General features: G+C 39.5%; 2 protein-coding genes across 4 annotated transcripts; one reads left to right on the top strand and one right to left on the bottom strand.

Moving 5' to 3' along the window:
- Positions 1–10,786: 10,786 nt before the first annotated feature.
- LOC122652058 (sorting nexin 2A-like) lies at positions 10,787–36,932 on the bottom strand. Its single transcript, XM_043845711.1, has 5 exons — positions 35,804–36,932; positions 35,477–35,686; positions 34,835–35,095; positions 22,704–22,790; positions 10,787–11,099 (listed from the first exon to the last, which is right to left on the bottom strand). Exons 1-5 carry the CDS (start codon positions 36,857–36,859, stop codon positions 11,019–11,021), a joined length of 1,695 nt encoding a protein of 564 aa, XP_043701646.1. The 5' UTR covers positions 36,860–36,932; the 3' UTR covers positions 10,787–11,018.
- Positions 36,933–53,885: 16,953 nt separating this feature from the next.
- On the top strand, positions 53,886–119,993 carry LOC122651981 (N-terminal acetyltransferase B complex auxiliary subunit NAA25). Of its 3 annotated transcripts, none has more exons than XM_043845591.1 (19): positions 53,886–54,225; positions 56,201–56,357; positions 56,452–56,570; positions 56,693–56,767; positions 60,466–60,559; positions 60,661–60,779; positions 69,105–69,175; positions 71,312–71,453; positions 71,592–71,767; positions 84,953–85,152; positions 90,306–90,436; positions 103,170–103,246; positions 104,178–104,252; positions 104,361–104,553; positions 109,122–109,241; positions 109,332–109,470; positions 109,828–109,868; positions 117,754–118,014; positions 118,940–119,993. In XM_043845591.1, exons 1-19 carry the CDS (start codon positions 54,079–54,081, stop codon positions 119,630–119,632), a joined length of 3,030 nt encoding a protein of 1,009 aa, XP_043701526.1. In that variant the 5' UTR covers positions 53,886–54,078; the 3' UTR covers positions 119,633–119,993. The 3 variants fall into 3 exon arrangements, with proteins under 3 accessions (XP_043701526.1, XP_043701525.1, XP_043701524.1); XM_043845590.1 differs by having other exon boundaries at positions 53,887–54,225; positions 117,751–118,014; XM_043845589.1 differs by having other exon boundaries at positions 53,887–54,225; positions 117,748–118,014.
- Positions 119,994–140,707: the final 20,714 nt, after the last annotated feature.

Genomic DNA, 140,707 nt, shown 5'->3' with positions numbered 1-140,707 from the left:
AAAATTCTTGGTATATGTTTGAAGTTTTGTAAGTATATGTAGTCTTACAAGGAAAAGAAAAGCGAAAAAATATGAGGAAAAAATCAATATTTTTAGTGATGGTAATCAATTGCCCCTAAAAGATAAGAGAGAAAGCTTTAGAAGGTGGGAGTAAAACGCCCCTAAAAGATGAGAGAAGAAGTTTTAGAGATGGTAGTAAACCACCTCTATTTTAACGTAAACTTCCTCTAGTATTAACCTAAGCACTTCATTTTCTCTCTTATCTTTTAGGGGCGGTTTCCATATGCCATTGTACATGGAGTAGTGAGAAGTACAACTTGGATGCTTTTCTCTATCTTAGCCATACTAGTGATATTTCTATTTTTAATAAGGATAATTTTATTAAATCTGAAATATTTGATAATATTTATCAAACATGTGTTTGTTTTGGTCAACCTTATGATATGTTGGTCAATTTTAATCAAAATGAATAAATTTAGAAATATTTAGGTGCAACTTGGATATATTGATCAAACTTGTGGAAATTAAGTTAAATGAGATAAATTTTAATGAAATTAAGAATATTTTGTCAAATTTGTCAACCTTGCTTATATTGTTAAAAAAAAATGGGATACTATGGTTATTTAGGGTAATCTCGGTCAAACATGTGTTTTTTTTTTCCATCCTTGCGATATATTGATCCATTTTGGTCGAACTGAATAAAATTTAGGCATATATAGGGGTAGTTTGGACATCTTGGTCAAATTTGTGTAAATTAGGGTTTAGGGTCTTTATGGTTAAACTTTTGATAATTTGGTCAAATTTATCAAACCGACTTCATCCTAGTGATATGTTATCAAAAACAAGATTATTTCGACAAATCTTTGTCAAACCTATGCTTTTGTTGAACACATAAGTTAAGAGGGCTAAGGTGGTATTGAAGTGTGCGATTACTTGCTTGAAGATTACAACCAGAACTGATGTGTTAGTTGGCCCTATTTGAATCACCAGGTGTTACACCCATACCTGAAATACACCCTAATACCCCGGGTCGAATTGAATTTTTAGTGACGGGTGATGCCACGATGTCAATGGTCAACACCTGTGACCTTGAACTGTAACAGTCAAGAGGAGGAAAGCTCGAACTCGAGGTTTGCATTCACACCTTGATGGGCAGTTGGATCCCACCATGGGTAAAATCCTGAACCCTAACAATTTGGGTATGCGTATCCCCTCGAAGTCTTGGAAGTGTGGGTCAAAGCCCCGCAACTTTCCTTATGATTTGGGCCCTTACAGCAGCAACGGACTCACGAGACTGGTTCCGTTCGTAGATCCGTCCGTGCTGTTTCTTGCCCTTTTGTTGAATTTTCATGTGGGACCCAAGTCCTCGTGTTCCAAATACAAAAACTAGATCCTCGGACAAGATGGACTCCCACCCTTACCTTCTCTTAGTTTGTTGGGCCATGAAAGTGGGTCCATAGGACTTAACTTAAATGAATAATGAGTTCTTTTATTTAGCTTGAGCCAAACAAACCCTAAAACTAAAATGCCTTTATAGGACCTTAGGCTAAGCCAAATGTGCCATAACCAATTAGACCTAATAGGGTTTGTAACCTTAGCCAAACAGGACTTAAGACCCACTTGAACTTAAAGGATTCTTAGCCTTGGGGGCACCTAGGCAAACAAGTCCTAAGGCCCATTTTATCTTTTATAAGGGAGGCTCAGCTCTAAACTCTCCCATTTCTCCCCCTCCAAGCCAAACCGTGGAGGAGAAGAAAAAAAAAGAAAGAGGAATGGGGGGGGGGGGGGAAAGAAGAAAAAGGAAGGGAAAGCAAGAGGGGTCTTGCTGCCCTACCTCCTCTCCTCTTGCTGTCCGGACAAGGATTCAAGAAAAGAAGAAAAAGGAAACAAGGAGAGAGGAGAAGGTGGATCTTCAAGGCTAGCTGGAGATGGGGTTTGAGCTCCACTCACCTAGGTATGTCTCCATCTTATGGTATCTTCCTTTTCCCCATTTATTTTGGGTTTGGGTAGGTTTATTAAGGTAGAGCTGACCTAGGGTTCCATTTGGGACTCAAGGTGGAGTTCAGCCCTTAATGGGACTCCATTAATGAAGACCAATACCTAATGTTAGCCCTACTTAGCCTTGGTACAGCCATTTCTGCTGTTCCATGGTTTTTCCAAATCCTAAACCTCATATTTGGATCTAGGAGTTAAATCCGTATATGATCTTGGACCCATGAGGTAGGACTAGGTTCTAGTGACCCTAAAAAGGCCTATGGCTCCCCTCCTTGACCCTGAGGGCCATGTGGACTCCAGGTTCCAAGATGGAGAAGAAATCCTTAAGAAAACTCATAAAGAACCTTGACGGATGCACGAACGAATCTAGCATCGTGGTTCCGTCCGTAAATCCGTCCAGTGTATGTTAGCGATTGGTTTGAGTGGAGCCAGGAACGGATTCACCTTGTTGCCTCCGCTTGTGGTTCCGTTCCCTCTCGGGATTGTCTCAGGAACCGAACGGATACACTAACGGATTCATAGAGAGGTTCCACCTGTTGTTCCGTTCCCTCTTGGGAATGTCTCAGGGTTTGAACAGAAGCAGGAACGGATTCATGTAAAGGTTCCTTCCGTGGATCCGTCCCTCGTATTTTGACTTGTTGGCTTGAACGGAGTCAGGGACGGACTCATCCTGTTGCTTCCGTCCGTGAGTCCATCCGTGCTGTTTTGTTTGAAACTCAACTTTAACTTTGGAGGCATAACATAGGACCCCTCTATACATCTTTTAACACTTGCTCTCGCGTCTTTAGGCTACCCAACTCGCTGGAAAGAATGTGTATCGGTGAGATTCATGTCAACCATGTCGGGTGATACCCAAATTAGGTGAGTTGGTTATGGGTGATTGTTTGGGCTTGAATATCTATTAAATATTCAATATCATGCTATTATATGACTTACAAGAATCTTGCACATTTGCATTATTTATCTTGATTATGAACTAACACGAATGTGGATGTGTTAATTGTTTCATTATTGTATCGGGTCACGGTGCCAGGTGTACCAGTTTGGAACCCCAGAAATATTTATAAAATGTGTTGATTGTCATCCTGCCATGTATGGGCTGTGCCGTACTGGTACCCGGGTACTAGATGGAATGGGACGTTGATGCACCCGGAATACCTCTCGGGACGATAGGACTTGCATATAGTATATCTATGGTTAGGATTCTTTTTTTCTTATGCTACAACCCTTACCAATAGGGGTTTATGTGTTGGATAGTCTGCGCACCTGTTGCCTGTGGGGGAGAGAGGCCAGGTCAAGGGTAGTGATGGCTATCAGGGTCTGCCACTGGGTAGTCTGATGGCTTCGACCGGCGTAGGGTCCCTTATGATAACTGAGGCTTCAATGTGACGATAAGTTAAGTGACCCACAATGTCTCCCGAGTTATCATAGTAGCATACACTTGACTTAGAATTGTGTGCTAGGTGGAAAATGAATCTAACATGTGCATGCATCATGGATTGATTTCAAATTGTGTGTTTGTGTGTATGTGCATTCCTCTTTGCTCTCTCACTAGCTTATGGAACTAACCCCATTGCGCAACCTCTTTTAGTTAATATACAAGTAATCTCTTGATGTGCTCCTTTTGATGCAAATCTAGTGGCGCCAGTGACTTGAACTTGGATGTCGATGTACACCCAAGAATGATGCCCTTGTGGCGTGATTTAAACTTTTACTTCTGTAATCATCTTTAGTCATGTACGGACTCCATGTATAAATTTATGGAATTTACTGAATGGATACGGGATATAGTAACGGTAATATATGTTATCATTAGTGGACAGACATCTTGTATTATTCGATTTAAAAATGATTTACGCTTCCGCTGAATTCGATCTCTTTATTCTTGGAATGATTTGCTCTATTGGTTTACGCACCCTGACACTATTATGCCTTGATATTGGGTAGGCTGTGGATCGAGACACTGTATCTGTAATCCTAGTAGTATTAGGATGACACTTGTCGTCCCAGTCACCCCTTTTTCTTGTAATATATCCTTTATTGGGATGGGGGGCATGACACCACGTCTCTACCTTATCCATTTACAAACCTAGGGTTTTGTATTGCTATTGCAAGGTTTGGATGAAAGTGACTCTCTATTTTACCTAATTTTCACAAATTTTTCTAGTATGTCCAAACTTTACCAAAATATATCTAAATTTTATTCAATTTGATCAAAATTGACCAACATTGCAGTGCAAGGTTGATTAAAAAAAAAAAAAACACACACACACACACACAAGTTTGACGAAGATAACTAAATATTTTGGATTTAATCAAATTATCCATATTCAAAATAGAACTCATCAGTTTGCCCTAAATGACTCTAGCATCCCACGGGTGACCAAAGTTAACCAAGTTTAACAACTCTGAAAAATATTTTCCCTTTTTCATCAAAATCTGTATCAGTTGACCTAATTGTCACAAGCTCGACCAAGATGCCAAACTTTACTTAAATATGCCTAAGTAATAACTGAAAGTGGATAGTACTTAATTCTCCATGGATCTACACCCAAAATAGCAGAGCAATTAATAACTAAAACGAACTCTTCCAACTTTTTTTTTCTCCCAGTGAAACCAAGCTTCCATGAGCTCCTACTATCACAGAGAATAAAATCCACAATAACACGATAAAGTCTAGTTGAGCTGGAATGGATTTTTTTTATTTCCTATCTTAGTAAGACCAAAACTAAATTTAGCTGAATGTAAGACAAAACTAATTCAAGCTTAGCATGAAGGATTAAGAACATGGATTGATAAGCATAATCCTGATCTGTTTTCTCCACAAGCACTGATAAAACTAAAATAAATAAATAAAACAGCAATTCCAAGGCCATCACCCACAATTTTTTTTATTTTTAAAAGTAACTCTGAAAGGAAAACAACAATTCCAAGGCCAAAATTTGAAAGAAATTTCACTAAATTAGTCAACATGAGAATCTTGATGGAGTCGAACCATCATCTCTTGGTAAAAAACCAGTTGCTCTTCCTTTTTGAGCTAAAGACTCACCAACATCAATTAAAACAATGTTAATTTAATCCAATATATAAAAAAAAGTTATTAAATACATTTCTGTGTTGCTGCATTAGCACATAATTGCTCACAAGATCATAATGCAGAGATTTGGGTTGTTGGTAACAATGATGACTCTTTTAAAAAGTATATCCCTTCATTGCTGAGTTGTTTGGTTCTCTTTCTCCCTCTTCTTATGAGTAAATGCTATGTTGATTAATAGGAGAGTAATTGACAAAGGCAAAGGTTTTTGGGCCTTAGTTTTAGTTTTTTCTTTTGAAAATCCTTGCCTTTCACTAATCCAATATTATAGAATCTGGCAAGTATAGAATGGACTCTGGGGTGTCTATCTCTCAACCTTCTTAGTTGGGAAGGGAACCCAAAAAGCTAAGATCCATTTAATAGTAGAGAGGAAAAGGAAAGGTAACGGAAATTCTTCTCAAACTTCAATTTGACTATTACAGTACTAATCAGCTCTCGCAGTGAATCAAATCAAGGACATTTCCTTTTAAAATTATGTGATCCAGTATGAGGCATTAGTACTGAACCTTTTCCTTTAGCTTATGAATCGAGGAATAACCACTAATATGAAATTATAAACAGTAGCAGATATCAGGTTTAACAAATCAGAACCAGAAAAAAGAGTTTGAAGAAGCGGACTTAAACTATGATTCTTGAATTCGATCAAAACTCTTGAGTTTTGAAAATAGTAATCCAATCTGGAGTTCAATTCAATGTCCTGATGTTAAAACTGAAATCAGAATAGCACTCAGATTTAGACATCCAAGGCAGAATCGTAACAGCAACATTGAAATGAGATGAGATAGAGAATCTTACAGAAATAGCAACACACGGTTGATGGTCACAGCAGCAGCAGGACGGTTGCCTTTTCCTAGTTAGAATGGCCCTATCATGCACAAGTGCTGATCCTGATCGTGATTCATCCTCCACTGAGCAAAATATGCTCTTAAAAAACTCATTTTAACCCTGGTCTGGAAAAATTGGTCAAGAACTCTGCCCTTTTCGCTTGCCTCAATTGATTTACTTCCCTTGATTTCTTTAAGGGGTCTCATAAGAGTTCAAAGTCAGCATAGAACTGCAAGTACTTAAGGTGTTAGGTATCTCAAAAACTCTGCAAACAATTTGAACTTGGTGTATCTATAGATGAGTTTTTCATGGTATATATCTATTAGGTCTTGCTATATTGTATTACTCTTAAAAATAGTCCTTTTGTATGTAGTTCTTCTCTAATTACTATAACTAAAACAGTGTTTTTTTCGATTTTATTCATGTTGTAACTCACAAGCTTTATTTCTGTGGCATCAGTGAAACTGAGTTATCTTCTTACTCAGCCTAGAGAAACACTAGGAACACTGAACCCCAGTACTGAATGGAGTTATTGTTCTGCAAGTTTCTTTACTTCATTTTCTTGAGTGGATGAGAATGGAGAATAAATAGTTGTCTACTACACCAACAAACCACTGCTGACCCATGTGAAGGGCAATAGTCAAATCTACATTGTTCCATGGCAACTGACATCTCAAAATCTTCCAAACTACATTCAAGTGACCTTCAGATTGATCAAGCATTAATAGGCTAGCCCTCATGTGTTATTCAAGCAGTTTTTCCATGATTTTGGACAAAGCAATCAAATACTCAGACTTAATTCATCTGAACAGGAACTAATGTATAATACTGACAAACATGAACATAGGCAACCAAATCTAACTAATTAAATTAAAAACTGTAACCAAATTGGCGAGTACCAATGTGTAAAATCCATATTAGAATCAGTGTGTTTCTATATCCATTGATGTACTACTAACTCACGGACTTAACAAAATCGGAGGGATCAACAAACAGATCATTAGAGGTCGCAGCAGGGTTCAACAGATCGGCGGAGACCTTACCTTCCCAAATCGGGGGGGCGGGATGAGCCTCACCTGAGCAGCAGGGAGTCAGAGCCTTAGAGGTCACAGCAGGGTCCTCTTCCACGACGAGGTGAAGCTCGGTCGGGTTCTTCGCAGGGCTCTTCCACGGCTGGGTGAGGCAGAGTTCAGGGTTTGTACTCAATTACGATCTTACCCTTGTTAAAAATTCTAGTTAAAGTTCTTGCTTTGTTTCTGATTTTTTTTTTGGGTTTTTGTCAAATGCCCCCCTGAAAATGCCCATTTGTCTAAATGCCCCCTTACAATTTTTCTAATTGCAAACCCCCCTCTACTTTCAAAACTTTGTAACACATTGGTCCCTGTAGTTAATTTGGAACGTTAGATGTAAGTTTCAGTGTATCTAATGACCAAAATGCCCTCATCTTCTCCAAATGATTTAGGGTTTGAAATTGAAAATCAAACCCTAAACCATTGGGGAAGATGAACCCTAAAATCAAACCTCCAAAATTGAAATTACTGCATCAATTAACCATCTGAGAGCCTCCAACAGAAGTCCAGTTAACCAGAATCATCTAATCAGGTTACGTATTTGCTTATATCTCCCTCTGAGTTCCAGTTAAATGCTCGGCTGCACTCTACTGTTCATGTATTGCGTACAATGGTTTCAGCCAATTACTTGGATTCCTCTTCAGGAAAAAAAATCCATTAGACAATTGTACATTAGAGGGTTTGACATACCTTTGACATTAACAAAATACGCTTGGCATGAGGTCCAAGAACCTGTCGGACATTGACAATATCTGAGCCTTTGCGAACAAAGGACAAAGCGATCGTATCTATACTGTCCAAATTGAGGTCCTTAAAGCTGATTGTCAATGACTCAAAGTGATGCAGCTCTGCGTATTTGTTTTGAAATCTACCGATAACCTCTCAATCCCAATCCTCTCATAGCAAAAAGGAATTTGTTTAGCATGATCACAAGACGTTGGAGGCTCTCAGATGGTTAATTGATGCAGTAACTTCAATTTTGGAGGTTTGATTTTCAGTTTTGAAGGTTTGATTTTAGGGTTCATCTTACCCAAATGGTTTAGGGTTTGATTTTCAATTTCAAACCCTAAATCATTTGGAGAAGATGAGGGCATTTTGGTCATTAGATACCCTGAAACTAATATCTAACGTTCCAAATTAAAGGTCTTAGGCTGGTCACGTGTTCAAGTACCCTTACGGGTCACTATTATGGTGGGCCCACCTTAGCACTAAAAAGAAAATTACAAGATTACCCAATAATGGGTTTGAGTTGATCAAATTATCCACCCAATCCTTTGTTTAACTTAAGGAAAAATGTTAGGCACACTACTGATTTACCATAAGCTAGCGTCTTCTGTGTCCATCTCTCTCTTCCCTCCTTCCCTTTGAAATGACCCCCTTGCCCCTCCTGTATGATGTTCCGTCTGTCTACTAACTTATTGCATACAAACTAGGGGTGCAAGTTTGGCCCTGCCGGCCCGAACCCGCCCTGGCCCGTCTTGAGCCCGAACAGGGTCTGGGTTGAGATATTTGGCCCTGAGGGCGGGTCAGGGCTAGAAACTTCTGGCCCTGAGTTAGGGTCGGGTCGGGTTAGGGTTGAGGCCTCGAGCTAAGCTTGGCCTGGCTCGGCCCGACCCTGATTTAAGTTATACTATAAAATATATATTGATATAATTTATACATTATGAACTTTAAATTTCACCCATATTTTTTTATATAATATACTATATATGAAGACAATAAGCGTTATAATATAATTTATTATATTGTTATTTTATGTAAAATTAATAAGTTCTTCCCAGTCCATTCCAACCCATGCATTTCTTTTCCCCTCCTCATGATCAGGGCCAATTAGGGTCGGTCCGGCCCAACCCTGAGGGCGGGTCAGGGTTGGATTTTTCTGGCCCTAAGTCAGGGTCGGGTCGGGCTTGGGCCCAGTTAAGGGGACTTAGGGTTGGACTTTACCTTGACATTTCCACCCCAACAAAACCCCACCAACATGTGGATCCCATCTTCCCAACAATCCCACCCTCCTTTCTAAATAAACAGGGCTTAAAAGTGCAATGCGGTGCAGTTCAAGATGAAAATGTCGACACCTGGCAGGTGTAATGTAACATTCAACTGCGCTGAGCTCGAGAAGAAAGAAAAAAAAATACTGGGGTGGTGCAGCTCAAACCGTTAGATGTCACGCCTACTAGGTGTCGACCTATCCACCCCGAATTGCACTTCACTGCACCATGGGGTAATTGGGGAGAATTTAAATTCCTTCTTCCTTCTCCCTCGCCACTTATTTTTTTTAGGACCTAACTAAAAAATTTTGAGATGGGAAGGAAACTTATTGGGATATTTGGTTGTCGACTAATCAGTCCAAACAAAAAAGAGAAAAATTGGCTTATTAGGACTTTACTCTTTTGGGTTTTAGTATATGCACTGGGTAGAAATAAAAAGAGGCGCAAGGGATTAAACGACAAGCTGGTGTTTCCTCAACTTCTTGCCTTCTATATTTCAATTGATGACTAACGCTTCAAAGAAAAAGAGCATCAAAGATTCCTCCAAACAGAACAAACCAAAACCTTCAAAGAAGAAGAGCATCAAAGAATCCTCCTACCAGAAGAAGAAACCAAAACCATAATACCAACAGAAAATACAGTGTCTTTTCCCCTCTCCAGGTGAGCCCACCATCTTCCCGCTGAATTGAACACATTATTGACCCATTTTCTCCACTACAAAACAGAAAATCATTGAACCACTTCCATGGTCCAATGTCAGACAATGGACCAGACCAACTGGGTTACTGACACCTATCACCAAGCTGGAGGAAGAAGGACGTAAGAAGGAAGTTAGTGGCAAAAATGTCAAAAAAAAAATAGTTGGAAGAGTGGGGGACTGTTCTGGGTAATTTTGTAATATCTATGTTTGTTTTCGGTAATTTAATTAAAACAAAAGAGTAATTTGAAAAACCGAAAATATTGAGTAATCTTGTAATTTTCCTAAGAAAATACCATTTGCGACCAGAGGGTCACCGGCACTGAAAAGATTCTATCTTCACCCAACTGATCCCCCACCTATCCATGTTGATGTGAAAGGTTGTGATGTATTCCCACCGTTACTAACATGTCATTACATCCACCACAATTTCTTTTGCTGTGTGAAAGCACAAAAATCATTATGATTGATTTCTCTCCTTGGATTCAAATTTTTTTGAATTTTTTCTTTCTTAACATCCAAACATACCTAATAATATTTTTTCTACACATTGGTAGCACGATGACTGGAAATTGTTATTGAAGAGCATTAAGGCTGTGTTTGGTATGCATTTTAAGTGGATTTCACGCTCTCTAATGATAAAAATAACTGTTTTTATCATCCATGGGATGTAAAATCTACCTAGAATTCATTCCAAGAATACATACCAAACACAGCCTGAGATGGCATAATAAGCAGCACAAGCAGCAAGGACCATTCAAGCTCTGGTCCATCTCCATCTTTATTAACACCCCCCCCCCCCCCAAAAAAAAAAAAATTTGATAAAAATAACTACTCTTGTCAAATCAAATCAAGCAATAAAAGCAGATAAATAACAACGGTTATATCAATCTATTAACATATAAATTGTTCACACACTGATAACCACCAATAACAACCAAGCGAATAAAATCAATATGGCATGTCATACCGTCATTACTACAATGTTTTCCCTCCGCATAAGTGATCACATGCTTCCTAAGTTCCCATCAACCTCAATCCATTTATTTTTGGAAATCATGGTTAGAAATTAAGAATGTAAAACAAGCACCCCTTCACAAGGAGATAAATGAAGTGTAACTAACCCTGTTCTTTTCAAACAGAAAAAAAAACCAAAACTATCAATGGATTTCAAAACATTCTACCAAGTGCTCTCATTGTTATTATGAACGTGCTGCTATTTCCTACTAGTGTACATAAATTGCAATACCCCCATGGATTGTGGGGGAGGGGGAGGAGCAATTAAATAAAAAAAAGGAAGAAAGAAAAAAGATGGAAAAGAAGCCCAAAACTAAATTTACAGTCACACTTCAACTTCTCTCTTTGGCATACGTACTTGTTTCTTCAGCAACCTTTGCCCACACATTTGCCATCTTCTCTGCATAACCGACCTGTAGAACAAACACATTATTGACATCCTCATATCACAAGGAAGAGGAAACTCTAATAAAATTCCAGAGAGAAATGAAGGCTGTTCCTGTTTTTTATTTATCTGGATAGGTCAGAGAAATGAAAGTTAAACAGGGCCTCTGTGATGCAAATGAAGACCATGTGCACAAAGAAAGTGATAGCATTGTAAAGCAAATTTCATCTGCTGTTTAAATACAGAATATGGATGGAAATCGCAAGGAGTGAGACTGAACGCCTAAATAGCATTGTGCAGCTACCCAGTGTGATAGAATGGTCCCAACACAAGTAAGGGGATCTGTAACAACAGTTATTTTGTCCAGACAAGGTCAATATTTTGGATGGCAGACTAAAATATCTCAACAAGGATATGCAAGGATTTCTCTCAACAGAAGGCCCAACATATAACTTGAAACGAAAATTTGACTCAGAAAGACAAGCTGTGAGTAATATCCTAACAAGGATACAGAAAAAGGATTCTCTTAATAGAAGGCCCAAAATCAGAAACAAAAAAAATGACTCCGAAAGACAAGAACAGAGCAATGGTTCAACTAATATCTTATATTACACATAAAATTAAATTCTTCAAAATGTGTGACAAACAGAAATAATATTAAGACCACATAAAATCAAATTAACAACCACCAGCTGTTACAGTAAATTTGTTACTCAGACTCCATGCTCATCAGCAGTCCACAATCCACATCAATTATCAGTTTATGGGTATAACCAAATAACCAATACTGTACCAATCTCAAAAATTGAGGCACACCACCAATGTTCTGTCTCCAGCTTCTTTGCAGCAAGAATATGACTCATAACAGCCACTTGAGTAGCATCCAAACACTCACTTTCAAAGAGAGATCTCACATGATGAGCCATGCTCAACACTGCCAATTTTTAGAGGCAAACTCTTGTTCCATTGTGCCGTTGGCCATGTCAAGCAACAAAATTCATGGCCCTTCAGGAACACATGCAGCTCTAGAACTCACCCTAGCTGGCAGTAACCAGGCTACTTGGCAGAGAGCCGGTGGAGGAGAGAAGAAAGTCTGAGAAGAAGAGGGGAGGGGGGAGAAGAAGATCGCACAATCACTTTGGCCACACAGGCACTCACAAACACTTTACTATTCCATTCTTCAATTCTGAAATTTCATCCTAATAAAAGCTATTTAAAAGAAGAAAATCCAACTAACAATAGGAACCTATCAAACTTGGAAACAAACTTTAACAAGGAAACAACATCCTAAGATTCCTAACCAACTCTAACACTTGCAAACGTACCCCACTTTCTAAAATAAAGTGAATAAAATATTATCTACCTAAATAAATTAAATTCCTAATATCCTACTGGACCCGGTTCATCTCCATCTGGATACCCAACTGGTTTGGGTCGATCCAAGGTAGTGCACCTGCATCAATTCCCCCGGTGTTGAGAAGAACGGAAGAATTAAAAGCTCACAAGCGGAGGCTATCAGCTCCATGTCTGCAACTGGAAGAAAATCCAAAATATGAAGCCTTGGGGATGCATCCATGGCTGGAAAATCATGGGGAAGCACAAATTCATGATGTGGAATAACTTTCACTGCACTGGAGTCCGTCGTTACCTGATCCACAATCTTCTTGTCTTCCGTTGCCACTATTTGCTGTTCTGAGTGGGGTTGGATCATTGGTGCTGCCTCTTTTGACTTGGAACAAACATCATCAATTAACCCATGAAGAATGAATGTCTGGGGCATGTGAAAAGGATGTAGGGTGCACAGGTTTCTGTCATGATCAATGATGCCTTTTCGTTCTTCTAGCCATTCCCAACCCAATTTAATAACACGCCGAGGAGAATCAAACACTTCACAATGAGTACCATTACAATAATAAGAAACAGAGAATTCGACGAATACATAATCCTCAGAGTGAATAATGATCTGGTCGTTCTTTGATAACATCTCAACCACAGATTGTGAGACAAAATAGCTGCTTTGCAGGTCCATTAAAGACTAGGGATCTCTACTTGGAACAAAATAAAATTAAAGGGGATGAGGTGATAAGAGAGAAAAACAGGGGTATTATGGGGAACTAAAAAAACAAAATAGGTAACATACAGGAATCGTGAGAGGGAGGGGTATACTTGGAAGAACAATATAATAGAAGTTTTAAAGGAATAAAGGAGGGCAGGTGTATTATGGGAATTAACAGAAAATCAAACAAAAAACAAGAAAAAGAGGTAGTGGAGTCAAGCACACAAGGGGAGGGGTATTGGAGTCGATCGAAGAAAGAAAACAAAAGGGGAAGGGATATACAAGTTACCGACAGTGGTGGTCTTCCTATAGGAGTCTGCAACCCCAGGGAAAAGCTTGCGGAGAAATTGGCGAAGGTCTCGGAACAGGAGTTCGGTCTCTGTTCTCTTCTCGCTTCTCTCTCTTTTTTTTTGGGTTTCTGGTTTCAAGCAGAACACGGGGGTGGTTGAAAGGGTTCGTCTCTGGGAATGGTCATGTTCAATGAATGTCGAACAGAGGGGTGGGATTTGGTCGCAGTAGGAAGTGGGTTAAGTTTCTTTCTAGAGAATGGATGGGTAGTTTTACAGCTTGAATCAAAGGGAGAGTTGGGTCTGGTTATCGTTCGACTCCTCTATTTCAACAGAGTCTAGACTTTTTTTTTTTTTGGTAGAAATAATGGGAGGGTGGGGATTGCTGCTGGTGTTGTCCGATCACAACCACAACAAAAAGAAAAGGAAGAAGGGTTTAGGAAAGAAAAAAGTAAAGAAAAGGGACAAAAGAAGGATCATGAGGTGGGTGATAAGTTAGGAAATAAAATAAATGGGGAAACTTATCGATATGCGAGAGGGGAAGAATAAGTCGCTTCATCTTCAACCTTCGACCGAAAGCAGAACCAGGGGAGAAGACTGCAAATTCAATGAAGAGGCGTCGATTCGATGAAGCCAACTAGTCCGGTGGATGGGGATTCTACTTCGTCTGCTCTGAGTGTTCTACTGTGAATCTGATTCAGTTGAACCAAAGAGGAAGAGACTTAGGAGGCCAGCTAATGTAGTCCTAGATAGATAGGAGATCTACTAGGAGCCAACACAACCAGGACCTGTAAGCTGCTGGTTCGATGAGGGCAGATTTGAAGTGTTAGGTCAATTTTTTAGGGTTAGGGTTAGGGTAATGGATAGGTATCTTATATGATAAAGCTAGCCAGGCTCAGGGGAGTCTAAGGAGCTAGGATAAGTGATGTTTGAATAAGAATTTCAAAAACAGAAAATTAGGGTTTCGGGTTTTGGGTTTTCTAGAAGATGGAAGTGGGGAATTCTAGGGTTTAGAGTAGGAATTACGGAAGGGGGCTTGGATCGAGCTCTAAGAACAGTGAGAGGGTGGTTCGAGTGGAATATGGGAGATTTCTAATGGCTGGAATGGTTCAAGTAGGGTTCTAGGGTTTTGAAGGAGGGAAGGGGATGAGAGTTGGGTCGAGTGTAGGGGTTGATGAGAGGGAGCAGTGATCAAAATATGGAGGGCTTTTGATGGTGGATTAGTGCTGGACAGTATGTAGATGGCTTAGGGTTTAATGGATCGATTGGGTTTTATGGTGGAATGACAGTGGGGATTGATGGGGCTAGGTTTAGAGGATTAGGAGAAGAAGGGGATGGCTAATAACAGTAACAACTTACTTGGTATTGCAGGTCTTCAATGGAAGCAGCTTGAAGATAAGAAGCAGGTCCTGCCGATGTACAAGATGCAAGGAGTCAACTGGAGATCCACCAGTCCCTTCACCTTGATAAGATCCACAAGGCAACACTGAATAGAGCAAGGCAGCAGCAGCAAAGGCAGCAAGCAAAAAGATTGATTTTTTGAATTCTAAATTGTGGGGGAGCCTCCCACGATTTATTTTATTTATAATTTGGCCAAAGGCCTAATCCTATTCAGCCTAGGAATTTGAATCACTAGGCTGATTCCTATTACAAAATAAATCACTCCCTCATTAGAAATCGTGGAGGGGTGGAACTAAAATAACTTAAATAAAAAGATTCCCTAAACAACCAATAGAATTAAATCACTTAAATTGGACCATTGTCTGAACCGGTTCAATTTATGTTTACAATTAGACTGAAAAATAAACTAAGTATGGAAACTACAAATGCAAAAATAAACTAAAGCTCCAAACAGGCCCTAGTCCAGGGCTTCTTCTTCTTATTCTTGCAGATGTAGGCCCTTGGATCTGCATCACCAGCAAGTCAGCAACAACTTCGATTAGGAGTGCGAGAATGACGGTGGAACTGTGGAAGTTTTCGAGTTCGACTGCAATGAGGAAACCGCGGTGAAAACTTCTGAACCAGGTATGTAATATTTCTTTCTTTTGATTTTTCTGTCCCTCGCTCTTTCTTCTCTGCTCTCTCTCTCTCTCTTTATTTCAATGACGAACCCTAGAAGGGGTTGATTGAAGTTTCAGGGGGAAAAAGGGTGGTGGGGGTTGTCTCTGGAAATCGACAGTGGGGTTGTTGCAGGTTGGGGTTTCAGTGATACGCAGGTTTTTGTTTTTTTTTGCTGTTACAGCGAGGAAGAAGGGAAAGGGAAGGTGAAGAAGAATGGGTTGAGAGATTAACAAGGAAGGATATGGGAACTTCGGCTCTGATACCAAGTTGGTGGAGGGCCGGTGGAGAGGAGAAGAAAGCCAGAGAAGAAGAAGAAGAAGGGGGGGGAAGAAGATCGCACAATCACTTTGGCCACGCAGGCACTCACAAACACTTCACTATTCCATTCTTCAAATCTGAAATTTCATCTTAATACAAGCTAAATAAAAGAAGAAAATCCAACTAACAAAGGAAACTTATCAAGCTTGGAAACAAAACTTTAACAAGGAAACAACATCCTAAGATTCCTAGCCAATTCTAACCATAGTTGTCAAGGTGCCGCCTAGGCGTCGAGGCGAATTTCTAGGTGCCTAAGCGGCTGCCGCCTTATATTAGGACGCCTTGCATTGGTTTAATTGGTATCGAAGCCTAGGCGTCCAGGCAGATTTCTAGGTGCCTAAATTAAATGTTTTTATATTTGCAATTTCACCAAAAACCCTATTTTGACCTAGCCAATTCACTTGTTCATGTCAGATCCTGGTTTACTAGCTCCTAGTTGGTCTCCTACCAATCTAGGACTACATAACATTCTCTTCCCCTAAGATAAATTAAACTTGGGAGTTAAAGATTAAAGTGTACATATAAAGAGCTACAACACTTGTTTCTCAATGCAGCTTCATTGAAGTTATTTTATGCAGATTAACACAATTCCTTCAGCTTATCGTTTTACTATTCTCTCTCTACTATTCTCAAATAACATCTCTGTATTACAATTCTATCAGGATCAACTTGGCACATGTTATAATCCAAGAAAGGGTGCAAACAAGAAATTGGCCTAGAGTGAGTTTTTCCACTGATTCAGTTTCAAGGAATGCAAGCTTATCCAAAGAACTGTTATAAATTCGATTGTTTTTTCATCTAGATCCTGTTTCTTTGTGCATTCTTCTCTTTTGAGTACCAACCACCACCATCCCCCCCCCCCCCGGTGGGGAAAGAAAGAAGGGAAAATTTCACGGACACCCCCTAAAAGTATCCAATATCTCAGAAACTTACCATTCTTGGTCAAAATGTCAGAGACACCCCAAACGTTAAGCACAGTTAGTACCCAAAGGTGAAATATCCATTTTACCCCTTAGTTATTTAAATAAAAGGACAAAACTGTCATTTCATCTTCTTCCCTAAATATCCATTTTACCCCTTAGTTATTTAAATAAAAGGACAAAACTGTCATTTCATCATCTTCCCTCTATGGCTGCGGCTCCAGCGACTATCACCTGCTCCGGCCGATGTCATCTCAAAACCTAAGTCAATTCTGGTTGCAGCAATCCTTATGCTGCCTATCTGCTACATTGGTCCTAGTTATTGATACTACGAAAATGAACTGGGATCCCCTTATTGCTATACTATTGTTTCTTATGAAGATTACAAGTTCTTGAAGTCAGACATTAAACATTCCTGAAGATTGTGCTTGCAGTTTCAGATTTCATCATACAGGGTTACAGATCAGAGAGAAAAAAGAAATTAAATGCTGGTTTTTCCTCCTTTTTCTCTTCATCTTTCTTCTCCTCCTTCGTTTCCTCTTCTTTCTCTACCGGTGGTGCGGCTTCAGCTTCCGCTGGAGCTTCTGATTTCTGCTCCGGTGGTGCGGCAGTGTCGAGAGCTGGGAGATCTTCGTCGACATAATAGACCTTCAAGCCCATCTCTCCTTTGATCTGCGAAAAGACGCTTCTTTTCTCCAGAGGATAACGGAATCACAACAATCAGATCAGCTAGATCAGCCAAAAACTTCATTCAAAACCATTTCCACAACATGAAGCTATTATTCTCAACCCCATCCGTCCCAGATGGTCACCAACCAAAACCCTTGCACTTCAATCTCCAATCACTCAAGCCTCTAATTCCACAAGCCGGTGAAGCCACACATTCTGAGCTCAAACCGGAGCTCCTAGGGTTTCCCCCACAACAAAACAAGCAGAACACACAAATCAAGCTGCAGAAAATGACGAAACCACTAGATCTCAGCCACTTCAAGCAAGAAACCCCCCACTTTTTCCAAAATAAAAACTAGCGTTTCAGATCCCAATTTCACAAAACCACCACTGGAGTTCTTGACTTTACCGAGGAAATTCCTTCGCCTCACTGTCTTTGTAAAATCCGCAATAAATTTAAACTTTTTGGAACTTGTATGATCTCAGGTTCTAGCTCTGTGTCCATGATTGCTTCGATGCTATGGGCTGCATCGGTCCAGGACACAGATGAAATACTCGACACACCTATGGAGGATTCCAAGGATCCTTCCCAACTTGCCCTTCTGGAGTCAGAGGACCCCGATGGAATCCCGCACCAGAGTTACCTGTGTCGGATTTGCTGCCTGGAGGCTATGCAGAAGCTTTCCCTCAATTAGAATTATTGTAAGTATGATTTAAATAAATTTATATAATGTTTTGTACGACCAAATAGGGTTAGAAGGGTATTTTAGTAAAATTGCCTCTGTGGGACCCACATCCCCAGTGGGGAATCCTGTTCCAGACAATTACCCGTGTACGGATTACCCCCTTGATGTCGTCTGACGTCATTCTATTGTTAAACTAGTGTAATAGGAACGAAGTTTCCGTTAAAATCAAATTAGAAATCAGATTTAAATCTAATTTCGTCCAAATGACCATTTTGCCCTTTAGTGCTTAAGTTATATATATATCAAACCCATTCTAAAATAAACACTATTCACAACTCTAAGCCTTAGAAATCATAAACGAATTTCTCTCTTGGAGAACAAGAAAGAAGAAAAAGAAGAAGGGAGAAGAGAGGGCTGTTCTTGAAGGCTTGGATCCCATACCTGGAATTAAGCTTTGGAACCACCATTAGAGGCTGAGCTGCATAGTGAAGGCTGTTTCCATCTTGTTTTCACTTTTGAATTCAGGTAAGCCATGAACCCATGCTGTCCTCTTCCTCATCTTCTCTTATCTCTGTCCCTAATTGACCTCTCTAAAGAAATCTGCCATTAAACCTTAGCATAGGTGGATTAAATTACCAGAACCCATCTCTGACCTCTCAATTTGAACTTATCTATGGTTCAGACCTGAGATTTAGTTGTGAATTTCATGTTGCTCTTCAAATCACAGCTGAATCTCTTATTCTATTGAGCCCTAAAATACTAATTTAGGTTAATTAGCTAAAACCCCCCAATTTAATTATGGTTTTAAAAATTAAACTATGAAATCAAGTTGACCCACTTTAAATATACTTCAAAACCTGCAATTAGGGCCATGCATGCAAAGATCTGGCCAATTGAAGCAAAACCCCCAAATTCAGACACTGAGTCGGATGCTGTTGTAGGCTCAGGGGCGGTTGACCGGCTCCCCCTTTTTGATGCCCTTATGACCTAAACCCTATGAGACTTGCCCTTGGACTGTCTCAGGACCTAATGAGTGATATTTGTATGCTGTTATAGGTCTGTTTCTACTATTCTTGTCTGGTTTGCTGGGTCGTTTTGCTGGGTCTTGGAGAGTTAATTGCAATAGGCTAAGCTACATTTCAGGTAAGGGGATTTTGACTTTAATTTCGGCGTGTTTGTGATATTTAATTTTGTTTTGTTATGGTTGCCATGTCATGCATCATACTAATAACATTGATCATGTATTTTTTGTTAGCTTTAACTTCTTTGCATTAGATGTGCATGATATTAGGTTGCATTTCCATATTGCATTTTGCATTTATTACTTGATTCTTGGAATTTATTATGATGTTGATGTTGTTGGACAGAATTGTTGTATTATCTATTATGATTCGTATGTCATCATGATAGAATGCATTGGGTTAGGATTGGTATGAACCCAGTGCTACGACCCTTACCAACAGAGGTTGAGGTGTTGGATAACCCATGGTAGGTCCGAGGGGTTAATTTCGGAATGCCATTCACTGTCCCATGTTAGCGTGTGTACTCCGCTGTGGGAACAAACAGTAGGGTTAATCATTGGGGGTCTACTAGGGTCCGATGAGTTCATGCCAAAACTGGCGGGTTTCCACCGTAGTAGAGTGGTATTCTTGGAAAGACCGATGAGTTCATTCCGTGACTGGGAATATCATACCTACTACAGTAGCACTTATACCTCATGAGACTTAGTATTGCTGTTAGGTGCATTCTTAGATCTAGGTCATGCATCATGGACTATTTGCACTTGCTTGTGTGTTTCCCTTACTGGGCTCGGTGGAGCTCACCCCCGTGGATCCTTATTTTTTTTCAGATGATCTTGTTGCAACTTCTGTGGGAGACTCCTTTACGCAGGACTCTCCTTCAGCCCTTGGAGTTGATGCTCCACTGTCGGTGGTGCACGATGCTTCGTGCTCGTGCGATGACTACGCGTTCTCCTGAGATACTGCTAGATTCAGGCTTCTTCCCCTCTTTTACTTATACACTTTTGTATAGTTTATGTACATAAGACCTTTTGTTTTAATTCTTTTGTTTATGGAAGAATCACTGTAACTCTGGTCTTTTGAATATGTATATATATCACTGTTCAGTTTAGTCTCCCTTTATTGCTGCCTTATTTATGCATTTAATTGTTTCCGCTGCTTTTAATTCTGTATTTGTGGATATGATTGCGAATAGAGTACAGCACTTGCGATCCTGGTGGGTTGGTTGGATGTGAGACACATCCAGTCATACTTAACCCTTAGAAACCAGGCCGGGGTGTGACAGTCTTCTTATCGTTGTAGATGTTAAGCTCAAGGATTTCAGAGGCCATGGTGTCCAGATCATTAACTAGAAATTCAAGCTTCTCGTCCCACTGTGGATTCAGATCTCTGAACTTCGTCTTCGTCCGTCGCCTCTGACCATCGAAATCGACGATCACATAAGCACTGGCGGTTCCTTGCCCGTCCTTGGGCATTAGATTTCTCGCGTTGCAGACCTCAACAATGAGCTTCCGACTGCAATTATCTGCCATTCTTACAAGGCAAAGAACCAAACTTTCTGCTATTAGAATGAATTTCAGACATCCAATGGATGAGGTGGTGGCGGGGTTGCAGAGGAGCAAGAGAAGGAGGGCTGGAGGGGGTGGCGGTGGTGGTGGGGGCGGCGGTGGCGGAAGAAACAGCAGGAGAAGGAGAAGAAGGGGAGAAAAAAGGAATAAAAAAAAGGTATTGAATAAAAACAAGGGCAAAATTGTCTTTTTCTAAAAACTAACTTCTAACATCATTAATTCATCATTAAGGGTATTATAGGGATTTCACTGTGGTAAGGGTAATTTTGCCATTTAAAAAGAGTTAACCAGACACTTAACTGCAGAGAAGAACGGAGTGGACTAAATTGAAATAAATTCATAAAAATAGGGGGTGTCTATGACATTTTGACCAAGTATGGTAAGTTTCTGAGATATTGGATACTTTTAGGGGGTGTCCGTGAAATTTTCCCAAAAAAGAATAAGGATTCAACTAAAATGAAGATCAACACGACCATAGTTGTCAAGGCGTCACTTTGTTATTTAAAGATATTATTCATAAATAAGCAAATACCCCCTACTTGAATCCAATAAAAATAGTTAAAAAAATCAAATTCCAAAAGGATATAAAGTTAACACCCCCCCCCCCAGTTTGAGAACAATATCTGGATTTTTGGCGGTAGGTGAAATTTTTAACTTTCTAATGTTGGGGTTTTTCTCAAATCTAAAAATTTCATAAATCTTAATATGGTAAAACATTGATAAAAACCGAAAGAGCAGTAAAATATTCATTTGTTTTGATATCTAAAAAAATATTTTCATTCAGAGCGATTTTGACAGCATTCACGCACACCAAATAAGGTTTGACCGGAACATAACTCCTTCAATATAAATCATATTTAAGCAATCTTGGATTTGTTGGAAAGCTGATTTTGTGCTCTACCTAATACAAAAAGTCTTTATATAAAAATAAAATGTGAGACTATGTATACCAGGACAATGACCAATTCCAAGAACTGGTTCAAACTTCTAATAGCTTGCTTCTTTAGTTCTACTGTCTTCTAGTTCTATGTTGATTTTTTATGACTTGATGTGGCTTAATATTGATTTTTGACGACTTGATGTGGCTTAATGTTGATTTTTTATAACTTGATGTGGATTAATATTGATTTTTTATGATATAAGGTATATATTGTAGCATACTAAATAATGTTAGAAAAGAGGGGAAATAAAAAATAACACTTGGGCAACTTGGTCTCCTAGGCGGGACCCTGGTCGCCTAAGCTTAGGCTTAGGCACCCCTCCACCGCCTTGGGCTGTCTTGCTGCCTTGACAACTATGCAACACCCGGACCTAAAACCCATGCCCAAGAGCTCTACCTACAATCCCAGGATGGCATTTTCATGGGGTCAAGATATAAAAGCATAAGAGAGAAAACTTGGAAACACGGATATTGTAGGTTTTCCTTCTTTTCTACAGAATGTATGTGTGTGTGTGTGCACGCGCGCGTGAGCATGTGAGGTGTGAAATTGCATCTGGTATAGTCTTTCCAAATAAATTCAGCATCATGTAAGATCCAACTATCCTTATAATATCAGTAACGCTGACAGAATATAAGCATCTCATTTCTCTCTGCGTCTAGCACAGGTTTTTCTTCTTTTCCCCACTACCCAGAGCCCTTGACACCAGGCCAAATGTAGGCACATCCATGGTAGGAACATAAGATTATCCTGATCCCCCCCCCTCCCCACACGCAACCAATATCATAGATCAATAGACAAGACTACATATTTGATAACTAGGCTAAGATCTCGATTTAGAGATGGTAACCATTACATTTTGAAGACAAAGTGACAAACTAACATCTTGTTGATTGGTTTAGCTTGATCACGTCTTAACCAAAAAAAAAAAGTGATTAAAAAACCAGTAAAATATACTCCAATAATTAGCTTAAACTTCTTTAGTAAGGGTTCATCAAGCCCTGCTATTGTTGCCCCAAACAAGAGTACATGATTTATTATAAGATTTATTTATTCCCCAAACAGATTAACCATCAGCAACCTTGGCCAGCAAAAGACGAAAATAAATACCTGATTAACTACAAACCCTTTCAACATGGCCAAGAAGTCATTGTGTCTTTCTCGGTCCAACCTTTCAAGCTCACTCCTGTTGTTTTCCTGCATTCATAGCCAAGCATTTAAGTATCAGTATTAGTATGAGGTATCGAATCATATCGTATTGTAACGGAGAGACGCAAGATACGTTAGAGATACCCATGGAAATGGTGAAGAAATGCATGGCTGTGTTTATGATACATATAAAATACAGTTTTGAAGTATAAAATACCTTACTATGAAATAAGTAAATATATATCAACTTGATGCAAGGATTTGAGTCATTTTTACCTAACCTAGTTATGCATAACGCCATAACCAAAACAAAAGAGTAGAAAAAAAGAGATCAGCAACTTTACCCCTTTTTTGCCTAAATCTATTTCGATCTGTGATTTGAGCACTGTATATCCCCATGACTTGTTGAAATGGTGTAGATTAGTGTCATTCTTTATATTAGATGATTTTCTCCAACTTCAATCTATGACTTGAGCACTATATGTCTGTATATCCCCATAACTTATTGAAATGGTGAAGATTAGTGTAGTTCTTTTTATTAGATGATTTCTCCAATTCATATCAAAGTGCAAAACAATTCAAGGCCTTCGGTTGCTCTCAGTTTCATATCTCACTCACGATTTCTGTTTTGCAGGTTTAAAGGAGGTGTATCAAGTGTAATTTGCCTGTATCGGTCGGTGGCATTTTTTATTTTTTATTTTGGAAAAATAAGTATCGCCTCTGTAACTATTGTATCAACACCCTGTGTCTGATACATATCATCCAATATGATACCATACTTACCGATACTTCAAACCTTGTTCATAGTGATAACATTATTGAAGTCATACTTCCGAGTTCTTGTCATAAATAATTAAACCAAGGTTGGGTTGATTTTTTATCCACAGAATTTTAAGTATTCCACAAACGAAACATATAGTGTTAGGATATATGTACCTATATAAAATGTATAAAGATGGGGAGGGGAATCACTTTCAAGAGGTAAGAGGTGTAACAGCTTTATGAAGGAGGCTCAACTAAATAACACCCCATTAGTGGATGCGACTGGAAAATTTAACACAACCATAATCCAATCCCCACAAGCAACTCTTAACAAAGCTAAGAAAGGGGTACCCTCAAGGAAAAGGCCAGAGAAACTCCAACAAAAGAATCTCATGTCAAACACAGATACCAAATGTTGTTGTAATCTAGTCTTGTAGTTGACTGCCACCTCTTTTTGGAGACCTAGGGTTGAAAATGAAATGGTGTATGAGTTGGCAACAGGTAATGATGGAGGGTTGAAAGAACCACCTTCCGGACAAGATTCCAAGACAACCTAACTCAGAAAGTTAACCCAAAAATTGATTAGAAACTCAAAACTCCTCAGAATAATATCAAACTCTAGGAAACGGTAGTTAATAGGGAGGATAAGAACTCCTCAAAAGATGGGTTGACACTCTATTTCAACAATTTAATCCAAACCCCCAATGTATCATAGAAATCAGATGGTGGGACCAAAACTAATTTGAAAAACTCAGGCCTGAAATATATCATAGGACAGAAATCAGGAGAATTCAAAAAACAGATCAGCAATTAACATAGGTCGAAGGACTGTCTTAGGGAGGCCTTGAGCACCGTAAAAGATGGAGGGAATCTGATGGACAGATTCCTCACTACAGGGAATCTCGTTTTCAGTAAAAAAGGCTCAAAAACAGGGTATCTGCCAGGTCTATTTGAGAGGATAATTGCAGTGATTTAAACAACAGTATGAACAGCATGTAAGCAGTATTCAAAGAGATGGAAATCCCTCACAATCTCATGTTAAATTGAATTTTCCAGCAAGCAGACAAAGAACAGATGGTTACAGTGCTTACTTGAGAAGGACAAAACAGAGCAAGAGAAGAAAGATAAGGATAACTATAGGCCTATGGCTTCCCACCAACAAGGTACAGAATCTCACTTCCCTCCAAGGATATCTCACCCCCTACTGAATCGCACAGCATTCCACTGAAGAAAACTTCAAACTTCCATTAATCTAAATTGCATATAAGCCTTGGCTTTTCCAAGCTATATATATAAAAATGAAATAAGAATCCTAATCTGACTAGGAAAATCAAACCCATTGCTAATTACAAAACATAATTGAAAAAAAGAATCATCATACTAATAGGAAAACTTAAATAGCTACTAAGGCTAATCCCGTATGCCTACCTTCTACCCATACTTTAGTCCATTAAGTGGCCCATTAAAAAGAAAACTCATGGGATCAAAGGCCCAACATGCCCAACCCAAGGATTATTTCCAATATAATTGTAATAAAATAAGAAGAAAGAAGGAGAAGAGAGGAAGAAGAAGAGAGAAGGAAGAGGAGAAAATTACTGTAACTTGATGGGAGTCACAGCTGTACCTGTGACAGCCCCTATTCATTCAAATAAATAATACGATTGACAATAGGCAATAGGGCATACACCAAAAGACCAAAAGACCCCTGAGGGAAGGAATCGTGAAATAGCTCTAGCGCTAATTCACGACTTCCCTCCCCCTTATTACGACAACTTCTAACACTCCCCCTCAAGCTGGAGCATATATGTTAATCATGCCCAGCTTGTTACAAATATAACCTACTCTCACACTCCCCAAAGACTTTGTAAATAAATCAGCAAGTTGCTCCCCAGTTCGAACATGACGAGGAGAGAGAATCCCTTGTTGCAGTTTTTCACGAACAAAATGACAGTCAACTTCAATGTGTTTCGTTCTCTCATGAAACACAGGATTAGTAGAGATATGAATGGCAGCCCAATTATCACACCATAGTAACATAGGAGAATCACCATCAAACCCAAGTTCTGTCATCAACTGTTTAATCCACATCAACTGTTTATTGCCTATTGTCAATCGTATTATTTATTTGAATGAATAGGGGCTGTCACAGGTACGGCTGTGACTCCCATCAAGTTACAGTAATTCTCTCCTCTTCCTTCTCTCTTCTTCATCCTCTCTTCTCCTTCTTTCTTCTTATTTTATTACATGGTATCAGAGCTGGATCGATAGGGACTGGTTTACACTTACAAAGATCAGTCATTCTCTGTTTGATCGAGGCTCTACAGTGGCTGTAATCTGCTTCGACAAGTTGATTAGTTTGTAGGTCTTTACAGGCTCTCGTTGGAAGGGGTGCAGCACCCTATGCTGTTTTTGATGCGTTTCTAGAGACTAGTTCGTGTTTATATGAAGAACTAGGTCTGATTTGTTTGTGGTTTTGATGAAGATTATTGAGCAGTGATTTTCTATGGTGAGTTGGTTTATGTTTTTTGGAGGTGAGTCACGATTTTTATTTTAATTGGTGACCTATTTGTTGGTTGTCCCTGTGGTTTGTGAGAATGGTTGAAACCAAGACTACCGTGGTTGAAATCTCAGCTTCTCATCGTATTACTGATCACAAATTAGAAGGAATATCAAATTTCCAGCAATGGAAGAAGGTTGTTCAATTAGCTTTGATTGGCCGTGATCAACAGGATCATTTAACCAAACCAAAACCTGATGGAGATACCACATGGGACACTGTTGATGCAAGGATTTTGAGCCAGATGCTTAATTCAATGGAAAATCAGATTGCAGATTTGGTGACTCATATTGATACAGTTAAGGAACTATGGGAATATTTGAATGTCCTATACTCTGGACAAGATAACCTATCTCGTATATATGATTTGTCATAGGCGTTCTATAAAGTGGATCAAAAGAATCTCAATGTTACCCAATATTTTGCTAACTTCAAACTCTTGTATGAGGAGCTCAATTCTGTCCTTCCTATTTCATCAGATGTGCAAGGAATGCAACCAGCGAGAACAGCTTGCGGTTATGGTATTTTTGGGAAGCCTTCGTAAGGAGTTTGACTCAGTGAGGTCTCAAATTCTTGGTGGGGATAAGGTCACCACTCTTTCTGAAACTTTTTCTCGAGTTTTACGTGCTTCTCGTGAGAGCAGCCAAGAGCCCACCAATGCTGAAAATTCTGCACTTGCTTCTTTTCCACCAATCCTACAGGAGGGTCAAGCAATAGTGGTGGGGGTGGTCGGGGTCGTGGGACTGGTACTAGTAAGGCTCCCACGACTAGTGCTTCAGAGACTTCAGGACAGGTGAGGACCTGTCATCATTGTGGTAAACTTGGCCACATTCAGCACTTTTGTTGGAAACTACATGGTAAGCCACCTCAATTTGCCAACTCGGCCAATAGTGATTCGGGTGTTTCTTCTCCTTCCAAGCCCGAGGGTAAGACTGTGACAATGTCTGATGAAGATTATGAGCGCTTTACTCAATTTCAGAATTCCCAGTCTTCTCAGTTCTCCGCTGCTACTCTTGTTCAGACAGGTAATGCTACTGCATGCCTCTCATCCACTTCTCGTCCCTGGATCATTGATTCAGGTGCTTCGGACCATATGACTGGGGTTCCAGGTATTTTTTCCTCATTTCGTGAGTTTTCTTCCAATGTTATGTTAGCTGATGGGTCTTTAGCTCAGGTTCAGGGTACAGGCACTGTGCATGCTACCTCAACTTTGTCATTATCCTCTGTTTCTTATTTGCCTAAGTTTCCATTTAATTTGTTATCTGTTCACAAGTTTACCAAAGCTCATAACTGTTCTGTCACTTTTTTCCCTGGCTATTGTGTATTTCAGGATCTCAAGTCGAAGAAGACGATTGGTAGAGGCCGTGAATCTGGGGGGTTGTATCTGCTTGAAGACACATCCTCTGTGGCATGTTCAAGTGTGGCACTTCCTCATCAGATTCATTGTCGTTTGGGTCATCCATCCTTGGAGAGTTTGAAACTTTTGGATCATCGTTTTAAGTCTTTGTCTAGTCTTGATTGTGAGTCATGTCAATTTGGGAAACTTCACCGTGTAAGTTATCCCCCTAGAGTCAATAAACGGGCTGCCCACTTTTTTGCTCTTGTTCATTCTGATGTATGGGGCCCTTGTCTGGTTGTTTCTCAGTTAGGCTTTCGTTATTTTGTTACATTTGTTGATGATTATTCCAGAGTTACCTGGATTTATTTAATGAAGAATCGTTCTGAGTTATTCTCCATTTTTTGTGCTTTTGTTCTTGAAATTCAGAATCAGTTTAATACTTCGTTAAAAGTTCTTCCTAGTGATAATGCTAAAGAATATTTTTCTGCTCCTTTCACTTCATTTATGGTTCAACATGGCATTATTCATCAGTCCTCTTGTGCGGACACACCACAACAAAATGGTGTGGCCGAAAGGAAAAACAGGCATTTAATGGAAATCCCTTGATCTCTTTTGTTTGAGATGAAAGTGGCTAAAAGTTTTTCGGCTGATGCAGTATTGACAGCGTGTTATCTTATTAATCGTTTGCCGTCTTCAGTTTTGTGTGGGGGTATTCCATATTCTTTATTGTTTCCTTCGCAATCTTTGTTTGCTTTACCCCCCCCCCCCGGTATTTTTGGGTGTGTTTGTTTTATTCGGGATCATCGTCCTGGTCGTTCTAAGTTGGATCCTAAAGCTCTTAAATGTCTTTTTGTGGGGTATTCTAAAACTCAAAAGGGTTATCGTTGTTACTCTTTTGATTTAAAGAAATACTTTGTTACTGCTGATGTCAAATTCTTTGAGTCCACTCCATTTGTTGAGTCTTTGTTACCCTCTTCTGACTTGGACGATGATCTGCCCCTCTATGTTGGCAAGCAATCTCCCCCTTATTACGACAACTTCTAACAATAATAATCCCATTTAGGTGATTTATCTGCATCAGGTAAGCAAGTAGGAGGGGCAGAAAAAATATTGTCGGCCTGAATAATCCTCTGTAATTTTACTGCCTCCCCGTAGGGGGGGGGTTTTTTTTTTTTTTTTTTTTTTTTGGGGGGGTGGTGGAGGGGGAAGGGTTGGTCTTCCAACTGCTTTGAGGGTCTTCAATTGCAAGGATGTCATTTTAGTACTACAATTCTTATTCAGTTTTTTTTTTGAAAGGTGTTGCTTACAAGGCAGAGGGTCTGAACAGAAAACAGTCAAACCGAGTCAGACCAAAAAAAAAGCCGACGGCAGACTGGATCATGTACAGGATAACTTCTGATTTTCTAGAGTAATTCTTCTGGAAGCACTCATTTGATTCTTACAACTGACTCTCACAGAAAACAAGTGCCCACCATTAATTATCCACACCAAAAATTTTAACAAAAGAGTAAGTGCGTAAGTGTCTTAGGCAGAGAATGAAACTTCTCCATTTCAGTAAGAACCACCACTGAAAGAGCAACAAATTAATAAACCATTCCAAAGAATCCATAGTTGCCAGGGCATCGCCTTGGCGCCCAGGCAGCTTGGTCTCCTTGGTTGCTAGGCGGGCACCTCGTTAGTGCCGCCTTGAGTACAGCCCCCCCCCCCCCCTCCAATGCCTTGGATCACCAAGGCTCTGCATGGCAACATTCTAAAAAACCAATTTTGGTTTTTCTGTTTTTTGGAACTGAAATGGGCTGCAAACTGTATGGCATCACCGGTCCCTTTTTTTCTTTTTCTTTTTTAATGAACTGGAGTCTGGGGCACAGTTTTGAGCTTCATTTGAGAAACACCAAATTGGTGTTTGTCACCCTTGAGAATTGATTCTATGAAAAGGCAGAGAAACAGGTAGTTATTCCATCAAAGCCCGACTCTCGACTCACGACTCCAACTTGAGATACCTCGTGCTCTCATCGTCCTCGAGCCTTGTGATCGAAGCCACTGAAGGGAACCACTGCTAATCCATTCCACTGGAGCGCACCACTGAGTGTCTACATCCACCGGAATGGAGCGCACCGCTGCATGTCTACATCCACCGGAACGTCGCCGCTCGTCTCACTGACAATCATCATAAAAACCCCTCTCTCTCTCTCCCTCCCTCCCTCCCTCCCTCTCTCTCCCTCCCTCCGCCATTATTGGCTCCAACTCGGTAGATCTTTTGTGATTTCACCCTTCGTTCTTCTCTCATCAGTAACCCTAGAAAAATTTGTGGGAACTCTTTCCCTACCAAAATCTATAATTTCATTTCTGCTCTATATTGTGACAGTCTGTTTTGTTCAATGGAAGGACTTTGCCGCTGATTTGGCCACCATTCTTGACTGCAACAACCATTTGGTAAGCAATATCTTTTGTTTTTATTGATTCCTCCATTTGTTCTTCTCCCATTGGTACCCTAGAAAATTTGATGGAATTTTGTCTTCTGTCTCCCTCAATTCACCGGATTTCATCATGGGTCGTTGTCTGATTCCGGCGGCTCAAACCAAATACAAGCACAGACCTCTGATCCCAGCGACTCAAAACCAAATATAATGAGGAACTCAGCATACAGGTTTCTGTTTTTCCTAGCTAGAGAAACGTTTTTTTTTTTTGTTACCAACTTACCATACAGTATTTAAGGACCCAAAATCGATACAAAAACACAGAAACACAAAAAACTGTGCCGAACCCAGAATCAGTTTTTTAGAACAGAAACATTGCCATACACACCCTTAGATGCCATGACAACTATGATTAAGAAGCTAACGTGTGCCAAATGCAATTCCTATCAGAATCATTTAAAACGAATAAAAAACCCTTAGCTCCAGAGAAGTGATAGCAAACAGACTTTGCTGCCCACAACTGTTTTCATAACAATGGGCTGGATACTTGGAAAAGAACTAGAGCATGTAGAGTGTCACATCCAAGGTGTTCATGGGCTGGCCCAAGAACTAGTACAAGTCTGAAATTGAATCACGGTTTAAAGTAATGTCTCACATCAAAATGGTTACCTCACCCCCTGATGCAATCCGGATCGGGTAAACCTTTATTGGATTCATTGTGGGCCCACTTAAGTGTCAGAGATAAATCAAGTCACAAGCACTAGTGGCCATGGTACAAGATCTCAGCGAGATATCGCCGAGATCTTGAAATTATCTCGGTTTCGCCAGGTGATACAGAAAAATAACAATATCTTGGTCGAGATCTCGGTATCTCGCCAATATCTTGGCACTTATCTCGGTCTCAATTTGACTCGAGACCAAACCAAGCTATAAAAAGGCACCCTGAGGTCGAAATCTCGCCTCTGTCTCGCCTTTCTCACTTTGCTGTGAAGGAAAAACACTTGGAGGGTGAGGGTTTTGGTAGTTTTTTTTTTTGGCAAATCTCACCTCAACTAGAGATTAAAGTTTGGAGATTCAAGATTGAAGTTTCAACATCAGGAGAGGGAGCTGCATTGCATCTCAAGAACAGTTTTAAGTACACTTGTATTTGTTTAATCTATGCCTCTTTCCAAGTTTCTAACAATTATTAACAAACCGTCAAACTATCACCATGTATGATTATGAATATAATGCCTAATGCTTAAATGGCTTATAGTTTGATGTTTTTTAATTCCTAAAGCTTATTTAAGTTGTTTTACACCTCTACTTTAATTATATGTGTTCTAAATATTGTGTGGAATAGCCTAGGGTAGACCTCACATACGCCATAGACTACAAACCTAGGGTCTGAAGTCAAAGTACCATTTTAGGTTTGAATTTGTAAAAACAAATGATTCCTCTGTGTTTAGAAAACCTAAAATAAGGTGGATATCAAGTTTCAGGACCTATCTTGGCCATATGACCACTGAAACCAATCATCGAGTTGAGCCAGAAAAAAGTGCAAGATCTCGGTATATTTCGGTTTCGTGGCCTGGCGAAACCAGTGGCGAAACCGAGACCTAAAACCTGGCTAGTGGCAAAACAGTAAATAACGTGAGGTTTTATAAAAGAGTGGCAAATTTGTAAATAAGGGAATTTTAAAAGGGTATATTAATAGTGAAATAAGTATGGGATATGAAAGGAATAAGATTTACCGTAAAGGGACTATCTTGGAATAAAAATAAACTCGGGATAAAACAGAATAAGAATAATAGAGATGGGTATTTTAGGAAAACAAAGTTAGAAATAAGGGATTATAGGAATCGTGGGGAAGAGGGTGAAGGTTGTCTTCAACATTTAGCAAAACAGAACCCAACGGCTGGAGCGCTCAATTCCAAGGGATGAAGCTCGTCAAATGGGTTTCAGAATGATCAGAAACTGCAAGCGAAGGGGGGGAAAACTCAATGGTCTCTTGATTCTGACTGATGAATACCTTAAAACATCAACCAAGAGGATCTGCTGCACTTATATTTCAGATCTGGCAGTAGAAGTTCAGGTAAGTTCTGAGATTGGTTAAGATCTCTTAGCAGAGGTAGTCTTCTGGACCTTGGTTCCTGAATTTCAGTAGCCCTAGGGAGGTGATTCACGCCCCAAATTCTCAAGCCCAATCAATTATCCTTTAACGAGTTTGAAACAGATCTCTTGAGGGTTGCAGTCACCACCCAACAGGAAGAATATCAAAGGCAACGCAATAGAAAAAGAAGAAGAAATAACCAGGGAGAAGGAAGAAAAAAAAAGCAAAGAAGAAATAGCAGATAAAGGGTATTACCCAGAATGGAGAACCAGAGAAAAGAAAGATCGAACTTGGAAGAAAAGTGAGAAGACGATGGAACCAGTCACACAACCAGCAAACTTAAGCATACGAAACTCAAATCATTCAATTCTTCAAATCTCTCTCCATTCAATCGATGGGAATACATACCCTTTTAAAAGAAAAGAAATCCTATTCCTATTTTGAAACTGAAATCATAACTACTCGAACTCTATCTAATCCAAAACAGAAGGCAAGTTTAAATAAAAATTGGACTCTTACCTTCCTACTGTTCTAATAACATGAATAAATTATAAAAAAATTACAAAGAATTCCTATTTAAACCAACGTCTAACTGCATCACGCCCTTGCCAAATCATTCTGCAACAAAATGACATTTAGTTTGGTGAAAATGGAAGTGAAACTCGCCGAAAGAAATAATGATGTAGATTGATTCTTGGGCTTGAAATATAGCCGCACAAATCAAAAGGGGCTTGGCCCATCAACCGAATAATATGGGCCAACCAGCCTTGACTGTGCCAGCACATGACCCAAAGCCAATCATGGGGGACAGCTGGCTGATTATCTCTTGTTATGTCTTTCCTAATTTAGTTCAGCTTATAGTTACTTAGCTAAGAATTTTAGTTTCTTAGGGAACAAGTCTCAATTTTCCTTGCAAGAGAATTCTAGTTTGTTCCCTTTTTTATTATTCTCTGTTTTGGAAACTTTCTACTATATACGTAATGGACCTCTTGGGTCCTCCCCACGATTTATGAATGAAAAAAGAAATGACTTTGCTTCGCGCAATAGAACCTGTGAGATTCAGTGAGGTGAGAGGCCTTGGGTCAGATGCCTGATGCCCTAGTCTGAGAGAGACTATCTATCTCCTTCTCCCTTTCTTCTTCCAATCGAACTCTTTTGTTTCTATTTTCATTCCCTGCTATAAAGTCAACATCTATGAGAGAACTGAGATTCTGTTACATGCTGAGATTGCTATCGAAGAGAATCAATTTGCTGTTGATAATTGATATTGTTGTTGACTGAGGACAATCAGGAGACACCCTGCAGCTCTGGTTTTGAGGTTTTTTTCTGCTGAAATCTTAAATCACCGATTCTTCCCCCCCCCCCCCCTCTCCCATTCAGGCCATCATCTGCTGCCCATCTTTTGGAACTCATATCAGCAACCTTTCCTACCTTTTGATGGTAAATTGCTTCTGATCAGTTGGTTAGAATTATCTATACTTAGTTACCTACTAATCCTGAGTTTACTTTCCATTTTAGAGACATCTCTGTATCTCAGCATCAGGCCATTAGTTTAGTCTAAGATTGGTGACCTTATTCATACCCTTAGAATCTAAACTTGATGGGAATTTGACACCCATCAGGTGGTTATTTGTTGCTGACCTGGGGTTCTTGAAATTTCTGGGTTTTAACCCCAGTTTATGCTCTGCGATAGGCCTTGTTAGGCTACTGCTTGGTGTCTCCTTTGGCTGGGTTTTCCTAAACTTTTGTTAGATATTATTAAGGGTTGTTAGGGGTGTTACCCAATTATTTACTTGCTGTTGGTGGCTGTTCATATACTGTACCGAGACTGAAAATAGTGTCTAATCTGATTGTACTTAAGATCCTGTTCTGGGGTTAAGTCACTTGTGACATGGCTTTACATTAAATAAGAATTAAATAGGGGGAGGGGGGGGAGGAATCACATCTATTGTTTTCACGTTTCATGTTCTAGACTATGAAGATGTTTGTGCCTGAAATTGAAGTATTCCTTCCAGGCTCTGATACTTTCAGTATTCTTGATTAATGATTATTCTGTTGAACCTTTTTTCTTTCAAGAAAAAAACTAACAATTCTCCAGCAAATTATAAAACCGAATTTTTCAGCAAATTATAAAATTTAGATTAAAAATTGTTCAAAAAATATACTTTACTGCAGATTCTAACACAATAATGAATTACTAGACTACCATATAGATCATAGTTGTCATGGCGACAAGGCGATCCAAGGTGGTGGCGAAAGGGAAAAAAACAGGCGACACCAACTAGGCGACGCCTTGACAACTATGTTATATATATATATATATAGAGAGAGAGAGAGAGACTGCTAACTCTCCTAAAGGAATGTATTTAGACTAGAGTCTCCAAAATAATAGTAAATTATTAGATTACTTTATTTTATGGTGATTATTCCATGCAAAGAGAACTCAGTCGAAACCACCAAGATGTCTCGGTTTCGTAAGAAACCGAGACGAGATGTGAGTGGAGTTTAAAAAGTCACTGCCTTCGACCAGTTTCAACAGATTTCGACCGAAACAACCCATATTTTGCAAGTTTCGACACTCATGCCCATCAAAACTTAAGGAAACCTGGCTTGAAATTAAGACAGACACTTAGTTATGCCAAATATCATTTAAGTAACATTTTACTTAAATGATATTTGGCATAACTAAGTGTCTGTCTGGACAACTATGATTCTCAGTACACTGTGCGTACACTAGTAAACTTGGGTCAAAAACCACAAGTACCATTGAGGTTTTTTTTTTTTTTTTGTGAAAATATTTCATGCATTGTGTTTAGAATGTAAAAAATAGGCTATACAAAAAATCAGATTAAAAAAAAAGCATTTCTTGGCCTCGAAACCACCAGCTCTAGATGCCTTATCAAACATCCAAAATAAAATCTTTACCTTGATGCGTTCATATTCTCTAACAGCAACAAATTTAGCATCCTCTGTAGCTTTTATGGTTTCTTTCAACTCTTCTACTCTGCGAATTCTAGATTTGTCGCCACCAAATATTTTGGAGGATGCAGCTTCAAGTTTTTCAGCTTTTGTATGCAAGGACGAAAGTTCCGATAGGAGAGTCTGTACCGTCAACAAAGCACTTGAGCGATCTGAGAACGCACCGTGGACAGCCAACATTAATCCAAGATATTCATGTAGTGTATCCTGCAATATTTACAATGCAAAGGGTAAGTGTACCATATCAAATCTATAAGATCCTTCAACTAAAAATATCTCTTGTGTTAACCATTCTAATTACCAATGAGAAACAACCAAAAAATCAGAAGTAACAAATGGCACAGAACTAGTCTCAGATGATCCAGTTAAAGATGCATTCCCTTTAGTAATAACACAGTTTCAATCTAAGAAATTTTAGATACTTCATACTTCGAACATTTATGATGAACAGTTTTTTTCTTTTTTCTTGCAATTATGTCATTATTGTTGTTACCATCTGAATATTTGAGCATCAGGTTATATATTTTGAACAGTTCAGAGTCTACAATGCTATATCCTCCAATCGTTATCAAAAGAATCATAATTTACCAGATGTTTGACTGTTTGAGCATTTGATTCCCGGTAGAATCTGCTAGCTTTGACGGCAGCTGTTGCCACACGTTTCATATCAGCAGCTCTCACTCTCTGAGAATTATAAATGGCCTCCTCCGTTTCAAATTTAGTTAGCTTAATGAAAGCTAAACCTAATTCTCCCATTGTCTCCCCAATATCCTGCTGAGCTTTGACAATTGTTTCAGCCTGCAAATAATAGAAGTAAAAATAGAACGTGAGAAACTACTTGGGAAAGCTCCTAAATTGGAAAATATACATAAGAATATAATAAACAGGATGAAGGAACGAGAGAAGTTAACCTACTTGCTGTGATGCATTGCTGAGTTGCTGCTCGAGATCCTGCAGCTTCTCTTTCTTCTCTAAAAACTCCTTATCTTCCTCAACCACTGCTGGTTTCGAGCCACCCCAATCATTAGAGACTGATTGCTTCAATTCCTTAAAGATCCTGAGCAGATCCCTCCCTCCTTTCGCAGGCTGGACTACCTCATGCGGGGCAACGACATTCGTTTCTCCAAACAACTGCTTCGGAAGGTTCACCGCTCCATCCAGCATCCTCGAGGCCACGTCTGTTGTTGTGGGCAAAGGAAGCTTCCCCCGGACCTGTAAGAACACCTTCAGCTCCTCGCTCTTCTTAATCACCGGATGCGCTGCCAATCTGCACAGGTATTTCTCCAAAGCCACACGCCTCTGTTCCACAAATTCCTGCTTTTGCATGACCTGACTCTCCACTACGCTCTTATCCGGCCGTGGCGGAATAAAGAACCCTCTGTAGGACTCCGACAACCGATCCGCCAAGGTAACCACATCTTTGAATCGCCTACGAACACTGAATTCCGATCCACCGAAGCCAGGCATGTTGGTTTTCGTCGTGATCAGATACGTCACATAATTGTTCCCACCAGGAACGAGCGAATTGGAAGTCTCCTGCTCTTTCACAGGATTCGAAACCGAGATTTTCAAGTACTCAGAACTCGACGACGCAGACCTCGACAAATTCCCTGATTTATCCGAGTCCGGAGAAAAACTTTCGAGGCCGTTGGAATCGCCTTCCTCATCGCCCAATGGACTGAAGATAACATCTGCGTAAGATGGGGGTTCGACGTACGAATTATCAGATAGATTAGGGTTTCGAATGTCTCTAAATCGCGGCGAAGGCGAGAGCAAGGGATCATCGTCTGGTGTGACTACGACTGTGGGCGGCGATAAAGGATGGTGTGTGTCAGCTAAGGAAGACATGGCGCTGTGGTAGGCAGCGAAGGATTTTCCGTTCGATGGCTCGTCGAGGATGAGACTCTCCATTTCTTCTCGAGATGCAAAGAGATGGGCTTCTTCGAAGCCCTGGTTCTCAGAGCCCATCATCTTAATTCGGTTTTAAAGCAAACAAATATTGATAATAAGAGTAAAATAAGACTGGAAGAGTAAGAAACCTCCGCTAATGAAAAAGTAAACACAAAATTACTAATACGGTACAGATTCGTCTTCCATAACATGAGAAAGGCAAAGGGAGATTGTCACAGATAGAGAGAATCGATCCAGGGAACTGCAAAAGAGAGACAGCGCCTCCGATTCATGTGATTGAAGCCCCTTTGCGCCTGTTGCAAGAAGCACTAGAAGAAGAAGAAGACGAGGACGACGAAGAAGAGCAGAAATTAACACAGGAAGAGAGTTTGAATCATGTATCAGAAGGTTTCAGCGATGAAGCTGCACGTGGTTTCACCGTCTCAAGCATGAGAAGGCACGAAATGAATCAGAATTAGAACCAACGAACCCCAATTGGAAGAGAAACAAAAAAAAAAAAAAAAACTTTAGGGCCTTGGAAAATCAAATATGGATTAACAGTTGGGTGAAAATAGAAATATGATTTAGTAGAACATGAGCAGTGTACGGTCTGGAAAAAATCTGAACGGTGAGACAAATCTGGAGCCTTGGAATTTTTTTTTATTTGGGAAAATTATACCCTCTCCCCTGAACTATGGCATAATTATGCCGTCTCCCTTATATTTTAGGCCCGGGATCAAGCTCGGGCTGGGCCAGGGTTGAGGCTTCGGGCTAAGCCTAGCTCGGCCCAGCCCGGCCCTATGTTATTATTTATGTTTTAAAATTTATTGATTATATTTTACAATTTTTGTTTAGTATCTAATTATCTATTGATTTACCAAAAAAAATACTAATTATCTATTGAATAAAAGTATTTAAAATTATAAGATTGAACTAAGTTTTTTAATCCAAAGAAAAGTTCAATAGTCATTTGAGTATGAAACAAATCAATACCAAATCACATGGGACTGATCAATCAGGACCAACTAGATCCTAGCAAAAATTGGGGTCAATCAGGGCCAACCCAGCCCAACTCGACCCGATCAAAGGTCATTCAGAGCCGGGTTGGGCCTGAGCTGAGATATCTCAACCCGACCTAGGGCCAGGTTGGGCTTGGGTTGAGCTAAGAAGACTCAAGGTTGGACTTAGATTTTAAAAAACCCAGTCAAACCCGACCCTGTTTCATCCCTACTCCAGAAGAAACTCAATTATTCTCCTCGCTCCACTCATTCGTATTGTTCTTTTTCTTTGTCTTCCGAGGCTACAGTCTCGCTCTGTTCTACATCCTTAGTTTCTTCATAGCTCTCTCTCACAACAATGGGGATGTTTGGGTTGAAGATGAATGAAAAAGTACAATGGTCATTTGATTTGGGCTTTTTTGGTTTAAGAGTAAAATGATCATTTCACAATTAACACCTGACTAACACAGTCAACCTTACCGGGTATGAATGTAATCTTTCAAAACACAATAAAAAGGGAGTGTAATTAGGCCATAGATCAGGTGTGGCGTGTGGAGTATAATATTATTTTTTTTTTTTGCTTTTTTACTAAAGTTAAGACCCTTGGATTCGGGTTAGTTGGAACTCGCAAATTTCGTGACGCGCATTCATTTTGAATAACCGTTGTTTTTGTTTAGGATGGGAACCAGCGTCTCAAAATACGAAACGGGGTATCATGGTTCGTGATCTTGGTATCGGCTGGATCGGATCGGATCAGCTGATATGGATCAGGATCGCCCAAACTCAGGTAAATATGATAATTTTGTTCCTGTTTTTTATAATTAAAAAAAAAATTTATATTTTTACCATGTCCGTACAGCTGGATCGGATCAATATTGGGATTGGTCTCAACCGATACCAATCTGATCCATCCAAAATCAACCGATCCGATCCATTACCTCAAACCATGGCGGGTATTGAATCCGATCTGGGTCGATTTTTAAAATTCCTAAAATAGGCTCTCAGATCTGAAATTTTAAGCGATTCTAAAGTTTATTTTATAATTCACATGAATCAGTTGGAATCGGAATCGAGGATGATCAATTCCGATCCGATTCACCAATTTTATATTTTACGCATAGGGCTCCCTAGTTTTCAACCTTTGAATTAATTAGTGGGGCTACAAAATGGGACCCAGATATGCACAGCAGTAGGTGTCATTATTTCAGTGGTTATGATCCCGTGCCACGAACACTCTTATAGTTTCATCATTGGTTAAAAATGAACTTATAAATTAAAGGATCGAGTTTTCCTCTACCTTTGTTTTGATAAATGAGTTTCCCTTTACCCACGGTGCATCAGGTAAGCTCTTAGTTAGTAAGTTTGGGAACGGCAATTGAACGGAAACGAATACATACGACAATTAAATAGATTAGATGATAATAATATTTTTTTAAAATTCGATTTAATAAAATGCATATGATAATAATACAATACGTATTTAATACGATCTAGACGACAATAATATTTTAAAAAAAAAGGCATACTAAGATAGAAAGAAAATCAAAATAAACGTCTAATCCTCAAGTTCTTCAACGGTTGTTCAAAACTTAGGTTGTTCCATCGGTCTTTCTTCATTTGTGATGTCAAAAAACCCTAGTGGTGGTTTCTTGAAAAAGGGGATTTCTGCATTATAGTCTATTCCTTTCATTTTCCTCTTTCTATTAAGTTCAAAGTTTGATTTTTTTTTTTTTTTTTTTTTTTTTTCTCTTTGGATCAGCTTATAAGGTACTCACATACCCTTTTTTTTTTATTTAATGGTAAAATTTTAGAGTTGGCCTATAAGATGGGTGTAGGATCTTACATATGACCTGCAGACTGTTTGCACTGGATGTTAGGATGTGTCGTCTCATATGTAATTCGGATGCTTGGGACCACGAATCAAGGAGTTGTTATGCGATTGTTGGAATTGTTTGATCTGTATATTAGTATTGACCATAGTTAGTAAGTTCGGGAACGGCAATAATATGGGAACGGATACGTACGGCAGTCAAATGGACTGTACGGCAATAATATTTTTCGAAAAATCCAACGTAATAATATGATACGTGTTTAATAAGTGTATAATACGTTGCTCTGTAAAAATCTGGGAGCAAAAATGCGGGCATATATTCACTATGCAATAAACATGTACACCTAAGAAACACAATAATAGCATTTACTAATGTGCCTAAATATATAGTTTGATTGGTTAACAAGCCTAGATTCAATACATTCTTTATTGTATGGATTAGAATGATCAATCAAAATGAATGATTGAAATGAACACATACCATATCATTGCCGTATATAATACGATTTCTCTGCAAATTCAAAACAAACTTCTGCTTCACAATGATAGCTGAAGGAAGCACAAGAAAAGGAAGAAAAACAAGGGGGACCCAACGAGCAACTACAGATCCGGAAAGTTTCGAGACTATTTCATCCAAATTTTTTCATGTTCAACTAGAAGATGATTAATATCAGTCTTCTGAACATGAAAGGATCCTTCATTAATATGCAGAATCTCTTCTCTTGTGAAAGGAAAAACAAATATGGAGATCAAATTCCAATATAAGAAACATAATCACAACTATCATACGAATTAAGTTAAAAATCCACCATCTACCATGCTGTTTTTGTCTAAATTTTACAGCATTTTACATTCAACCAGAGGAAGAAAGCCTTGAAGAACCAGTTTGACGCACAAACACCACTAAACAGTTAACATAAACACTGAATTAAGGTCAACTAATTAATACTAACATCTATAGAAATGCACCTCTCAACCTCTCAAAGCAAAAGACCAACTTTGACAACCGTCAACTGCCTATCACCTGTTGGAAAAAACTCTGTTTGAAGAAGGAAACTTCAAACTGCTTTGAACGCGATCTCGCTATCTTAAAGGAGATATTTGCCCCACACGACAAATTCACCTTCAGGAATCAACAAAGCAATAAATATAAAACACCGAACTCCATTTAGAGATACTGAATTGTAAGAGGGAGAGATAATTCGTTTGCACACATGACTCATATTTTATAGAAGTGCGTGCGTACGCCACTAACGCCTCTACAGCCCACTGCCCACGCCGCGCGTGTGCGGACGGCTACGCCGTCCTCGCATATACACTGTAGAATGTCTCCCTTTTTCGATTTAATTCAAGAGATAAAGAAGGTAATATAATAAATACCATTTATTACTTTTGTAGTTTTCCGATGTGGGACTAAAGCATTTTTCCCAAAATAACAAATTATTTATATAATCTCTCTTTTATTACAATCTATCTAACAATCCCCCACTAGATTGTAATAAACATCTTAATATCTCTAACTACATAGTTATGTATACGAAAAGGTTGGCTTGGCATTAAACCTTTAATTAGTGTAAGTATTTCAGAGTCGTAAGGTAGAATGTGGTTGACTTAGCATTAAACCAATTCTTACAAGTATTAAAACCGGAAATACCACACACACAACTATGATTAATTCTATGTCAAAACCTATAACATAATAGCACTCTTACGGCCCTGTGCTCTATCCTGAATTCATGAATACTTGCAAGAATAAACCCTAAATTCTTGTTTAGAAACGACACCATATCAGTATTCATATAGGTAGGTTTTTCTTTAGTATCTCTGTTATTGTAGATACTCTTACTTTACAAAAACCTTATTAAAACTTCATAGAAGTTACCCTCAACTCATAACAGTTAACATTGACACCTTTTGGGCTATTAATTTCAATGTTTTTACAATCACTTAACAGTAGCTAGTTATTACCCATTAAACCTTATTCATAAGGTTGGGTTCCCACTACTGGTGACTATAAGGGTTTCAGTCCCATTCCTTTGGATGTACCTTCTACAAGCTCCCTAGGTAGGCTTTTCGTAGAAGGATCCGCTAAATTATTGTTAGACTTTACATACAGAATGGTAACTATACCATCTCGGATCAATTGTCTAACATATTCATGTCTTAAGCTTATATGTCTAGACTTTCCATTGTAGATCTTACTATAAGCATTAGACATAGTGGCTTCATTATCACAGTACAAGAAAATAGCTGGCATCGGTTGTGGCCACAACTCTATATCCAGTAACATATTTCTAAGCCATTCTGCTTCTTTTTCTGCTGCTTCCAAAGCTATAAATTCAGACTCCATGGTTGAATGTGAGATACAAGTTTGCTTCTTTGAAGCCCAAGATATGGCTCCACCAGCTAGTGTGAAAATCCATCCAGATGTGGACTTATTATCACCTCTACTGGTGATCCAACTAGCATCCGAGTATCCCTCTAACACTGCTGAAAAATTTCTATAAAATAAACCAAAGTCCATAGTCTTCTTAAGATATCCAAAAACTCGACCAATGGCTTTCCAGTGATCCACACTAGGATTACTAGTGTATCTCGAAAGTTTACAAACAGCAAAAGCTATATCAGGTCTTGTACAATGCATTGCGTACATTAGGCTTCCAATTGCACTAACATACTCAAGTTGTGCCACAGCCCTACCTAAATGCTCGCTTGTTTTAGAACTAGAATCATAAGGAGAGCTTGCTTCTTTTATGTCAAGAAATTTAAATTTCTCTATCATTTTCTGAACATAATGTGACTGACATAAAGCAAACCCTTCACTATGTTTCTTTACTTTAATTCCTAAAATAGTATCCACTTCATTTAAATATTTCATTTCAAATTTTGAAGTAAAATACTTCTTAGTTTCAAGTACACCAACTAAGTTAGTTCCAAAAATAAGCATATCATCGACATAGAGGCATATAATTACACCATATGTGTTTGTAAATTTAGAATATATGCATTTGTCTGCACTGTTATGCTTAAAACCATTTGACAAAATTACTTGATCAAATTTTTCATGCCAATGTTTTGGCGCTTGTTTTAAGCCATACAATGACTTAACTAATTTACAGACTTTCTTATTATTTCCAGGTAGAACAAAACCCTCAGGTTGTTCCATATAGACCTCTTCATCTAAATCACCATTTAAAAACGCTGTTTTAACATCCATCTGATGAACACATAAGTCATATAATGAAGCTAAGGCAAATAACACTCTAATGGATGTTATTCTAGCAACAGGTGCATATGTATCAAAATAGTCAATGCCTTCCTTTTGTTTAAAACCTTTGGCAACTAACCTTGCCTTAAATTTTTGGACAGATCCATCTGTATTCAATTTCTTTCGAAATACCCACTTACAACCTATGGGTTTAGATCCTTGAGGTAAATCAACTAGCACCCATGTGCCATTAGACATTATGGAATCCATCTCATCATTATAGCCTCTCTCCAGAAAGCTGAATCCCTGGAACACATAGCCTCACTATATGTTTTATGATCATCTTCTAAATTGAATACTATTGGTATTTCATTTAGAACAACTTTTCTATTCCCTTCCATAAGAAAAACAAGAGCTTGTGAGGAAATAAAATCCGGACCTAAGTCCTTTTCTTTTCTAACTCTTTGACTTCTTTTGGGTTCACTAATCACACTCGAATCTCTTTTCAAACTAAGAGATGGTTGAGTTTCCATGTTAGTGTGACCACTAGACTTCAAAATAGAAGATGATGTCTGAATAGGTACCTCTTCAGATTTTGATTCATTGATGAATTTATTTTCTATAAATTCTGCATCTCTTGATTCAACAATTATGTTAGAATCCAGATCCAAAAGTCTATATGCTTTTGAATTTTCAGCATATCCCACGAACACACTTTTAAGTGCTCTAGGACCTAATTTTGTCCTTTTAGGATCTGGTGTTCTATAAAAGGCTAAGCACCCCCACACTTTAAAATATCCAATGTTAGGCTTCCTTCATTTTCATAACTCATATGGATATGATTGTATTTTCTTAGAAGGAATCCTATTACTTATATGACACGCAGTTAATAATGCCTCACCCCACAAGTTATTCGGTAAACTAGCACCTGATAACATAGCATTTACCATATTAACAAGTGTCCTATTTTTTCTTTCAGCTATGCCATTTTGCTGAGGTGTATAAGGTGCAGACCTTTGGTGTATTATCCCATGTTCTTCACAAAATGCAGAAAAATCATTGGGAAAATATTCTTCACCTCTATCACTTCTAAAGATTTTAATCCTTTTATCCTTTTGATTTTCTACTTCTGCTTTATACCTTTTAAATATATCAAAGGCTTCATCTTTAGTTCTCAATAAAAATACATGTGAAAATCTTGTACAATCATCTATAAAGGTTATAAAGTATCTTTTCCCTCCTCTAGTTAAGAGGCCATTAATTTCACAAATATCAGAATGTATTAATTCCAAAATTTGTGAATTTCTCTCAACATTTGGAAAAGGCTTCTTAACCATTTTTTATTGAACACAGACTTCACATTTATTTTGATTTTCATGCTTATAAGAAATTAAACCTTGTTTTGACATATTTTTCATGTATCTAAGATTCAAGTGTCCTAAACGAGCATGTCATAAATCAGATGAACAATCAATCAAGTAAGCAGAACTAGAAACCATCTTATTAATACTGAACTTGAACATCCCATCAACAGAATAACCCTTTCCCACAAAGACACCCCCTTGGACAATATCATGTTATCAGACTCAATAACGGTTTTAAAACCATTCTTACAAAGCATACTAGCAGAGACCAAATTCTTACGAATTTCTGGAACATACAACACATTCATTAACTTCAATTTCTTCCCAGAAGTAAATTGCAGTTCAACACTTCCTTTTCCCAGGACCTTAGCAGAATTGTGATTCCCCATTAGAACATCTCGTCCTGCAATATCTTCAAAGGTCTTGAACTGTATCTTGTCATTGCACACATGAACCGTTGCTCCTGAATCAAGCCACCAATCTTGAGATTTCACCACACTAGCCATATGCAATTCAGTAATCATACCAATTTCCATCATTGCGACTAGATCTTGTGGTGCAGATTCAACAACATTTGCTTTGTCTGGAACACTACTGTTCTTCCGATACTTGCAATCACGAATGTAGTGACCCTTTTTTCCACAATGAAAACATGCTCTGTCTTTCTTGTCTTTGCTGCTATTCTTGAAAACTCCCTTCTTGTTGATCTTTAGTTTCTTATGAAACTTCTTAACTCCACTTTGTTCAACAGTGTTCACTTTCGAACCAATGACCAAGCCATCACGAATTCTATTCTCTTCCTTAATTCGTAGATGCTTTTCGAGTTGTCCAACAGACAAATCTTCTGTCATATGAAGAAGTTTCTTTCTGTAATCATTCCAACTGGGGGGAAGTTTAGATATAATCGCCCCCACTTGGAGTAAATCAGAAACTGTGACTTCAAGATCACGGAGTTTTCCCACTATAACTTGAAGATCATGAAATTGATCCATGATACTGACACCATCACTCATACTGAATTCAAAATATTTCATGGTGAGAAATTTGCTCATACCTATTTTCTCAGTTCTGTATTTCTCTTCAATCTGTTTCCAAATTTCATATGGTGACTTGATTGGCTTGTAGTAATCATAGAGACGATCTGAGAGACTATTCAGAATATATCCTCGGCAGATTAACTCATCTTCTTCACGCTTACTTCTTTCTTTCTTCACAGCATCAGTGTCTTTATCAGACGGTTCTGGCAATGGTTGCAACACAGAACTTAGCAAATAAAAGATCTTCAGACGAGTCAACAGAAACACCATCTTATCTTGCCAACGGGTGTAGTTGGTGCCATCAAAACGTTCAAGTTTGACGAAGTCTGGGGATGTCATCATCTTCAAAGTAGCGTTGTCTAATCCTCCTTCCATGGTAACAAAATATCTCCTTTAAATTGTTGGAAAAAACTCTGTTTGAAGAAGGAAACTTCAAACTGCTTTGAACGCGATCTCGCTATCTTAAAGGAGATATTTGCCCCACACGACAAATTCACCTTCAGGAATCAACAAAGCAATAAATATAAAACACAGAACTCCACTTAGAGATACTGAATTGTAAGAGGGAGAGATAATTCGTTTGAACACATGACTCCTATTTTATAGAAGTGGAGCACCTCTTCTGAATAGACATATCTATTCATTCTGTATCCATTAGATCAATTGCCATATGATCTAACGGTCCAGATTAAACCAGAGATGAACCTGTTCACAACAGTCATATCCTATCAGACGTGACCTTAGGATCTTCTAATCCGACGGATCTGATCATTTAAAAAAAAACAATATACCAGATCAGATCGCTTGCATCGCGATGCAAGCGTGCAAAGTGCTAAGTGCGTGCGTACGCCACTAACGCCTCTGCAGCCCACTGCCCACGCCGCGCGTGTGCGTGCGCGTGTGCGGACGGCTACGCCGTCCTCGCATATACACTGTAGAATGTCTCCCTTTTCCGACTTAATTCAAGAGATAAAGAAGGTAATATAATAAATACCATTTATAACTTTTGTAGTTTTCCGATGTGGGACTAAAGCATTTTTCCCAAAATAACAAATTATTTATATAATCTCTCTTTTATTACAATCTATCTAACATCACCCCCATCAACAACCTTCCATCCCACTATCTTGGTTTCAGTCCTGAACAAGCTTTAGGTTTGTGTTTCATAAAAAACAAAAAAAAGAAACATAATCACCTATCTAGCAGGTGTACAATGATACATAAAACATTGTCATAAATACCTTAAGTAATCCACTGCTGCAAGTGCACCGTTGTAGTCGTCGGCCTGAAGAAAGCAAGAAGTAACGCTGCAATCTCCGACATGAAGAACGCAAGAAGCACGCTACAATCGATGGCCTGAAGAACACAAGAAGCACGCTGCAATCGATGGCCTGAAGAACGCAAGAAGAGGAAGAAGAGACAGACGAATGTGGTGAGTGAGAACTGAGAAGCAGCCGTTGGACGATGGACGGATGGAGTTCCTTTCATTTTCCGCTGGAGAAGCCGAGAAGACAAGGGTTTGGTATGTTGGTTTGGTTAATTGGTTTTGGTAAGTGGGTATATTTTAATTTTTTTTATTTTATCTAACGGTTAATATTATTAGATTGGTCTAACGGTTAAGATCGACTTTAGGTTTTTTTTTTATATATTTAAGTAAACATATTATACGTGCATAATACACGTATTATTCGTATATAATACGTTAGGTCTTAAAGTCCGCGTATTTATCCGACTCCAAAATATTATACACAATATGGTGACTTTTTCATTAAAACGCTCAAGTACGCGTATAATACGCATTACTAACTATGGTATTGACAGTCAGTTGAGGCGATATCATATCGGTGAATCGATACGAACCAAGGGTAAAAATGCTTTAAAATATTTTTATATTGAAATCTGAAGATTAAATTGTCTAATTTGGGCTGACCCATATCAGTATCAGATCAGTATTGACAAAAAATGATCATATAATCCAATACTGATTTCTCAAACCACGTTCAGGATATTAGTTGTCCCGGCCATCTCTCATTGAATGTCCAATACACATGAAAATAAGATGTTATATGGAACCCTTACTTGTTTCAAAATCAAAAAAATGCTTTCAAAATCGTTGGACCTACCAATGGCTATTAACATAGGTGGATGGAAATAACATGTCAATCAAGCAATGTTTGTGCTTATGATTTTCTTTTCTTTTCTTTTCTTTTCTTTTCTTTTTTGGGGGGGGGGGGGGGGAAGGGTGTTAATGATTTGCGTGACAACAATTTATTATATGAACCACCTTAAATTGTCTTTCAATTTGGTGAAGAGCATTGAGAGAATCTTATATTGGGTCGGTGTTCTCTATGGGGGAGTGTGGCCCCTGGCCCCCTACACACGTGCGAAGAGCAATGAGAGTACACATGCTGTCATCTTGGAGGGTGGACTTTCTGCTTTTTATGGGAGGTGGGTGGTCATTTCGCTCCCCTCTATGTCTGGGCATGAGCTAGAACTTTTTTCCTCATATAATTTTACCTTTTCCTTAGACTTTTCTTGAAGACCGGACAAAAGGAACTAGCAGGGGAATATCAATCTTGCGGAAAAAATAAAATTCATTAATCATATTCCATCTCATAATTCCTTGAGCTCCGCTCATTCTCAATGTTTCAAATTTCTTGTACTTTTATGATAAAGAACAATTAGTTTATAAAAAATATAATTAAATAAATTAAATAAAAACATGTCAAAATTGTTTGTCACTTTTTGAGATAACGTCCTATCAACTACCCTAATAGCTATAGAAATTAAGTTAAAATCCTTACCAAAAAAAAAAAAAACAGTTGAGACCAGGGATTTAGGAATCAATATCAGTTACAATATCGGTCTTAGTCGATATCAATCTAATTTCGATCCGGATCAAATGGATCTACCCATGCTTTTTTCTTCAAAAATCAGATTTTTATTACCCTTGGTCCATACCGATCCACCGATACGAGATTGGCCAACAATTGGTATCTGCTGATACCGATACGTTATTGATTCCTCAAAGCATGCTTTAGGCATAACATCTGGATTTTTTAACAAAATATCAAATATTACCTACAGCCAAGCTTTCTAATTCCCTTGCATAAACCAAGAGCACAAATTAGCATCGCCCACCCACACCTCTATCTGCTTGAATCCTTTTACCACGGTTCAGAACAAACCCTGCATGACAACTCTGGTTTTTTTTCTATCCCAACACACTCTCTAAAACACTAGAACCTAGAAAAGGATAGTGAAACTTGGAATGAAACTGAAAAACAGTAGCTCAAACACCATACTGAGATATCAATGCAACCCCCGATGGCATAGCTTGGTAGTCAGATAGAGATACACCAATGGGACTATCAACAGTTTGAAATGGCGGAGCAACAGGAAATAAAGCAAGGTTTGCAATCCATTTATTCATAAGATGGATACTATGAGTTGAGGGAAAAGGATGGTTTTGAAAAACACGTGTTCTTGAAAAGCCAAATGAAGTACATAGTCATAGCTGAAATGGATAAAATTTGGGAAACATCGATCCATACAAGAGAACATGATTCAATCATAGATTCAAAGAGATCAAGTAAAGAAGATGACTACAGATATTATGTACGTAACCCTAATGGTCTAGCAACCCAAATATAATCTTAATAGTTTTTGTTATACCTAGATATAATTGTCCAATGGAGGCACGCCACGTCGATGAGATGGTGCTGCCCAAAATCCGATGGATCACTTCCACGACCCGAACCAAAGAAGGATAGGCCCATTTTGGTTTAGAATGTCATATAGGTGCAAAGCAAACCTTTCGTATGTCCGAGGAATTCCTACATGGAAACTACTAAAATAAAAACAGAAAAAGAGGAAATGGGAGATGGCGCCCCAAAAGAGATCATTTCAGAAATATTCTCACAAAGAATAGAAACTGCCATATTGGGAATTTCTCAAAGACTTCCTGACTCATCACTGACACTTTATATACTCAGGTATAACCTCTTACATAGACATCTTCACTATTCTCAATTATTGCTTAGAGATATCTGACTTAGGCATCGGAAAGTCCCCTGTGAAAACTGGCTCTCTAGTGTCCACCTTGTTCTTCTGTGCAGGTCCGAGCCCAGCAGGATTCTTAGTGGAAATTTCTCGACGCAACAACTTCCACTTATTATTTTTTTGGGAAATTTATGAAACACTCTCTAAAAACGGGTCGAAACTTGGATCACCCCCTGAAATTTGAAAATACTCAAATCACCCCCTGTACACTAACGGTGTTAGTATGCTGTTAGTTATTGATGTAAAAGGACTATTTTACCCTTGTATTAAATCATTAGAATTAAATTTACAATACTACCCTTCCTTCATCTTCAACCTAAAATACCCCACCCCTTTCCTTGCAACTCCGCCATTGCCTCCTCTGCTTTGCCCTAGCACCGCCACCTCCGCCAGCCCATGCTCTCCAACGGAGCACCACCAACTACGTTTTCCTGAGTGGCATTCCTATTCGCTACCACAGACTGCTTATCTCCCCCATCCAGATATGGAATCTGATAGAACTCCATGTACGTCTCGAATGCCATTAGCTCCTCCGATAGCCTCTGCAATTCATTTTCCCCTTCCACTACTGCCTATCCAACTGGTTTAATTCCTGGTTTTGAGGCAGCAAAATTAAGGGATAGTCCGATTTAAAGTAAGGGGAATATAAAATACACATTAATTTCAGAGGATCCCAACCTGTTATTCTCGTATAGGACTGTATGAGAGAGGACAAATCTTTTGGACCATAATAATGTACCCTCTTTGTCTGGTTTACTAAAAATATGGCAGATCTCCATGGAACTCCATGGAAGGAATGATTTGGTTTCTCAAACTGACACAAGGGTTTGGGATCGAACAAGTTCCAAGCATGCTTCCCCTCATGGGAGGGCAGCCTCACTCTCAAGGAAACTGCGCCTCTGCTAATCGCAGACCCAGCAAGAACTGGAGAGCAAACCCTAACCAAGAAGAGAAACCCCACCCTCAGCACGAGGGAAAAAGCGTAACACCTCAAGACTCAGTAAGTGAACTCCTTAACAGTCAAAAGAAACTGAGATTTCGTTCGTCGAATAGATTAAACGAGCGACCAAGCCCTCCCCTCCGATCCAAAACAGAAGGAAAAGGATGACAATCAAATACTGCTCAGTATGAAAAACCTATTAAGAAAAAGAAAAGGGCTCTTTTGAACTCTTCTTCCTCTCTGCTTGAACCTTTATTTCCTTGGCTACATGGATTTCCCAATTTTAATTAAAGAAAAAAAAATCTTTATTAAAAAAAATGAATTGTGTAAATCTAATAGCAGCGGATGATTTCAGCTCTTCTGTTTGTTTTTTCCCTCCGGTGAACTCCTTGAGATTGAGGTGCAGGTGTTTGACCAAAAAAAAAAGTTGCAGGTGTTCTTAAGCCCAGCCATGGTTTCGATATTGGCTGTGGCAGTGGCAACAGGAAGGAGGAGAAGAAGAGCAGCAGAACAGAGAGGAAAGGGTGGAGAAAGAGAGGGGGAGGGGGCAGTGATGATTGCACTGGAAGACGATGATGTGGAATGGGGCTGCACGGCGGTAATGGTGGTGGAGGTGGTGGTGGCGGCAGCGGTTGCTGGGGCAATGGTGGTTGTAGAGGAGAGGGAATATTCCCATTCCTTATTTTAACTAAAGAAAAAAAAAATACATGTTGGGTTTTTAGATTTAAGGGTAAAATAGTAATTTACTCTTCTCAAGGGTAGTTTAGGGTTTTTAAAAAATATAACTAGCTAACTTCATCAGTTAACTAACGGTAGGGTGTAATTTGAGTATAGGGCTCTAATTCAGGGGGTGATCTGAGTATTTTCAAATTTCAGGGGGTGATCCGAGTTTCGACCCATTTTCAGGGGGTGTTTTGTAAGTTTCCCTTCTTTTTTTTGTGGGTTGGGTTGGGGGGGGGGGTAAGAGAAAACCTTAAATTAACATAAAAGAGATGAGTTTAAATTATTTGTTGCAACAACTTTGTAGTTACCCAATTAACCTCGCCCGAGTTGCTAAGTTATTGGCAACTAAGGGTATGTATGGCAACCATTCTATTTCAAAAAATTGGTTTTGAGTCAGAATCAGTTTTTTCTATTCCTATATTTTTGGAGTAATTCTGTACCAACAAATATTGTATGGTAAAAAATTGTTTATTCTATTACATAGAAACAAAAACATGTATGGTTCATAAACCCTAGATCTGAGCTTCCCCAAAGCTATGCACCGTACGTGTTGAGGAGAGGCTTTCTCCCTCTCTTGTATCTGAGCTTCCAATAACGATATCCTTTCCATAAGCTTTGCGTTCTTTTCATGTTCCCTCTGTAGCTGGACTGAAATCTTTGCAACAACGTTAATGTCATCTCCTTTCACCTCCCACTCGTTAGAGCCCAACAGAGCTTGGTGAGCAGAATACTCTAAGGAACACCCCCTACTTCTTGCACACAATGCTGAAGCATTAATCAAACTACTACACGAATGCAGTTCTGTCATTGAGTAATTCCCAAGGTTCTAGAACTTGGGTTTTGACTAGGTTTCGATTAGCTAGAAAACGAGTTTGTCTCGATTTTGACCATATCTCGGTCGAAACCTGGGACTTTCTCCAGGCTAACTCGAACCTTGGTTTTGAGGCCCATAAGTTGTTTTTTTGTCCTGATTCTTGTTGTGCCGCCTATTGTTGACATTTTAAAACCAATTCATATATTAGTTTCACATAGAGAACACTAAAAATAATACTTGTGGTTTTGATCCAAGTTTGATACTGTATATTGTTCTTGGACATGATATCAAATAAAGTTTGACCGGAACATAACTCATTCAATATAAATGAGATTTAAGAAATCTTGGATTTGTTAGGAAGCTTTGTTTTGATAGCTTTCCAACAAGTCCAAGATTGCTTAAATCTGATTTATATTGAAGGAGTTATGTATAGGTCAAACTTAATTTGGTGTGCGCGAATGCTGTCAAAATCGCTCTGAATGCTAATATTTGTTTGGACATCAAAACAAATGAATATTTTACCGCACTATTGAGTTTTAACAATGTTTTACCATATTAAGATTTATGAAATTTTTAGATTCGAGAAAAACCCCAGCATTAGAAAATTGAAAATTGCACCTACCGTTGAAAATTCAGTTTTTGTTCTTGAACGGGGGTTGATTATTTTTTCTTTTGAAATTTGATTTTTTTAACTATTTTCATTAGATTCAAATAGGGGGTCTTTGATTATTTATGAATAATATATAAAGTAAATGAAATACAAATACAAAAACATTTACTTAAATGATATTAGACATAACTAAGTGTCTATCTTGATTCCTAGTCTGGTTGTTTCGAGCCAAGTTTCCCTTAGTTTCGATGGACATATGTGTCGAAACCACTGAAATATGGTTGGAACCAGTCGAAACCATCGAAATCCGATCGAATCCAGGGGTTTTATAAAACCCCCCTTCAACTCGTCTCGAAAACTTGTGAAACCATCGAGTTTTTCTTCCATGTTCAAACCGGGTGGGAGTTGAGCAAAGAGGGGGTAGGGGTAGGGGCATGTGATTTGCAAAAAGGAGAAGGCGAGGGTGAGAGCAACGAGGTAGAAGGTAAGGAAGGGTAATTTAAGGATTTAAAATTAACAAAGGAGAAAGAGAGGTGGAAGTTTACTTTTCTATTGAAATCCGAAAAGAAATTTTGAATAAGGAAATTTGAGTAAATATAATAGGAAATTGATTATCAAACATGATTCACAATCGATTCCAAATAGATTTTAAACATTGGCCAAAACTAGGGGTGTCAATGGGTCGGTTCGGTCCGGTTTCAGTTTGGGTTTTTCGATTTTCGGTGTGGCTTTTAGAGAAACCGAGACTAATCCAATAAGAACTTTTCGATTTTGGCTTGGTTTCGATTTATGATAATGGGTTGATATTGGTTTGGATTCGGTTCAGTACCGGGTTTTTTTTAACAAGTTGGGTTTGGTTTGTGCCTATTTTCTTCTCTTTCTCTTTTCAACTACATAAAATATTTCATTGGCCCCACACTTAAAAAGGTGATCAATGGAATAAGCATTGTTATAAATTATTTTCCCTATTTTCATAACCTCATACTCATTGATTTATAACAATTTATCTTACAACCATAAATTTGCTCACTAATATTGAAATCAATTCAATGATTCATAACCTTATACTCATTATTTTCTTATCGCTTTCATTCGGTTTGGTTTGTTATCGATCGATCTGGTGCGGTCTGGTTTTCAACTTGTCCCGTCATACCCCAGTCCAAAATCAATCCAATAAGGATCGGTTCTGTTCGATCTCGGATATTTTTGGTTGATTTCGATTGGTCTTAACGGTTCGGACTAGGTTTTGACACCCTTAGCCGAAACAATTCCCGATCCGGATCCGATTCCGATTCCGATTCTTCAAACCTTGAATTGAACTATTACTCTCTTCAAATCACTAGAAAAATATGGTGGCTCCCGTTACTCGTTCGGTGTATTTCGTCACGTCGATACTTCCTTGTACTTTCTAGCGGCACCCAAACAGGGATCAAGGTTTAATTCGCTCCCTCTGTCAGTCGTTGCGGTTTAACGAGACACCAATTATTTCCACTAGGTGAAATTGATAGGCGACGAGACCCTGACGCCGTTTCCCTCATTTCCACCATTTTTGATTCCGAAGCCCGTGAAAGGGTGAGGCGAGTGACTCACGCACAAAAATTGCAGACAAGAACACAGACACTGACACCGACAGAGACATAGACACAAACACGCAAACTTCAGCATACAGAGGGAAGCAGAGACGTAAACCCTGAAAACCCTAACCCGAGCTCAATGGGTTCGAAGTTCGGCATGGCGGGTGGGATTCCAGAGCGTCGCGTTCGACCGATATGGGATGCCGTCGACTCTCGTCAGTTCAAAGCAGCTCTCAAACTTTCCACTGCTTTGCTTGCTAAGTACCCCAACTCTCCTTACGCTCTCGTAAGTCTTTCCCTCTCCCTACCTCTCACTCCTCTCTCTTTTCCTCCTCATTTCTAGTCTCTTTTATTGGTTAATCTTTGGAATTCACAAATCTGGATGATTTTCTGATTCATAGCATTTGAAGGGACAAATTTATCACCTTATCTGGAGCCATGTAATCCTTACACTAAAACATTGCGCTTTTGTCTAATACACGTTGCTTGTTCAAATGGCATGGAAAACAGAATGGGTTAATATCCTTTCGCCGGTTGCCATCCCTTGCAATTCTATAATACTGATTATGAAAGAGAACAAAGGAAAAAATTGCAATTTATTTTTTTGTTTTGTTTTGCAAGAGCTAGATGGTCAGACGTTTGGCTGTTGTAAACATTGCCATGATTTGAGAATGGTAAGCAGAGTTTTGAAATGCTTATCTGCAAAAGGATTTTCTTATGAAGGGTCAAATTATTGGAATGATATATTTTGATTGATATTGCTGACAATATTCTACAGTCCATATGATGTACTTTGATAAAGAACTCGTAGTATATGAAACGACTGACCAGTTTTATATGCTCTTACACTGTTGCAAACTTTAATCTGCCGGGAAATAAATTTATAGCCCCAGAATCAGACGTTTAGTTGGATCTATAGTAAGTCACAGTGCAAATCATGAAGTAATTTTACTCAAGTTATTATAAAGTGCAAGGAATAAATCTATTTGTAAAATTTTAAAAAGCATTCTAATGGTTTTCACCCATTTATCATCCATATCCATTATTTAAGTAGTTTCCATGTGGTACCTTTCACTTCGAAAACTTCGGAAAACTAGGAGATAATAGTGCATAATGCACCCAAAGCAAAAAAGGCACATGGGATGCTCTTTATCCAAGGTACAAAGTGCAATTTTAAAAAAATATAAAATTGAGTAAATGTTTTAGCTTTTTGTGTAGGATCATATAACATGCTAAGGACAATGAAAGGATAAAATTTTGTTAGTGCCGCAAGGGGCATTCTACAAGCCACACTTATTATGCCTAAAATACAATTTGCTTCTCATAAATATGGGAGATGCAATAGAATGTTTAACCCAACTTGCTTTCTCCTTAGTAACACAGAATTATGTGATAAGAAATAATCACGAGATTGGCTGTCGTCAGCATAGTTACATCTACGCCATCACCTTTAAAATCATGACTAAAATAAGCAATCAAGTCCTCTAGATTGAAGATTGGACTAGGTACATATGCACTTGGGCTGTTGTGTCACTTGTCCACCTTTATTTATGTTGTTTACATTCTTTCAAAAAAAAAACCCATTTATTATTTGGGACCCAAGGAAGCCCCTAAGATTATATTAATGATTGTGGAAAAACAATACAAGGGGGGACCTAACCCGCCTTACCCCAACCCAAGCGAATATAAACACTCTCTGACTCAAAACCTGAACCCTTACAATCAAAGCCAAAAGAAATTACAATCTAAACACAGGTAAACCTGCTTTGTCCTCCCGAGTGATACAACGAAGCTCTGAAGGGACCTCCTGCTCTGTATAGAAAATAGAGTTTTTGATTGTTTCACAGGCCAAATTAGCTAACCAATCCGCTGCTTGATTCTCTCCCTAAATGAGAAGGAGATACAAACTCGAAGAGAAGTGCAAAGGGATAGAACTTCCTGAAACCAATACCAGCAACTCCAAAGATTGCAAACCTTTTCAGAAACTAATTTCACAGTCATAGCCGAATCAGAGTTAATATGGAAATCTTACAAGCCCAAAGCAGCACACAATCTCAAACCATTTCTGAGTGCTCTTTATTTGTATGTGTGTACATGCAAATAAAATAGCACCAGGCTTTATTTTTTGTTAGGACATATTGGCAAGACTGCTTTTGTTTTTAGTGCTGTACTTTTTCGGAATCATCATTTGTTGATCTTGTACTCTCATGGTTCTTCAAGAGGAAACCTTGAAAATTAATGCTTTTATATTTTTCTTTTAGGCACTCAAGGCTCTTATTTTGGAGAGGATGGGAAAACCTGATGAAGCTTTATCTATCTGCTTAAATGCCAGAGAACAATTATATTCAGATGAAGCCGCGCCCATTGATGATCTCACACTCAGCACCATACAGATTGTTTTCCAACGTCTTGATCGCTGTTAGTATGCACTTCTATTCTGATATATGTATGAATGTATGTATGCATGTGTCAGTGTTTTTTATCTACGTTGGATCTTTGTTGCATGTAACAGTGGATCTGGCTACTAGTTGCTATGAGTATGCTTGTGGTAAGTTTCCAAACAACTTGGAACTGATGATGGGTCTTTTCAACTGCTATGTGCGTGAGTACTCATTTGTGAAGCAGCAGCAGGTGTGGTGTTGTCCGCAAACGCTTCTCTGTTTTTTTTTTTTTGGTTATTGTAATTGTAGTGTCAACTCCTATATTCTTTCAGGGTTAGGATTGGTTTCATATATGTTTTTTCCCCCTTGCAGACAGCCATCAAAATGTACAAGGTTGTTGGTGAAGAAAGGTTTTTGCTCTGGGCTGTTTGTAGCATACAGTTGCAGGTTTTTTCTTGTCCTTTTAATCTTCTTCTCTCTGAATGTGTATGGTCCGGGTGGATCCAGTAGTAGTCAAAACATCAGAGGGGGGAGGGGGGAGGGAGGGAAAACTCTCATATCTCCCAAGTGGTGGGCCCCCAATCAAGTTGTCTTCCTCTCCGAAAATCTACCTTCTTTACTAAATGGAGGGACTTTTAAAAATTTTCCTGTTTCTAATGGTGGAACTTTCTCTCTCTCTCTCTCTAATCAAACTAGACAGCTACGTACCAAGTCAAGTAGAGAGCCAAGCTACCTCCTTCCCACAAGCAAGTCGCTTACTAAACTAAATATGTTGATGTGTTCGCTTTTTACCCGAGCTTCTCATTCAGATGTAAATCTCACCAGTTGCAAGAAAAAAAAAACTTTTATGGTCTATAAGTCTGGAACTGAAACAGAACAGATCATCTTTTTCTTTACTAATGCCTTATAGGAAAACTCTCATATCTCTAGGTAGATTTCTTGGGGTCTAGGAGACTGTCGCCTTAGTGGTATCGAACCCGATTTGGCCCTTATTTATGCCAAACATCGTTTAAGTAAATGGTATAAAACCATTTAATTAAGATATTATTCATAAATAAGCAAATACCCCCTATTTGAATTCAATAAAAATAGTAAAAAGACCAAATTCCAAAAGGATAAAAAGTCAATCCCCTAGTTCAAGAACGAAAACTTGATTTTTAGCGGTAGGTGAAATTTTCAACTTTCGAATGCTGGGATTTTTTCTCAAATCTAAAAATTCCATAAACATTAATATGGTAAAACATTGCTAAAAACCAAAAGAGCGATAAAATATTCATTTGTTTTGATATAAAAAAAATATTTTCATTCAGAGCGATTTTGACAACATTCGCGCACACCAATAAGGTTTGACCAGAACATAACTCCTTCAATATAAATCAGATTTAAGCAATCTTGGATTTGTTGGAAAGTTGGTTTTGTGCTCTATCTAATACAAAAAGTCTAATGTAAAACTAAAATCATTTGACCTGTCAAACTTATTAGAGAACAAGAAATTGAATATTTTTCTAAATCGAGAGTAGTTTAATTACTTATAGATAAGATCATATTTTCTAAGAACAGTATAAACCAAATGTGAGACTAAGTATACTGGGACAATGACCAATTCCAAGAACAATATAAACCAAATGTATGTTTTGATTGTTTCAAACTTCCAATAGCTTCAGTTATGCTGTCTTCTAGTTCTGTGTTGATTTTTGATGACTTAATGTTGATTTTTTATGATTTGATGTGGCTTAATGTTTACTTTTGATGATATAAGATATATATATTGTAGCATACTAAATAATGTTAAAAGAGAGAGAAAATAAAAAATAACACTTGGGTGCCTCGTGGCCTAAGCACTTAGGCACCCCTCCACCACCTTGCCGCCTTGACATCTATGCTAGAAGCCTAGAACTACTTCCCACATAATTCAAAATGCCACTTAAACTTACCAGACTTGGCCTGCCATGGCCAGCCAACATAATTGATAATGAAATTACAAGAATACCCTAATTAATTGGTACCCACTTCCTACGTGATCCTATAATTTATGATGCTTCTATACTTCCTCGCTTGAATTCAATTCATTTTTTTGTGTTGATTGTGGATTCCTTTCACTAGATTCAGTCATATCAACTAGAAGAACCACTTGATTTGGTAGTAGAGTTATTACATCACCTATGGGTAGGGATAGAAGGTGTGTGGTCAGCTCAGATCACCTTTTGAAATGCAGATAAGGATCCTGTCACCGAGTAATAAGACTTGCTATCCCCAGGACTGGTTCCACTTGGGAAAGAACTTTCTCCCTTTTTATTTTTTATTTTTTTATATTTATGCAGAGAATTGCCACTCTTAATACTCCCACATCAATTTAGCTCACAATGCACAAGGATCTGATGTTACTTTTAACTACCTCCCTGCCCTTGTATAATCCTTCAAAGACCTCTGCATTTCTCTCCTTAAACAAGTTCCCGATTAACAAGCAAAGCAAAAGGAGAAACTGTAATGGGTTACTAAACTCGCAAACAGATTAGAGTTGTTAGAAACCAGAAAATCAGGATCACAGGTAAGTAGGGACGTAGACTACAATTAGGAAATGTGAATAACCTGAACAAAACCAATCTGATTGACCTGAAATTTTAACTGTAGATTCTGTTTAATAGGTGAGAGGGCCTGCAAAGCCTGGTTCAGTTCTGATGGCTGGATTATAAGTTATAGAGAAAACCTACTTCAACTTGAAAGCTTCAAAGTTGCAGAATCAAGGAAAGTGTCAGAAAATTGAAAAGAGAATTCAGTTGATGATTAAATCAAAGATATTTCAGTCAACTGAAATAAGATTTTGCAAAGTGAAAGAGATTTTGAAAATTGAGTAGAAGTTGACTTGAACTAGGGAACTAGAAGTCCATTAAAATTTATAGTTCTAATTTCTAAAACAGAAACTATAATCAAGGAATAAGTAGTCAAATCAATGGCAAGAGCAACAGGGTTTAATCAAGAATCAATTCAGCAACTTGAACTTGAATTTAAGCACAAACCTAAAATCCTGAAATTGAAACAGAACAGTAAATTGCAGGTTGAAAAGTGATTTTTTTTTTTTACTCCTAACATGACTGAAAATAGCGTAAACCAACTAATAATCAAACTAGCTATTTAATTAACCAATAAAAGACTTAAAACAATTCCTATCCTAGCCAGCACTCCAACTTCAACAAACTAATAATGTAAATCACTATTCCTAAGTCCTACCCTTATTTTAGGCCCATTAAAATGGCCTTTTTACATTGAAAACCAATTGGATGAAAGGCTCAACAGGTATAGATTCTAGCCAAGGCTTATTTCCTCTAAGATAAGTCCATTTTCTGATTTCTCTGCATCAAATTGTCATGCAATCTTTTCTTTCTTCCCCATACACTTGATATCCAGCACAAAATGAGTTTCTTCAATGTGCTTGGAATAATCAAAGTTACTGAAAGTGTTCAATTATCTATGCAATTGAGTCCATGTAAGCTGTTCAATGGATGACAAGTTGGTGGCATCCTCCTTTCTTTCCTTGCAATGAACAGAGATATAATGATATTATTTGACTGACGAAATGGTTAACTGTGAGAGTATTTTTTGTCCAGTGGCATTCGGAGTTAGATCGATGTCAATGCTGACTACTACGATACCTATCTCCTAACAATGGGGTTGTAATCCAATTCAATGTTGCTTTTAGTCTGTATCTCCATGAGTTTCCATATTATAACTTCTTTTTAATTGCCCCAGTATGTAATTTTGGAACCCTGTTGAGATTGGATTACTGTCATCATATTTTATTCACAAATGCTCGTACATCATTAATCGTATTTTCCCCATATCATTCTTCTTTTGTCATCAGCACTGACTCAGAGAATATAGAATAGTGCTACATGCAGAAACTTTCCTTCTTTTTATTTTTTTAATTAGTTTCTTTTGAACCTTATCTTATTGAAATAAGTATTTCTACTATTTTCTGATGTCTGAGAAGTCTTTAATTTTATTATTCTTAAATTCTGATTTTATTGCACCCATCCTTTGTCCCAGAAAGGAGGTGGACTATGTCCCTTCTATTCATTTAGACTGATTTTTCTTACAGAAGATATTTATACAATTGCATGTCCTATGTGGTTTGGAGCATCTTGTAGGTGTCTTGTGGGGATGGAGGAGAGAAGCTGTTAGTTTTAGCTGAAGGTCTGCTTAAGAAGCATGTTGCTTCTCATAGCTTGCATGAGCCAGAAGGTGGGCTCTATTTTCCACTTTCCTTTTTATCGTAATCAAATGGGTAGAAAATGTGTTGTTTCTTTGCCACAATTAATCATGGAACAGTTATTTGTGTGCAGCCCTTCTTGTTTATATTTCTATCTTGGAACAGCAAGCGAAGTATGGTGCTGCTATTGAAGTTCTCTCTGGGAAATTGGGATCTCTTATAGCAATTGAAGTTGATAGGCTCCGCATGCAGGTACTTTCTGAAGCATTTTTTTTCCTGAATTATTATTGTAGTAATATTTTGCTTGTTCCTCCTTGCCATTGCCAAAAAGATTTTTTGCCTCATGTTCTAAATTTCTGATTTTCCCCATTGCTGTAGGCAAAAACTTGAAGTTGCTTTATCTCCATGGATCTCTTTAATCATTAATCAAGTAGCCTTGTGGACAAAAAAATGAGTCAAAGTGCACTACCTTATGCATTTCACAACCGTTATGAGTTTCTACCTTTGAATGATGTGCCTGGATGCAAGAAAGTTGGCTAACTATCCAGTACTTTGCTCACAATTTGGGAATTGAGATAAAGATTCAAGATTTTGGTCGAAACCTAGACGGTTTCAGTTGTAAGTTTTGGTGAAGGGTTTCGAGGCCCAAATGGCCAAAGTTGGTCCTGAAATTTCTAGAAAACAATATTTTAAGCCCTCTAACATTGTGGAACCCTTGGATTTTAAAAATCACACCCAGAATGGTAGTTTGACTTCGAAGCCTAGTTTTGTAGTATACGTTGTACGGTGCTGTATTCTGTGTACGTTCTCTAATATGGCTATTCCACATAAAGTTTAGTAATAAAACACACTTAATTCAATCCAAACAACTTAATTATGCATAGGAATGAATAGACATAAAAATATAAACTATTTCATAAATCATACCTGATACATGGTTCATAACAGAGAGTCAAAGATATGGGAGTCAAGAATACAATCTGTTATTCCTGGGTTGACACTGTGGGGAGTGAATGAGGGTCAGAAAAATTTCTTCCAAAATTTCTTGCATCACTCCTTGCAACACTCCTTGCAACACTCCCTTAGTATTCTCGTCACTGCTGGCAAACACTCAGGTACACTGTCTCAACACAAACCTGATTGGTTGGGGCAATCCCAAGTTTACCAGTCCCACACATGTATGCTCAAAAGCAAACACAGTTTTGTGCACATCCACCCCTCTACCACAAAGTGGCTGGGTCTACCGGACTGTGCACACCCATCCTGCAAGCACACATAGAACTTTGCTTGTGAGTTTATCAAGTGGCCTAGGTGGGACTCTAGTTGTCTATTTATTTTTACTTATTTATCATCTTCATCCTCAAACATCCATCAACCATTACATCAGAATATTTTCAAGTAAGTCGTTCAAGCTATCCCTAATCTACCTCTGCATCCCTCCTTTCATTTACAGCCCCTTTTCTGTCCAGAAAACCTTCATCCTTAGCCCTCTTTCTTTAACCTCAAAAACCAGAGTCGATCTTGGCGTGGTAGCCTTTTAGGTCTGCACCATTAGGTGGTGTTGGGGTTTTTTTTTTTAAAACATTTTTTGTTTTAATAGGCTCAATTATAAAGCCCAAAAATTTTGTCCAAGGGAGGTATGCGAATTTAAGTCTTTTCCTAGTAGCGTTAGGAGTTTGAAAGTTTTAATTAGTCGTTTGGTCTTAGTTTCATTAAGATTTCTGAAGTTATAGCTAGTCTTTAATTCCTAGTCAGTTTAGGAGTCCAATTTTCAATGTTTTTAGTCTATGATTGGCGAAATAAGTAGTTGTTTGAGTTGTATTAGGATTGGTTAAGTTCTGGTCAAAGTAGCAGTTAGATTTTGAGAGTTCTATATAATCATATGTACCACCCTCTGGCTGTAGGAGATTGAAACTGGATTAGTTTGAGTTTTGGTTAAATAGATTGGATACTAGTTGATCAGCAAAGGCTGAGTTTCCTTCTCTCTCTACCTCTCTTTGTTGACTTCTGCAATAGATCTGATAATTCCTAATTTTCAGGTCTGTTATTCTTCTTATTTTCAAAGTCACCGTTCGCATTCCCATAACAGTGCTATTTTTTCTTCTTTCGTATTTTCTTTGACCTCTATGTATCCTATTCAACCCTACTATAACCGACCAACTTTCGTTGCCATTCAGCCTTGGAAAACCAAAGTCTCTGGCTGTGCAGCATCAGGTTGAGTTCTAGGAGCAAGAGCGATTTCATCACCTTGAAAATAGCTTTTCTTCAAAGCTGTCTTTGTTTCGTCATTAAGCTGGTGGTCAAATCCTGAGGTTGAGACTTGAGAGTGTGGGCCTCTCTCACCCCAATACTGCCATCTTAATTTTAGTTATCAAAAAGAAATAAAAATCTGTTTTTTGTAATCATTAAGCTGGTGGTAAAACAGTTTCTATGCAGAAAGTTCTCTTTGTGCAATTATATTTATTCAAATTCACCATACTTACCAGTGAACTGCGAATTCTCTTCGGAATTAGTTCTTTGTTTCCTATGAGTTAATGCAAAGGAAGTGATTCAAGTCTTTAATCTCCACAGTCCACACAACTTGTGCAAGCTTCATCCCAGCTAATTGGGGTTGTCAACACAAATCTTTTTTCTTCATTTCTGTAATTAAATCTATAGCACCTGTTAAACTATAAGAACTCATTTCCTTTCCCACCATTCCAGCTAGGTCATTTTTGGCCTCCGCTTGTCCTTTTTCCATTGTCAATGCACATGACACCACTCATTACTAGGTGCATTTTGGCCCTCATATTCCTACTGGTGCACTCCAAAATTACCTCAAGATCTCAAGATGTGTGCTAAAAGGTTAGTGCTGACTGCCAACCTGCCACATCTACCTTTCTCCTTGCTCGGGACTTGGGCTAGCAGCTCAAAGCAACAACTGTGTTACTGAAGACAATCTTTGTATCTACTGAACATAATTAGGGGCCCAGTATATGTGATGTAGGATAGGATCAATTAACACAGATGCAAGTCGTGGATGGATCAGCATACTCCGAAATGGAAGAAATAATAATCTAAGTGCAACTTTTTGGGGAAACTCAGAGTTCTACAAGGTTAGAACTGACTGACAACTATTGAAGCTCCTTCTTCAAAACAAGAAACGAGCTTCAAAATTCATAATTTTTTTATTATTGAAACTAGACATCCAGGCAAATAGAATATACCATAATTACTGGAAAATGATTTTCTTGGTAGGTCAATCTATTTAGACAACCTATTGTTGCAACTCTCATTTCTATAAAAACCACTTAACTTCACTTCATAACTTGTAAAATGTATCTCCTACTAGTCTAAAATTTTTAGGTTGAAACATTAGGTTTATAGTTCTACCATTCAACGGATTCCAGTTCAAATGGATAACCTGTGTTGGGTCTTAATGCCTCTAGAGCAAACTCTAATTCTGGGTGTGTTTCTGCAGTTGAATCAAAGCTCAAGCCATATTCATAGATCGAGAACTCGCGAGATCTCGCCGAGTTTCTCGGTTTTTGGAAAAGCCGAGACGAGACTCCCTGCAAGTCTCAAAAGTGCAATATCTCGGCGAAATCTCGGATCTCGGTTTCGACCCTTTTGTGAACCCACCTACCACTTAAATACCTTACCTAACTTGCCAAAACTCGACATATCTTGGCGAGATCTTGGATCTCGGGTCCAAAGCTCGGGTTGACCCTAAGTTGAGGCTTCGAGTTGGGAAAAAAAAATGCACCAACTCGGCGAGATCTCGTCACGACTCGTCTCGGTTTTTCCAAGAGCCGAGTTGGTAGCGAGACCCGAGTTTTAGTACCTTGGCCATATTTAACTTAATTTTTACTCTCAAGTCTTATGTAAAACACAAAACCACTAAATTTTGACACTCAGACTGTTACTTTATGATCCAATGTATCATTATCGATTAGTTAATATGTTGGTTAATTGTATTCTGTTCTTGGTTACTTATGTACCACGTCTGGTGCAGAACTGCTGTCAGCATCCAAATGGAAAATGTCCAATAGCTTTAGCAATAGCAGAAACTGGCAGAAAATAATAGCAATTAGGGCCAAGAAACACTTTATTGATTCAGTTGGGCAATTATATTCACCAATTGTTCTCTTGCAACTTATACAGACCTGAGCAAAACATTCTGAAGTAATCCTGTCATCCTTCTTCTTTCCCCTCCCAGCAGAGTAGATCTCTTGTTGTCTGGCTTCTCTGACTAGTTTATCCCTTTTTTTTTTGGGAAGAATAAAAATTGTATTACCAAAGCCCGAGGGGGGCGGTGGGAAAAAGGGGGGGAGGGGGAATATACAATAAGAATGGAAAAGGGGAGGGGGAGTGAAGCAAAACAAACCCCAAACCTAGTTAGGGGGGAATGGGGCTGTAAAATAGAAACATCTAAGCCCCAAGAAGTAACAATATGCCTATTCCTTGGGGAGTCGATAATGGACCTATGGGGGAGAAAATTGAGCTTCGAGGAGACATCAAAGAAGATGGCTTTCGAAATCATGTCGAAAGACCGAGAGTTGGAGGTCCATCTCCTAAGGTTCCTCTCCATTCAAATGTGATAAAGGGCGGCACCAAACACTAGCTTGCCAATAGTGTCGCAGATAGAGCATCCAGGGAAAGTCATGACCAGCCAGAGCCACTCTCTAGCAAAGGGGAGGGGTCTCTTGCAACGAGGCCAAATAAACGAAAGGGCTTTTTGCCAAATGGTAGAGGAAAGGGGCAAGCAAAGAAGAGGTGTCAATGTCTTCAGATCCGTTCCAACAGAAGATGCAAGAAGGGGGGACAGTAATTCTACGGTGGAGGAGGAAGTCTTGGGTGGGGAGGCAGAGACTAAGGGTTCTCCAGGCAATGAAACTATGGCGAGGGATGTGACCTTTGAACTAGACGAGTTTGTGCCAAAGGACGGTAGGGGCATGGGGTCTAACAAAGTTCCACGCTGATTTGAAGCTAAAAAGGCTGTTAGAAGAGGGAAGCCAAATAACCCTATCCGCGTGGGTTAGGGTGAAGGGGCGGAAAGGGGGGGGGGGAGGGAAGGCCAGATTTGGGAGAGGATGGGGATAGGGAGGAAGGGGGAAGACCAAGAACCTTGAGAGATAATGGAGAAAACTCAACAGCATACCATAATTTTAGAAATAAAAAAATATTGCTCAGTAGAAAATTAAAAGAACACCCAAACCGCTTAAGCTGCCTAATGTATTTAAAATTATGGACAACCCTAAGATAGCATATGATAGCAATTAACCCTTGTGGACCAGACAGGTCACTTTTTGAACTTCAGAGGTTATCAATCTCCCAACACAGGAAGCCAAATCTCAAGTTCTATTCACCAAAACAAAACAGCATGTATTACCTAGGCCAGATGATCTCCCCTCTCTCTCCCCCTCACCCCTCCGCCACCCCACAACCTCAGACCTACCATCCCCCTCTGCCTCCTTCTCCACAGATTACCCACCCTTCTTATTCGCCACCTCCTATTCAGGTTTCCAACCCTACACTACCCCCTAAAACTTGGTCCTCTCTCCTGTCCCCTTCCCCTTCATTTTGTCAAGCCATCGACAGTTGGCTCCTCCCAGGTTGCCCTCTGTCCCCAGGAACTTCTCTCTCTAGAAATTGAAAAATGGAAATCCTGTCTGGTCGGCCATTTTCTTGGCTCCAGACCCTCGTTCAATATTGTCAAATCTTCTATGACTAAACAAGGGAAAGCTCAAGGCTCTTTAGAAATGTACCTGCTCAACAACGGTGTATTCATCTTCAAGTTTTTTTGTGATGACACTAAGGCTCGTGCTCTTGAAGGTGCTCCCTGGCTTGTTGGCAACCGACCCATCTTCCTTCGGCCTTGGGACCTTTATCTCCATCTCCACAAGATCGACTTCAGCTCCATCCCTTTGTGGGTCACCTTTCCTGGGCTGCCGTTACATTATTAGAGTTCAGCTTGCCTCAGTATCATAGGCTCTGTTATCGGTTTTCCTCTCTACACTGATGTGCGCACAAAGAAAATGGATCGCCTTACCTGTGTGAGGATCTGCATCGACATCTCTGCTGATTCCCCACCCCCTCAGTCATCTCTGTCGTTGAAGATGATGGGTTGTCCTTTGAATAACCCATCCGTTATGACTGGCTTCCCCCTCACTGTATTTATTGCAAATTTTTTGGGCATAACTCTAGGACCTGCTTCGGCAAGATTCCCACAGTCTCCTCTCTGCCCACCAAGGCCCCTGAAGATTCAACTGCTGTTTCCCCCGATGATCTCTTGGTTCCTTATTCGAGCTCTGGTTTGGTGGAATGTTCCTAGGACCCCAGTTCCATTCGGTCTCCTCAGCTTCTGGGCGCTTTCCTTTATCCGACACTGACTCTTCCTCCTTCCTCCTCCAGAGATCCTAGCCGTGGCAGGAATCGATCTCGCCGCCATCCCCGACGTGTCCGAGAGCAGCCAGCCTCTAGCTCCCCACCTGGGAGAACCTGCCGTTCCTTCCCAATGTCACCTCTAGTTCTCTAGACAGGCTTGATTCGCGATGCCTTTGCTGCTGCTTATGCCTCTGCCGATGCCTCTCTGCTACCTCGTTCTCCTGGACCTTCTGTCCTACAGGGTAGCTCTGATACGAGGATGCTTGTTCAGCCTGGTTCGAACCTGTTACATCAGCATCCCTCTACGATGTTAGATACCTCGAGTGCCGCTCCTTCCATCCTGGCAAAGACTATCGTCTTATCCGCTGGTTGCAAGCTCAAACCATGAAGATCCCCCTGGTTTGCGAGTCACCTCCAGTGCCCCTGCACAGCTGGCTCCCCTGGTTTCACAAAGTGTGCCATTACGTAACAGACGTAGCCTTTCCTCTGAAGGCAACTCTTCCCCTGGCTCTAGTACCCACCATCAGTACCCTTTGCTTCCCAACCCATCATCCTTCCATCAACCTTTACCCCCTCTACTACCAACTCCTTCTCTGCCCCCCTTTTCACATGCCTTTTCTCCATCGAACCCTTCACCCTTTAACCCCAACTCCTCTAACCTTGGTCCAACCAACCCTAGACCATCTAACCCCGGTCATGTCCACCCTACTCATTCTAACCCGGGCCCCACCAACTCTCTTAACCTTATCTTCACTAACCCATTTATCCCCAAACCTGACCCCGTTAACAACCCCTTTGCCCCTGGCCTAACCCCAATCCTGGTCCCGATAACCCTTATCTCTCTAACCCTGTTAACCCAAACTCCTCGGTTACCAACTCACTCACCCCTGTTTCTCCCAGGCCTGTCCCTTTGAGCCTGGGGATTACCCCATTCCTCAAAAGCCAAGTCAAACCCTTTTTTGTCCAACGATCCCTTGTGGTCCCTACTCCTCCTTTGGCCATTCCTTCTCAGGCCCAGACCACCACCTGCTTCCCTTTGGCTGATCCTGCTGGTCTTAATGGGCCAGCTCCTTCTAGCCATTCGACCCATTGCTCTAACCCATCTGTCCTGGCTCACTCACATTTGGGCCTAACCTCCAACATTGGGTTCCCCCACTCTGTGCCTCAGTCTAATCTGCCCCCCATCCTTTCGAGTTTTTCGCCCCCCTTAACCCTAGCTCCCCTCCTTTTCGTAAGAATCGTCCCTACATTGTCTATTCCTTGGCCTGCCCGGAGAGGATTACGCCTCTAAGCTCGGAATCAGAGGTTATGCTCTCTGTTGTGAGCCAATGGATCCTGGATTGTTTGCTTCGCTTTGGTTGCTTTTAGTTCCACTGTCTCCCCTTTCTTTAGTGCGCTATTTTGTTGGGGATCTTCCCCTTTTTTTGTTTGCCCTTGCCTTGATTAGGCAAGGCTTTGTCTTTGGCTCGTGCTTGTATTTACCCCCCCTTTCTTCCCTTTGGTTAATGAATTTTTTATTCGTCTAAAAAAAAAAAAAAATTGTGGGCCAAGGCTGCACACTTAAAATCATTACATAGCTATTAATTCTCACTAGAATATTCCTGTGTAATGGTTTTCACGATGCCTTGAACATTGGATCCCTCTTATGTGTAGAGGATTCCATATGTACCGTTCAAAGTGTCATTTTAAAAGCTATTTGTTGGAAGCTTAGGATGTAGTATTCAATCTTTATTTCCTCTTCTCAGCACTTTCCAAAGTGCAATCAAGAACCAGTCTCTGAGTAATACGACTTAGAACCCTCTGATCTTTTTGTAGTTGCAGAAGAACTCTGGCTCTATTTTAATCCTCGTAACTTGGTATAGTTAGATGGCAATTATGCTTCTGCGTTGATATGTCTTTGCCACTAATGTGATTAGTGAAAGGAACAAACAACTTAGAATTACATACTAGCAAGACCGAGTACATGAATATAATAAAAAAACCATGGGGGATAAAATAAATTGTTTTTCCATACTGTCCTTGTGGGAAACCTTCCTCCCTTTTTTCTTGTAAAAATTAAAATTATGTATTATTGACAGATTTGCAAGCTTTGGTTGAAAATCTGGTCTTTGCACTTTCTTGTTTAATTGCACCATCAGTAGTAGATTATGATACTTCTTCACGATTCTAAGTTATCTGTTACCTCTGCGCTGTTTGACTTTAAGTTGACAGGGAAGACTTCTAGCTCGGGCGTGTGACTATGCTGCTGCTGCAGAGATCTTCCAGAAAGTTTTAGAATCATGGTATGATTATGGAAGCTTGTGTTTGAATGAGTAAATTTTTTTGCTTCAAAGCTGTGAATCTGCACTTCGTGATATTTTCTTCAATGTGTGGGCTGAAAGAGACTTAGAAGGAGGATGTGCTTTGGGGACAGTGGTTTATTTTATGATTATTATTTTTTTAAATCAAGAGATTTTAATAATCATTGTAATAAAAATGTCCCCTCATGCAGTTCAAGAGAGTACAATACAAAAAACCCAAGAATGACATTTGATTTCTGCAGTCTTTGGTTTCAACAGTGTACACACAGAGCCCATGTATATGCTGGTTGTTCACAGGACAGGCTCCGATATAAATAACAACATGGAAACCAATCTGTTTGGTTGAAACTTGATAGTGATTCATGTGATTTTCGTTATGCTTCCATTCAAATTCTTAAAGACATCAGAAGTTTATCTTACCCATATGCCATATCTTGAAGATAGAAATGGCAAAGATTTCTTGGGAACTTTATTATCTTTTTCTCAAAAGAAGGGGGGGGGGGGGAAGAAGAAAAAAAGGTGTCCTGTTAATTTTATTCTTGTTGTGTTTGTTCTTTTAGCTGACCCCATTTAGTGGGGACAAGGCTGAGTTGTTGTTGTGTTTGTTCTTTTGTTGTTGTTTTATTAGGAGTGGACCTTGCATTATTTTTTTTTTCATTTTATTATTCCATTATTAATGCTCCTTTTATCTGTTGGAAAGAAAGAGAAGAATGAACAAAATTATTTAAAGTTTCGATTTTGGCTGAGTAGCATTTCTGTTCTTGAATGCTGGTGAGTTCATTCTTCTTATCTTCTCATTCTCATGAGTTTAGCCAACCCTTAACAAGTGCTGACTACATTGTCCATTTGATATTTTTTTCAAATTGGTTTACTGGTACTGGTGGAATGATGAAGAAACTAGTTGCTAGAGCATGAATTTATGATTTGGGAGATCCATATATATTGTTCAATAGACAGAGAAGACGAGAGAAAGAAAGGACCAATTTCAAGCCCCGGGGCTGGAGTGCGGTAGGGCTAACGCGCCCCACGCTCGATTCTCGAGATTCATGGGCCATCTCGTGAAGATCTTCGATCCGAACCTTCACATCTACTATCTTAGAGGATGAACCACGCCTTCGCTATCGCCCAAGTTCTGGGATAATTGCTAAGACAATTGTGCTTGCCATTTCTCTATGGATATCCATGAAGTGAGACACAGTTGAACGAACCAGATGTTAGCAAAGTTATACAAAACTAAAGAATTGGACTTTATAAGCATTCCATTGACAAGATTGGTTGCACTCTTCCACTATGAGATTATCAGGGAAATAGTAGGGGTCAAATGAAATCAATCCCAGTGCTTCAACTTTGCTTGAAGAGGTTCAGGATGCCATGCCAAGCTACTGACACAAAGACTGATGACTTGTCATCAACATTGCAAAATGCTAGGCAATTATCTGTGGAATGAGGCTACACTATATGCATCTTTGTGCGTTGTAGTTTGTAATTTGAAGGGCAAGGGTTTGGATAACTTTATTGTTGAAGCTTTGTCAACTTAACTGAGGGATCAATCTTGTAATTTGGTAATTCATATTTGTGATTGTCTATAATGGAGGTATCTTGAGAGCTAAATTTTTGGAAATATGTGTGGTATGGAACTGACCTTTATGCCAGATGTCTTTCTAATATTTATTCATTACATTTATTCGATGTAGTGATATTCTGATGCTGACTTTTCTGATGGGTTTTGTGAGAGAGAGAGAGATTGTATAAATATTTCTAGATATCTTGTGCTTTGATTATTATATAGTTTTGTTTTGCCATCTTGTTCACAAGTTTATTCCTTCTGATCCGCTATTCTATTATATTTCTTCTTTTCTTTTACGAAATTTTTTTTCCCCTCCTGTACCGTGGCCTGTGGGTTGTCTTGGTAGCCCTGATGATTGGGATTTCCTAAATCGTTTAGGCTTTTTTCCAGAGAGACCTTATGCTTCGATTGATATAATGATGTTCTTCTGGTCCACCTTGTTATTAAATTCACTCCAGATTTCATCTTTTGCTACGGATCTTCTATTCAATTGTTGTTATACAGATGCCTTGTTTTCTTCCTCCTATAATGTTGGTTTTCTCGTTTGGCAGCCCTGATGATTGGGAGTGTTTCCTAAATTATTTAGGATGTTTACTGGAGGATGACAGCAGCTGGTGTGGTGGGACCATCAAAGATCAAATCCGTCCTCCAAAATTTATGGACTGCAAGTTGTCCCACTTGACTGATGAAGTGGTGCATGTTTATGTCTTTTGTACATTGATGCTTTCATTTTTAGCTTTTCTCCATTGGATTTATCATCCATGTTTTGCTTACTTTTCTGTTCATTCAATTCTTGATAGACAGTCTGAACTATGAAAATTGGTTCTGCAGTTCGATTCACGCGTATCAAAAGCATCATGCTTTGTGCAAAATTTACAAGAGGAGGCCAACAATGATTCTATAAGATGTCCTTATTTGGCGACTCTTGAAATTGAAAGGAGGAAGCATCTGTATGGAAAAGGTGATGTCGTCAAAATAAAGGAGGCTTTATTAAATTACTTTTGCAGGTTCTAATTCAAACTTGGTCCTTTTTCATTCCCTTTCCCTCTCTTTTGCTTTTTTAGCGTATTCTTGTGCATACTAATTCATCTTTCTATGGAGAATTTTTAATGGTGTTATGTGGTGCAATATATAGCGGTTCACAGGTTATTGGCTATTAGTCTGGGCAGATCCATGTGTTGTGTACTTTTCCCCCCCCATTAACATATTGTAGATTTCTGTATCCTATCTGTAACAAGGGAAATTTTTTTTACTTTAGGTTCTGATAAACAGCAGGCCAAGCAGTGCACCTGGTTTCTATTTGTCCTTGCATGAAGAATGCAGGTACTCAGCTTGAGCCTATCGAACAAGCTAAAGCTGAAGCAGGTGGTGGGAAAGAGGGTAACATTAGCATTCCTTGTCATATTTATTTGAAAGCTCCATCTGAGCTTGATGGTTGGACAAGTCAACTGTGATTGAACCGTGTTCAGACCAGTTTGCCTTCAATATAGGGAATAATGTCCAGAACAGATGCAAAATAGGAATTCTAGCAAATCAAGCAAAGCCTATAACATTGTGTTGAATGTTCACGGATTACCCGTGACCCAGACCCGGATCCAGACCTGGATACATTGAAGTGTCCAGGTTCATTATGCACATGTTGCACATGGTGCACATGTGATTTGGCTGTGATTTTATTTCCTTTATCGTATTGATCTCTGATTATAAATAAAGGGGCTGTGGGCACATTGTTCACAAGCCACATTCAAGCAATTCCACAAGGCATCAGAGCGGGAATCCATCCGAGGATCCTAGAGATAAATTTTTTTCGGTTTTTTTCTCTCCTCTCTCTTTCTCGCGATTGAGCCCTAACCCCACCACCAACCTCCACCGCCAGGCCCTCTCCCACCTCCCCTCCACCTCCGCCCCCCCACCCTTCGGCCACCACCAGTTTTTTCTGCCTCCCTTCCCTCCCATTTTTCCGCCTCCTTAGACCCTTCCGCCCCTACTTTTTTTTTTTCTTCTCACGGAAGGGTTTTGCCCTTCTCCTTTTTTCCGCCATCCTTTCTTCACTCTTGGTGGTGAGTTGACTCCCACCAAGGAGTGTTTGGGCACTTTATAACTTAAATTCATTCTGCAGAATTTTTTTTCTCTTTTCCCGGTGATTTTTTTTCAAACCAGCCACCATGCCAGGAGATTCCGACATTACCACTGCCTCCTCTGGACACGAAGGCACGACTCAGCGTGATTTCCTTTCGTTCCAGACTAGCTCCATTAAATTAAATGGTAGCAATTATTTGTTGTGGTCTCTCTCCCGTCTCTTTGTAATCGGTTCCCGTGGTCTCTCTGGGTATATAATTGGAACGGTAACCAAACCATCTGAGGCTGGTTCTGCCCTTGACAAGTGGCTGACTTCCAATTTCCTTGTCATGTCATACCTTGTCAACTCTATGGAACAAGAAATCGCCGGGCGTTATCTTCTTCTTGACATGGCTGCGAAGATTTGGAAGACAGCCAAGGATGCATATCTAAGGTTGGCAATGTTGCTGCTCGGTATGAGCTTCACCAAAAAATTCTTCAGACCAAGCAACTCGAGTTGTCTCTTTCCCAGTATTACTCCAAGTTGTGTACCATGTGGCAGCAATTGGATTTTTATGAGACTTTTACTGCTACTTGTGATGCGGATACTATTGCGTTTCAGAAATGGGAAGAGGACTTGCTTGTTTTTGATTTTATTGCTGGACTTAATATTGAGTTTGATCATATCCGGGCTTCCGTCCTTAATCAAGACCCTCTTCCCTCTCTGGAACAAGCATAGTCTCTTGCTGCTGCTGAAGATGATCGTCAGACAGCAATGATTCAGCCTGCTACCCAGGAACAATTTGCTCTTCTCTCTGGCCCTCATTCTAGTACCCGTGGGAATTCTGCCCGTAGTACTGGAACTGATTGTCCGAGCAATGATCGGCCTCCGGTCAAGTGTGATTACTGTGGCAGGGAGCGTCATACAAAGGACCGTTGTTGGAAGCTTCACGGCCGTCCAGCAGAGACCCGGGGACGTGGTTCCAATCGTTCTTCCTGGGCAAATCAGGTTGTTTTTGATAACCATTTTTCTGATCGGACTGGCCCTCTTTCTCATGATGAGATGCAACACCTCCGCACTTTGATGAAGGCTGGACACTAACGCTTCCTCCACTTCTTCTACGGCTGCCTCTGCCATTTCCTTGCTCGAAAATTCTGGTTCAGTTATTTCTTTTGGTGGTAGTTGCTCCTCTATTGATTCCACTTCCTGAGTGATTGACTCTGGTGCAACTGATCGCATGACAGGTTCTCCTACTAAGTTTTGAACTTATTCTCCTTTACCTGGTAATTCCAAAGTTCGTGTTGCTGACGGTTCCCTTTCCCCTATCTCTGGAAAGGGGACTGTGCAGTGTTTGCCTTCAATGCGTCTTACCTCTATCTTGCATGTTCCTCAATTCTCTACTAATCTCTTATCTATTAGTAGTCTTACTAAGGATTTGAAATGCAAAGTCACTTTTTTTCTTTCTCACTGCTTGTTTTAGGACTTGGACACGGGTTGTACGATTGGTAGTGGTAAGGTGGTCGGTGGTCTCTATGTGCTTGACGGGTCGTCTTCTACAAATTCTGCTGCTTTGGTTTCACATGGCTCTACTTCTGCTTCTGCTCTTGATGAACTTCATAATTGACATCATTGTCTTGGCCATCCCTCTCTTTGTGTTTTAGCTACTTTATTTCCATCTTTGATTAAGAGATGTAATCCGAACAATATTAGTTGTGATACTTGCATATTTGCTAAACAAACTAGAGCAATTTTTCCAATTTCTGATAAAAGAAGCCTAGTTCCTTTTGGCTTGATTCATTCAGATGTGTGGGGCTTTGCCAGGTGTGTGTCTACTTCTGGATTTCGTTGGTTCATTTTTTTCATTGACTGCTTTAGTCGGACCACATGGGTTTATTTAATGAATCTGAAAAGTGATGTATTTACTTGTTTTCAATTGTTTCATAAAATGGTCGAAACTCAATTTGCTGCCCGAGTGAAGATTGTGCTCATTGACAATGGAAAGGAGTATATGGTCAGCCGCCTTCAGACCTACTTTGACACTCATGGGATTATACATCAGACCTCGTGTGTTGACACACCAGCTCAAAATGGTGTTGCTGAGCGAAAAAACCGCCATCTCTTGGAGGTTGCTTGCTCTCTCATGTTTACCATGAATGTCGCTGCACAGTTTTGGGGAGATGCTGTGCTTGCTGCCTCCTATCTCATTAATCGCCTGCCTACTCGGGTCTTGGATGCTCGCTGCCCACTTGAAGTCCTTTTGGGTAATTCCTCCGTTGTTGTACCTCCAAAGGTGTTTGTGTGTGTGGTTTTTGCCCGCAATCATCACCACATTGGCAAGCTAGATCCTCACGGTCATCGATATGTTTTCTTGGGATATTCTGCCACTCAGAAGGGCTATAAGTTCTACCATCATCCTACACAGCGGATGCTTGTTACGATGGGCGTTGTTTTTCATGAATTTGAGGCATATTTTTCACCCACTACACCTCTTCAGGGGGAGTCTAGGAGTGAGATGTGTCTCCTCTGATAGAACCATTGGAGGTTGAGATTCCAACTATTGAAGAACCATCTACAGAATTCGAGCTTCAAGAAGGGATCACTGGGCAGGAATAGGATCACGGGGGAGCTTCAGGAGCAGCATATTATTTAGGGGGAGACTGGAAAATATCCTTACTACAAAGAAACACTTGCCAGAGGAACATGGCACAAAAGACTACCACCACTAACCCACCTCCACCAGTATTACCGACTCCAAGTTCTACTTAACCTGCTGCAAAAGGAAATCCAAAAGGAGTTGTACTCAACATCCCATCTCTAATTTTGTGTCTTATGATTCTCTATCTCTTTCCTTTCAAGCATTTGTTTCCTCCCTATCCTCTGTCTCTATTCCTAACTCTTGGCATGAGGCTATTGCCGAACAGAAGTGGAAAGAAGCAATGAATGAGGAGATGAATGCTCTGGGGAAGAACAAAACTTGGGAATTGACATCTCTTCCACCGAGGAAGAAACCAGTTGGCTGCAAATGGGTCTCTGCCATCAAGCAGAAGGTAGATGGGTCTGTTGAGAGGTACAAGGTCAGTTTAGTTGCAAAAGGGTTTATACAAACCCAAGACATTGATTACCAAGAAACATTCGCCCCAGTTGCGAAGATGAATATAGTTAGAGTAATAATCTCCTGTGCTATTAACAAAGGCTTAGAACTTCAGCAACTAGACATAAAGAATGCCTTCCTCCATTGTGATCTGGAAGAGGAAGTCTACATGGAGATTCCACCTGGGTTTGTTACTTCAAAGACTGAGGGTAAAGTTTGTCATCTGAAGAAAGCATTGTATGGCTTGAAGCAATCACCAAGAGCTTGGTTTGGGAGATTTCACAAAGCTATGGTGTCAAACGGCTACAAGCAGAGTAATGCTGATCACACATTATTTATAAAGAAATTGGGGCAGCATATCACAGTGCTGATTGTCTATGTTGATGACATTGTGATCACTGGAAATGATGCTGGAGAAGTGAAGAGGTTGAAGAAGTACCTGGGGACTGAATTTGAAGTAAAGGATCTAGGGAAACTTAGATACTTCTTGGGAATTGAGGTTGCCCACTCAGCACGTGGCATCTCTCTGTCTCAATGAAAGTATACCCTTGATCTGGTCAGTGAAACGGGAATGCTAGGATGTAAGCCTGCCGACACACCATTGGAGCCTAATACTCATCTGAAGAGCAAGGAAGGAAATCCAGTTGATAAAGGCAGCTATCAGAGATTAGTTGGTTGGTTGATATACTTATCTCATACTCGACCTAACATAGCATTTGCCGTGAGCTTGGTTAGTCAATATATGCATGACCCTCACTCTTCTCATTTGGTGGCTGCCTACAGAATGTTGCGGCACTTGAAGTCTTCACCAGGAAAAAGAATTTTATATTCTCCTCACAGCCATACTCGAGTAGAATCATATACAGATGCTGATTGGGCTGGTTGCCCTGATGACAGGAGGTCTACATCAGCGTACTGTACCTTTGTTGGAAGAAACTTAGTCACTTGGAGGAACAAGAAGCAATCTGTTGTTGCTAGATCAAGTGCTGAAGCTGAATTCAGGGCCATGCACATGGAGTTTGTGAGTTACTATGGTTACAAGGTCTTTTACATGACCTATACCTTCCCACAACTCTTCCCATGCGTCTCTAATGTGACAACAAATCTGCCATTAGTAAGTTTCGGTTCGGGACCCGACCTAGCCTATCAGTCTAAGCGAAGACCGATTCCCTTGCTTCCCTTGCCGAGCTGATCGTAGACCACCCTCTCCCGAGTTTCCCTTGTTGACTGAGCTTGGGTTTCATGGAGTAGCTAAGGCTGAGCGGTAACCTACCGATTCCCTCAAAAGGATTCGCCGTATAGGGATTATAACACTATAGAGGCGAGAGAGAGAGGAATATGTATCGGGAATTTCATTTTAAAAAGCAATTTCTATCATTCAACTGGCATAATAAATCTTCATGGAAGGGGGTCCAATATTGAAATCATTTCAAAGGGTTTCCCTGGCTTTGTACGTGTCAACAAACAATTCGAAATACCTTGACTTTTTTACCCAGTCCAGCATGACCGTACCAAACATGTGGAGGTTGATAGGCACTTCATCAAGGAAAAGCTGGAGCAAGGAGTTATATGTGTTCCGTTTGTGCAGTCCAGTGATCAACTAGCAGATGTCCTTACTAAAAGTCTTTGTCATAATCCTTTTCTTCTGTAATTAGCAAGTTGGGCATGCATGATATATATGCACCAACTTGAGGGGGAGTGTTGAATGTTCATGGATTACCCGTGACCCAGACTTGGATACAGTAAAGTGTCCAGGTTCATTATGCACATGTTGCACATGTGATTTGGCTGTGATTTTATTTCCATTATTGTATTGATCTCTGATTATAAATAAAGGGGCTGTGGGCATATTGTTCATAAGCCACATTCAAGCAATTCCACACATTGGAAAGATAAAACAAGAGAAGTGGTTCTGAATTGCTCAGAACATTGGCCAGGGGTTTTGGGGTTTCCAAACTCTGAAAATATCAACAGAATATCAGAATAACAATTTCTGCCCATCCACAGCCTTAAGACTTAAGAGTTAAGACTACTTGTAAGAACCCCTTGAAAAAAATACCTTGGTTGTATTGAGAAAGATGTGGATCTCAGGTAGAACAGAGAAGGGGTATGTCATGTGATGTGACAGGTATTAAACTGGGGTCTTTTGGGTGGAATAGGGTATTGATGTCAGGGGGTGGTGTGTCAAAGGTTGGGTCTAACTTAAGACTTATTGAGTGAAATAAACTTGCTGAAATTAAACCAGAAACAGGTTTTCCATGGTATGTAGCAAACAACAACAACTCAGCCTTATTCCAACTAAATGGGGTCTGATACATGGATACTTAACCCTAAATCAGTTCTGTTCAAGGTCATACTGATTGCAAGGCCTAAGCTGTGCATGTCTTTCCTCATCACTTCTCCTAGAGTCATTTTAGGTTTGCCTCTGGATCTTTTAGTTCCTTCAAGCTATGTTTACATGATGCTTCTTAACTGTCTTATAAAACTTTTCTTTAAGTTTTAAAGGAATACTTCGACCATACAATACTTCGGACGCACCTTTCCATTTCATCCATCCTATTTTAATTCTCTGTGAAACATCATCCTATATCACCTTCTTTATTTATGATTGAGCTCAGTTACCTAAAATAATCACTTTGCAGAATCCCCTTCATCAGTTTTCACCACCTCATTATTTATCCTAGTGTAACTAAAGTTACACACGATATACTCCGTCTTCGTTATACTTATCTTAAAACCTTTTGATTCCAAGCTTGATCTCCATAACTCCAACTTGGTGTTAATCCCTGCTTTTATCTCATTCACCAAAGCAAATCATCAGCAAAATGCATACACCAAGGAACCTCATCTTGAATGTCTTCGGTTAAATCAACCATGATAAGTACAAACAAATAAGGGCTTAAAGCTGATCCTTGATGTAAATCATTTGTTCAGTACCTTGACCCCCATAGTTCCTACACTAGTCACCACACCATCATACGTATCTTTAATTATGTTGACATTGACATATTTACTTGAAACACTTCTCTTCTCTAGTGCTTGCCAGATTATCTCTCTAGGGACTCTGTCATAAGCTTTTTCAAGATCAATAAAGGCCATATGAAGATCTTTTTTGTAATCTCTAAATCTTTCCTTGAGTCTCCTAAGTAAATAGCTTCTGTCGTGGATCTTCCTGGCATAAAACCAAATTGCCCTTATAACAAGTGATGCAGATTCATCACCGAGTAGGGCTTGTTTGTTTAGGAATAAGTCTTGGGTTGGGTTATATACATGTTGGGCCTTTGATCCCATGACTTTTCTATATAATAGGCCACTTTTATGGGCTAAAATATGGGTAAATAGGTTGCATACGAGATTCCTTACTCAGTTTTATTTTATGTAATTAGTGGTCATGTGCTCACTTAAGTGATCGTGTGACTTGGTTCAATGGTCATGTGAGTATTTAAGTTGTGCTGGATTAGGACTCTATAAGTCCAGCCATGTTTTGAGTCTATTTCTTTTGGTATTTCACTTTCCTAGTCAATTTAGTTTACCTAATAGGTTAAGGGTTGGGTTAGGCCTTTCCTTTTAAGTGTAGGAGTCTATTTTGAGTCTTTTATATAAAGTTGTAAAGGACTAAGGGGAGCAAGTATTGGACACGAATTTTGATAATAATGAAAATGTCAAGTGAAGGTAGGGGAGTCTATCAGTGAAGGTCCTGAGATGTTTTAATGGATGGAAGAGTGTAAACTTGAATGGGCAGCAAGTTAGGGTTAGGGTTTCGGAAAAGAGGAAAAGATGGATTTCTAGGGTTTGGCTGGACAGAAGTTAACTAAACTTTAATGGTTTTCTTAGGAGGGTATGAGGGATAATCGGTCAGATTTGTAGAATGTTCTTACAGTTGGTTTGGGCTGGGTAGATATTAGGGTTTTGGGTTTTGATTTGAGATGGGAGGAATTAGGGTTTCAGTAGTTGGGATGGGCAGCAAGGGAGATCGAGTTCCCCTTATGGGTAGAAGGTGTTGTGGTTGAAGTTTGATGAAGTTCTAATGGCAGGTTAGGTCTGGGAGGAATTTAGGATACGGGAAAACTGAAAATAACAAAGGGGAAAACTAGGGTTGGGGTTGTAGAGGATTAGAAGAAGGATGGGGATGGGGATGTCTCAAACTTATTGTAGTAGTAGATTACTCTTGGCAGCAGCTTGTTTGAGGATGAAACTTGGATAAAAATTGGATCTTTAACTAGAACTTCAAAGAAATCTTCAAGTAACTTGAAGGAGAGCTTCAAAAGAACCACCCGGGTTTCACACCGCAAGGTGTCGATTAGATCAAATACCAATCCCACCAACGAACCACCTAGGCTTTTCCCACCGCAAGATGTCAATTGGATCAAACACCGATCCCACAGCCTTGATCAAACACACGACAAAAATATTCAATGGAGAAGAAGAGTAGCAAAAGCATCAAACCCTAACCCTAATCCTAATTTTGCCAAAAGCCCTATTTTTGACCTAGCCGATTTCCTGTTCATAACTGATTCTGGTTGATTGGCTCCTAGTTGGTCTCCTACCAATCTAGGACTACATTAACAAGCACTCCCAACAGTATTTGTGTAGAATACAAAGACTGGAATAATCTTCTTTGCAAGGGATACTCTTGCATAGACTCGTATGCCTCCTACATGCAGAATATTCTTGTATGGGATGCAAACTGTCGCAAGGGATATCATTATGGGTGAATTCTTTCAGCACGATCCATGGTGTGAGCCTTCTCAACATGGCCCAAATATGTGCCATGTGGCAGTCTGGCAGTTCAGATGGGCCCAAATTTTGTAGACATGTAACCAAAGGTCCCCTCCTCATATGTAAAATTTCATCCCAAAAGGAGTTTTCCAATTGGCAAAATAGAGCTTTGGAAAATCCAGGGTCATGAGAGAGTGCACATTTGTGGTTGGTGACCTTAGGTGTGCATGACATACATGGGGTATTTGATTGAGTTTGGGTATGAAATTTGACGCGTGGCTAATCCATGCCATGTCCTCTCTATCAAACAGTCTGAATAGCCACATCATTTGTCCATGTGGCAACAATGAGGGTGGGCCTCACAATTCTGGACCATGCAAACGAGTAATAATAATAATAATAATAGAAGCAAGGGCTGGTGGTGTTTTGTTCCTCACCAGTGCACGCCCCCTTGCAACATGGCAGACATGAACAGACAAGGCTGGAATGTGCTAAGAGGGCCAAACACCTATTTCACAGATCTATTTTCAGCATGAAACACACATGGGAAGTAGTTACAATGGAGTTCAAAGTTTCATAGAATTTTAAGAATGCCATTTCACTGTAATGGAATCTAGTGGTATTTCTGTAACTTTCTGTGCACTTTAAACTCATTTTTAAGGCATTTCCAGTTTCCACTACTTGTGTTGGGCTTAACCAGTGAGATGGTTGTGGGGTCCTTTATAACATGGACCCACCATCATCTGCCCTTTTAGCCAAATGGCAAGTTGGTGGTGATGGTGAAATGCTATCAATTTTTGTTTCATTTAACATCCACCAATGTTATTATTATTTATTTTTTAAATAACACCCTTGCCTGATAGTGTAAATCTAATTACTTATTACTCTTTTCCCAACCAAAACTCTCAGTAATTTTCCCCATTAGCTATTAGTGCCTCTAAAATGGTGCATTTGGATCTGTTTTGGCTATTTTGGTTGCCTGGTGCATGATATATTGGATGGTGGTTTTCTGTTGCTTTTGTCATTTTTTTAATCAATAGATACTTCTATTGAATGGTCAGACAGTACAGTCTCAAATGAAGATCAAATTATGCAGATGATCACCTTAATAGGGCTTGCCAGATTTTGGCAACCATCACATTTTTTCCCCTTCTATTATTACTTCACCAAATCTTTGCTGAAATTCAAGTAGAGAAGAAAGTGAGTGGTTCGTGCAATCCGCTTTTTACTCTTGATGTACATGTATCTAGGACTGCCATGATTAGACCTCCTATAATTACAACTTTGTTAAGTTTTCTCTAAATATGTTTTTCCATATTTGATTTCTTGTTTTCTTTTTCTTTTCTTTTGGGTGTGTGTTTGGGATGGATTGGAGTTGGATACTTATGTGGAGTTATAATGACAACTAATGTGTTATCTTTGCTTTGTCCCAGCCTAACAATGTATGAGTAGTTAACCAAAGTCCCCACAATGTAGTGCATGTTACTTGTCTTCACTAGCTTGCATTTTTTTTTGGGGTGAATAAATAATTCATTACCAAAGAGAGAAAGAACAAGGGGCACCGAGAAAACGGGAAGTAGAAAAAAATAGAAAATTACAATAAGCCAAGCAAAACCCAATCCTCAAGAGGAGGAGGGGAGGCCCCAGATACAACAATGTGCCTGTTCCTTGGGGTGTCCCGGCAATAAGATGAGACTGAAGCTAGCTTGCATATTTATTACTCAGACTGTCCATGTGATTTCAGTTTAGCCAGAATGAACTTCTATGATGAAGTGAAGTACAAATTGTTGGATACTCTATCCTCTAGTCCTGTTGCTGCGAAAAAGTGAAAGTGAAATAGGAATGTCCATCGTTGGTTTACTAAACTACTATTTCTTGGATTAGCTATATAACCTGATGACATGACATATTTATACATTTTTGAGGTCAGCGGTTGCGTAAAAGCATCTCATTGTTTTTTTAATTTCCTGAATTTTGTGTTGTAGTATTTTATGGAGAAACATTCAGTTGTTCCTATGTTATCCTAAGTGTGGTATTACTGTACTACCCAATTTGCATGGAATAAAATTGTGGTAGTTTTGAAATATGAACACTGTATCTACTGGAACCTGTGTTTAAGACCTCTTTGACCAAAAATCATCTTGATTCTATGATTCTAAACATTTGATAGCTAGATACCCTTCTAACCCCCCCCCCACCAAAGCAAACAAAAAAAAAAAAAAAAAGAGGAAAGAAAAGGCAAAAGAGAGAGATGACTCTGGTCAGTGTTATTTTGGCATCCAAAGAGATCAATTTATTTGAAAGTTAAGGTTGTCTGGATTGGCTAATTTTGATCTAGAAGATCTGTCTCTTGAAACGTGGAATGGACTGGATGGTTAGAACATTGCCAATGGATGAAACCTTTGATTGGAATGGTCAGCTTGGTCTGGATTAGTGCAAGTCTGTATGAAACCTCTTATATAACTGATTAATTTTTAATTAAATTTTGCATGTATAATTCTTTGATCAGTGGAGTTATAATTTAATTTCCTTGATTGGTGAGCTATTAATTAGCCACTTATTAATAGGGAGCACATTTTCAAATTAAGAATTACTTTAACTGAATGATCTAATTTTGTAATATGAAAATTTTACACTTCACCCTTCTTATAGTAAGTTATTAGTAAGATTGATATGTAGCATTTATTTTGCAGATATCTTACAAATATTAAGGTAAATATGAGTTAGCTTTCTGTAAATAACCAGTATATCTTGCCACCTCTTTTCTGATTCCCTTGGGTCAACATGTTCAGAGGTTCGTTTGATAGAGTTTCTCTTTGACAAGTTGTGAAGAACTCCAAAACCCTGAAAACCCTAATTAAGCTTCTGTATGAAGGATGGGGTTTCTTACATACATGTACTAATACAAAAAAGATGTCATTTTTTGGTTTTGGGGATTAGGGTTTAGATGCACAATCCATTGCAAAAATACCTAGTTTGACGCAGTCATTTGGGTCGTTTTTACTAATCTATTGATCCATTGCAAAAAACAACAATAAAAATCAAGATTTGAGTGAAAAATTCAAAGCTTTGAGAGATACCTGTTCTTGTGCAGATCAGGTTTTGGTCGTTGTTTGTAGTCTGTTTAATCCCCAAACGAAGATGAAATCAGTACTCTTAGAGTTGCTTTTGATGGTAGAATCAGGTTGATTTTGGCAAAAATAAAATAAAATAAAATTGATTAGAATGCCTTATTGGATCTCTTGTTTAGGGTTAGGTGTTTCCTTTTTAGTGTCTAAGTCTATTTTTGAGTCTTCTATATAAGTTTGTGAGGGGGGCAGCATTGTTCACGAATTTGATTAATGAAATATTTGCTTTAGCCTTTGTGAAAATCCTGAGATAGGATGGGTGAGATGCCCAGACTGAGATAGCCAACCCCACCTTTCCCTATCAACTTCCATTGGTTCTTGAATCCAAACCCTAATTTTGTTCAAATCGATCTCAAGATTGCTACAAGCTGCTGGGATTTCTTTCAACTGATTGTCACACGATTTCTTGAAGATTACCACATCAAGATCATTGATGCTTCAACAGGTTATTAATTTGTGGTTTTTTTATTTGTTACTTCAACCAAGGAAATTGTTCCCTCATTTGAGTTACCCTTGTTCTCTTGGTTCCCTCATATGTTTTCTTGTTTATTGGTGGGTTTTCTACTTGATGCTGCTTGGGATTAGACCTATTCTGGTTCTAGTCTTACATTAAACTTCTAGTCCTTGTGGAAAATAGAAACTTTCTAGTAGCTTAGCTATGAAAAGAGATAGAAACTTGTCTCTAAATGCATGCTCCTAACTACTACCCATAACATATGCCCATTAAAGAAGCCCATTGCGTTAAACACTCATTGCATCCATTCCAATACTTATTGGACTAAAATAAACTGTTTGCTGCAGTTTGCCTGCATCAACGAGTTTGGGTTTAAAAACAATGAGATTTCTTTGATGGGGTCCTCAAATTCATTGCTTAAATTTACAAGGATAGACAAACCTTCTGTCATATGAGGCTATACCACAGATGGAGACATAGGGGCTACTTACGCTGATAATTTATTGTTTACTATAATTCGGTTGGTCACATTGATACTGTATATAAACCATTTATAGTTTTCACCTTGTATAAGAGTTTATGGTTTTGCTCGGGATTGAGTTTTTTAGAACCAAGGTCTATTGTATACTTGCTGGTATATGGATGTGTTTGAGTGCTTTTTTTTGGTCAATTGAGAATTGTGAAAGCTTCCATAATGGAGCTTGACCTTAGTACTTGGAAAATTTGTTTTTGCAAATGCAGGTTTGGTCACTTGCCTTGCTTCACATCTGACGTTGAGATGTTTCTCGAATTATTAACTGATGATGAAAGGGTTGAGTTCCTTGAAAAGATAAGGAGAAGTTGTGACTCCTCATCAGTGCCAGTAAAGGCACTTGGACAATCAATTAGCATTTTTAAACTCCAGGAGTTATTCGGAACCATGTTCAAGCTCCCTATTGGTGGTGAGACTTCTGCTACTTATTCTGTGAAGTTTTACGTTCAGCTTTTAAAATATTTTGTTGAGTTGGTTTCTGCTTTTATGTATATTTCATATGGAAGAAAGTTCTCTACTCTGCCGACCAGAGGTAGTAAGGGAGCAATCAAGCACCAAAATCTCTGCCTATTGCTTGAATTGCCTGGAACACCCATCCCATGAATCTCGATCCTTCATTTCTCTCCTCCGCCGACCGATAGAACAGAAACTAAAATATACTAGCGGTCCTAATGGGGTGAATATGAGGTTAAAATATCAAAGAGGAATAATGGTTAGATTAGAAGAAACACACATGGACATTAAATAGAAAGTAGTGACCAAACAGAAAATAGTAAGGAGAACTAGCATAACTCTCAATTTACCACTCCGAAGGACATCAAGCTTGGGTTGAGTGGGTTGGATGGAGTGGGGAGTAAAATAATCAAATCTCAGCCCAATCTGATGGTTGGATACTCAGAAATCATTGACTGAAGTTCAGACCTTAATGTTGTGAAATTATCCAACCCATAAAAATAATAGAAAGATAAAGAGAACTCGGAGAGCAATAACAAACGATTACTAAGCACTAAAAGGAGGACAGAAATCACCAAATAGAAGGCCACGATAGAGAGAGGTCTCATGGAGGAGCACCTATGCTGTAAATCTTGTGCAATTCTGATGGCTGAGTTGAGAGTTGCAGGGGTGACACCAAAATAGAAAGTCTGGATGGCTCTTGGAAACCAGAGGAAGTCTGATCTCCAAACCATGGTCGAGTGTAGGGCCTGGTGAGAGTACTCTATGCTCCACAACTCTGCAGGATCTGATGAAGGATTATGGAGTTGTGGGGTCTTGAAGCTTGCAGCCAAACTGGAGCAGAACTGGAATCCGCAGGGGGTGAAGTCTCCTTGTTTGATCAGCAACAGCAACAGCAACAGCAGCAGCAAGAACAGAGCTCAGAAGTGAAGGAGATGTCACAGCAGTCTTCGATTGATGTCTCCAGAAGCAGCAACAGTCACAGGCAGCAGCAGTCACCAACAGAGATTGAGCAGGGTAAGGGGTGAAGGAAGAAAACAGGAGAAAAGGGGGATAAAGATGCTTTGGCTCTCTCCGTCAGGTTTCTCAACCTTTCAGGTCATATTCATCACTTGAGAAAGGAAACAAATTTGCCAAAGCAATCTTCATTCATTCAATAAATCGTGGGGAAGCTTGAGCAGTCTTTACATTATAAAGAGGGCAGAACTTGCACCTCAAGTTAGAAGAAAATAGAAACTTACATAATTGGAATTTGGAAACTAATATTTAGAAACTAACTTGCAACATAAAAATAGAAACTACTCTAGGACTGAAATAACATAATATCTTCACGACTCTAAAGTGATAACTGGAATCTTCATGTGGTCCCCACCAAGGGTGATATCGGCCAGCACTTGAAGTCAAAATTTGTCAATAAAATTGGCACTTATACCCCCCACGATCTGGGTTTAAGAGGCCCAGCAACTCCCTGCCCTATTGGGCTGGCCCAACTTAAAGTTGGTTGGCCCTATGGCCCATTGGGTTGGTCCACCAGTTGGTGAAGTGAACCAGCCCTTCTCCCATAAGTCCCCTTTGTGTACTTCTTGCTAAATAGCTTGGCTTCTGCATCAAGTATCCTATTATGTAAAATGAGAAACTAAATATTTAGTAGCTTCTAAAAGATCTTTGTAGTTCCAAATCTCCAGTCTATGCAAGCTGGCTTAATGGGGCCCACACCGATCCCTTGTGAACAGTACCATGTGGACCGAACCACCAAACCTAGATGTAGCCTAGGTAGGACAAGTCCCACTAGGAACCAGGGGAATAGGGTTAGGTAATAGGATTGGCCGAATGGGACAAATTTGGCTAATTAGGTCAAAATTTAGGGTTAGGGTTAGGGTTTCGAGCTAGGGTTTTATTTGGTGAAGATGTGCAGGTTTTTAGGAGTCTAGTGGTATAGGTTTGGATGGATTTGGATAAGGTTGGAAATCTAGGGTTTCGGGTAGGATGCCTTATGAAAATGGATTGTTTGTGAGATCTAGGGTTTAGAGGCAGATTTTAGGAAAGGGGTTTATAGGGTATTAATGGGCAGGTCTAGGGGGTTATTTTGGTATAAAGAAGTTAGGATTTGGGAAGGTTTTAAAATTCTGCAATTCTGGACAGAATTGAGTTGCAGGTTTTGGGTTTTAATGGAGTGGAGGAATGGAGGGGTTATAGTGGAGACTAAAGACTAGGGTTAAGGTCGAGTGTGGGGAGTGATGTAGGGAATGTGGGTTGGAAGTAGGGTTTGAAATTGATGGACAGATCTGAACTTATGAGGGAGTCCTAGTTGAGGTAGGAGTGCAGGTTTAATGGAGAATTAGGGTTTGATGGAAGGAGGGGAGTGTGGATTAGGTTAGAGGATGAAGAGGGGAAGGATATATGCAGGAAATTAAAATTACTTACTGGTTTGATCTCCTTTAAAGGCAGCAGCAGTAGCTTGAAGAAGCTCGATTGAATAAGAAGGAGGACCTCCCGATCTACAAGATGCAAGGAGTCGATCGGAGTCCACCAATCCCTCCACCTTGATATTACTCACAAGGCACATTCACGAGGGAGCGAAGGCAGCAAGCATAAAGCTCAGTTTTTATTAATCAAAATTCGTGTTCAATACATGGCCCCCTTAGAACCTCATATAGAAGACTCAAAATTAGACTTAGACACTAAAAAGGAATGGCCTAACCCAATCCTTAACCTATTAGCTAGCTTAAACTGACTAGGAAACTGAAATAGACTCAAAATAGAGTCCTAATGACTTAAAAACAACTTAAACTACTTAAAATAAAGAAGATTTCCTACTAGCCAATAGGATATAAGAACCTCTTAGCCAATAGGATCACTTCACTTAAATTAGACCAATTGAACCAACTGGATGCAACCAATGTAACCCGGTTCAATTAGAAACACAAAATAAAAACTAAGTATGGAAATAAACTAAACTAAACTAAGGCTCCTATTAAAACCCTAGGCTTAGGGTGGCTTCTTCAATTCAAGGAGGCTAGGATCTGCATCAAACCTTCTTCCTTGAACTGTATCAAAACTCCAGCAACCATGCATGAAATCAAGAGAGAACTGTAAAGGACTTGAAATCCATATGGAAAAGAACCACCAAAGGTATAGGATCCTTGTGCACAACAAGTTGTCTAGGGTTGCCAACGGTGAAATACTTGTTGCTACACTAATGATCGTTGTTTCAAAAAGGATTATTAACTCCTAGAAAATTTTCAATTTCTCATCTTCCAAATGCTCCAAATTACAGCGGAGGAGATCAATTTCATGGCAGCTATTTTCCCAAGAGAGGTTTGTAACCAATGTTTCTTCAAGAGCTCTTGTGAAGTCGTAGGCATGTCCCTTGTGATACCCAGGTGATAGAACACCTCCCAAAATTGCTAAACCTTGTCAAGATGGATTGATATGATTAAATCATAGTTGTCAAGGCGTCGCCTAAGTGTCCAGGCGGATTGTTTGGGGTGTAGGTGACTGTTGCCGTAGTGGTATCAAATCAGGTTTGGCCCTTATTTATGCCAAATATCATTTAAGTAAGGGTTTGTTATTTCAAAATTGCTCTAAATGAAAATATTTTTTTAGATATCAAAACAAATGAATATTTTTCCACTCTTTTGGTTTTTAGCAATGTTTAACTCTATTAAGATTTATGGAATATATAGATTTGAGAAAAACCACAACATTAGAAAGTTGAAAATTTCCCCATCGTTGAAAATCCAGTTTTTTATCTTGAAATGGGGGGTTGTCTTAATGTTGATGTTTGATGACTTGATGTGGCTTAATGCTGATTTTTGATGATATAAGTTATATATTGTAACATACAAAAAATGTTAGAAAAGAGGGGAAATAAAAAATAACACTTGGGCGTCTTGGTTGCCTAGGCGGACGTCTTGTCGCCTAAGTGCTTAGGCACCTCTCTACTACTTTGGGTTGCCTTGCCGCCTTGACAACTATGGATAAGATCTTCTAAGAACAGGATAAACCAAATGTGAGATTAGGTATACCCGGACAATGACCAATTCCAAGAACGGTATAAACCAAATGTATGTTTTGATTGTTTCAAACTTCCAATAGATTTTTCTTCAGTTCTGTTGTCTTCTAGTTCTATGTTGATTTTTGATGACTTGATGTGGCCTATACTGGTTTTTATGATAATGTGACTTTTTTTTTGGGTAAATGAATATATTACCGAGCCCCAAGGGGGGGCAGGGGATATTTGATGACAATGTGACTTAATGTTGATTTTTGGTGATATAATGTATATATTGTAGCATTACTAAATAATGTTAGAAAGGAGGGGAAATAAAAAATAACACTTGGGCACCTTATCGCCTAAGTGCTTTGCCACCCCTCCATCGCCTTGGGCTGCCTCGACAACTATCATTAACCAGTTCTTTTGCTGAGCATGTCAAGTGTACGGCAAAACCAAAGCAGGCACTTGTAAGGGCATTAGAACCATGCACCAATTTCAGTGAGAAGTATTTAGAGGCCATCTAAGACTCTGAGAGAAATTACAAATGCAATGCCTCCATTAAAAAAAAACCTGCATAATTTGCCTTCTTCCAACCTTGCCATCAAATTAATAAGAAAGTTTAACTCTAGCATTTAGCTTTTCCCTTGGAAGAGGAGACCATTTGTCCTATTTCCATCAACTTTGTTACACCTGCTAGAAATTGTTTTTCCCCTTGGGAAAGATGTAAGCAAATTGAACAAGGTTGAAAATTTTAAATTTTGTTAATGATTTTATCTCTAGAAATTGAAATTTTTGTTAGAATTCTGTTGAACAATGGAGGAATTTTCAAAGTTGAGAAAATGTGAAAATTTCATCTCAATAGCATGATTACAGAAATTGGAGAGCAAATTTTTTTTTAATTTTTTTCAATCTTTAAAGCATTTTGACTTAAACCTTCTAAATGTTAGGCTTCTCCGTCTCTCGATCAAATATTTATAATGAATAAATTGGTAAAACGCATCTTCTTAGCCTTGGCTGAAATAATCTGTGCGATGGAAATTTCTGTTAGTTGACTGGAAAATGTGTACTTTAGTTGATTTGTTAGTTTTGACCTTTGTTGTTCATCTTCCTAGTGCTAGAGGAAACTGCCGTACAAATGACAAAGATGTACTGTAAAAATCTTCAACTTTCAAGGGATTTGGATCCACAAGAAAACATGCATGGTGAAGAACTTCTATCTATGGCATGCAATGTGCTGGTCCAGGTATTTGATAGGTTTGCCTGTAAATCACCTTGTTTCTTTAAAGTTTATTTGTTCTTTACAATGACGAGTTAAAAAATTTAGTTTCACATTCATCTCTTACAAGAATGTCATTGAGTTATTTGTGGCATATTTCATCATCCTTTTCATTCTTTACATGCTCATGCTCACAATTTTATTATTATTTGTATTTACTTGTGGACCTTATAGCTTAGAATGGTTGGGTTGAATGTGTTAACTCCATGCTAGAAGGGAACTCCTTTAACCTCTCCAATAGGCTTTTGCTTGAGAAGGAAATTCCATAGTTGTACGGGTGAATTGGTCAAATTCTCACCAGTGCAATGAATTGCTCGTCAATCACAGATCAAATCAGTAAATGTTGAAAAATTAGAAAACCATTGAGGCATTGGCCTGTTTTACTTTTTCTTGACTTGGCTGTCAAAATGGAACCGGAACCGACTGTTTATGATCGAACCAAACCTAATTGCACCACAGAAAATGATCCGGTTTTGATTTCATAGGTTATCTTTCCGGTTCGGTTTTGATTGACACTGTATACCGATGGTTCTAAACCAAGTAGGAACTGGAAAAACCGAATAGAAACCGGTACCTCTCACTCGAATACTAGCCCATGCATCAATTGGGTTAAGTAATAAAATAATGATTAATTTAATAATCAACAATTGTTGCATCATACTTGAAATATAAAATCAGTAAAATTTTTTGGGACTAACTATATCATAATATATGTTCAAGTACAGATTGAAAGATATGGGCTATATTAAAATGGATTAACAAAACCTACCTACTAATGGAAGTTTAACCTTTGATTAACAGAGAGGAGAAGAGGAGAAGAGGAGAAGAGGAGAAGAGAAGGGAGAAGAGGAGAAGAGGAGAAGAGAAGGGAGAAGGAGATGAACTTGCAGCCATAAGCTATCAATTAATTAATGAATAAGGGAGTTACAAAATATATATAGAGCAAGGACAAAGATGGAAAAACCAAAAAGAGAAAACAACAAAAATATCGAGACCCATAAGGGCTCTCGGTATTAGTGCCAGGCGCTAATCCCTAGACCCAATAATGGGCTTCACACCCCCACATGACACTTCTAACATTCCCTCTCAAGCTGGAGCATATATATCAATCATGCCCAACTTGTTACAAATATAATTGATCCATCTACTACCCAAAGGCTTTGTAAACACATCTGCAAGTTGTTCTCCGGTTCTGACATGACTTGGATGAATCAATCCATTCTGCATCTTCTCATGAACAAAATGACATTCAATCTCAATATGCGTTGCCCTCTCATGAAACACAAGATTGGAAACAATATGAATTGCTGCCTGATTATCACACCACAACTGCATGGGAACCGGAGTTGTAAAACCCAACTCAGGTTGCGTGGGAACCGGAGTTTTAAAACCCAACTCAGGTAACAATTGCTGTATCCACATCAACTCACATGTTAAGTGTGCCATAGCTATATGTTCTGATTTAACACTGGAACGGGCTACGCCACTTTATTTCTAGCTTTACCAAGAAACAAGATTTCCCCCAACTAGGGGTGTCAATGGGCCGGTTCGGGCTGGTTTCGGTTCGGGCTTTTCGGTTTCGGTGTGACTTTTATAGAAACCGAAACCAAACCATTAAGAAATGTTCGGTTTCGGTGTGGTTTCGGTTTCGGTGCGGTTTGGTTTCGTGTCGGTTTCGGTTTATGATAACGGGTTGATATCGGTTTGGTACCGGTTTTATATAACTAGTAAGGTCCGGTTAGTGCTAATTTTTCTTCTCTTTCTCTTTTAAGTACATAAAATATATCAAATACAATGCATCTTTGTATCCTATGTCCTATGGCCTATGGATACAATTGGTTGGGTAATCACTAACAAAGGATATGAGATAAAGTGAGAAACTATCACAACACATTTAGGGGGCAATCGGGCATTAGGCATTTATTGATTTACTTATTTATCTGGTTAGGTCGGTTCGGTTTGGGTTTGGGCCTAACGGTTCGGGCTACCGGTGCACCGTCGGGCTAGCCCAAACCAAACCAAACCGTTTGCCTCTCTAGATCCACAAACAGAACCCGAACCATTAAGAGTTCGGTCCGGGCTGGTTCGGGCTGGTTTCATCGGTTCGGGTTGGGTATTGACACCCCTACCCCCAACAAACATACAATATCCTATAGTCGACCTCCGCCCAATTGGAGATCCTGCCCAGTCAGCATTTGAAAACCCTTCAACTCGGTTATGACCATGATCTCGATACACTATCCCTCTACTCGGAGTTTTCTTGAGATCACACAAAATACGGATAACAACATCCCAATGAGAAGTCAGAGGAGAAGAGAGAAACTGGCTTACCATACTAACAGGAAAAGCAGTATCCGGTCGGGTAACTGTTAAATAGTTCAACTTACCAACCAGTCTTCTATACCTCTCTGGATCATCAAGTACATCTCCCCCTTCAGCAGTGAGCTTCACTTTGTCCCCCATAGGAGAGTCTATAGGTTTAGACCCAAGCATGCCTGTCTCAGTAAGTAAATCCATAAGATACTTTTGCTGTGAAAGAAAAACTCCCTTTTGAGATTGAGCCACTTCAATTCTCAAAAAAGACTTTAACATCCCTAAATCCTTAGTCTGAAATTTCTATTTAAATCCACAATACCTACTGAATCATCATTAGTAATAATAATATCATCAACATACACTATCAGAAAAATTCTCCCTACACTTGATTGTTTGTAGAATAAAAAGTGATCACCACCACATCTAGATAAACCAAACTCAAGAACAACTTCAATAAAACGACCAACCACGCATGAGGATACTTTCAGCCCATACAAGGACTTTTCAATTTACAAACCATACTAGACTCCCCCTGAGCAACAAACCCCCGAGGTTGCTCTATATATACCTCTTTTTGTAAGTACCGTGTAAAAATGTATTTTTGACATCTAGTTGAAACAAAGGCTAATGATTGGATTCAGCAAGAGAGATTAGAATACGTACGAAAGCAAGTTTGGCAACGGGAGAAAAAATATCTAAATAATCGACACCATACACCTATGCATAACCCTTCGCCACAAGCCTCGCTTTCAAACGAGCAAGAGAACCATTAGGGTTAACCTTCACAGCATTTACCCATTTACAACCAATAGCAGTCTTACCTTTGGGCAGCGAAATAATTTCCCAAGTTTGATTTACCTCTAAAGCAGATAATTCTTCTTCCATAGCTGTCCTCCAACCAAGCCTCGCTTTTAAACGAGCAAGAGAATCATTAGGGTTAACCTTCACAGCATACACCCACCTACAACCAATACCAGTCTTACCTTGGGGCAGCGAAATAATTTCCCAAGTTTGATTTACCTCTAAAGCGGATAATTCTTCTTCCACAGTTGTCCTCCAACCAGGACTAGATAATGCCTTTGTCACAGACTTAGGAAGTGGATGGGCCTCAACATTACACAAAATGGAACAGAAAGGAGAAGACAAGCCATAAGAAGAAACATAATTAGAAAGATAATGCTGTGCACAACTACGAGTACCTTTCCGTTTAGCAATAGGGATATCAAGACCAAGGAACTAAAACTCGTCTCGAGTACAGGTTTCGAGCTGGCGAAATAGCGAGTTGGTCGAGTTGGGGTAAATTTTTTTTCCCAACTCGATGGCTGGTTTCACTTGGTTTTAGTCTTTTAGACCTATTTTGAGGCTAAAACTTGGTACTCAGCCTATTTTAGGCCATTTAAATACAATAGCACTATCAGATTTTGCAAAAACAAAGTCCAAATAGGAGTTTCACTTCGGACCCTAGGTTGGTAGGCGACGATGTACTACCAAGGTAGAAGACCCTAGGTTGCTTTGCTATGGCCTGCTGCGCCTCATAAGGAACATTGGTGCGTTTGAGAACATCCTTATAGCCACCAGCTAAATGTTGCTTTAATCTAGTGGCTCCTTCATAATTTAGCAACTTCCCACTATATCTACACTTGGACTTCTTTTTGTCCTCCGATATAAGGGTTTCATGTTGCCATGTTATATCACTACGGTCTCCCATTGTGTACCAAATGTCTTACTTGTTATACTATGACATAAAAAAACATGTATTAGTAACTATTAAAGACTTTTTTTTGGTACAAACTATTAACGACTTAAAGTAATGTATTAGTAACTATTAAACATAATGTCAAGCTACTAGAACAATCAAATAGCTATCCCATATTTATCCCCTAACCCTAGTATTTATTTCTTAATTAAAAATAAAATTTAAAATTTCTATTAAAAGTATTTATACCTTAAAGTATAAAACATTATAATGGAATGATGTATTTGACACCATTTTTATTTGGACATATATTACATATGTTGTACATAATTTTCCAACAAAAACCGGTATGTTTCCTTAAAATTAGATTTTTTTGCAAATTTTAATAATATTTTTATTAATTCTGAAAAATAAAATAATTTTCTTTACAGGTTAAAAAAAATGACTCCATGAGGCCGTAGAGCATCCAAAGGTGTCCAACATACATAAAAATCATTTCCAACAATCACTATTCATCCTATTTTTTTTCAATTTTTATTTTCAAAATAATCATATTTTTTTGCAGAAAATATAATAAAAAAAAATTCGGACTACATCAACTAATAGATCGGCCAAAGTTATGTAGCATATATTAAATCGACATGAATCTACCAAAGTTTAAACAATTTTTTTTGAAAAAAGGTTATTTGTGGAAAAATGGTTTACTTTTCAAAAATTGAGTTGAAGACCCCAAATCATGCACCACAGTAGTTGAATGATGTCTTCGGCAGCTTCTACGACGAAATCCAGGCATAAAATGTCGGGAAAAGCTTCAGAGTAAGGTCTGAGCACCTCTCGGTCGAGATAGAGTCGAGATCTAGAACTTATTAGTTTGATTTTGGGTCAAGATCTGTGTCGGATTGAGATTTCGACTCGACCTGAGATCTCGCCGAGATGGGGTAATATATGGTATCGCCTAAGATCTCGTCTCGAGCTCACAAAAGAATCGAGATTTTTGTTGAGATCTCGCGAGTTTTAGTTCCATGATCAAGACCAGAAACAATAGGGTCAGCTGTAGGAGACTTTCATCCGGATCTGCAATGGAAGGAGACGTGACAAAGTCCATGACATAGTTATCAAGGCGTCGCCATGGCGTCCAGGCTCCTTGGTCGCCTTTGACGCCTTGGGTGCCATGGCGGGGCGCCTTGCCGCTATGGTGGTGTTGCCTTGAATTTTGACCATCTAAAACGCCATAGCCGCCTTCCCGCCTTGATAACTATGGTCCGTGAGTACAGGAGGGGCAGCAGCTACCATCGGCTGTAGGCTGTAGGCTTTGGTAATAGGAGGGCATTGAATAGGGGCGACTGGAGCAGGATCCTGTGGCAAATGAGACTTAATAACACAAACAGGAAAACCATCATCTAACTTGGATGCATCAATTGGTGCAGCATGGTATGGTGTGTACTCAAAGAAAGACACATCAGCCATGACAAAGTATTTATGCAACACAGGAGAGTAAGATCAATACCCTTTCTCAATACGTGAGTAACCAAGAAAAATGCATTTGAGGGATTTTGGATCCAATTTAGACAAACCCAACTGATGATCATGAGTGAAACAAACACATTCAAAAATATGAGGAGGCAATGTAAACAATGGCTCAGTAGGAAACACCAGGAAATGAGGGATTCCTCCCTTCAAAATGGAAGATGGCATGCGATTAATAAGATAACATGCGATTAATAAGATAACATGCTGCCATCACAGCATCAGCCTAAAAGGTTTTAGGTACTTTCATCTCAAATAACATAGAGCAAGTAACTTCCATTAAATGTCTATTCTTCCTTTTAGCCACACCATTCTGTTGAAGTGTGTCAGAATAGGAAGATTGATGAATCATACATTCATACCATGCTAAACCATAAATGCTGAAAAAGAGTCAGAAAAATACTCTTTTGCATTTTCACTATGCAAAATTTTCACACACACACCAAATTGGGTTCGAACTTCAGAAGCAAAGGTATAAAAAATAGAGAATAACGTAGAACAAATTTTCATTAAATATAACTATGTAACCCTTGAATGATTATCAACAAATGTAATAAAATATTTGAAACCCAAGTTGGAAGTAACTGGACATGGACCCCATACATCAGAATGAACTAAAGAAAAAGGACACAAGTTGAACACTTATCGACTCAAGGGGGATGACTCACACGATGAAGTTTCCCAACTGACACGACTCACATTCAAGACTAGAAAGAGAAATAAAATTAGGATCTAATTTTTTAAGACTCTCCAACGATGGATGACCAAGCCGACAATGAATTTGGTTAGGATAAGCAACACTGGAGCAAGCAACAAATTGAGAACCTTCAAGTAAATACAATTTCCCTAAATCCCGTCCTCTATCAATCGTCTGCTTCGTGGTAAAAACTTGAAAGACACAAGAATCAAGGTAAAATGTCACAGAATAGTTGAAGACTTTGGTCAATTTACTAACAGTCATAAAATTAAAAAGGAAAATGGGGAAGGTAGAGAATAAAAGACAAGGATAAAGACGAACTGGGATGAATAGTACCAGTGCCTTTAACCTTTGCTAAAGAGTAAAGACCCATCAACTAAATTAACATTGGAAGATGGCAGGAGCAAAGAAAAAAATATACCTGACATTCTAGACATGTGATCGGATAGCCCTGAATCAATAATCCAAGAACGTGGCCACCAAGGATTTGGGATCTGGAACTGATTGTACTGGGCAAACTTCTCTGACATTACTACTACCTTACCCTCAGAGGGTTGAGACTGAGGGACTGAATCAATACTAGTGGTAGAATTAGCAAACTGCTGTTGTGTTGGTTTCCCATGGAGCTTCCAACAAAACCTTTGAATGTGGCCAGGTTGGCCACAATGTTGACAAGTCGGTACAGTACTCGAACCATCAGAAGAAGTACCAAACTTGCCCCTGCTGATTTTGACCCTTTCTTGTGCCAGGATCACTGCCACAGCCTCCCCCACGATTTCCACCATCTCCATGTCCAATTCAACCAGTCCCTGTTTGCGACACCATGGCTGAACTCTCAATGGTAGATGTAGCATCACGAGAACTCTCACGAGATACTCGAAGAACTCAAGAAAAGGTATCCGTGACTGAAGCAATAGTTTCACCACCAAGGATTTGAGATGTAACCGTCACAAATTCTTGTCCAAGTCCTCCCAAAAAACCCATAACTGCCAATTGCTCTCTTTGGTTCTGCATTTGCTTCACATCGGAAGAGATAGGAAGGAGTGAGTTCAACTCTTCATACATCCTCCTGAAATCAGCAAAATGTTGAGTGATAGAACGTCCCTTCCTCTCAGTTCGATAGAATTCCTGAGACAACTCGTAAAATCGAGACAACTTGTTCTGACCAGAATATAAAACTCCCAGATAATCCCATAAGTCCTTAACAGTGTCGATGTGAGTAACCAAACTAACTATATGATTCTCCATCGAATTCAACATCTGTCCACGAATTCTGGCATCGATAGTATCCCAAGTTGTATCATCAACGGGTTTGGTTCCTATCAGATGTGCTTGCTGATCACGACTTGTCAAAACAAGGTTCACAATTTTTCTCCATTGCTTAAAATTTGTGATACCCTCAAGTTTATTTTCCGTGATTCAATTGGAGGATGAGGACACAACCTCCGTGACCACAGCATTCTTTTTATCATTTTCTCCCATACTGTTCCTTTGAAGATAGCACCAATTGAATCACCAAAAAATCGAAAAACACCCATTCGGCAACCTACTGCCACCAAACTCTTCGTATATATCACCACAAACACCAATCGAATCACTGCAAATCGGAAAAAAAAAAAAATCAGCAACTTGCTGCCATCAAACCCTTCACACACAGCACCATAAACACCTTCAGAAGTCTGTTTTTTTGTTGTAGAATAAGCAGATTTAAACCATCATCGCTGTTATCTAATCCGCAGCCAAAGAACAAGCGAAAAGGAGTGGTGAAACCACCCCTGTTCTGAAAACCGCAGACCTCTGGTTAGGTCAACCAGATATCACAGAAAAGGAAAGGAGAAAAGGAGGGAAAGGGAAATCTTGCAAGGCTGTGTACCGGTCCTAGTGAATCTGCTCTGATACAATGTAACCTGCGAAAAACAGAGAAGAGAAGAGAAGAGAGAAGTAGAAGAAGAACTTGCAGCAGCTGTAAGCTTTCAATTAATTAATGAATAAGGGAGCTACAAAATATATATAGGGCAAGGGACAAAGATGGAAAAACCAAAAAGAGAGAAGAACAAAAATATTGGGACTCATAAGGGCTCTCGGTATTAGCACCAGGCGCTAATCCCGAGACCCATTAATGGGCCCCACACTCCCCACACGACATTTCTAACAGGAAGAAGTAGTTTGTTCATCATGTGAGAGTGGAGAAGAAAAAAGAAAAGGGAAAACAAGGAAAAAGAAAGGAAAAGGACAGGTGAAGAAGGGATGTTTTAGAAAAAAAAATAAAATCACATAGGCGTGAGAAATAGGATGAGTTGGGGAGACTGGGAGAGAATGGGGAAACACAGGAATATATAGGATTTGAAGAACTAAGGTTGTCTTTGTTACAGTTTCCCAAAACCAGCACTACAAACCGCATGTAAACCGGTTATGAACTGGATAACAAAAACCGAATAGAAACTGGTAAAACTGTACCGAATGCAAAATGATTCTGATTGTGGTTGATTCCTATCTAGTTCAGTTTTGGTTTCACCTTGTCAAAATGTAAACCACACCAGAACTGGACCAAATAACCAGAACCAGACTGATTGACCCCCTCAGTGGTTTTTGACAGAACCACCACTATTGATCTTTTTTTTTTCCCACTATTTTGTATGGTTAAGAAGTATGAGGTTTGACATATATTTACTTTTCTTCTTGTTTGAGGGTATTTCACACTTATTTTTTCCTGAGGAGGCTTCCTAGAAGTGGAATATGAGGCCCCTCTTGTTTGAGTGTGTTTTATGCACTTGAATCGGACTAAGATACCGTATGGAGACCTACAGACAAGTCTAGAAGGCCCACAAGGTGCTGACTGCAATCCAATGGGCTGAAAACAAGCTTTGGGTAGTTATGTTATAGGCTGGGCCTTTTATTTTATTACGTTTTATTGTAACGGGCTTAATTTATAAAAACCCATAAACGGGCTAAAGCCTGTACGATTAAAATATTGTTATTTCAATAAGCTTCTGTTTTGGGTCTATTTACTTTATTCAACATCTTAGAGTGATTAGAAATCCTCTTATGAGCTAGCTTAGGAATTTCAGAAGGCCAACTGAAACATACTGGCAAAAAATGGCACTGTTTTGGTGAAATTTCGTTCATCTTGGTAAATTAAGTTGGTTATTTACTGACTGCTTTGTATTTTATAATTTTATTTTAGGCTTTGTTAATTAGTGTAGGTTTTTTCACACAATTTTTGTGTCTTTTAATGTGTATTAATGACATTAAAACAAAGTAAGGATTGTTTTCTTTTGGTATGAGCAATAAATGGAAGGATTATTTCCTTTTTTGGGGGTGGGGGAGGGGTTGTGTGCTGAAGTTTTGAGCTGTGCAGCTGGTCCACCATTTGACTTGCTTCAATGCTGTCTGGTCATCATTTCTTCCATGTTTGCTTCTAAAGGGAACACTCTTTCCCCTCAAGATATTAATGGTTGCTATGTCTTCAAAGAAGGAAGACTGAAAGTGCATCGCTCATTGTATTGTCTATATTGTGTTTGAAAAATGAAGTCTACACCTTTTGATGGCATCTTTTCATTCACATTGGTGTCATTTGAAATTGTAAATCTGCAAATGACTGATAGTATTTCAAACCAAAATTTGTAAACGACCCACGTAGACAATAATTGGTTGCATTGAATAGCAAACTGAATTAAATATTTCTATTTCCACTCTTACTGAAAAAGTGAAACCTATACCAATCACCAATTCCTTCATGCTTCTTTGCTTCTGAAATATGTAACCAAGGACTGGCTTTGTAGATCTTGTCCGGGGTGCATTCTTTGACAAATAACCAGAAATCATGGCAAAGGACTGATTTTCATGAAAATGTTACATAAGAGCATTGCTTGCTCTTTAGGGAATAGTAAACATTTGAAGTGTTCTAATTGATTAGGACAATGAGGAAATTTTAGAAAGTGAAACATGTGGAAGAATGTTCTTTAGATATCTAATATTTAATAGAATTTTATTTTAACGAGAGAAAATTTTCAATTCGTAGTTTAAAATGAATGCTAATATGTGGAAATTTTCCAGACAAACAAATAGTAGTTTGTGCTTTCTATAGTAGCATATGATTTGTTGATCGGTCTGTGATTCTCATTAGAAAATCTGAACTTTCTCTTGTCCTCTCTTATTTTGAGGTATTACAGTGCATGCCATCTTTCAGTCTCTCTGTGTGTTTGTATGCAAGGCTTAGTTTTTTTTTTCTTGGCATGAAGAAAAATTTCATTACCAAAGGAGAGAAAAAAAAAGGGGGGGGGGGGAAGAGAACATGCAAACACAAACCAAAACAAGGCCCAGCCAACAAAAGGGAAGGCAAAGGCCTGCAAAAAGAAGGGGGAGATCCCAGTCAATTACAATACACTAAAGGGGGAAACTGGGCCACAACAAGGCAGCCAACCCAGCCTCAATAAAAGCGCACTATCCAGGACTATAAGGATCCGAAGTGCCATGACAGAGGGCATGGCCTCTTATATCCATGCTTAGAGGCATAACCTTCTCGATGCTGGACAGGGAATAGGCTATGTAAGGCCGCTTCTTAGGAAAGGGAGGGGAGCTAAAACCACGCCGATGGTAAACACGAAGGGGGGGGGGGATGAGGGACAATAGGCGGATGAAGGTGATCCGGGAGGGCCATGGGCAGGGCCGTAATGAGGGGTAACTAATGTAGTCCTAGAATAGGAAATAATCCTACTAGGAGCCAAGTAGAATCAGGTTCTGGCTAAGCCTGCTGCTTGGGGCTGATTAGGGGCTGTTTAGGGTAAATTTTAGGGTTTAGGATGGGAATTTGGGAATGGGTTTTATATGGCTTTAATAGGCAGGTCTAGGGGGTCATTATGGGATAAAAATAATTGGATTTGGATCAGTTTAAAATTTCTGCAGAATTAGGGTTAGGGTTTCGGGTTTTAGAATTAGGAAAAAACAACCAAAACTAGGGTTTTGAGTTGGAGTTATGGGCTGGGGCTGGGGCTGAGGTCGAGTATTGGAGGGGCTAGGGGGAAGGTTCGGCTACAGCAGGGAGGTTTTCTGATGGCTGAATATGTCTAAACAGAAATTTAGAATTTTAGGTTTATGGGGATTAATGGGGAATTAGGGTTTAGAGTGAAGGGCAGTGGCACCAGCTTGGATCGAGCATAGGCAGGGGTGTGAAGGGGCTGTGGTTTGAATCTGACTGAATTCTGATGAGGGATGAGTGTTTAAAGTAGCCTAGATGATCTAGGGTTTAAGGAGAATCGATAGGATTCACATAAAATAAAAGAGGAATGATGGGGAGGGAGGATGAATGGAAAAACAGAAATTAAAGTCCAAACTTACCACTGGAATCCACTGGCAGCAGCTTGATTGATGAAGGATGAAGCCACCTTCGAAGAGAGATCCTCCCAGCCGTCACGGCGTAAAGAGTCGCAGGAATCCACCCACCCTTCCACCTTGATAACCCACAAGGATGCACACACTCTTGGAGAGCAAGGGACAGCAGCAAAGCAGCCACGAAAATCTGTTTTTAAATTCAAAATTCTGTGGGGGAGCCTCCCACGGTTTGCTTTATTTATAAAAGAGGGCCAAAAGCCAATTCCTAACACAAATCTAATTCCTCCTCACTTAAAATCATGGAAGGGCTCTAATTACAATCAAAATACTAATTTAAAACAGTAAAATGTCCTAATTACCCCTAATAACTTAAAATAAGAGAATCTAACTTAAGACAACTAATTTAAAAGAAGATTTCATATTAGCCAATAGGATATAAGAACCTATTAACCAATAGGAACACTTCACTTAAATTAGACCCATTGAACCCATTGGATGCAACCAATTCTAACCCGGTTCAATCTAAAACAGAAAAAATAAACTAAGTATGAAAATATAAATCCTAACCTACGGCTCCCTATTCAAACCCTAAGTTCAGGTCCTCTTCTTCTTCTTATTCCTTCTTGGAGCTGCATCAGTAACCCTGCACTAGAGGGGTGGGTCAGGCTAGAAGGGTCAGAGAAAGAGGACGATGGACCGAATGAGTTTAAGGAGTGAGTTAATGGGCCAGGAACAGGAGGTGGCCCATTAAGGACTGAAGAATTCAAAGACGGAGAATCCTCAATAAGATCCGATAGAGGGAACCGAGGGCCCATTATAGGGGGAGCCCATCGTACCAATGATCTGGGAGAACGGGGTGGGGCCTCCCAACCACAATGTAAGGCTTAGTTAATTGTGGTCTGCAGGTTATTTTTGTCTTTCTATAATCATTTCCATTGATGATAAGGTTCTTTTGTTGTTTATGTAGTCCATATTCTATCTAGTCATCAATAGTTGAAATCGTCATAGATTTATGTTCAGTTTTCCATGATGTACTTGATCTTCCCATGTATGGATGGATATGATCTTTACACTTATATCCTTATTTCTGTCCTATGGGTTTTCATTTGTTGCATCTGCTTCCTGCAATACAGTTATTCTGGCGTACCAGGAATATTGATTATTTGCTGGAGTCCATTATGGTTCTGGAATTTGGCTTGACTATACGAAGGTCAGTTTGATTCCCAATCTTTTAACGCCACAGTTGAAAAAAAAGTCATTTTGTACTTGATGCGCATGCACTAGATCTAGAATTTGTTGAATCAAATTGTATGGAGATGTTTTGTGGCAGCTAGGCAGCCATTTTCATGCCAAGTAATATTGCTTTTTCGTGAGAGGATTAATTACATTGATGTTGACCGTCTCTTTATGTGAGATGTGGTGATGCCTAAAATTATTTCCAATCAGCTTGATGATTTTGCTAAAGCTCTTTTATAGAGTTGCTTTGTGCAATTTGTTCCAAGCTGGGCATGGGAGATATATATATGCTTAAGCTTGAAGGAGGTCTTGAGAATATCATATTAAGTGTGGAGGCGTATATTTTTGCCATTACCTGTCTATGTAAGGATATCTGTATTTACGAGTCCAAAATCATTTTATTATTATTAATATATGACTGAAATCGGTTAGGGTATCGCTTTCCTATCGATATGCGGGGCACGCCAATTGATTCTTCTCTCTTTCTTATTCTGATTACTGTTTGGGATGCTCTGATTCAGTTATAACATATGTTCTTACATTCTAGTCCAGGTCATATTTGAGTGTGCATATTTTCTCCTTAGCTATCTGTTGATTGAATCACCATCTCTTTCGGCATATTGTATGCACCATGCCCATGATCATGACCACGAGTCTACAATCTGTTGTATCTAAAAATTGTATTAGAGGGAAGAAATGCATTTTTTGTCATTAAGGATTTAAGGTGTCTTCTAATGTCTAGTTTAAGATCTAATATACACCTTTTTTTTGGTATATTTGATAATATTTTTTTTCCGGCTGATGCATATATGTTGGGTAATGAAATTTCTTCCGGCTGAAACTGTCACTTTCATTTTCGAGGTTAATTTTCAAAGATAACACCATATATCTGTCCTGTTTAGCAGATATGTCTGGCAGTACAAGGTTCTGTTGGTGCACTTATATTCACTCCTCAATGCCCTTCCATTAGCATATGAATGGTAATGCACTATGCTCAATTCTTATTGCTAGTTAATACATACTATCAACATTCTGATGCAGTGGTTGTTACTTGTTACTTCTTTATTTGACTATTACGTTTTCTATAGGTATAAATCATTGGAGATAAAGAATATCTTGTTGGAAACAATATCACACCATATTTTACCTCAGATGTTAATGTCACCACTTTGGGTTGATTTAGCTGACCTTCTAAAGGATTATCTCAAGTTTATGGATGACCACTTAAGAGAATCTGCTGATCTAACATTTCTTGCGTATCGCCATCGGAATTATTCAAAAGTTAGTATCTATTTTCTTCAATTTAAGTTTTAGTTTGTCATTGCCTCCCAAGCTCATGAGCTATTATTGTTGCTATTTTGCTTAGGAGACAGTATAAAAGGAATGTAGTAATTGTTTATATCACAATTAATTGTGTTTTAAAAAAGGGAGCTGTCACTTGATGGGAAACAACTCAGGCTGCCAGTGTGAAGAAGCAGGTGTAAGTCTTGAGAGCGGTCACTTTGTGCAAAAAATGCCAAAGGTTAGGACCATTTCCAATCTATCCATCCCAGAGCTTGTGAAAACGGGACTTGCACCAGGTTACGGCCCTATGTTTTATGATATATATAGTCTTGTCTCTATACGTCATTTTGTTATACATGTTGGGATTGACTTGAGTTAGCCCAGTCTTTCAAATACTTAGGTCAACATAGGGCATTCACTTCTCAAAAAGCTGAGTTGTAAACCCTGGGAAATGTAATTTCACGAATGTACAATATTTGAATATCTTGCACACTAAAGGTAGTATAATCTTTTTTTTTTTTAAATAATTTGCAAGTGCTTAAGTTGCATTAGCCGTTGCAGAAATATTTTCTATCTGTTTTACTTGTATTGTGAATATTGTTACTGTCACACCCCGGCCCGGTTAATAAGGGTCAAGTGTGACTGGATGTCTCAGACACCCAATCAACCCACCAGGATCGTAAGTGCAGTGTTCTATTCGCAATTTCATTCACGATAATCAGAATTTAAATGCAGCGGAAGCAGTTAAATATAGCAATAAGACAATAGTAAAGGAAAACTAGTGATATCATTATATTTATATAAACAGTTATGTACAAAAGAGTTACATCGGTGATTCACAAAAGAGTAACTCCAAAGCCCAAAAAGTTATATTCTTTAGTACTACAAAAGTGTTATAATCGAAAAGGGAAGGAAGTAGCCTGATCAGTCTGGAAGATCAGGAGAATGCGCAGTCGTCGCAGGAACACGAAGCATCATGCTCAACAAAGAGAGGAGTATCAACTCCAGTAGCAGGAGAAGCATCCTGAGCAGAAGGAGTCCCCAAAGAACCAGCAGCAGTAACAGAAGTAGTTTCATCTGAAAGAAAATATAAGGATCCACGGGGGTGAGCTCTCAACTGAGCCCAGTAAGGGAATGCATGTATACAAACACAATAAATTTATGATGTATGTCTTAATCTATCATGCTCCTAGCACAGATGCTAAGTCTCATGAGGTCTAAGTACTACTGGTGGTAGATGCTAACCTCGTTCCCGGAACTAACACATCGGTCACCCGAGTGACCCCCAAAGACCAACCCTGACTGTTTATTCCCACAACGGAGTATACATGCTAACATGGGACAGAAGATGGCACTCCGGCATTATCCCTTCGGCTGTACCACGGGTTGTCCAACACCTCTCCCCCTGTTGGTAAGGGGCGTAGTACTGGGTAATGAATAATAATCTAGGCCAGTGCAATCTATTATGATGATACAAGCATGTTCAATTGATTTATAGAGTACTAAATTCCACCATCAACAATTCAAAATAATAATAACATCGATGCAATGCAATGCAATGCAATATGCTAATGCGTAGCCTAAATCATATGCATTCGAATGCATCAAAACACAAGCTAAGAAACTATATGCATCTATGTAATTTCAATGATGCATGACATGGCATTCAGCATAACAACAAATTTAAGATGACAAACACGCCCAAATTAAGTCCAAAGTTCCCTTACCTGTAGTGTAGCTTAGGCTAACCCAATTAACTCGCCAAGAACCCAGCAAAAAGTCAGAGAACAGTAGAAACAGACCTATATAATCATGTAAAAACAACATCCATTAGGTTCTGTGATGGCCTAGGGTCATGTCCTATAGGGCCATGGTCACAAGGGCACCAAAAGAGGGAGCCAGATGCAGACTTCCAGGGAGCCGGTCGACCGCCACTGGGCCTGCAACAGCATCCGGCTCAGTGGCTGAATTTGGGAGTTTAGCTTGAAATGGCCAGATTTTGACATGCATGGCCCTAATTTGGTGTTTTGAGTCAAAATTAAGGTGGGTCCAGCTAACCTTAGTAATTAATTTGAATAATCAACTCAAATATTGGGATTTTTACCAATCAAACCCAATTTCATATTTAGGGCTGAAGAATTGGCCATTAGAATCAGCATTTGTCCTCACTAGAGGGACAGCCATGAAGATTCAGGTATGGCAGAACCTAAATAGCACTAAAACAGTAAGAAATTGGGTAAAATTTCTATTGTTTAAGCTTGGAATAAGTGCTTTAATGGTAGAAATCTATTTAGGCATAGTCTAGGCTGAAATTAGACTGAATTTAGAGGAGAGAAGATGGAAACAGCAGGGATTCTCAGGGCTTACCTGAAATCAGTAGACAACAGCCTTGGTGTGTGCAAGAAGGACCCAATTTCAGTCTCAAATACTCAATTTCAGGTGTTGGAATACAGCCCTTTGTACAACCCCCGTTCTTCTTCTTCTCCTTCCTTCTCTATTCTTCTTTCTTGTTCTTTCTTGTTCTTCAAGACAGAATTCGTTTCTCTTAGATTGTAATTGTGATTTATGAATAGTGTAAGAGGGTTATTTATATATGTAAATGGTATTTAAGCATTAAGGGGCAGCTTGGTCATTTGGGCATAAATCATTTCTAAAACTGATTTCCAAAGCTGTTTATAATCAAAATCCTGTTTTTATTGTTTTATACTAACCATAAAGTGATGTCGGATGACATCAGAGATCATCCGAATACGGGTAACTGTTAAGGACAGGATTCCCCACTGGGGATGTGGGTCCCATAGGGGCAATTTGACTAAAATGCCCTTCTAATCCTATTCGGTCGTACAAAACATTATATAAATACCTTTAAATTATACTTACAATGCATTTAATTTAGGGAGAGGTTCTGCATAGCCTCCAGGCAGCAGATTCGGCACAGGTAACTCTGGTGCAGGGTTTCACAGGGGTCCTCTGACTCCAACAAGGTGAACTGGGAAGAATCCCTGGAATCCTCCATAGGAGTGTCGAGTGATTCATCCGTATCTTCGACCGATGCAGCCTAAATAATGAAGGAATCATGGACACAGAGCTGGAACCTGAAATCACAAAAGTTCCAAAAAGTTCAAATTTATCGCGTATTTCACAATTACTTATCTAAATAATTAATATTGGTTATAGTGTTGGCAAAATGCTTAGGTGACCGTAGGCAATGGGAAATGTAGTTCTGATTTAAACATTAAACCAGACTAATAACAGAATTGATACACACAAAAATTCCAGCATTGGGAGAAAAGTAAGAGAACACACAGAAAGAAATCAACTGATCAGATTAGGCTGAAATCCTGGTCAAGTTCTCCTTTTAAAGGGTACAAATGATGCTGAGAATCCCAGCAAGATCCAATGGCTGGATCCGAAATTATGGAGGATTACTAGTGACACTAGGATAGGGCTAAATCTGTCAAACTAGGGGTCAGAATAATGATCAGATTGCAGATTTATATAGTGCAACAGAATAACATTATGTATTATCAATTTCAGACCCAACGGATCAGAAAACAGCCTATGCCGATTTCAGAATTCATGTCTAAAAGATCAATCTTAATCGAAGTAGGACTATCAAATACTCAACAGAATCGGTATTTGAAAATTGATTTTGGAAGAGGGTACAGTCGATTGAAAGATTCTGAAACCAGAATCTAAATCAGTAATGTAGATCATCCTCAAATCAGCAGTCCTAGTGAGGATAGGACCGAGGAACTGCGACAAAAGTGCAGAGAATATAAGCACAGATCAGTGCCTTAATGAAGACAAGGTACATCACTCAGTAGTACCTGGGTTTCCCACCGGAAGGTATTGATTGGATTCGCTACCAATCACACTTTGATTCTCACAAGGAAGCACCACTCCATGACAGACAGCACAGCAAGTTGTTTAAAGATCAAAATCAGTTTCGGGCCTGGCTGTAACAAAACCCAGGGTTTCAACCCAGAGACGCCCAGGGTCGAAACCTCAAAATGAGATCCGGCACATCTCGGTTTCAAGGCTGACCGAAATCGGCCTCGACACCGAGATTTAGAACCTTGCTTTGGATTGACCCTGCCTTTTAGTATATTGTTCCTCAAAGTTAATACTTTTAGTGCCTTAAATTCGATGTTCATCAGACCCGTTAGTTGGGAGTTAAATCAGTTTACTTTAGTTGTTATTTCCTGTGAAAGATTAAGTTTCTATTTCTCTTTCGTTTCATTAAAGCAGATCCCTCCTTTTTATACCAAAAAAAAACAAAAGCAGATCCCTCCTTTGGATCTGTTTGTTTTCAGAGGGACATTCTCACCCTAGTAAAAGGAAAATCTGATTAATATTTCAGCTCCATCCGACCATTGGATGTTGTTTTATTTGACTTATACTATTCCATCATAGGATCATTGTGTTTCTGTCCTGTGGGTTTGTGTTCTATTAGCCCCATCTTCCCAGCCTTCCCTACCCTAGAACGTGTCAGTAGTTTTTATAGGACTTTAGATATTGCTGATGATATGAAACTATGACCTGTAATTTCTTATTTTTTGCAGGTAATTGAGTTTGTCCTGTTCAAAGAACGATTAGAACACTCTAATCAGTATTTATTGGCTAGGCTTGAAGCTCACATTTTGCAACTAAAGCAGAAATCACACAATATTGAAGAAGAAGAGGTTATAGACTTATAGTTGTCAACACTCCATATATATATATATATATATATTCATTTGTTTAAATGCTGAAATGTTTGTTGATTCTTATAGTGTATTCTTGAAAGTTTGAGCTCTGGGGTTCGTTTGCTTGAGCTCTCAACTAATGATGGATGTAAGCCTTTGACCTTCAATGAAGATATGCAGTCACGACCATGGTGGACGCCTTCCCCAGATAAAAACTATCTTCTAGGTTTGTTTGCTTTGCACATTGTTGTTTTGACCTCCCAGATTGACTTGGAATGGAAGTTCATAGTTGTCTGTCATAGACATCTCTGCATTATTTGGCCTCAGAAATGTTTTTGACCTTCAACGCTTTTGTTCCAAGTAGTGAAGGAATAGGGAAGTAGTCTGCTAGACTAACATGTAGTGAAGGAATCTTAGATGTTTCAACCTTCATGACATTTTAGACAGACATCTATTGTTCTCTCTTCTACCATATACTGTCCCCACTCGCACCCTAAAATCTTCTTATCCCTTCTGAGTTAAATGGAAATTAATTCTTGCAACTGATAAAAGTTATCTGGGGACTGCTTATTTTTGGTTACAGGACCATATGAAGAAGGCTCCTTCTGCCATCAAAATGACTTGGTATGTACACTTAAGTTTAAGTTGTTTTGTTTCATCCTGATTTTTCTACGTCAAGCTCTTCATGATTGTGTGAATGGTTAAAACAGATCATCTGTGGCTTTTTTAACTTCTGCAATCACCAGCTTGCTTTACAAACTTAGCTTTTGTACCCTCCAGATTATGCACCATGTGTCTTTCACGGTCTCCAATCAATACTGTTCAATGCGTGTGGCTGGTGACGGATAACGCAGACAAGCCCAGACCCTCGTCCCGGGGTCGGGAAATACTTAAACTCTCCCTAGCCTATGTTGCGTAACTGTCTTTGGCCGGGGGTGGGGGTGTGGGGGAAGGGCAGGAAACATACATTTGCTGTTACATGTGTCTATATTTAGCCTGTCTTTGCTCATCTTCTTGGACTTTTAGCATTTTACCCTTTGGGTGATGTGGAACAGAGATAGGGACCTTTTTGAGCCTTGCACAAATGCCATCCTCAGGTTCTGTAGTCCCAAACCCCATAATATTGATATTGCCTCCTTGCAATTCCTTCGAGAAAGAATTCCAAAATATTTGGATTTGTGGCTGTGTTCATGGAACTAAGGTCAGTTTCATCAGGGTCAGTGTCCCATTACTGCTATTGCCATCATTCTTTTGATCTTTCACCCCTTGTCCTTGATTTAGATCGAAGCATGAAGAAGAAAAGGACCAAAACACTGTTCACATGAAAAATGTTGTGGCTTAATATCGACAGCTGGCTTGGATGAGATGCTGACAATATTTGTTAGGATATTATATATTAGTTTCTATTTTCTTGCATTATTATCGAGTCAATAGCTAGAATTTCTATTTTACCAGCAAGTTTTCCTTTTCTTTTCTTATTATTTTTTTCATTTTTATTAGCAGCCAAGCAACCTCCCCGCACTATTGGGAGTTGTTAATTTTGTAATGACTATGTTAAGCATTGTAAATAGAATTAGCTCCTATTGCCCATGATTTGAATGAATGAAAAACTGGTTTGTTAACCATGAGTTCTATGAGAGGCAGTAGAGTAGGAGTCCTATTGAGGTTAGAGGCCCAGGTGCGAGTGAGAGATTCAAACCATCTATCACCTTCTTCTTCCCACTCTTCTCTATTGTCTGTTTTATTCTTAGTTCTATTTTCTGTTATCTGTTATACTCGACATCTACAGTGGGTGAGCCTTGACGCAACGGTTAAGTTGCCTATTGCAACCATCAGGTTGCAGGTTCAAAACATGAAACAATCTCTCCACGAAGCGGGGGTAAGGCTGCGTACATTTGCCCCTCCCAGACCCTGCAGTAGCGGGAGGCTTGTGCACTGGGACAATCTTTTGTTTTTTTGCTTGTGTGTGTTATACTTAACATCTGAGACATATTTGAGGACCTGTTGCTGCTGTTGGAAGAAGTTGTTTGATTACTAGAATGTTGGTGCAGGTACACTACCTTGGACCGACCCAAACCCAATTGGGTATCCAAACCAAGATGAACCGGGTCCCAACCATGTTCTGATTCAGTAGGATGTTTAAATTTATTTTATTTGGGAAAGATATGCAATCTTTTATTTTGGGGTAGCTATTAGACTTCTAGGAAATTTCCAATTTGAGTTTCTATTTTAGTTAGTCTAAGCTTTAGGAAGTGATTAGGAATCTTTATTTTTAGGAGTCTTTTATTTCTCTTTATATATGATGTAATTCCCCATCGTTGGAGACAGGTTTGAAGAATGAATTGAGTTTTTGGTTTGAGTAGCCCAAGCCCATGTGTGTACTCTGCCCCTCCCCTTTCTTCTTCTTATGCATTTCTTCTCTCTTCCCCCCTTGCTACTATGATTTCTACCAAGTTCCCCTCTTCTCCTAACCAGCCCTTCATCAAATGTTGTACAGAGGTTACTACTTCGAGTGCGAAATCACTTGCAGCATCTGTTTTTTTTGGTGAATAAATAATTAATTCATTGCCAAAGTAAGGAAAAAGGGGGGGGGGGGAGAGCGTACAAGGGCACAAAGCCACGAACAAATTACAAGGCTCACCTGGTAGGAGGCTAAGCCTGTAAAATCCAAAGCCCAGATGGGCAAAACCCAGATATGAAAGCCCAAGAAACACAAGAGTCCACAAGAAAAAAACAAAAGCCCAAAAGAGCTTGGAAGCCCAACAGAAAGAGAAGGGCAGCCAAGTCAATTCCAGGTAAGGAACCACAACCCTAAACTAACTATCTCAGCTTAGCTTGGACCAGCCGCTAGGACGTACGGAGCATCACGGGCAATCAAACAGCCGCTGCAGAGGGGTGCTGGCCTTGCGGAGGACCACGGCCAAGCTTGAAGCAGGCCAAGCGTAGATGGCAGCCACGTCGGAGAGGCACCGGCCTTGCAGAGGGCAACGGCGAAGCGGCTGCCGGCCAAGCATAGCTTGCAAAGGGCAGATTATGCAGCTGGCAGAAGAATGGCGTTAGCTGAGCGAGCCAGGCACAGAAGACTGACTGAGAAGAGCTTGCGGCTAAGCAGCTGCAGTCCAAGAAGGCTGGCAATGAGCGGCAACTGAGAGCTTCGGCGATGAAAGACATCAGGCGAGAGAGAAAGCGAGCAGGGCTGGAAGCGAAGAGACGAGTCACCAAACCAAACGAAGAAGGCAACCAGCGAGGGAGGCGACTCAGCAAAGAGAGTAGTTGGCGGAGACGAAAGCCCACGGAGCATCGCGACTAGGAGAGACCCCAACGAGCCTGGAAACAGACCTAGCGGGAGGGCAACTTGCAAGGCAGCAACCCAGGCAAGACAGACGTTCACGAAACGACAAACCAAGCGGTCTGTCGACAAGTTGGACTGCAGGCAAGCAAGGAGATGACTACAAGCATTGCGCAGGTTCGAACGAGGAGATCAAGCGACAAAACCGAAGAGGAGGAAGAAAGGAATGGAGAGAAGTTGAAGAAGAAAGGGGAAGGAGGAGCCCGAGTTCTCTGCCAAACTCCAAATCAGAAGAAGAAGAGGAAGAGAAAAGAAAAAAGTAAAAGGAGGACGAAGAAAGGTAGGGCGAGGGGGGGGGAGAATGAGAGGAGGAGAAGGGAGGAATAAGGGAGAGGAGCAGCCTGGCCGTGAGGCCGGGCTGCTCCTCAGCGGCGTCACAGGTGTTTCCTCTTCTGACTTTGGTTAGGCTTGACTTTGGTTGACAAAAGAATGAAATCCACTTGCAGCATTTGTTGCTTGGAGTTTTCTGCTGGCACCTTTAAGCTCCTGGAATTACTGATCCTTCCATTTGTTGCAGACCATATTTTGGTATTGCATTACTATTACACCTGTACAGACTTAGCGTGCTAGCCGCTGCTTCATTTCGTATAGTGATAACACTTTCTCTTTCTTAGCACTCCGCCCCGCGGAGAACTCTGGTTGCACGGCTTTCTCTTATAGGTCTATTTTCTCTAACTTGACTCAGCGGTTAGAGTATCGTTTTCATACAGCGAGTCATTGGTTCAAATCCAGTTGTCAAGGGCGACGCCTTGGCGTCCAGGTGCCTTTCTCTCGCCTTGTCTTTTGGTGTAGCCTTGGTCACCTAGGCGACGCCTTGTTGGTGTCGACTTGGTTTTTTGTCCTTTTCATCGCCTTTGTTCGCCTAGGCGCCTTAACAACTATGGTACAGATCCTCATTCAACAGTAGTTTTGTCCTGATCTAAGGGCTAGGTTCAGCTACCAGTGAGTTGCTAATTTGGGATTTACTTGCTAAACTCAAGTCTCTTTCATATCTTTGTAATCATCCATTAGAATAGGCTGAAAATTTTAAAGACTTGTCCCTGTGTAAGAGTATTACCGTCGACTGGAAGGCCTGGTTCATCAGAGCTGTCAGTTGCTAAATTTGGAACACTAAAATTCTGAGAATTAGTTCTCTTTAGTGTTTGCTGGAACTACTAATTAGACCTTTTGTTAGACAGTATATTGATCCTCCTGTAGAGTTGGTTCTTAGTTGAACTAGCTCTACATTATTCATTGTGAGAAGATATTTTACCATTTTCACTCTCTTATGTTAGTCTCAACAGGGATCAACCTTAAGCCCTTATCTATTTGCGCTTATCATAGACGATCTAACCAAGAACATTCAAGACGAGGTCTCGTGGTGTATGCAATTTGCTGCTGATATCTTTTTGGTGGATGAGACAAAAGAAGGGATTAACTTTAAGTTGGAGCTTTGGAGGTCAACCTTGGAAACAAGAGGCTTTAAGATTAATAGAACAAAGATGAAGTATATGATGTGTAATTTTAGTCACACTATGATGGATACCGATACGGTGCGAATTGAGGAAAGAGAAATATCGCAAAGTGACAATTTTAGATATCTAGGATCAATCATAAGTAAAGAAGGTGACATAGAAGATGATGTTTAACAAAGAATTAAAGTGGGATGGATTAAGTGGAGAGGTGTGTCCAGAGTGCTGTGTGACCAACGCATTCTTTTAAAGCTTAAAGGAAAGTTCTATAAGACCATTGTACGATTGGCTATGATGTATGGGGCAGGATATTGGGCAGTTAAGAAGTGTCATATTGATAAGCTATGTGTAGTAGAGATGAGAATGTTAAGACGTCTGTGTGGAAAAACAAGGAAGGTTAAAGTACGGAATGAACGTATTAGAGCGGACTTGGGAGTCGCCCCGATCAATGACAAGCTCCGAGAGAGTTGTTTAAGGTGGTATGGTCATATTAAACGGAGGCCTAGGGACGCCCCAGTAAGGAGGAGTGATATGATTCCGATTGAAGGAGCTAAAAGACCTAGGTGCATGTCTAAAATGATCATAGGAAAAGTGGTGAGGAAGGACATGAATAGTCTAGGTCTTGTACCAAGTATGACCTCGGATAGAGCCTATTGGAGGGTAAGAATCCATGTAACAGACCCCATTTAGTTGGGATTCTCCTGTCGTGTTGGGTTGTGCCTCTTTTCTCTTACTATCTTTCATCTTTCATTTTTCTATTTATTTCCATATTTCATTTGACATTTTCTATTTTTCATTTTTCTCTTCTCTATCCCCATCTCTCTTTTCCCTTTGGGCTAGAACTCAGTTTTCCTAATTTGTTTTGTTTGGATCCATGTAGCCGACCCCATTAAGTTGGGATAAGGCTGAGTTTGTTGTTGTTGTTATGGTAGTCTCAACTCTCTCCCCATATGTTTCCTTCTGAAGAACAGTTAAAGCCTCACCCAAATCTTATCTCATGGGTTCTGGTTAAAAATGACCACCATTTGGAATACATTTTGTCTCCAGTTAAGGTCAAGTTATGGAAAAACCTCTCTTCAAAAGGTGTTGATGCAGTCCAAGGCCAGTGTAGAAGGAAGAAAGCCCAGCCCATTCATGCCCCTCTTTAGTGCAATGGTTCAAGTTAAAACCAAGCCCATGTGGTCCATATTATTGTTCACTTTTAGGCCCATAGTATGGCTTATGCAGCTAGAAATTGAATGAAGAGTGTAGCCACATGTAATATGCATGGAGAGGAGAATATCTAGAAGATTTGGTTGGTGAAATATTCCTTTGGCTGAAGATTTGATTATAAGATTGATTAGAAGAGTTGATTAGATTTATTTGGTTAGATTTCATTATATTTGATTTTCTATTTCTTGTAATAGCCAAGTTAGTAAGTTCCTGTTTCTACGTTTTTTTGTTCTTTAATTTAAGAATTGTACTGCTGTAATGGAGGATGGAATAAATGAGTTATTGGCTAATGCCTTTGAGTGTTCTGTGGCGATTCAGAACTTGTCGTTTTGGTGATGCAGAGACAACCCTGCTGTGGTGAATCAACAGGTTAGGATTGGTGGTAATTTCATTCTCACAGGCCAGGTGGTGAAGCTTTGGGCATATCCTTTTTATTTCTTCTTTCATATGTATAAAAAAAAAAATAGTAGAAATTCTGTTATCAATACTGATTTGTCCCAATTGCGATCCTGTTGTGATTGATCTCCCATTGGTTCTTCCTTGGTTCGAGATCAATTCTGTATTATTTGGTATCATAGCTTTGGAGGGATGTTAGATGAAAATCGACGCCTGCTAAATCCTAGTTGCGATTGAGAGGTGAACATGAAGATTTAATCTATCGTCGTTACAAAACTCGTGGGCGAGTTTTTATTAAGTAGTGGAGAGTTGCAGTACAAGCGCCGACCCTATCATGCCACTATTTAGCCCCATAGTTAAAGTCATAGTTCGAGAACTTGCGAGATCTCGGCGAGTTTCTCGGTTTTTTGAGAAACCGAAACGAGTTGGCATACAAGTTGCAAAAGTGCAACAACTCGACCGAGATCTCGAGAATCTCGACCCAAACTCCTTTATATGAGTGCCAGATCTCGAGATCTTGGTGGAAAATCTTGGTATACAGACACCTATCTATGCAAACCTTGGTATACATACACTTATTTAGGCCAGGAACTAAGACAGACACTTATTTTTATGCCTAATATCATTTAAGTAAATGAATTGTTCATGTACTTAAGATATTATTCATAAATAAGCAAATACCCCCCTATTTGAATCCAATAAAAATAGTTAAAAAATCAAATTCCAAAAGGAAAAAAAGTCAACCCCCCAGTTCAAGAACAAAATCTAGATTTTCGGCGGTAAGTGCAATTTTCAACTTTCTAATGCTGGTGTTTTTCTCAAATCTAAAAATTCCATAAATCTTAATATGGTAAAAAATTGCTAAAAGCCAAAAGTGCGGTAAAATATTCATTTGTTTTGATGTCCAGGAAAATATTTTCATTCAGAGCGATTTTGACAGCATTCGTGCACACCAAATTAAGTTTGACCAGTATATAACTCCTATTTGGACTTTGTTTTTGCAAAATCTGATAGTGCCATTGTGTTTAAATGGCCTAAAATAGGCTGAATACCAAGTTTTAGACCCAAACTAGGTCTAAAACCCACCGAGTTGAGGCTTTGAGTCAGAAAAAAAAATGCACCAACTCGGCGAGATCTCGACTCGACTCGGTTTTTCAAAGGACCGAGTTGGTACTGAGTTCCGAGTTTTAGTACCTTGGTTAAAGTTAAAACCAGGCCCATATGACCCATATTATGGTTCACCTTAAGGCCCATAATATGGCCTGCACATCTAGAAATTGAATTGAATGAAGACTGTGGGCCCCATGTGATTTGCGTGGAGAGGAGAATATCTAGAAGAATTGGTTGTTGGAATATTCCTTTGGCTGAAGATTTGATAAGATGATTAGAAGATTGAATTAGAAGATTTGATTAAGTTTCTATTTCTTGTAATTGCTAAGTTAGTAAGTTTCTATTTCTTTGTTTTTTGTTCTTTTATTTAAGCATTGTACTGCAGTAATGAGGGATTGAATGAATGAGTTATTGGCTTTTGCCTTTTAGTGTTTTAGTTGGGATTGGTGATTCCATTCCCGCAGGTGGCAAAGCCTTGGTCATAGCCTTTTCTTCTTTCATATGAAAAAAAAAAAGTGTGTTAGTAATTCTGTTATCAATACTGATTCGTCCCTATTGTGAACTTTTTGCTATTGATCTCCCACTGGTTCTTCCCTGGTTCTAGATAGATTCTGCATTAAGGGTGTTCTTATACAGTTTTTAAGTACAATTAAAATACTGTTACCTTATAGCATGCACGAAGAGTGGTGCCTACTTCAAAATGGCATCCACTTGTATAGTTGAAGTGGGCCAACTATATGATGGGATCTAAGCTGTACATCAGTTCTCATTCAATGCAATAATTTCCCCTCCCCCCTCTTTTCCATCTCCCAGGAAGAAAGATCTTGGCTCCAATAGGCGTTTTGCTTTGTCATGAAACTGCCATTAGTTGTGTGTATTTGTTATCATGGGTTATAATGTCTCATGCTCTAATGTTAATATATTTTATGACCTTTCTCCATTTGTTGGATTAAGTCATTACCCTTCTTCTGTCTTCCATGACTAGCGGCAGCAACTACTAACAAAGGAAAAGGAAGCAGATGCATGCAAAATCTTTGAGAGAAGATCCCTTCTTCCTCGGATGATCCATCTATCTATCCAGTGTGCATCATCCCTCAAGGAAAATGTTGAAGCCAATGGCTCTATGCCTGATAATAAGAGCTCCGCAGAGCTGAAGTCTTTGCTCGAACGGTATGCGAAGAGTCTGGGCTTTCTTTTCAGTGATGCATTAGAAGAAATTTTCGCGATTGCAGAAGGCCAACAATCTTTTGAGGTATTATCACTTATCTATTAATGTTGCTTCGCATTGTGTTGTTATTACCATAATCCACCATATTCAGTTGTTTTGCGAGGACTCATTTGAAATGCTAATGAGAGTACTGGGCCAAAACTGTGCCGTCGTATGTTTTTTTTTTGTAATGAGTGGGATAAGGGCATATAAGTTTGAGTTCATTGTGTGGATTGTGTGCATGCTAAGGTTGGTTGTTGTTAAATAATCCAAGTAACTGGTAATGTTTGCGGGGCCCAAGGGACTACTCAATCCAGCTCTGGAAAAGAGGGGATGCATGGCAACATTAGTTGCTGTCTTGTTAGTTGGGAAGTGTTGATGGGTTTATGCTTAAGGTGCGACTTTCTCCACCAGTCAGGCTTTTTGTATCTGATCTTCGAAAAACAGATCTTCACAGAATCATTCATCCGAGCCCTAGACAGCATGTATCACAAGTATCAGTAATTGTTTGTTCAGTAGTGTAACAAATATGATATCTTGTTCCATTCCAGTCATATCAACTTTTCCTGCGTATAGGATTTGTAAACTTAATTATATTTTTTTCACTAAAAATTTTTATTTTCTGCTCCGTGTGTGTGTGTGTGTGTAGCGCACGGTTGTGCTAGTTGGGATTGTAAATTTAAATTAGACCCACGGATTCAGAAACTGTGCTTTCTGCTGAGCTTTATTTTACATGCACAATGTAGGTGTCTTTCTCTTGTTATAATAATTATTATATCCATGTGTCGGCTGTTATAGTGAATTATGACTTGTTTGGATTTTCAATACCATTTAAACACCTGGAAATAAGCCGTTTTCCAAGTTGCTGCGGTCAACACAAGTATGTTTTTGGAATAATAATCTTTTATACTAAATGTTGAGAAAGTTCACCAATTACTACCTCTGCTTATATTTTTTCTCACCGCAACAGGTTTTTAATTTGGAGATGGTTGACTGGATGAACTTTGCTGTGTTTTTGAATGCATGGAACTTGGGTTCACATGAACTTGAGCTTCCAGATAGGGAGGGATGCTTGCTGGATTCGTGGCACATCGTGGATAGCATGATTGAGAGAATCACCCTTGAGAAGCTCAGATCCTTGCAACCTATAATCAGATCTCCAGGAGGCGATCTATCAGTTCTGTTACAGATAGTGACTGAACCCTTGGCTTGGCACAGTCTTGTTGTCCAGTCTTGTGTTCGGTCTATGCTTCCATCTGGAAGAAGGAAGAAAAAAAGTGGGCCTGCAGATCAGTCAAGCTCCTCGCTGTCTCGGGTTGTACGTGGTTCAATCCAGTCAATGCATGGTGTAATAGAAGAGGTCTCAAAATGGTTAAGGGAACAGATCATGAGGCCGGAGGATGAAAATTTGGATACACTACTGTCTTCTCTACGTAGGGAAGGACTTAACGAAGGGCCTGGGCAGGTTCTCCAGATTCTAGAGGCTTTGGCCTCCACAGGTGATCCGGGAATTGGTAATCGAATTTCTCAAGCATTACAGTCATGGAATACAATAGAAGTTGCAAGGAAAATATTGGTCAGCCAGTCTTCTGTACTCTCTGAGTTCCTTCAAATATGTGAATCAAAATTGAAGCTGTTGCAGGCATTGAAACAGCAATTATAATCTACAAGGGTGTCAGAGGTAGATTACCACTAGTGTTCCAAAGAGTTGTTCAATGCTATGTCAATCTTGCTGCCTTGGAGTGGCAGATCTGGTCCCAGCTTCCTTCTTCCCTGGAGGATGGTAATATAAGAGTTTTGAGTGAGCATGTATTTCATGTTTTATGTTTCGGAAAGTGTTTCAACAGGGCAATATCCAATGACTATGTTATTGGCCTTTGTATTTTGATTTGACTGCTGTACATTTCTTTCATTCTTTTTAACCTCTTTGCCAGTCCAATGTTTGTTTTGACAAATTTTTCCCCTTATATTTTTCTATTGCAGAGAAAATGTACACTAAATAAAACTCAGAGGGATCTTATTTAGGTATGGTCAAGATTATTTTCTGGTTTTTGAGGTTTTATTATTGTAATCTTGGCCACAGTTTAGATGATACTTTACTGTTATTAGTTGTCTTAATTTGTTGAATTATTTGGCATGCATCAAAATTCCAACACCCCCCCCCCCCCCCCAATTTCGGTATAAGTAGGGAAAAATCTACACTCTCGTCTCTGTGATGGTAATTTGTGGTATACTGGTATTATACTTTTAGAAGGCAGGTTGATTTTTTTTTTTCCTGCTCTCACCAGGGTTTGAAAAATCGGCCATGGCCGATTCCCTGATTCTGGCAGTCGGACCCATCCTGTACGGAAACTAGGGGTTAGGTGATTTCCATCAATTATGATTGATTCCCATCTGAATCAGCTCGATTCCTGGTTTTTAAACCGGCTCTTGTTTTCTCCGACATGAATCACATGATCCTGTTCAAACTAAGAACTGGATCGCTCAATTACGGTGGAAGAAAAATTTTCATTACTGTGACATTGTTCTTTGCCTCCAATATTTGCAGGGCATATTACAAAATTTCCAGGGCATTAGGAGGAATTCATGCTAAAATACTTTTTTCTCATGTGAGGGGGTGGATAAATGATGGTCGTTGCTCCTTCTGGGGAGCCTCCAGATTCAGTAGAGTTTCTGCCTCTGCCTTCAAAATCTAATCAGGAGTTTCTGCTTCTTTAGTTGTTATTTAGATCTTGTGTAGTTATTTTATTTGAATTATTTGTAGTTACAAGTGATTGCGTAGTGGGGAAGTTATATGGAATGTGATATACTTTTTTGTTTTTTGGGTAAAAAGAAATTTATTGACAAAGGAACAAAGTTCCAATGGAGTCAGCAAACAGTAAAGGGGAAATAGAGGGAGGGGGGGATGAAGGCCAAGTGTGAGAAGCTTGGGAAGAAGCTGCAAGGGAAGCAAGAGAATCAGCAACAACATTGGCTTCTCTTGGAACATGAAAAAATCTGATGTCCTTGAAATGATGAAGCATCTTGAAGCAGTCGTTAAGAATGGGGGCAATCGTCCAGGGAGTTGCATAGGTTGACCCATTTAAAAGATGTAAGCGCAGAAGATTATCGCTCTCAATAATAACCTTCTTGAAATTGAGGGATATAGCAATATACAAGGCCGATCTAGCTGCAAGCGCTTCAGCTTCAAGTCCATAATTCCATCCAACTCCATCAGCAAAGCCATAGAGAAAAGTGGAATCAGAATTGCGACAACCCCGCCCCCCCCAAAATGCCGCAAGACCTTGGTTCTCGAGACTGGCGCCGTCAACGTTAAACTTAACGAAGTGGAGAGGAGGAACCCATTTGACCAACCTTCTAGTCCTGGCCACTGTAAACTGAAAATGTTTGATCGCCTCTTTAGCCCCCCAAAATGGAGTTGAGAGCGATAAGCCTGGGGATAAACTGTTGTCTTGAAAATGTCCAATTCCAATAACTGACCCAAATATTCCATAAAATACTACAACAGTCTGTAGTCAACAGAACATTATCTCTGAGGATGATCGTGACAAAGAGAACAAAAAGGATTAAGGAGCATTCCCCAATTGATAAGGAGATTAGGTAAAGGCAATCTCTAATGTAGCAGTTTCCAAATAAGATGTTGCACTTTTGGAGCAGTTGGTAGGTGCCAAATCTTTAACCAAACATGCGAGTGAGCCGGATTCGTCCCAGGAATGGTAATGCTATATGCCGATGCAACTGAGAAAACACTATTTGAGGTCGCAACCCAAATAAATTTGTCCTCTATAGGGAAATGGGAATAGGGATGGATATTATCCGGAAAGCAATATCTGGGGGCCACCAATGAAATATCAAATCTCTTTTCCGAGTTCCCAGCTGAAAATCAATGAAATCCGAAACCAACTTATGAGCTTCTCTTGGTAATGGGTAAGGTGCCGAAGCCGGCAGCAGAGAAGGGATCCAATAATCAAGCCAAGGATTGATTGACTGACTGTTTCCTAGTTGAATAAAAAGATCCTATTGGATGAGGTCCCTTGCCGAGTAGATTGATTTCCATCCCCAAGATGTCGTGGTTGGGCAATTGGCATTCATAAATGTCGTATTGGGGAAGTACGTACCCTTCATAATCCTGCCCCATAAGGAATTAGGAAGCAAAAGCTCTAAAGCCGTTTTTTGCTAGAAGTGCTTGATTCATGACGTTTGAGACCTCCAAAATGCTTCGGGGAACAGATAGTATTCCAAGAGATTGTAGGTACCATACTCTTGTTGCCATTATACCAGAAGAACTTCCTACATGTTGCATCCAAAGTTATGAATAGAGGCGGGGATCTTAAAGCAAGACATGACATATGACGGCATTGCAGAAAGCGTTGATTGGATCATGACTAGTTTAGTTTCCCCGCTGGATTGAGAAACTGAGATTTCCACAACAGGAGCTTCTTATTGACTCTTTCGATCAAATTAGAGCAATGATTTTTAGAGAACTTACCCCCCCCATAAGGATTCCCTAAGTAAATATCAAAGAAGGAGGAAGGGCACACTTGAAAAAATTCCCTCATTTGTCTTTTCACCTCAGATTCCACATTCGCACTAAAGTGAGTTCTCATTTTATTGAGATTGATGGCTTGATCGGAAAAGTTGCAATATTCCTGAAGGACCCCATTCAAAGCCCTAGCCTCTGCCATCGATGCCTCCCCAAATAGGATTAAATCATCCGCGAAGGCCATATGTGAATTCTTTCTCCTCCTTTGTTAATTTGTATGCCCTTGATTTTCTTATCTCGCATAGCGATTGCCAATTTGGTAGAGAGAACTTCGACACATAAGACAAACAGATAAGAGGAGAGACGGTCCCCCTGTCTGATGCCTCTGGTAGGCTAGAAGAAAGGAAGAGGAGAGCCATTCAGTAGGATGCTCATTTGGGTATTCTCGACACAAAATATAACTTTTTGCACCCAACTATTATCGAAACCATAACTGAGTAAAGTGCTTTTGAGAAAGGACCATTCCACTCTATCATATGCTTTGTGCATATCAATCTTAATCGAAATAACCCTTTCTTCCCCTTTTGGTCTTCTTGATCTTACGTAAAAGCTCATGATAAATAAGAACGTTATCTTGAATTTGCTTGCCCTTGATGAAGCCATTCTGATTAAATGAGATAATGCAATTGAGAATGGGACTGAGCCTGCTAACCATTATCTTAGAGATGCCCTTATAAGTGCAATTGCATAAACTGAAAGGTCTGTACTCCTGAATGGAGGTGGGGTGATCGACCTTAGGAATTAGTGAAATGTAAGTTTGATTCATCTTGAGAGAGAAGGTACCAGTATGAAAAAAATTCTTGATGCATCGAATTATATCTTCTCCAATCATATCAAAACCTTTGTGAAAAATCATCCCCGAAAATCCATCCGGCCTTGGAGATTTGTTAGAAGGCATAGACATGACTATCTTCACAACCTCGTCGTCAGTGATTGGTCTCCTAAGAGACTGATTGTCCTCCACTGACACTCTTCCCCTAATAGGATCGAAGTAAGCACCCCCCTCGGCAGGATTTTGAGTAGTGTACAAATTTGTATAGAAAGAAGTAAGCTCCCTCGCAATGTCCTCCTCTTCAGTGAAGGTAATACCATTAACATTAATGGTCTTAATCCTATTCCTCGCACGTCTCTTGACAGTAGTGAGATGGAAGAATCTCGTATTGCGATCCCCGTTCTTGATCCAATCAACCCTTGACTTTTGCTGCGACAAGATTTCTTCCTGGTTGTTTAAGTTTCTGAGTAAAGAATGAGGTGTTTCTCCTCAATGAACCAATCATCATCTCTCAAATGCGTGGGAACTAAGTAGACATTGGACAGCTTCCTTAGCTCTTAGTATCCTTAATTTTGTTGAAGATGTTATCCACATGAAGCCTGTTCCATTTCTTAAGAGAGTATTGCAAATCCTCCAATTTACAACATAGGTTGAAGGAAGGAGAGCCACGCTGTCCATATAATAAGTTCCAGCTATGATCAATGACATTACCAAAATCGGGTTCTTCCAACCAAAAAGCCTCAAACCAAAATGGGCGATGAGATCTGATTCTGAATTCCTCAGTTTGCAAGATCAAAGCTCTATAATCAAAAGAACTAACAACCTCAGTGATGACAGATGCCCTTGGGTAAAGAGCGAACCACTCGACATTGGATAGAAAACGATCTAGCTTAGCTTCAATCATGCGCTCACCCGATTGTCTATTGTTCCAAGTAAATGGGTAACCAGTTTATTGCACTTCAGCCACACAAGCAAAATTACAGAAATGATTGGAAGGAGCAAGCTGGGATGCTAAAATCTGCCTCCCTCCTTGTTTATGTTCACTACTCAAATACGCATTCCAATCACCCATAAGCATCCAAGGGTCATCAACGAAAGGGGCAATATTAGAAAGACATTCAAACTGAGACTTTCTAACATTATCAACACAGCTCATATAAACAAAGATCGACGTCCATTTTTTATTAGAATCATTTAAAACCATACTGACATGAATTCATCATGAACATCACCACTGCACATCGGCTTGAACAGAATTACACCAAAGCAAAAGAAGTCCCCCTGCTCCAACACACCAATGGTCTATGTTTCAACACAAGAGAGTGGATTTCACACTTGATCGAGGGTTGACCAATCCCTCGACAGTTAAGCGCAAGGACCTTCATTTTCCACCACTCTTTGCGGCCAATCACTGAAGCCTCAGAATCAACGACCATCTCTGGATTGTTATCTTTTTTTGCTCTCTTGGAAGACTTCCCTTCTCCAAGAGGAAAATTCTATAGTGTAAGGGGATCCGTTTCTTCAATTTGTAAATTCCTTTTGAGTGGGAGAATAGGACGGGGATCTCCACAAGCAATAGGGAGCACCAAAGGATACCCAGTTAACGGGACAGGAGTAACAATGTTCGACCAGATTGTGCTCATATTTTGAAAATTGTGTCCTTGGAATGCCTGGGCATGAATATGTGCAAGTGAACCTGGTTTTGGTATGGACACGTCAGACTAGTTAACAACTTACCTTTTCTTCTAATTAGTGTTGTTTGAGCCCCTAGGGGTAGGTGGCATCAAGTTTTCCATAGCCAGAATAGTTGGGTGATGAATAGCATGAACCGCAAGGTTATTCTTTACTAAATCGATCATGATGCGCCTGGTATTGGACGACGTCAGAGGGAGCTCCATACCAAAGATGTGTGTTGTTTGAATGATGGATTGAAGTATCTCGACTCTTCTACGCTGAGAGTAAAGCACATTCTCTCTCTTGGCATTGTCAACATTCCTCTCTTGAGCAAAAATGGGGCATTCTTCCTTATCAATAGTGAAGAACTCATCATACACTTTGCAAATCTCAGAAATAAGGCTGGTTCTTCGAGGAGGAATGGTCGGCTTGGGGAGGAGAGCTGCTTCAGCATTAGGATCCGCTTGAGTGAGAGCATGCAAATATTCAAGCCTCGACTTGAAAGGATAATCTTTTCCAAGATGTCCAATGGTGATACAGTTTGCCCACAGTAAACTCGGCCTATTCTCATAGGCAAAGTCCACGGCAATTGAGGATTCACTTCCTAGATTGACATTGACTGAAGTGGTAAGAAGGTGAGGTAAAGGAACAATAACACGAGCAACAGGGTTGTAGTTAGTGCAAGCAATCCCTGAAGTACTTTCAATCTCCACCCATCTACCCGCTTTGGAGAAAATAGAAGCAAAAATGTCGTATTTATGGAGCATCCATTGCAGTTTCTTGAGTTGAATCCACATAACTGCCATAGTAAACACTACCTGAACCGCAGGGATGTCAGTGTTCCATTCCTGGAGTACCACGAGGTGCCCCTGGTACATCCAAGGTTGAGAGAAGAGAATAACGTTCAAGTCCCTGGCATTCCTCAGCTTAACAATGAAGCGATCTGGAGCATGGTCTACCACATGGATCTCTTCCACCTTGATGACACATGAATTTCCTGTTTTGTTAAACATCAAACGAAGCTCTAAAAGAGAGATTGGAACCCTATCAATAACCCAACCAACAATAGAGTATTGTCGATTGCGTTTGGCTAGTTGCATCGTAGTTTCAAAAACATTCATTGAAGGAATCTGCATATCCGGTAGATCCAGCTTTGAGGCAAATTCAACCGCCAGATGATCAGCAACAACATTCATGCCAGAAGACTCCCCTAATAGAGATTGAAAGCTGGAAGAAGGAAGATGATGCATCATGACTAAGAGATAAGGGGCTTCACACGACTTTATCACAAGAATAGAGAATTCAGGGATAGTTGAAGGTTGTACACGTCTTCTGCTGTCGCTCGCCTTATAAAGAAGGAGGTCTTAGAGGGGTACCAGGGGCACAAAGAAATTGCCAAAAACGCAAGTATAGATGCCATAATTCCAAAGTTTAGGGCTATAGAGCTTATGATAACAAATAACTAGTAAGTGGGGAGGCATAATGGACACACCAGATGCAAAAACTAGACGTAATAATGCATAGAAGATCAAAAGACAAGAGGTCCGATAATCACTTAGCCAAAGAGTAAGGAAGAAGAAGAGACTCACATTTGAAAAGAATAAGTCGCATGCAAATATAGGATAACTCGCAGATTTCCAATAAGATCCATAAACAGATGAACGATTATCATGTAGAATCAGTTATGATCATCCTCAGCACTGTAAGCAAGCTTGAATAAAACTTCAAATCTTGATACCATAAATGCAAACTCGAAACGCTGGTTGGGTGAGAGATCATAATAACGATCTGGAATAAAGAGAAGAAGATCTTTCCTATACCCAAGACACGCAATAAATTTGATAGTCCCAAACGAGCACAACCCCTAGAAAAGAAGTTGAAAAAATCTTCGAAAAGTAGCAAACCAACCTTGAAATCGAGCGAGCTAAAAGAGCACAACTTGTGGCAATAAGATATTGAAACCAAGCAATCATAAAGAACACAAAATAAGCAAAAGATCTTAAACAGAAGGTGAGGATCACAAAAAAGGATAGATCAGTAAGCCATAGAACCAAAGATTTAGGCTCAAACTAGAAGAACTACTACCCTTATGAGGTCCGCTTCACCCTCGTGAACTCCGCTACTTCTCTTAAAGAGAAAACTTAAGAGATAGTAAAATGGAACTTGGAATGTGATATACATGGTAGGAGTTAAGAAGTTGATAACTACTTTATTATAACCTATTTAATTGGAGACACATTAAAGAAAAAACAAGATTTGAATTCCATAATTATTCTCTTATGAAAAGTGAGGCTCGGGTACCTCCTAATCAGCCAAGTAAATCCCAAAAATCTCTCATTTCTATCTACTATTATTGTCTTTCAAAATAGGCAAGCGTGGCCAAACTCTACATGTACCAATTTGGTATCAGAGCCAAAATATGGACCAACGGATGGAAAAGTTTGAAGATGAAGTGATTATCATCAATGAAGGACAACAACAACAACTTCTCCACGAGCAGCAACAGATTCTCTTCCTGACTCGATGCACTCTTTGAGAAATTCAGCACCTTTCAACCTCATACTCAGTATGTGGTGGGTGAAAACTCAAGGGCTACCTCCCTTCCCTCTTCCACCAAAGATACAACTGTTGAACCCTCAAACGGCCCCACATTCTACCAATTCCTAGCAAACATTCACTCCCAAGTTGGTGAAATTAGACTTCCTTCATTACAATGAGGACGAAGACGAGACCAGTTGGACATACAGGTCTGAGCAATTTTTTGAATTTCATTAGATGCCGAAAGAGGAATGGGTGGCATTAGCTTCCTTTCACTTAGAGGAATATGTGCAACTATGGTATCAACTTTTCAAATAAGACAAGAAAGAGTTATCTGGGTGAGCCTTTTGAGATGGGTTGCACATACGGTTTGGTCTGTCCCAATTCCAAGACTTTTTTGGTAGAGATGGCTAAACTACCGCAATTAGGCACAGTTCGTGACTACCAAGTGAAATTTGAGAAGTTTTTGTCCAAGGTTGGACATCTTTCATCCAAGCGTCAAGCCAGTTGCTTTGTCAATGGATTTGAAGATAACATCAAAGTCGATGTTCTAGTTGGCCGACCCACTACACTGTTGGCAACAATTGGATTGGCTTGATTGTACAAGACCCGCAACCATTTACTTGAGAGAAAGAACATTCCACCAGACATAGAACCTATTAATCGATGTTTAACTCTTCCAGTTCGTCAACTCACTTCAACGAAAATGCAAGAAAGGTGGGCTAAGGGACTTTGTTACAACTATAACGAGCGATTTGTGCGTAGACATCGATGCAAGAATTTATCTTTGATTGGACATTGTCACAAAGAGGAGGCATGAGAGGATTTGGACACATTAAAGATTCAATTCTCAACGAGTGGTGTTGAGGACAATACCAAAGTCATAATGGGAAGGAATTTGTTATATGTTTATATTTGCATGGTGTATGCATGTCAGGCGTGTATTATATATAATTGTTAGGGAAAATTTCACGGACACCCCCTCTAAGTATTCAATATGTCACAGACTTACCAAACTTGGTCAAAATGTCACAGACACCCCTATTTTATGACTTTATTTCAACTTAGTCCACTCTGTTAGTCTCTGCAGTTAAGTGGTTGTTAACTCTTCTTAAATGGTGAAATTACCCTTACCTGTGAACTCCCCATAATTCCCTTAAGGGTAAAATCCCAAATACAAACCATTCTCTTCATGGAACCCACCATTTCTTCTTCTTCTTCGTTTCTTTCTGCTTCACCGCTACAACCTCCGACCACCACCAATGTCAATGACTTTCATGGCAGCACCTAGACAGACCATCGTAATCGATGCTCAGGCTCGCATGTCTATCAACCTATAAATACACTTTACATATCTCCATCTTCTTCTACTCATCGATTCCTCTTTTATTTTCATTCAATTTCTCTGTTCCTGTTTCGAGTTTTAATTTCTCGAATCTCAATTCGATTGTTCCAAGCTCACAGAAGAAGAAGAAGAAGATATTGGCGATCTTAACAAGACAGTAGCTCATCCACCAAAGGAGCTGCACCCCTGATTCTTCAAGGAGTGCTGAAAAGACTAATCTAATTCCAGAGGAGATTCTCAAGGATTTCATCTCTTCCCATCCCGGTAATGCCTTTTCCATGGCGTTCAACAGTGCGCTCGCTAATGTTCGTCTTGACCAAATCTACTCCCTCCACAACCAAAGGTACCCATATTGTGCGATTTTATTTGTTGCTTTTGAATTTCTTCAAGTTTAGATCAGAAATCAAACAGATTATTAGAGATAAGAATGAAGCAATATTGAAGACCATTTTGTTTTTTTGTTTACCTGTTCATAGCCGCCGTCCAATCACCCTCTCTTTCCCCTTCTTCTTCTTCTTCTTCTTATTATTCTCCATACACCATAACCGAACCCATCTCTCCATTGAACTTCAAAATTCATCTCTATTTCCCTTCCATTAACCAAATATCCATCATCATCGTTACCCACTCCCTTTCCAAAACCCCCAAAACGAAACCCATCTTCCTCACTTCATTCTTTACCCCAACTCAAAACCCCTGCCACCACTTCTTTCCTTGGTTTTTGCAGGTTAAATGATGTTAACGACCTCATTTTGTTTTTCTTAACATTATCTGATCGGATCAATTTGCAAATTGTATGAAATCCAAACTGTAGGGCTTCCAACAGTTTCCAGCGGGAAAAATCAGGTGAAATTTGGGGATCGGAGGTTATTTCTTACAATGGACTATGATGATTTTAGATTGATTTTGAGGAATTCATGGGGTGGATGTCTGGAATTTCATGGACACGGCAATCTCTGTTGACTCTTTGGATTACGGAAATGAATTGAAGGATTGAAGGGATGGAATCGTAGAGCGGCTTTACGGAAATGAATAAACAAATCATGGACACGGCAATTTTGGTTGGGCGGGCATCATGAGTAGTCGAGGGGGCAGGCCGTTGCAGCAAGTGGTGGGGTGGTGGTGGTCATGCGGGAAGACAAGGGTGTGGTGGTGGCGGCGATAGTGGTGATGGTTTAGTACCTTAAACGTAATTTGTCAAACATTGGATACCCAACTTATAATTTTATCAAACGTTAGGTACCTTAAGTGTCATTTACCTATTTTTTATTGGGTAAATTACACTGCCACCCCCTGAGGTTTAGTTAGTTGTTACAGACAGCCCCACTCCGTTATATCATTCCCGTTAAATGTACGGTGTTGATAATTCATGGTTTAAAATGACTAATATACCCCTAATTGCTTAATTTTTTTTTTCTTTTTCTAATTTTACCTTTGAAATAGATTTAATGGGGCCCACCCCATCACCATCCCTTCTTCTTCTTCTTCTTCTTCTTCTCTGCAACCCCACTGGCCCCAGCACCTGCTGCAACCCAACCCACCCGCCCCTACCCCCTGCAACCTAACACCAACACCACCACCACCACCACACTCCACCCTCCCCTCCCCGATCCAAGGGCACCGAAACCTTCCCCAAGAGTCTCCTAGAGTTAACACCGCAGGTAGTACCTCTACGACCAGTGTAGATAAAAATCTTAAGACAAGGCTTTGCAGCAAAAATGGACTTGGCAGCGAGCTTCTCCAGATCTGCTTTGCTCAAGTCGAAATTGGCAGCAAGGGTTTGAGTTTGACCATCAGGAAACTGAGTCTCGGATGAGATCAGAGGGACGATCGAGGTCTATAGAGGGAAGTTCTTGAGCCTGATCTTACAGAAACATGGAGACGAAGCCGGATGAACGCCAAAACGAGTGGGCTTCGAGGCTACCGGGATCTTCATAGCAAGATTTTCGACGAGAAGTCGCACGAAAGTACAGGGATCCATGTGTCCTTCTGGCGAGTGTTTGCTAAATAGACTTTAAAAAAAGAGTGATCTTCTCTTCTTCACTGTGGTGAGTCTTCTTGTTTAGCCGGTGAGAATAGAGGAGTAAAGAAGACAGGAGTAGTCGTAATGGCAAATTCCCACTTACAAATGTACACCTGTAGACACTGAATTTTGTCACCCCCCGGCGATGATGACAACAGGACACGGACAGACATCGGTATCTCTCTCAAGAAGGACTCTTGTCCCTACATATAAACCAAATCACCCTAACATCCCTAAAATAACTTATAAGACCCTTTTATCAAATGCTGAAGGAGGTACTGCTCACCCTCCCCCACCACGGCTTGTCCCTACATAAGATTGTTTTTTTTGTTGCATTTTGGATCATAATGCAAACTACCTGAGTTTTAGTGATAGGCTTCTTTGCCATTGTCATCATGGATCCGTGTGCATAAGATTGCATTTTTCTTTAAGCATTCCAGTAATCTGATCATGACAACACTCATGTGCTATCCTATTTTCATCATCATAATGCCCATGCACTACTTGACATCTAATGGTATACATTTTGGATTGCTTTTCCATTTTCATCATGGCTACACATGCATAGGATTGCATTTTCCTGACCAATGTCTTGATCGTATGCCATCTGAATTTTCATTTTCGTTGCACTCGCATGCAACCTACTCAGCCAATCATGGCAAAATTCATATATAGTCTAGGCTCTGATCATTTAGTTCCATCGGACCCTCGTACTTCCTACACTCACGTGCAGTTGGACTATCTGATCACTGTTGAATTCATGTACAACTCGATCTCCAATGATTTGGCCCCATGTACAGTTTGACCAAGTCCTTAACGACTTCTGCACTCATGTGCATTTGGTTTTTTTGGATCACTGTTAGTCTGATCTTTCGATTATACCGGATTCATGTATGGTTTCGCACTCTCGTGCAATTTGATCCTATTGATCCCCGCTATAATCGTGTATAGTTTAATTACCATTTGAATCTTCTGGTCCTAGCTGTACTCGTGTACAAATTGATTGAACCTTTGACCCTATTGAACCCTACTATGCTTGTGTATAGCCTAATCATTCATTGATTTTTTCGATCCCACTACACTCACGTATAGTTTGATCACTCTGTGACCTTTTTGATCCTTGCTATGTTCGTGTATAGTTTGATCATCTTATTAACCTTTCGATCTCTGTTGTACTCGTGTATGGATTGATCCATCATATGATCCTCCTTATACTTGTGTACAAATTAATCATTCAACTTTTTGATCCTCACTATACTCGCGTGTAGTTCGAACATCTCATGAATCTTCAGTCTCTATTGTACTCGTGTGCAAATTGACCCATCATTTGATCCTCATTGTACTCATGTACAAGATTGATCCATTATCTGATCCTCTTTGTACTCAGGTACAAATTAAGCATTGAACTTTCTGATCCTCCCTATACTCGCGTGTAGTTCAATTAATCTATAAATCTTTCGGTCTCCATTGTACTCGAGTACAGATTGACCCATCATCCTGATCCTCTTTGTACTCGTGTACAAGATTGATCCATTATCTGACTTTACTCGTACTCGTGTACAAGTTAATCAGTAATATTTTCACTATACTTGTGTGTAGTTCGATCATCCAGTGAATCCTCAGTCTCTATTGTACTCGTGTGCAAATTGACCCATCTTGATCCTCTTTGTACTCGTATACAAGATTGATCCATTATCCGATTTTCCTTGTACTCGTGTACAATTTAGTTATTAACATTTTCACTATACTTGTGTGTAGTTTGATCATCCCTTGAATCTTCAGTCTCCATTGTACTCATGTACAGATTGACCCATCATCCTAATCCTCTTTGTACTCGTGTACAAGATTGATCCACTATTTGATTATCCTTGTACTTGTGTATAAGTTAATCATTAACATTTTTTTTATCTTCACTATACTCGTGTGTAGATCAATCATCCTGTGAATCTTCAGTCTCCATTGTACTCATGTATAGATTGATCCATCATTTGATCCTCATTGTACTCGTGTACAGGATTGATCCATTATTTGATCCTCCTTGTACTCATGTACAAATTAATCATTAAACTTTCTGATCTTAACTATACTCGTGTGTAGTTCGATCATCCCATGAATCTTTCGTGCTCCATTGTACTCATGTACAAATCGATCCTTTTTAGTCTAAACCCATGGACAATTTATCATCCAAATGATTATTTTATCTGGCCACTACCGGACTCATGTATGGTCTGATCATCGTGATCTCTTGACCACTTCTGCACTTGCGCATAATTTTGTCATCCAACCATTGTCAAAACTCGTGAATGGCTCATTCCCCAGCAAGCATGTCAGATGAGACCCATCCCTCACTGAAACCATACCTTTCCCTCGGAACGACTGGAGTGTGTCGTTCCACAGGTCAGCTAGATCGGCTATAAGTACGTCATATCGTTGTCTTAGATTGACTAAAGAGTGGCTTTCCATGTGCCATCATCGACAGAATGATGTCTATACCATGAGAACACCTTCTCTGCACCACAATACTTCTTTGGCGTCAGGAGGGTCTTACCCTGTAGAACAAAGAAAAAAAAAACAAAAAAAAAAACTGAAAGAAAAATATTTTTCAAGAAAGGCCCTGAAAAGGGGAAAAACCCTAAATGTTGAGGAAAAGTCCTCATACATAAACTCCAATCATCTATCATGAGTCATACTAACTCTTGTTTAAGAGGTTAGCACTAAGATCAATCAAGTCCTCTTGCTCCCAATCAAGATCAATTGAGTCCTCTTGCTCTCAATCAAGGTCAATCGAGTCCTCTTGCTCCCAATCAAGATCAATTGAGTCCTCTTGCTCCCAATCAAGATCAATCGAGTCCTCTTGCTCTCAATCAAGATCGGTCGAGTCCTCTTGCTCCCAATCAAGATCAATGGAGTCCTCTTGCTCCCAATCAAGATCAATCGAGTCCTCTTGCTCTCAATTAAGATCAATCGAGTTCTCTTGCTCCCGATCAAGATCAATTGGTTTATCAAAAGATTTCATCGCGGTTAACCACCTGTTTGGATCTTCGGGCCGAGTGGTGCCTTATCTAGATCTTCGGTCGAGTGGTGCCTTATCACCCTCCAGACTTGATGGTTTCGGTCGAGTGGAACCTTATAACCATCCAAATCTGACTTTTGGTCGAGTGGTGCCTTATCACCCTCAGATTGGATCTTCGGGCCGAGTGGTGCCTTATCTAGATCTTCGGTCGAGTGGTGCCTTATCACCCTCCAGACTTGATGGTTTCGGTCGAGTGGAACCTTATAACCATCCAAGTTTGACTTTTGGTCGAGTGGTGCCTTATCACCCTCAAATTGGATCTTCGGGCCGAGTGGTGCCTTATCACCCTCCAGACTTGATGGTTTCGGTCGAGTGGAACCTTATAACTATCCAAGTTTGACTTTTGGTCGAGTGGTGCCTTATCACCCTCAAATTTGATCTTCGGGCCGAGTGGTGCCTTATTTAGATCTTCGGTTGAGTGATGCCTTATCACCCTCAAAATTCTATCCCAGTGGAGTCCCTCATATTGGATCTTGTGGGCCGAGTGGTGCCTTATTTAGGTCTTTGGTCGAGCGGTGCCTTATCACCCTCAAAATTTGATTGAGCAATGCTCATAAGATAGAGATTTGGTTTTTTTGAGTTTTTCTTTTGAGAGTTATCGAAAGATTTCATCATGATTAACCGTCTGTTTTTAGCAACTCTGTCGCCTTTGAGCAAAGCGTCAGCAGTACATGCTCTTGGTGACAAAATTAGTTGGTCTTTTGTCTTTACTCTTCAGCTGTTGGCACAGGCCTTGGCCAAAGAGGGGCAAACTGTAGACACTGAATTTTGTCACCCCCCGGCGATGATGACAACAGGACACGGACAGACATCGGTATCTCTCTCAAGAAGGACTCTTGTCCCTACATATAAACCAAATCACCCTAACATCCCTAAAATAACTTATAAGACCCTTTTATCAAATGCTGAAGGAGGTACTGCTCACCCTCCCCCACCACGGCGGTCCCACGGCACCGTGGGCGCCTTCCCACGGCACCGTGGGGATGTGTACCGGATTTCCACGGTGCCATGAGGGGGTGTGACATCAGCCTGCTGACGTCACCCACGGCGCCGTGGAAAAGTCCCCCACGGCACCGTGGACATCTCCACGGCGCCGTGGAGGACTTATCTAGCCAGGAGAGAGAGGAGACCCCTCCCTATAAATAGGAGGGTCTCCCCCCCTCATTTCTCAAGCTTTTCTCGGGTAAGGAGACCCTCCAGAGCTTGTTTTGCCCCCTTTTCACCTTCTTTTCCTCCGTCTTTCCCTCTTGAGTATGTGAGTGAGTGGAGTTCTTCGACTTGGGTAGATCCTTCGATTACCCATCCAAGCATAGAGCGATCCTGCTCTTGGGTATTGTTATTCCGTCAGTGTACGGATAACGAAAAACCCCCTTTACAGCCGTTGTTCTGTCTGTATACAGATAACAAGAATCTCTTATATAGCCGTTCTCTGCCCAAAGTCTGAGTGATAAAACTCATCTCGTATAGCCTCATTCTGTTCGACAAGAGAGAGACAAGCCGATCGTCCGTCTCCACCTGAGCTGTGGGACATCACATATTTCGCCCTTGGTGCGCTTTCATTTATTTCTTGCATTTCTAGACAGGTATCTGTCTCTTTTCCTTTCATTATTTTTGGCATAATGTAGACGATTAAAACAACTCGTTTAGTGTACATAATAAATGATTTTCTCTTCCTTTATCAAGATTAGTGTATCATAATTTAGCCTTACATGTTAGTATAAGATATATTATCAAGGGAGAATATTCAAAAACCAGCATCTAGTAGAAAGACCGGTTTATCCGGACGAGGTGGGTGCCTAACACCTTCCCACCCTCGTAACCTGACTACTTACCCTGAATCTCTGACCAGACCATATGGAATCATGTAGCCCTTTCCGCTAACCCCAGATGGGGCTACACCCATTGGGTCCTAGGCCCTAATCCTAGGTGGCGACTCCATTTCTTTATAAAGCATGATCCCAACCCCCATGATGATATTTCAGAACGATACGCCGTTATTCATCGAATCCAATCCTTGTCGCCATAAGGCTGAGGAACCCTCATCCCAAGGACCACGGTACTTACAACACCAAATCTCACAATGTGGCAGTTGAATATGTTTGAAAAAGTAAGTTTTTTCTTCAAACCATAGTTGTGAAGGCAACCCAAGGTGGAGGGACACCTAGGCAACAAGGCGCTCTACAGAGGGGAAAGATCTCACTCACTTTTATTAAACGCGGATTCTTAGCAAGCTCTGGACATGAATCCATGTGCTTCTTCAAATCCAGATCTAGATATTCAAAAACAAGATACAATCGTTTCTCACTGTGTTCTACATCCTATTTCTCACTGTGTTCTACATCCTGTAACCTATTATCCAGAATCATTTAACAACTTGCAATGAAAAAAGTCAATTGACAGGAGTAATCGTTTTTATGGGAAAGGAGAAGAGGGTTCCGTGCAGTAGGGTCGCTAAGATGTATGTGTTGCAACAGGCTGGAATAGTTGGGAACTCGAATCCATATTCCACCTTCAGAGAGTTCCTCCCTTGCAGATCGTCGGAGAGGACAGTGGAGTTTCCGGAGAAGAAAGAGGGTTTTGTACATAAGGGTAAAAGGGTAAAGTTGGAATTTTCCATTGACTATTAACAGGATATTAGAAGAGGGCAAAGTTGGTATTTAAAATGTATTATTTAACACCATTCACTTACCGTCCACTCAAGGGGTGTGGCTGTATAATTTAGATACATAGGGGGTCGCTCTGTATTTAATACAAACCTCAGGGGATGGCAGTGTAATTTTCCCTTTTTTATTTAAATAACTAAGATGGTAAAATCGACATTTTAACTTTGGATGATAACCCTGCTTAACGTGAGGGGGAAGGTTGCCATTTTGACCAAGTTTGGTAAGTCCGTGACATATTGAATACTTAGAGGGGGTGTTTGTGAAATTTTCCCTAATTGTTATTATTTAAATATTGTGTTAATTATTTATTTGAATTATTTGTAATTACAGATGGTTACAGTAGTGGGTGAGTTATATGAATCATGATATACAGGTAGGAGTTATTGTAGAAGTTAAGGAGTTGATAACTACTTTATTGTAACATATTTATAAGAAGTGAGGCTTGACTACCTCCTAATTAGCCAAGCAAATCCCTAAAATCTCTCCTTTCTATCTACTACTATTGTCTTTCAAATAGGTAAGTGTGGCTAAACTCTACATGTACCATCATCTTTAGAAGGAATATATGAAGATTTAGTTGAGGGGGAAAATAGATGAAGGAGAGAAAATACAAGATTGTATTGATCCAACTAAAGTGCAGTTGAGTGAGGATACTTCGGAGGTAGAGGTGATTCATATTTGTGATCACATGCACTTTCCAAATGACAACATTTTATTCTGTTTCAAAAAATCCAGATGTGGACAATCTTTCTTTATATAAGGGATAGAAGTAAAGAATAAAAGAAAAAAAATAGAAGAAATGTCCTCCATACACATGGAACGTCCTGACTTGGGGCTTGAGAGGGAAAACAACATTATTTCGCCTTTGACTCTCCCTTCGGAGCCTCCAAGTAATGCATCCAAGAGATTGACAACTCCTTTTTAGCCTCTTTTGAAGAGAGTCTGATATCTTTGCATTAGAAAAAAAAGTGAGGACCCAAGCAAGAAATTGTTTGGGAAAATTACATGATTAGTTACTTTTGGGTTTTCATTTATACAATTGTCCACCCTATGTTTGAGTTAACAAAAATAGACAAAAACAAGTTAAGGTTTACAAAATTGGACAAAATAGTGTCTCTCCCTCCCACATTTACTTTTTTAGACATTTTTACCCCTGTCATTGCCTTCTCGCCCAGGCATCCTCCGTTCCCTGCAACCCTACCCTTGTCCCAGCCACCGCCATTCTCTGCTACCCCAAGTAACAGAGGTATAAAAAAAAAAGAGATTTTTTCAGAGGAGAACTGCCGAGGAAGGAAGGAGAGTCACTGTTTTGTCTAGTTTTGTAAAACTAAACTTGTTTTTGTCTATTTTTGTTAACTCAAACATAGGGTGGACAGTTTTGTAAATGAAAACCCAAAAGTAGGTAATCATGTAATTTTCCCAATTTTTTATTCCTCCATAATACTGAGTGGCGGCCTTCCTCCTCTTCCTCCTCTGCCTCCTCTTCTCCTTCTTGTCTCAAACAAGGTTCGAGATCTCACCGAGTTTCTCGGTTTTGGGCCATACCGAGTCGAGTTAGCAGTCGGTTCCTAGAAGTGCAATTTCTCGACCGAGATCTCGAGGCTCAAAAACTCATTATTTTCAATGCAAAAAAAGCAATATCTCGCCGAGGGGCCCAAAAGTGCTATTTACTTGTATTCAACCCATTTTTCACCCAAAAACCCATTTCCAAAGTAAGAGAGAGCAGGGACAGAACTCGATAAGCTCTAAACCAAGGGGAAAAACACCTCTCCTTCAAATTTCTTCTTCTTTCTTTCGATTCTTGGCTGGAATGCACTGTTTGGAGTTAGATTGAAGTGCCAAAGTGAAGATTCAAGTGCCAATTTGGAGCATCATCACCTATTTGCAAGATTTCAAAGGTATTTTCTATTTCTTCCCCAAATCTATTTTTTCTAAAAAAAAATTTTGTAATCCTTGTTAGATTCATGTGGTTTTAATATATGTTGAACATCTTTGCCCGATCTATCACTTGATGGAGTCGGATTTTTTTTTTCAGTTAATAAATTATTTATTATAATTTCTGAAAAAATAAATGATTTATTTGAAAAAAGAAAATGAAAAAAATAGGATGAATAGTGATTGTTTGAAAATGATTTTGATATATGTTAAACTACTTGGGATGCTCTACAGTCCCATGGATTAATTTTTTATTTTCACCTATTAAAAAAATTATTCTATTTTTCAGATTTAATAAATACTTTATAAAAATTAAAAATATATATATAATATTAAGAAAAAATACTTATTGTTTATGAAAAATTATGTACAACATATGTACATAATATTCAACATCAAATGGTGTCAAATTCATTATTACATTATATTTTTCTTATACTTTAAGGTATAAATAGTTTTATAAAAAATTCAAAATATTATTTTTACTTAACAAATAAATACTAGGGTTAGGGGATAAATAAGAGATAGTTATTTCATAGTTCTAGTAGCTTGATATTACGTTTAAGAGTTATGAATAGCATACTTTAAGTCTTGAATACCTTACTTTAAGTGATCCATGGTTATTAATACATGCTTTTTTATGTAACAGTGTAAAACATAAGACATTTTGTATACAATGTCTGATATAGCATGGCAACATGGAGTCCCCATGTCCGCAGACAAAAAGAAGTCCAAATGCAATTATTGTGGGAAGTTGCTATCTGGAGGAGCCACCAGGTTAAAGCAACACTTGTCTGGTATAGGCAAGGATGCTTCTTCATGCCCAAATGTTCCTATCCAAGTGAAAGTGGCAATGGCACAACATTTGAAAGAAGGAAGCTTAAAAAAATTTGAGAGAAAAAGAATGCAACAAGAGTTTAATGAGGCAATACTAGAAAGGGCTGGTGTAGAGGTTCGTGGCGGAGATGATACTGACATTGGGCCTCCACCTGGTGAGTTTCAATTAGAGGCTGAATGGAGAATTTACCAACAGACTTTGGCTGAGAGTAGACAAAGTTTTCATTTTGATAATATAAGAGCATATGAGCAAGCACGAGGAGCTGGTGGACCTGGCTCAGCTGCACCAGTGCAAGAAGATGAGAGGAGGAGAAGCACTGGGACAAGAAATATACCACGACCCCAAACCCGACCACGAGTACAAGGTCCAGATCCCATTTTTGAGCAGGATCCCATAATTTTTAGGCAACAAGATGTCGACCAGCCAACCATCCCACAAGTATTTGGTGGTAAACAAGAGGAAGCACGAAAAGCCTTCACCAAGTTCATGCTTTACCATGGCATTCCAGCCAATGTAGCACAAGGAACATACTATAATGCATTCCTTAATGCTGCAGGGAGGGCTAGTGCAGGATGGAAGGGACCTTCACCATTTGAATTATACAATGTATATTTGCCTCAGGAGGTAGAGGAGCTAAAAGAATACATTGATAGTTTGAAGCCAATGTAGGAGACATATGGGGTTGCTCTTATGGCTAATGGTTGGACTGGACCTACTAGGTTGTCCATCATAAATTTCATGGTGAGTTGCAATGGAAAGACTATATTCTTGAAGTCTATCGATGCATCAAAGCATATAAAGGATGCATTATACTTGTATAAGGAGTTGAAGCAAGTGGTGGAGGAGGTAGGACTAAGGAACGTTATCCAAATTGTGACGGATAACGGTTCCAACTATAAAAAGGCTGGAGAGAAGTTGATGAATAAGAAGAGTAAGAGGATCTGGCTCTTTTGGACCCCATGTACAGCCCATTCTATTGATTTAATGCTGAAGGACATGGAAAAAAAGACTTTGGTGGCGGGTATGGTAAATAGGGCAAGACAAGTGACAATTTGTGTACAACCATTCTTATGCTTTAGCCTTGATGAGGGAGAAATGCAATGGAGATTTAGTGAGGCCTGGTGTCACTCGATTTGCCACCAATTACATTGCATTGAAGAGCTTTCAGAGTAAGGCGATAGGTCTAAAGTGTATGTTTGCAAGTCATGAATGGTTTGGTTGGCAAGGTTCTAAGTCAGAAGAAGCAAAGGCAGCACATCAGACCATTGCAAATGATGGATTTTGGAAGGACTTGGGGAAAGTGGTTGGCATATTAGAGCCAGTGGTGGCAGTAC

This window comes from Telopea speciosissima, chromosome 2 (assembly GCF_018873765.1).
Source record: "Telopea speciosissima isolate NSW1024214 ecotype Mountain lineage chromosome 2, Tspe_v1, whole genome shotgun sequence".
In the NCBI taxonomy this organism is placed as follows: domain Eukaryota; kingdom Viridiplantae; phylum Streptophyta; class Magnoliopsida; order Proteales; family Proteaceae; genus Telopea; species Telopea speciosissima.
The sequence above is the reverse complement of the archived record's forward strand: the minus strand, read 5'-3'. Positions and strand labels throughout refer to the sequence as shown.

What these genes read in the sequence shown, in the direction of transcription:
- LOC122652058 (XM_043845711.1), bottom strand. Translation starts at nt 36,859, where the DNA reads ATGATGGGCTCTGAGAACCAGGGCTTCGAAGAAGCCCATCTCTTTGCA. An exon ending in TCAGCAATGCATCACAGCAA is followed by an intron (nt 35,687 to 35,803) that starts GTAGGTTAACTT and finishes TATTATTTGCAG; the next exon opens with GCTGAAACAATTGTCAAAGC. An exon ending in AAGGGTTTGTAGTTAATCAG is followed by an intron (nt 11,100 to 22,703) that starts GTATTTATTTTC and finishes TTTGTTCTACAG; the next exon opens with GTCGGTTATGCAGAGAAGAT.
- LOC122651981 (XM_043845589.1), top strand. Translation starts at nt 54,079, where the DNA reads ATGGGTTCGAAGTTCGGCATGGCGGGTGGGATTCCAGAGCGTCGCGTT. An exon ending in CCAACTCTCCTTACGCTCTC is followed by an intron (nt 54,226 to 56,200) that starts GTAAGTCTTTCC and finishes TTTTTCTTTTAG; the next exon opens with GCACTCAAGGCTCTTATTTT. An exon ending in TTATTAAATTACTTTTGCAG is followed by an intron (nt 71,768 to 84,952) that starts GTTCTAATTCAA and finishes TTGCAAATGCAG; the next exon opens with GTTTGGTCACTTGCCTTGCT.